The 134685-nt window shown below is 39.5% G+C and overlaps 2 protein-coding genes and 1 non-coding gene across 3 annotated transcripts; 2 read left to right on the top strand and 1 right to left on the bottom strand.

Moving 5' to 3' along the window:
• Window positions 1–251: 251 nt before the first annotated feature.
• Window positions 252–57686, bottom strand: LOC140235390 (uncharacterized). The gene is made up of 43 exons (XM_072315451.1): window positions 57552–57686; window positions 56808–56892; window positions 56159–56245; window positions 54944–55657; window positions 54032–54199; window positions 52109–52200; window positions 50310–50479; window positions 47992–49350; window positions 46379–46459; window positions 43459–43649; window positions 40927–42025; window positions 40112–40232; window positions 38877–39127; window positions 38064–38281; window positions 37276–37445; window positions 36736–36821; window positions 35264–35364; window positions 34079–34171; window positions 33489–33720; window positions 32293–33122; window positions 31686–31841; window positions 31003–31242; window positions 30267–30332; window positions 29260–29439; window positions 28748–28843; window positions 27949–28111; window positions 17412–17621; window positions 15420–15670; window positions 14705–14844; window positions 14248–14300; window positions 13497–13687; window positions 12339–12499; window positions 11440–11616; window positions 10821–10986; window positions 10105–10197; window positions 9322–9384; window positions 8254–8403; window positions 6797–6994; window positions 6114–6358; window positions 4789–5005; window positions 3251–3310; window positions 1777–2010; window positions 252–1058 (listed from the first exon to the last, which is right to left on the bottom strand). The coding sequence occupies exons 4-43, from the start codon at window positions 55511–55513 to the stop codon at window positions 828–830; spliced, it is 9573 nt and encodes a 3190-aa protein (XP_072171552.1). The 5' UTR covers window positions 55514–55657; window positions 56159–56245; window positions 56808–56892; window positions 57552–57686; the 3' UTR covers window positions 252–827.
• Window positions 57687–60534: 2848 nt separating this feature from the next.
• Trnay-gua (transfer RNA tyrosine (anticodon GUA)) lies at window positions 60535–60624 on the top strand. The gene is given in 2 exon segments: window positions 60535–60571; window positions 60589–60624. It is a non-coding gene; the product is annotated as a tRNA-Tyr (tRNA).
• Window positions 60625–70108: 9484 nt separating this feature from the next.
• Window positions 70109–131328, top strand: LOC140235296 (uncharacterized). The gene is made up of 17 exons (XM_072315355.1): window positions 70109–71900; window positions 80535–80737; window positions 82047–82212; window positions 108745–108806; window positions 109449–110134; window positions 114111–114243; window positions 114499–114648; window positions 115569–115648; window positions 119627–119756; window positions 120395–120467; window positions 120884–120957; window positions 121902–121961; window positions 122532–122652; window positions 123307–123451; window positions 125206–125355; window positions 130111–130204; window positions 130867–131328. The coding sequence occupies exons 1-17, from the start codon at window positions 70280–70282 to the stop codon at window positions 130903–130905; spliced, it is 3987 nt and encodes a 1328-aa protein (XP_072171456.1). The 5' UTR covers window positions 70109–70279; the 3' UTR covers window positions 130906–131328.
• The last annotated feature ends 3357 nt before the right edge of the window (window positions 131329–134685 follow it).

The following is a 134685-nucleotide window of genomic DNA, read 5'->3' as shown; positions in this document are numbered from 1 at the left end:
GTGCACTGTATAGCCATTCATCATGACAAATGTGTAGCATAACAGCTTTGCTGAGACAATGGTGAATTAAAAGGATAACTCTGCAATCCCTTTCTTTCTCTTTTATTTATTTATTTTTTTTTTTTTGGGGGGGGGTCAAGGTTTACAGGAAATTACATGGAGCTTTACACAGAAAAACTATCCACATAATACACCAAGCTGAGCAAATTAACTGCTAGTGAAAATTTGAAACTATCACAAGTAAGGGCTTATTGAAGACTCTCCTGAAAGACAAGCAAGTCTAGCAACACAATCATGACAGTGTACCTCTTTGGCTAACATACATTGTGCAGTAACATGTAATGAAATGGTGTTATGAGTGTAATGTGGCGATATTCCTTCTCTAGGCTAATACTTCACAGACTATTGCAATTAAGTACAGCAAATATCTTTCCCCAAAAACATGGCAATTTGTACTGTAGCATCAAGATTGTGCATTTATCTGCAGTCAGATTTGCCACTACAATGTTGCTTGCCATAACTATACAGATTCAACAAAAAATATATATATATCTAATTATGTAAAAGTGTAGTCTTTATTCAAGGCACAAAGTAGTTGTGCTGTTGTAATTCAGGGGATTAAAACTGAATCAACTCTCAGCCATTCTAAGAATCAAGCCTCCATGAATTATTCCACTGATCTCATAATTTGGGTTCTATGCAGTTTTTATTTGTGCAGTCGCATCTCCTGTTCCTTGGAATTGCAACGACCATTTCGTCCTTTGAGCACTGAAAGACATACTGTGTGATGATTGGGACTACTCAATTATATTTGGTCTCGACATGGACTACGGTCTCGAGGTCCTGGACCTGGCTAGCAGCTGCTGGGCCTGTTCGGCACTCCTCCGCTTCGCCTCCCGCTCTCTCAGCCACGTGTCACAGATGCTCTTGATCCTGGCCTCGGCGCCCTCTGTCTGTTCGGCCGTGGCGGCGATGCGCCGTATGTCATCCTCCCGCTCCGCCTTGACGGCCAGGAGGTAGGCCTGCTTCAGCCGGCCAATCAGGATGAAGGCATTGATCTGAGAACAAGACATTCAAATGAAGAGGCATGATTATTCACATTTATATCTATATGTTTTTTTTTTTTTATATATATATAGCCATGAAATAGGTCTTCATATATCTTACACATTCATGACAAAATGTATACAAACAGAAATTCAAAAACTAAAATATATGACAAATAAGATGTGTGTCACTATCACTTTCATAGTGCCATCCCAAAGAATGCTCTTTTCTTTTCATTAGTTTAATCATTAGCATGAGAGGATTAAAAAATTTAAAAAGTTTGCATTTGCTTCTGAAATTGAGAAACCAAACATTGTCATGACAGGCTACCAAAGAATATTTGTACAAAACCGTCCAATCAGTTCTTATACAGATTAATATTTCTTGATGTTATATATTTACGACAATGATAGTGATATTGTATTGATTTATATCATTTGTACGTCTATCATGCCTATGTATCTATGTTACAAAGCATACGTGTGCTTTGTATATTATGTATGTAACCGGATATGCATGCAAACAAAACAAATTTCCAGAAACGGACAATAAAATTGAATTGAATTGAATTGAATTGAAAAAAAAGAAAAGAAAAAAAAAGAACATGAAATATTGGATTTCAAATCACAGAAAACTGTGAAACATAAACCATGCCTCTGCCTCTAGTAAAGGCAACACAAAACCTTATGGGACATGCATTATGCACAGTGAGCTATCACATCTCCTTACTTTGCTAGTCTCCCCTTGCATCAGTTTGATCAGTTCTTCAGCCCCTTTGACCTGCGTCTTGTCGCTGGCCAGCGCCCTCACGCTGGCGTCCAGGATCTCGTCACATGACTCCCGGTTGGCCAATCCCGTGCTCTTGTGACACATCAGCAGCTGCTTGATCTCCCCGTGCTTCTTGAGCAGCGCCAGACGCCTCCCGGCCCGGCAGTAGATCTTGGTCTCGGCAAGGCGGAAATCCTGTTTGCAGGCAAGAGAAGTGTGAACGAGCAATGCATTTGTCATTCTTTTTTTTCTTGATTTTTAAAGAATGAGCCCCTCAAAAAAATTTCTCTGATCTGATTGGCTAACTTGAATTCAATTTCTTTCACTCATCTACAAGATGAGTCATACATTCCTCACACTGGATAGCATGGTGACAATAGCGATATCAGACCAGGGGTTGTTTCACAAAGGATTTAGGCTGATCTTAAAGTAAAGATGAACTTACAATGATTGCATGCCACAGGTTTCCTTGATCCTATTTAATTTCATTAGATGTTTTCAGAATTTCATTCAAATTGTTATCTACATTTAAAACAAAAATCCTTTGTCACTTATCTCATTTTGTATATTGATGACTTGCATGAAAAAGTCTTCAAAATGTGAATTTTCATTCGGAAGTCAGAATATCATGCGAGACATATGCACAGCATACCTTCATTTTATCATAACCTTAACTTTAGGATAGACTTCAATTCTTTGTGAAACATCCCTAAGCTGGAGCTTGATGTGAGATTGTATGCACCTCAGCTTCAGCTCTGAATGCTCAACTTACAAACAATCGTCACCTTGTAAGTGGTATAAAGCATTATCAACTTTCTACAAAAGTAGAATATACAGATTAGATTTTCTGTACTTTTTTCCCACTTCAATGACAAACACTTGCATTTTCTTATCACCTCCGAAGTTCACATGATCAAACATTATTGAAATATCCATCAGGGAAAGCAAAAGTTACTCTTGGTGACAGGGCATTTTTGTATGCTGCACCAAAACTATGGAATAATCTCCCTTTGTTTGTAAGACAAGCAGTTACAATAAATGAGTTTAAGGTCAGGTTTAAAAGTCATATCTTGAAGTAATGTACTTTATGTTTGAATTATGTAAACAATGTCATTCTGTAATGCGCAGTAGAGTATATTATTATGGTAGCTGCGCAATATAAATGTCCTTTATTATTATTATTATTATCATTTTGTCATTTGACACAAAATTAACATACGACAGTTGCTCATGTTCCTAAAATTTTGACCTTGCATAAAGAGATACAGCAAAGAAAAACAAAAACAGAAATGTGGAGTTCGAGATTTGCTGGTTTAATTACCTTATGTTTTCAGTCATTTCACACAGAAATAGATAGTTTAAGCACAGCATATTCAAGCACACAAATATACACAAAATGTTCTGGTCAAAAAACTTTTAAAGCTATATATCAAACCTGGATGATCTTGAATGCCAGCTGGAATCCATCCGCCACAGTACTTCCAGCCAGTAGCACCTGTTTGTCCAGAACAAGAAAGAAGGAAAAACTCACATTACTCATCCAGTTTGCTTGTTTGATCTTTTTCTTTCACATAATTTCACAAGTAAAACAGAAGCTATGAAAAATACCCAAAAATGCATTCTGCATGGAATACAGGTATCCAAAAGTTATTGTCATTGTTGCAAGTTTTGGAAACAACCACATCATCCAATCAGACTGCTTGCGGTCACGCTTCAGGGAACCTGAAGGAATGCAATAAGAATGACCGACCATCCATCTTTGCAAACCAGTCACAGATATCCCCTTCAACTCAAAACTGAGCATCCAGAATGAGACAGCGTCCACATTTTGACACAGCTTGAAGCTAATCTCTGACGATCCAACAACTACATCACATAGATAATAGTCCTAGCATGCAAAGAACATATGTTCTTGTTACATTTGCCTGAATATCAACCATGACATCATTGTTGTTGTTGTTCATTTTCCATCTGTGAAGATGGCTGGATAGCCCATATTCAGCTACACTAAGCTGGTCTTCCATGGGGTCCAGTTGGATGTGGGGTGGGACCACTTCACCGGGTTAGACACCCTGCTCTTTGCGATGAATGAAGGAAGCGGGATCTTTTACGTGCATGAGCTGTGACTCTCTCATACACGGGACCTCCATTTTATGTCCTATCCGAGGGACAGAGTGTTATGCCTCTTGCTAGAGGGGACGGTATGTTTACACACAACATTGCTCAGTCCAGACTCGAGTTCGAACCCGGGCCGCGTGATCATGAGGCAGACGCGCTACCGACTGAGCCAACTTTCACCTCATACCTTTCAATTTTTCATCGGTCATCACATCTCTCCCTCTCTTTTTCTCCATCTATCTATCAATCTCTCTTTCTCTCTCCTGACTATTCTTCACCAAATCCATCCAGCCTCTTTAATAATCATCATCAATAAATTGTATAGATTGTGCTCAGCATACCAGCCAGATGAACACAATTTCAAAATAAAATACTTTATCTTCCTAACTCCACATGGACAGCACCTTCACACTTGACTGTAAAGGTGGGCATTTTTGCACAATGAGTATTTTGCACTTGGTCTACATAAATAGCCAAAATGTGCATGTCTCTCAATTTCATTGACTCTTAACATTTTAGTAGCGTTACAATTTAAAATCCATGAAGACAAAGCAAAGTAAACAAAATTCTCATGAGATTTTCTTTCCAAGCTGCATGTAAGATGCACAAAAATGTATAGTACAGTTATACACGTATTCTCTCTGTACACAAGACTCACATAAAATAGTTGAAAAGGCTTTTCAATGCTGCTTTAAAACAGAGCGAGATTGTAACATGTAAGGTATAGAACTGTCAGAAAGATGCACAGAGGTTTGTTTCATATACAATTGAACCAATCAGTACTCTGTAGTCTCTCGCAGAATCTTATCCACCCATGAGAAAACATACAATCTCATATCGTAACAAGAGTTTTACCTTGTGGACAACTTCAGCCTTGTCCGTGCTGTTCCCAAACAGGGTGGGGACGGCTGGAGGGGGAGTTCCCCCTCCGCCCACATCGGACGGTCTCCTGGCTGAGGTGGGTGTGGCAGAGGTCTGTGTGGGAGGAGTGGGGGGCATCAGACTGTTCTTCCCCAGAGCCCGGTGGAGGAAGGTGGTCACTTCTATTTGAAGGGAAATGGTGTTCATATGTCTGTGTAGGAAAAAAGAGACAGATAAGCAAAGTTCAAATGCTGATGGCCTTCATAGAAAAAATTGTCCAATATTTTTAACCCGTTCAGGACAGTTTGATTTTGCTACAATACGCATTTTCCAGAGACACCTGCCTAAATATACTCGGGACTCATCCTCAATGGGTTAAATCTCTTATTTCCGTGACTGCTGGCCTAATTTTGTATGAATTAATTTCAGTTTTTTTCATCATGTTTAATCAATTTAATGACATTAAGAAGTGTTGTTGATGTATAACCATATGCCACATCATGTCACATACTCAAAATTCCACAACCCGCCTGCTACTGTGGATAGAGCCACTGAAATACAGTGTTACATTTAACATTTTTACATTTTAAATACATACTAAAACCATATAAAATTCAGATAAGATTTTTCTTACACATCTGACAACATGACAGTCTTGAGAGGAATAGAGAACCCCAAACAATGTTTTGGTCTTCAGAGCAAATATCTTTTCTTGTTTCTTTCTGTGTGTGTCTTGTCACCAACGATCTACAGTGTACATTTTACCTAAAGGCATCGATTGTGATTCATAATTATCTTTTCCAGTGAACTGTTTACTTTGCCTTCTCCAAGTTTTCATGGAATAATTACTCCATACTATTCATCATTTTCCCCCAAAACCCAAACCCCAAACTGTACTGTACAACTGTTTGCCTTCAATACTAAAGCATACTGTACCGTACTACATCTGTGCCAGAGGAGCGCTCAAACGTTCCTGAAGTGTACCCTGCCGTACTACATACTACACCGAGCCAAAAATAAGGCACTTCCAGATGTGCTCCAAATGCATACCAAAACCATACCAGAAGTTGGCATGACAAGAATGTATGTAACATGCACATACATCAGAATGCCAAGAGTTAATTTCTTTGTTCAGGAGATCTGAGCACACAAGGAAAAAGACCCTGTTGCTACAAAATGTGTGAACCCCTTCTAAAAATAACTCATGAGGTATGCTTTCTCCACATTTGGCATGGTGTGGCACAGTACCCATGGGATCGGTTCACTTTGGTTTGCTTTTGAGCACTGGAATGCAGCCACTCAGCCCAGAGGGTACTTACTTGGTGAGTTCCGATGGGGACAGAGTGAACCGGATGTTGGCCTGACTACCGGCCGCACTCATGGACCGAGGGGAAGACCCCATGGCGGCAGGGCGGGGCACGCTGCCCCACTGCTTGTCCTCCATGACGGCCCTCAGGTGGTCCTTGGCCCGCTGGACGTGGTGCAGGCGCTCAAAGAGGGCGCTATAGCTGGTAGCCCCGGTCTGGAAGAACTTGATGCACGTCATCGCCGCCCTGACAAAGTCCTGAACAAGATTGACAAGATCGTGCAACAATAAAGACTCATGATATTTTGCAAGGGTCAAACCAACAAATCAGCAAACATACATGAATTTTGCTAATAATGTTTGATACTAAAAAAACTACACAAAAAAGGCCCTCTGCACTGCTGTTCACTAAGTGACAAGATTTATAATGTACTTTATAATAATCGATAGTCAATTACATGTTGCATTTACCTGGAGCCATCTTCCTATTCAAGTTCTGCTTATGAAGATGGTCCCCTACATTTCCAATCATTACTGTACCTTCAATATGACATCACTTTATATCTTTACTTTTTACATTTTTCCTATGATAGTACTACTGGGTACATATAATTCATATAATTATACCAAAACTGTAGTGACATTTACGTGCAGAAATAAAACCGAACTGAACTGAGCTCAGGAATAATTCCCAACCTTCATGAAGAGCTGGAGTTGGTAGAGGACACGGCTCCATCCGAGGCGTTTGATGTGGCGACAGGAGGCAGTAAGGTGAGGGTGCCACCGGACCAGGGTGGGGTCCACCTTCAGCATGGCGTCCTGGAGCTGTGCAAACTGTCCCTCCTTGATGCACGGCACCAACACCGCCTCCACGAACAGCTCACTGGGACATTGCTGAGGGAAGGGGGAAAGGGGTGGGCGAGAGGGAAAGTAGGAGGTTAATACCTGGTTCAGTGTCCTATGAAACATCTGTCTAGAGTGGTACCTGAAAAACCACATCAAGAGAGATGTGATTGGTGTATCCTTACGCTTCCATTTTTTTGCATATCCATGCAGAGTAAGATTCATCCTGGCAGTGAGAGGGTAACACAAAATAAAATCTGTTTGATTGGATTTATTTGTAGAATTCACAGAAAGGATAGTTTCAAAACTTCTCCAAGTTATTTCTTCAGCTCTGACTGGCTGGCGTGTACTCATCTGCACCAGTCCAGATGTTGAGGAATTTTTCAGATCACCATTTTGTTTTAAATATTGGTGAGAGGTTGTGTCGAAGTCCCCCTCCTCTGTTGGGGAAGGATTTTCCGTATTCACATTTCATAGCTATTTGGAGTCCTCTTTCAAACCATTTGGCTTTCTTATCAAGGATAGCAACTTCTTCTTCCTCATAAGGTGTCCAGGGTTTCACCAACATGCAAATTGATAATTCAGAAAAGTCCTCAACATCTGAACAATAAATGCAGTAACATCGCCCAATCACCAATCACCAGCCCAAATCAGAGCTGAAGAAGTGACTTGGACAAGTCATGAAACTGTACTCTCCATGATTTTCACAAGTATTTTACAAGTTCAGTCGAACAGATTTAATTACATGTTGTTTTCTCTTTTGTGTTTTTTTTTTGTGTGTGTTCTATCCTAATCATTTTCTGTCTGTTATCTTTTGTTTGTTTGCCCACTTGTTTCTTTTGCATACAATGGATACCTTGTTTTTTCATCTCTGGAGAAATGTGATTATAAAAAAAAAAATAAAAAAAAAAAGATATATACAAACCTGTGTGTAATTGGTTTACAGTGGGGCAAAAACTTGTTTTAGAACTGATAATATACATGCTACCAGTAGGTTTGTATGGTGTAACTCTTGTCATGGATATCTTTAAACCACTCATTGAGTTGTAGAAAACTTTGAGAAGAAATTTCATCAATCAAACTTATGCACATCACTTTAATATCGTCTTCATACAGTAAAGATAACATCTCCTTTTATTTTCATTATGAGTTAAAGTCTCTTTCTTTCTTTCTTTCTTTTTTTTTTCTTTTTTTGAATGGTGATTACTTTTTAGTTACTATCGTTACATTGAACTATTCATACATGGACCATCCCCTGGCCTACACAGTATTTTGACTTTTATTTCAAAACTGAAATTCCCCATGCTTACCTCTTGAAGTAAGTGGTTGATAGCGGTGGTCATCTTGCCATGCCTCATCAGGAACTGGACAGTGGTCAAGTGAGAGCCATAGGTCTGTATGTAGTGGAGACACTCCTTCAGGGCGAGATTCTCCAGCGATGTGTCCATGTCCGGAGTGGTCTTCACAAGGGGAAAACGATTAGTGTTTAACAGAACAGCTCATTTACCACAATTGTAGTTTGTTTATTGGTACATCTTCCTGCTTGATTTCCTGTAAATTGACATTTATGTCTTGACAGCAGCTGTCAGTGGGCAGTGGGGCATCCTATTAACTTATCTGCAACCCTGATCCTATTCAAATTGTAAATACACATGTTGCCCACAAGAATGACAAGTTAATCCTCATTGCATCCACACAGTCTTCACGAGAGACTGTGGTATCAATTAAGATGGATGGTTTGCCTGGCTCACATAAAAGCCAAATTTGGGGGCAAATAAATAGAATGCCAATGTTCACAGCATGAACAAGGTATACCCAAGTGCATGGACATACAAAAGGAATGAAAGAGCATTGGTGACTTAAAGGGACTCTCCATACAGTAGCCCTACTTAGCACATGCCTTCAATTTATACAAAAAAAACTGAAATCTGAATTTTAATTAATAAGTTGGTTACGTTGTACTTTATCCTAACAAAATGTATTGTATATCATCATTTACATTCTCTGTGACAAAATGCCAAGGATGGTTTGATAAGGTCTCTAAACAAGTCAACTGCTATACTGTAGTTGCTCTGAAATGAGATTGAATTAATAAATGAATTAGAAAACTTCTTGAATTAGGTCAACTGCACTTATGGTTAGAAAACCATTTGTTCACTGTGGCTTCTACTCTGAAGTCTAGTTGACCAACTTGAACAAGTTTTCTAATTACACTGTACCAACTGAATGAACCAAGACCTACATTGACATTACACCGAAAGAAATTGATGTATCACAGAAACTGTGACGGGTAACAAATGACTGTAGCTGACCATGCAGAAAGCTCTACCATCAAAACGTCATACAGACTTTGACAGAAAAGGTTGATGAGAATTCACCTTTGGAACAATGGATATGAAGTCCTTGATTGAGGTCGTTGACATTCCCAAGATGTCGTGAGCCTACAGTAAAAATATTCAGAGAAACGAAGATGAAAAACTAACAGGTACAAGAATTTTGCACAACAATTCTTGTCTAGGTCAAATTTGGATAAAAAAAAGAGAAGAAAAGAAAATACAGATAGAATGACCACACGGTCTGTGCTAAAAAAAAAGTGAACAGGTTATGGAAGATACTTAATTTGGCTTTAGATCATGGAACTACAATCTGTTGGAGTTCAATAACACATTGACTTTAATAAAACAAGGTACCAAACACCTACAATTTGTAAAATAACCATATCCCTTTTTCTACCAAATAAAGAGGAATATGTTTTAGCCCATGAAGTCCATCACATACCACACAAAATTATTTTATCCCTTTTCTTGTTCATGCATAATTATCTGTTTAAGGTGCAGAAATTTCAAATTTCCTAATTGCTATGTTTATAACGGCTTTTTTTGAATAGGCAATATCTTTTAGAAGATTAAAGTTCCTGTTTCTATATGAAATAGATTTCTCTGTTTTGTTCATAGATTTCTTCCTGATTTTGTGCAGATTTCATGAATCCATGCAGGTCCATCTAATTCTTTCTCCATATTAGATGTGTAATGAAATTCAGGGGAGTCAATTCAATGACACAATCATGATCATTTTTGCAACAAAATTTCCCCCTAGACTTGGTGGGGTAAAGACAACTATGAAGCGGAATTCAAATGATAAGAGATGGAGAAAGGACTCACCCTCAGTGTCTGATTTGCTGACAGTTCCAGGGTGTGAATGATGTCTTGCAGCAGCTGGTTGGGACCCTGGGTTTGGTTTTTGTCTGCCGGTACCTGATATAAATCATGGGGGGAAATCTATCCATAGTCACCATGTAATATAACAACAGCTACCAATGACTACTGTAAAATGAGGAATATTCGCATACATTTTAATTTCACAAATTTCGCGAGAGAGCCAAGATTTGCAAAATTAAAATGCACACAAAAGTTCTTGTCTGCACTACCGGTATATACCTTGAATGCCAGTGACAATTCATGAAAATTTCATGCTACCAAAAACACCATTGGCTCCAATTCGCAAACAATTTCATGAGGAAAACATTTCTTGCTTTACAGTAATGGCGAGCGGGAAAACAATCAACTTCTTTCTCCGCTCCAACCACTTCCTTGTTTGTACTAAGTGTTCTCACATATCACCAAGAAATATCATGAAAGCAAGCCCAAGTTAATGAGAAAATTTAAGTATCTATAAACAAAACAAAACATCACATATTGGTTAGAAGCTATACAAACCCTCTGCCATAATGACCGAGCAACAAATGACTGCTCCTTCAGTAGACAATGATAAACAGTATGCACATATCAATCAGGGACAAAGGAAGTTTGGTGATTCTGACCGAGACAAAATTGTGACCTGCACGAAAAGTGAACATTATGTGGCGGCGACAGTGTACCTTCAGAATGCGGGAGAACTTCTCCCTGGCTCCCTGGTAGTCCCCAGCCTGGAGGCAGCTGAGCCCCCAGGCTGCCCAGACGGCTCCCGGCTCCAGACCGCACTTGGTAGAGACCTCCATGGCAAGGGAGAGCCGCTCAGCGAGGACAAGCTTGTCACGGATCCGCCTGCAAAGATATACACACATAACTTTAATATGATGGACACAGATATGATTTACAAAATGTATCATCTGCATTCACTGACAACATGATAGTGATGACAATTATTTTTGTTATAATTACTATTCATTTGGTCATACCAGAAGCATACATAATAGTACACATCCAGAACAGATACAAACAACACAGAACAAAAAAGAGAGAAAGAACTAAAGGAGAAGAAGCCTGTTGACTTGGTGTCCGAACAGCTAAATCTACACTTCAAGCCCCAAGGCATGAAAACCAGCAATAATTTCAACAAACAAAGTCTCTTGGTAGATCCTAACTGTAATGGAAAAAAAAAAAAAAAGAAAAAAAAAAACTCCTTTAGAAACTCTAAACAGTTTGAAAGAAGAATTAAAAAAAGCCAAAACCCTTGGGTAGATCCAGACCACACCTCCTGTTGGTTGCCATGGTTACCTGGCCTTGTCGGGCGTGGTGAGCTGCTGGATGCTGGGGACATCAGGACAGTTGGAGGAGACGAAGAGGCTGAGGAGGTCCACGTGGCCCAGGTAGGTGTCACACAGCTCCAGGCTGGATCCATCCCCAGAGCCCAGGAACTTCAGCTTGCTGTTCAGCAGCAAGTTGCGCATCATGCTGGGGGGACATCAAATCCATTGTGACATAGAAAAGTACCATATTAACCTGTTGAGGACGGACTGATTTTGATATGACACTCAATTCCCATAGACACCTGCCCGAATACACTCGCGACTAGTCTTGAACGGGTTTAGAAAGAACAAAACCACCATTGATGCGACGGTCACAGAGGAGGTGAAAGCAATGATAGAAGTTTAAAGGGAATATTGCATCTTACTATAAACATGTATATGAGGAGACAATGTAAAGAAGAGTGTGCAATACCAGCAACAAATTCTCATGAAATCTTTGTCTGAATCTAAGTCTGAATGCCAATAAACATGCACACTGGAGTGCTTTCTTTGCTGATTGACACAGATGATGTCTGGAACTTGATTGTCAGTGAATACAGATTATCTGATCCCCCTAATCTCTATCATGTCAGCATGTTCTTCCTATTGGACTGAGGCACATTGCTAAACCTGAGTGAACTTTCTAATCTACAACTAGGTCAATTTTATAATGGAATACTGAATGCTAATGAAAACGCTTGGCAAGTCAACCGAAGTGCCGTGGCACATAAAGGGTCGTAGCACATAAAGGGTTCATACAAGAAAGTACTAAAACAGCAAAATGTGTGCTACTGCAACTATCAGCATCTGTTTGCACAGTAATCAATGACAGTGTATACGGGACTTGATAGAAGACGAGAAAAATCCCCATCAGGTGAGGACCTGTACCTCAAGACCAGATTGTAGTCCACCTCGGCGTTGGTCTCACCGGGCCTGATGGGGCGCAGGTACTCTGAGAGCTCCTGGCACAGCTGGAGGAGGAGGTGGCCACAAGCCCCTGGGTCTGAGTGCAGCTCCAGGATGGAGAGGCACAGGGATGTACTGGGGGCCTGGAACCATTCATGGGAGGAAGTAAGAATGAATTTGGTCGTAACATTGCTACATTTGATCACTTACAAAACAACACATGCAGTTTCAGATTGTAGAATACATGCAAAATGTACAACAAAAGCATATTCTTAGTTTATAATCGCACACTGTTAAAGACATTATTTATCATTTGCAAATGAAATAAAAACCTATTTTTTAGTACTTCAAAGTAGTTCTAAGATGTGGGTTAGGGATAGAAACAACTGATGTAAAAATGTTAATCAATATAATCAACGTTAAGTATTGTTAAATAAACAAAATGTGAACAATAGTTATGATAAAATTGTTTCTCGAATAAACCGTCTACAGTTATGGTTAATGGAGAAAAATAGTTACACCTTCTTTTATTTTAGGCTTTAATTGCAAAAGTTTACAGGGTAGGATGTCTTGTGATACGACTGACCTACACAAATGTGATAATTTGAACATTTTATAAATCACTGCTCCCAATGGCAAACAATACCTTTAAGACAATGGATTTGAACAGATACTGTTTGCACAAGAAACCAACTTAGACAACCATAACAAATTCTGATAACCTGATTATAATACCAATATAGTTTTTCCCACCTTACAAAATACACGTGCGAGAGCCAGTGACCCAGTCCCACAGACCTACATTTCTGTTGGTAGTTTATAGCCTCAAGAGCTAGCTTGTGGCAATAAAAAATATACCAGATGAGTCATATATATATCACACTGGAGAATTTGGGAAGGCAAGCACCCGAAATACTTTGAAAAAACAAAACAAAATATAATTTGGTGGTCTTCTTTCATAGCAGTTAAAACATAATCAAAGGAGGGGGTGGATAGATACACTGTATGTGAGTCTGTCTGGTCATACATTCATTACTATTAAATGATCATCAAGCAGATTCAGTGCACCTTAAAGTGATTCAAAAAATGTTTACAATATATATGCATTTTTCTTTGTCTCAGACCTTCAAAGGCCCTCACCTGTTCATAGTAGAAATCCTCCCTGACAATCTCATTGTGTGCTGCCTCCAACGTCAGCCGCCAGTCACTCACGAGGTTGTACTGAGACTCAGCCAGCCCCTGACCGCCGAGGCTGAATTCAGGCGTCCGCATCGGGGTCTGGGACCTGGACACAGGACTGTTGCGGCTGGAACTGGGTGACCCATGCCCTCCTGGGGGTTCAAGAAAAGGAAGAATGGGGTCCGCATTTAGAAATAAAATATAAGCCTATGAATCAAAACGCACAGAGAGTCGATAAGATATATTTTTCTCTTCGGCCTGCAAATATACAATTTTTAAAAGTACACAAGGCTGATTTGAGATTTGGGGCATTTTGACAGGTTCACATTATGATTAACTCAAAAGGACTATTAAATGTAGGTGAACCAATCTTCTAGAGTTAGCATTTCTTACAGAGTATTATTATATATTGACGAAATTACAGTATCTTATATTCTTCAACAAAACTAAGCTTTAAATGTTTATTGTGGGTAGCAAAACTTACAAACACAAATAGTTTGACGGGAAGAAAATGACTTTCTTCTCCAACGATATTCCATGGGCAATCAACAATTTAAGCCATGATTTCAAGAAATAAACCTTGCTGTGAATTGATCCTCACTGTCAATGTCCGTTTCCTTTCCTCTTATATTTGTTTTGGGGTTGTTGGGGGTTTTTTTTCCCCTCATTCAACCCAAGTTTCACATTTTGGAGCAAAAGGAGCAAAACTTACCACTGAATTTCTCCTTGATTCGCCGCTCCAAAGACTGAGATGTTGCAGAGGGCCTGAGGTAAAAGAGAAAGTAGGTAGCTACAATTTGACATGATCTTGAATGGAACTACCATTTATCATCTAAACTCTTCTAAAGAATGCTGCCGAAGCAAAGTTTGCAAACATAATGATGCTCTAATGTCTCTTCTCGGAAAACGTAAATGCAACAGAGTCTTACAAAACAGGCACTGTGATGATAAATAACACAAATTTTCCAGCATCCTCAAAGAACATTTTAAGTTCCTGGCATGTTTCGTACTTTACTACAATGAAAAATATTACATTCATTGTTTGCCTACCCTCAAAGACTCCAGAAAACTCTGCATCAAAAACTCCTAGTTTAAAATGCTGAGAAAATCAGGGCACATCCAAGAAGGAATACTAAAAAAAAAGACAGATGAAATTGACAAGGGCACACCTGGGAGTGATGAATTTCTCGTAGCACTGGTCGCAGATTCTGACGGGCGTGTCACCGTAACCATCAACGATGGCGCGAAGCTGTGAGCACTTCCAGCAGACGACACGACCACACCGTCGGCAGTGATGCCTACGATTAAACTGCATTGGATAGACAAGAAAAATGCCATCAAAACAGTCCTGTTTGAAATCTTGACCACCCACCTATAATGTTTTAACCCGTTGAGGATGAGTCCCAAGTATACTTGGGCAGGTATCTATGGGAAATGCCTGTTGTAGCAAAAATCAGTCCATCCTCAACGGGTTAAGCATTAGCCTTTTGTGGACAGTGCTGCCCCCCCCCCCACCTCCCCCGCCCCAGTACCTTTACCTTTCTTGCAATAGACGTTTGAAGTCATACAATTTGAGAGAGACAGTATTTTCCACAAAACCTACAGTATTTTGGGCAAAAACGTAAACAGTAGGCATCTCCAACATTATCATAACCAACAGCAGCAACAGCAGCATTATTGTCATCATCATTCTCACCTCAATTACTGACCATCATCATCATCTTCATCACCATTAACATCATCGTCATCATCAACATCACCATTACCTTCATAATAATCATCACTATGGCCAACATTCCACCTGCCCTTCCCATCATCACTGCCATCAACACCATCGCCATTCATCATCACAATCACCGCTGCCACTACCACAAATCAACTGACCATGCTGAAGCGGTCCTGGCACACCATGCAGTTGGTGACCCTGTCGTCCGGCACCCACTTGCTCCTGGGAGGAGGAACTGAGGGGAGCTGGAACTCCGCGGGTGCGGACAGAGTGACCGGCTTCTCCGGCACGTTGGGAAGGACCGAGATGGTGGGAGGGGAGGCGAACTGGTCGCCCACTTGACCCGTCAGGTTGTCCCTGCTGGACCGGCGCGGCAGTGGAGTGGTCACCGTCGGGCTGGGCTGGGGACCTTGAGATGGTGGTATGTGTGGAGATGTCTCAAGTTAGCACTTTGTGATATCACTTATTGCACATCTCAATGAGAAGAGCATCATTTGAAATCAATGATGTAAGGTAGTCTTGGTGGCTACCTCTCTGTAATGGTCACCTGCTACAAGTGGTCACACTCATCATCCAACAAACAGCAAGACTCCATTCAGAAGTACCAGGCATTAATGCCCATATGATTAATAGTAATCATTTCTGCTGTTTCGTTTAAATCATCATTACATCTGTGTTAAACTGTGCAAGTGTGTCACAAAGTGTAATCATCAGTTTAAATACATCAGGACCACACAGTGAGAATTTATAGTTTTCACCAAAAACAGACGGGTAACATATATAATCCTGACCACATGAAAAAAAAAAAAAAATCTGAAATCTTAGGAATGTACCCACAATTACTGATATTAGTACACATGCACATGCAAATTCACCAACCATGCAAATGAAATATGGCAATTCAAAAGCATAAAATCTGCAAGATACGATAACTGCTAGTAATTCTTTAGTATGTACATCTCCCACATCTAAGATATTGCAAGTAAAAAAAGTAACGATAGGCAGATACAGACATTAATAGATACCTAAAACTGGGTTAAAGGCATATTAAGCACAAAGTTAAAATGAAGTATGGTATTAGTGGCATTTTGTCATTCATAATTGTTATGGAGGAGATCTCTGTTTTCATGGTTGTGCTCCTATATTGCAATTTGGATGAGAGAGAACTAGCACAAAATTACACTGGTCATAAACAAAAGTGCATGCTGCTTCGATCCCTCTGAATTTGTGATTGCGTCAATATTACAAGAGAAACTGTGCTATGTTACTATTGTACTGTGCTACTTTAAGCATTTCTATGCTACGTGCTCTTTTCTAAGGCAAAGAAAAAAAGGTTCTGCACTATATTTGAGGCTAAAAAAAGAAGAAGTTCTGCTCTATATTTAAGGCTACAAATACATCAATAACAATGACTAAAGTGTGTATCTCATTGGGCTGTAGACTAGTTGGTGACCTGGTGGCAACTAGAGTCTTGCTGTTCGCAGAGTGGTCGCGCATAAATCTCTGTGACATCTCCTGGAATGTAGTTTCCGGAGAGTAATGAGAAAATTGAACATGTTTGAATTTTTGGAGACTCTTTCGAGTCTGGTCTTCACAACATCTCAACAAGGTCTATTTGTGAAGTCTCAGAGACATCTTTGCGACTTTGCAGTGACCCATTGGCAACCTATCACACATGTTGCAGAGACGTCTCCACAACTAATAAGGAGATATCTCAGAGATGTCGGGCGACATATCAGCGACTTCCGGACGTATGAATTTTCATCTTATCCGGAGACATCTCTGAAGTCACCCTCGAGTCTCCTTCTTGGTGACAGAGCAAGTCTTTTTTTTTCTTGGCTCTCAAGTTGCACAAGTCGCATCAGTCGCAGCAATTGCAGCAAAGTCTCATCCAGTGAGATACACCCTTTAGCTAACATTTCTACTTTTCCTCTGCATGACAGTTATTATATGGTGCCATCTGTGCATGTATTTGTGCATAATAACTTATATGTAGAACAATGGCACATTGGTGTACAAGAAAAGTGAGGAAAGGCTGCAATAATAAACTGCCTTTGAGTCAAAGGTACCAATATCCAGCCACTGGGAAACACCACTGTACAAGGTTGGAAACCACAGACCAAGAGTTGACCGAACATGGAGCCACTCACCCTTAATGATCTTTCGTCTCCTGTCCGGGATGGGGACAGAGGAGGACGTAGTGGAGGCTGCGGAGATGGTGGAGGGGGAGGGGGAGGGGGGCCTGGCCCTAAAGGAGGACAGGAACTGACGTCCTCGGCCCGCGGAGGACATCCCGGGGGGCGAGAGAGTAGAGGCATAGGAGGCGATACTGAGGCTGTGGTTCAGGAGGGAGTCGGTGTCTGCGTTGTGGCGGTAATGAGAGAAGAAATATTGGGACATCAGGGGCAGAGACTGATACAAAAGATCACTGGGGCAATTTTGAGGTATTTGATTGGTTTGGATTTGCAGAAACTCAGAAGAAAGGATAGGAATAAGAGAAGAGTTAGGGTTGGGCTGGGTTGGGGTTGGGGTTGGGGATGGGTTAAGCTTGAGGTTGGGGTTCGATTAGGTTGAGGGTGGGATTAGGGTGTGGTTTGGGGTTGGGTTGAGGGCAAAGGTCGAGTTTGGGGTGGGGATGAGGTTGGGATTGAGATACTGAATTCTGAAATGCCCATAGACTTTAATGCGCAGGCCACCAGGTTCCCATGTGGAACGGGTTAAGTGCAGGTCTGCTTAGATTTGGAAATGAGGTAAGGGTTACGGTTGAGTTTAGGGAGGGATTGATGTTGAGGTCAGGGATTAGGATGGGTGTGAGTTGGGATGGGATTGGTTTGAAAAAGGAGCTTGGGGTAGGGGATGGGTTAGGGATGGGGTTGGGCTTTGGGCTTTGGGTTGGATTTGGAATAAGGATTAGGTAAAGGGCTAGGGTAAGGGTTAGAATTGGTGTTGAGGGTAGGGTTAGCCTTTGGATATAGAGGTGGGAAAGAGGATTGGGATGTCTGACAACTGCTCCTCAAACTAAATACCATGTGTCAGAAATCTTTGCTGTACATCTTATACTTTGGCTGGCTACTATTGACTGGTTACTGGGGATATTAGCTCGTGCAGCATGAATTTATATAACTTCTGGTTGAACTGGCAAGTTACATTAAAGATTGAAGTTTGTATGTTGCTGTTTTGTATGAACATCTTTCAAGTTAGATTAGTGAGAATATAAGACCTTAATCAAAACCTACCTTTACAGCCTACAACTAAAAGTCAACCGAAGAGTACAGTCAACTCATATAGTGTCACATGTTAGAAGCATGTAAATCTGCATTTCTTAAAGGGTGTGTACAGTTCTGGTCGAGGTGAGGATTTAGCTTTTAACGTTTTACGAGATATTCAGAAACTACTCTATGAAACGTCAAAGAGCATGCAATTCTAAGGGGTATCAAAAGTTTATTTGATGAAAATCGGTTTTGAAATGGCTGAGATATCCAAAAACAAGGTGAAACAAACAGATCCTAATAAAAGTGTGGCCTATAGTCTTTTATTATTATCACTTTTTTGGATATCTCGGCCATTTGAAAACCAATTTTCATCAAATAAACGTTGAATCCTTCTTAAAATTACATGCTCTTTCATATTTCATAAGAGGTTTCTCATTATCTCACTTAGGAATGTTCAAAACATGAATCCCCACCTCAACCAGTACTGTACAGTCCCTTTAAAGGTTAAATGATTTCCCATTTTATACTGCAATTTCACTACTTCTCTGCCTTTTGCAGATGGGAGGGAGACAGTATAATGCACACTAATTAACAACAAACATACTTTCATAAGCACTGTAAATGACACTGAATATCTGCTGAAACACAGGAACTCAAATATTAAAAAAAAAAAAAAGCAATACAAAGCAAAAAAGAAATCCAATTCTGTAGCTGATTCAAAACTAACCAACCATCTCATCACAAAATAGAGCTTGGCTGAACTTTTCTACTGGGTGCTTCGTCAAAACTTGCCATTTGTCAAAGCATCATTGATAAGACAAAAATGAATTACTGCATGTGACAAGGACCCTACAAAGCAACGTCAGCTGACGCAAGACAAACAGTATGCCACATTTTCCTAGCAAAGATGACTTTTTTTTTTTTGCAGTGCAGTGCAGTGCATGTGTTGCTGCGCTGTTCTGCAAGATAAATTGGTGTCTGGATCTTAATTGACCTCTCCTACAATTGAAATGCAACCACAAATTCACATGAAAACAACACACAAACTATACTTTTCTCAGTGAAGTACACAGTCAAGTTGGAAGCAAGCTTAAGATGTTGATATGCTTAGAAATTTGTGGCATGGTGGTTATTCTTCACATATTTTGTCTCATACAAAGCAGTCATGGCTTCAACTTTTTCACATTTGAATTGAGCCAAGCAAAATCATCTTTTTGCTGTGCAATTCTTGTGGGACTTTTGGGTGGTGTAGAATAATTAAAATTGGAATTGTCTGAGTTTTCACATTGGTTTTAAGCCATTGTAGCATCAGCTCAAATTCGCGACGCAGAGAGCTACCTGATGCAATGATCGTATCATTTTACCTTTTATAGGCTGCGTCTTCACGAAATCTAAAGCTACTTTGTAACACGACGCATAGAGAGAGAACAGCCAAAGTAATCTTTGTCACTACATCCATGTCGCAAATCTAAAGCTCTCTATTACCAAAGCTAGCACTGAACATGAAATCACCTAGTATATAGCACTGCATTGAGAAAAAAAAAAAAGAAGAGAATATGCTAAAAACATATGGTCATGCAAATTACCACTTTGTGAACTCAAGTGGATCATTTTTATGTAGTCATTACTAAAACATAATTAAATGCTCTTTAAATCCTCTGCTTTAGATTCTCAATACAAACCCAAGAGACAGCTAAATTGGATTTCTCATAAAAAAGCAATTAATATTTCATTCAAATGAAAATCATTAAAGAAAATGTCTAAATGTAAAGATATCACCATAAGTTGCTGTACCACACTGTCTCAAAGGCATTGAATACTTTACAGAAATGTGCATCCAAGCTCAATGTCCACACTGGTAGACTTCCTTTTTACCCAGTACTTTTGATACTTCATTAAATGAAACGAATTTTTAAAAAATGTCCAAATGTAACAATCACCGTCTGTTGCGGTATCGCATGAATACACTGGATACTTTATGGAGATGTGCATGCAAGATCAACGTCCACACTATTAGACTTCCTTTTCATGCGGTACTTTTGAAACTTCACTCAAATGAAGTGAAGTTTTAAAAAAAATGTCCAAATGTAACAATCACCTCCTGCTGCTGCATCATACTGAATACATTGGATACTTTATGGAGATGTGCATGCAAGATTAATGTCCACACTGGCAGATATCCTTTTCATCCCGCATTCCTTCCAGAACCCAAGTCAATCCATTGTACATATAAACAATGTCATGCTTTTCAGTTGCTACATTCCACGACCAAAAAAACAAAAACAAAAACAAAACAAAAAAGACAATATGGGCAACAACAACAACAACAACAACAACAACAACAACAACCATGTGTGTACTGGTCCCTTAAGTTCAATGTAGTAAACCAGACCTTAACACTTGTCAGGCATTGTTCATTACAGTGTATATTGCTAATTTTCGACATGCAGGCATTCAGGGATGCTTTTGTTACAGTGGGGCATGCCATGAAGAGAGTTCTTTAGTTCTTTATAAAGTGGGTTCAAGTTTTGTTTTGCCTTGTGGGGGGGGGGGGGGATGGGGGTGGGGGTACTCATGTATTTGGCATTCCAATCTAAACTTCCTGTCATTATGAAACTTCATTAACCCCCTAGATGCCATCATCAAAGCGAGGCTAATATGATATAAGCTTGAAAAGTGACTTGCAAGCATTTATCTTTCAAGTTTGTCAGACAATATTTTTGTTTATTCTCTTTTTTTTTTTTGGGGGGGGGGGGGGAAAGGGGGTGGAAAAGGGAAAGGAGTATGATCAAACTGCACATACAGAACAACAACTATGTAATTAGGCCAAGAAGTTTTTCTTTACTTGATATCATAATACAGTAAATGACTCCTACATATATTTTCATCACATATGAGTTCCTTTAACTTAAAAGCAGTCAAAAATCAGGTAGACATTTGGACTAAATATTAAGTCACATTTTCAATGACAACATGTTCTGCAAATACATACCGGGTGTCCCAAAAAAAGCGGAATGGTGGATTTTCAGTACCTTGCGTTCTAAAAGTGATATTTTTTGGACATCATTAGAAAGAGCATCTTCCACAGAATACAATGATACAAAAATCATTAAATTTGGTTCAGTACTTTTTATTCTACGCCAATTTCTGTAAATGCAGTCATTTTCAAATTTCGCCAAATTTTTACGACTTATGAGATAATAATTTGAGCGCAACACACAATCCACACGGTGAATATTGTGTAAGCTCGGTGATCCATGTCAACAAAAGATACAGCTTTCACATTGGGCGTGGGCCAGGAAAAAACAGTGTGTGTGTGTGTGTGTGTCTGTGTGTGTGTGTGCACGCCCAATGTAAAAGCTTATCTTTTGTTGACATGGATCAACGAGCTTACACAATTCACCGTATGGAACGCGTGTCACACCCAAATCATTACCTCACAAGTCGCAAAAATCCGGCGAAATTTGAAAATGACTTCATTTACAGAAATTGGCGTAGAATAAAAAGTACTGAACCAAATTTAATGATTTTGGTATCATTGTCTTCTGCAGAAGATGCTCTTTCTAATGATGTCAAAAAATATATAACTTTTAGAACACAAGGTACTGAAAATCCACCGTTTCGCTTTTTTGGGACACCCGGTATATATATAAAACATATATATATATTTTTTTTTTTTTTTCCAGTCATAGTCAGAATAAATTCAGACTATGTTTGCCTTCACAACTGAAAAAAAAAAAAAAAAACATGTGACCATTTGTGAAGTCTCCAGATTTATTTGTTGCATCTAAAGATTGCATAAGCAAAAAAAAAAAAAAAAAAATATATATATATATACCACAAGCAATTCTAGTGCATATATTCAATAGTGGCTCTTGTGCTCATAGGCATGGCAAGTGCTTCAGTGCTTAAGTGTGATTTCCTATGCATGTAATTGTTTTTCATCTTGCAAATGCAGTTCACAAATGTGTTAATACTGACCACCTGAAAATGCATCAAGTAATTCTACCTCAAGGTCAAGAACTTCATCATGGTTAAATAAAGGAATTCTTAGAGTCACAGATTATTTGTAATCACTTTGTTTTGATGCTGAGTGGCATGAGATTCCCATTACAATTTTCTTGTTGTTGTTTCATCACTTAGTCAATTTTTTTAACACAACTATTGATTCTGTGAGTCATTTTTGTCTGCTTTGGAAAAGGGATTTAACCCATTAATTCCAGCAGGAATTACCATTTGTGAAAAGTAAATTAGCACCTCAGAAAGTCACCGTGTGTTTGTATGATAGAATGAGATAAAATGGAACTGTTTAAATTTATCAAATCAGAGAGAAATTCACACAAAAAATGCTAATCATAAGAAACACAAACAATGAATAGTGAAAAAAAAAAGAATAAAATAAAGAGTCGGCATCAAATAACAGAAATGTGCTTTCTACGGCCAGGTGAATTGAGCAATCGCCCTCCGCATTGGAAAATTTCATCCTTTAGACTGTGCACAAAATTAAAAGTGCAAGCAAGATATGGTAAAGCATTTTCTCTGATCATATTTCGCAGATGAAGCCTTGATAACGGTTTTCATCTTGCCGCTCTCACAAGCCACGCATGAATGTTGACAGCTATGCTGTTGTTGTTTTTTTCTCATTTACCACAAGAGCTAAAAAATAAGCTAAAAGCATCGAAAAAATTGTAAAAATTTCACCTTCTTTACAAACGGAAAAAAAAAGGAAGAGTAAAAAATTCTAAAGGTTTGTTCTACTACTAGGAAGATGTATAGTACTTAAATATCATAGCCCCACAATGTACACTATTGGATAAAAATCTGAGCAGTAGTATGCTGACTAATTTACTAACATCACCATTAAAACTACACCTCTAGCCATGTTTGATAACTGAGTACCCAAACAAAACTGCATTAAATCATAAACAAACTAATTGCTCTCCATGTAAAATGCGATGGTTATACAAAAGTTGATGATGATGATGAGGACAGGCAACATAACAGAGGAAGTGGGTGATATTTGTTGAGTAAAATATTTCTTGGGTTACTCCCATCCCGGATGAAGAGAGGGATATTAAAGGAAATCAATGCAAACCATTCGGGTACCAGGAGGGGCGATCCTACCTCTGCTGGGTTCATCATGCGACGGAAAAGCCGGGTCATATTCAATGACTACAAAGTCTGAGCTACTCCCTGTCAAAGGATCTTGGGGTTCACAGCACAAAAGCAATAACAATAACAAAAATCAGAGTGATGGGGTATCAAATGTTATGACTACCAAGGATAGACCTTTAAGTTTTGTTTTGTTCTGATTTTTGACATACTTTCCGTTAGCATTGATCAAATATCTGACAAACATAATTCATCACCCATAAATATCACATCACTAAAAATCACGCCTGCATCAGTGCACATACTCTGTCAGTCTTCAACTTGGGGAAGAATGACAGAAACAATTCTTTAAAAAAAATAAATAAATAAAATCGCATGTGCTTGTGTGCACAGTTCATCTCACACAGATGGCAAGTATGGTGTAGTGTTATGCTGCAACAAGCATTCCCTTGGTATTAACAAGATTGGTTTTGTGCAGAAGTTTTCTTCAAACCAAATCTTAAAACCTCTGACGTATTAAGTGTCCAAGAAGACTGTGGATAAAGCAGCCATGCAGGATTAGGAACAACTTTAGCCATTTTAATAGCAGTTTTATTTGCAAGTTGTTTCACCATAATAACTGAAGATGGTGATGTGTATCAATTAAGAATGATTCAAATTAAAACTCCACCTACTAGTATTGTAACAGTGTTTATTCAAGTAGTGAGGAATATTTTACAGGAAATCTATTTTACTCCCCCTAAATGCTTCACACATATTCCACGAGCCCGAATACAGAGAGATCTTTCTTGTAATAGGTTTTATGCATTCAGGATAATGAATTTAGCGTAATAGATTCAACAAACATTTATTTTCCTCTCTCTTCAAGACTCTATGAATGAAGGTACAACGTTTAAACATGAGCTAATGAGACCAAAACATGACATTACAGAAAGGCAATACAGTAGAATGCAACTACATGGTAACACATGAGTACTATACACTCAGACCTTGGGTACTACATGAATAGAATAAACATGAATGGAAATCATACAGCAAAGATCCATTTCATGCACAGTCCTATGTTACTAGAAAAACCATGTATTTGATGGCTACATTATTCTAATCACATTCACAACATGCTAAAAGGATTGATAATGAAGAAACTAGACACCTATATATTCTGTACAGAAAAAGGCATGCATTGCAGGGATGCTGTTTGACTATCGGGTACCAAAAAGTTTAAACCAATGTTGCCTTCTTGTGTCCTTTCATTTGCAGTCTCTTGGACTTCCTAAACCTTGCAAACTCAGCAGGAATAGCAAAAAAAATCTCTTGCATCCATACAGGCTGCAGACATTTGAACATGTAAACTATAAATTTTGGAGCACTGGGTTTACTCTGCAAGAACTTTTTGATTCAATTGGTTTTGTAATGAGAGGTCCCTTAAACATCTTTCTCTATAACTGCATTTTTCTCCATCAGATATTGGTGAAAACACAGCAGCAAGACACAAAAAAGGACAAAGATTAGCCTTTCCTGTTAAGTTTGTGGCAAGCAACATTTGTTCCTGATATCTATGTATGAAAAGACATACTAGTCTATATGAAAGCATATACAGCATACATTTATATACAGTCAACTTCGGATACCTCGACGTCGGATAAGCCGAATATCACTTACCTCGGGGGCAAAGTAAAAGTCCCGATTGTTCCTATGGAGTTTCCGTGTATTAAAATTCGCGTAGCTCGAAGAAATAACTCGAAGTTCGGTTACCTCGAAGTGAAATCTACTGTCCCGATCTTAATTAACTTATTGTTTTTCCCAGCATGTAGCTCGAATCGAATTGCAACATCACTCAGCATCTCCGATTAAGCGCGCGTGGACAGCGAAGAAGACATGTCACAAATCTTTTCACACTCGACTGTAAATATTCCCGACCAGAACAATCGCGCGCCCAGAGAAATACCCGATACACAGCTGACAAGAAAAATCCCCAACACCTACCTACACACGTACATGGTATGCACATAGCACCCTTGCCAATGGAGTGCTTACGATAGCACTACGCTCTGCACATCATCTTCTTTTCTTTAACCACTGTGTTCTAATTCTTGATCATGATAGTCATACCGCGCGCGTAGATTTCTAAACCGTCCTGGCGCACCTGCGTAGGTGTTGGGTGTTGACAGTTATATCTTTGGCATTAATCACGGTCCACTGTCCAAACATCAATCTCCTGCGTAGTGCCTTTTTTAACTTTTTTTTTTGCCCTTCACGAAGTATGTTTCATTAATTCTTCCCCGAGAACGCAAGCACTGATTTTTTTTTTTTTCAGCAATGCGATTATGAAAATATTGTGGAACATGATGTGGAAGTATAGGCCGAGCATGATAAAGAATAGAATAGACAGGGCTCCACACTAACTTTTATCGGGCCACCAGTATCACTGATCTTTATTTTTTGGTGGTCGAATTTACTCGAAATTGAAATTAGAAAATCCAATCATCTTATTTTGTGTTTTAAGATTTAGCAAATAGGCGTATAGATTATTATAAAAGTTGATGCCTAAACATTTAGGAGGTCAAAACTTACGTTTGAAATGAAAAAGTGGGAGCATTTGCCGACATCTGTTAGCATCCGACATTTGTTTTAGCATTGTAAAGAACCGAAAGTTACCGTTATTCATTTCTTATTGTAAAAGCAATCATCCAACATTTATTAGTCTGTTAGCACCTCACGGAGCCGAATATTACCGTTGATCATTTTTAAATGTAAAAGCAAACAACAGACATTCATTTTAGCATCTTACGGAGCTGAATGCTATCCTTATCCATTTCCAAACGTGAAAGCAAACATCCGCTATTTGTTTCAGCATCTAACTGAGCGGATTAATACCGTTAATCATTTCCAAATGTAAAAGCAACAATCTGTCATTTATTTTTGCATCGTACGAAGCAGAATATTACCGTGATTCATTTCAAACATACGACATTTGTTTTATCATCGTACGGAGCCGAATTTTACTGCTGTCCACTTCCGAAAGTGAAATGAATCATCTGACAATATTATTTTATCATCGTACGGAGCCGAATGTTACTGTTTTTCATTTTTGAACGTCGAAGCTGACATCAGACGTTTATTTTACCATCAAACGTAGCTGAATATTACTGTTATTCATTTCGAAATGTAATAGCAAATATCCAATACTTTTTTAGCATCATATGGGGCAGAATATTACTGCTATTCACTTTCAAACATGCCAAACGTAAAAGCAATCATTCGAGACGTATTTTAGCATCTTCCGGAGCTGAATGTTATTGCCATTTGCTTTCGATCGTAAAAGCAAACATCCAGCATTTATTTTATCATCGTAAGGAGTTGAATGTTATTGTTACTCATTTCCGAACGTCAAAGCAAACATCAAACATTACTGAACGCAGCTGAATGTTACTGTTATTCATTTCGAAATTTAAAAGCAAACATCAGACAGTTATTTTAGCATCGTATGGAGCAGAATGTTATTGGAACTTCCGAACATAAAAGCGATCATCTGACATTTATTTCAGCATCTTCCGGAGCCGAATGTTATTGCTATTTCCTTTCGAAAGTATAAGGAAACATCCGACACTTATCTAACCATCGTACGGAGTTGAATATTGTTTTTCATTTCCGAACGTCAAAGCAAATATTCGACATTTATTTCAGCGTCTTCCGGAGCCGAATGTTTTCCTTAATCATTTCCGAACGCAAAATCAAATATCTGACATTAGTTTTAGCACCATACGGTGCTGAGTCTTATCGTTTTTCATTTCCAAAAGTATGAGCAAACATCCGACATTTATTTTAGTATCTTACGGAGCCGATTGTTACCGCTATTCATTTTCAAAAGTAAAGGCAAACATCCGACTTTTTTGGTGGCGCGATAGGGCCACCAAAATCTTCATTTCTGATATTCTGATTTCAATTCCGATTTTCATTCAATTCATTCATATAACATATCGATTCAATTCCAATTGATAAGCATGCAAACAATCGGTAGGCACTATAACAGATACCATGTTGAAAATCGATAAACGTCGGATAAGTCGAAGAAAATTCGACGTACATACGCGTACCTCGAATTTCGCGTACCTCGAATTTCACGTACCTCGAACCATTTTCTTCAGTCCCGACGAATTCGAGGTATCCGGAGTTGACTGTATGTATATTTAATATGTACACACAAACATACATGTATATGCATCAAGGCTCGTTAAAATATCTAGCATTCTACATACAAGGTAGCATGCTTGTATCTCAGTTACAGATTACAGCAGCTCTATGATACAAAGATTATAGAGATTATAAAGATTAGAAATGCGACTTCAACATCGTGACTCACCCGAGAGGGACGTGTTGTGGAGAATGACGGGGATGCGGATGGCCTCCCGGGCGTACTTCGAGATGAGGGCGTTGATGGACGTCTGGGAGAGGGTAGCCGATGGGAAGCCCGACTCCTTGAGCTCCTCTTGGAGTGTGGACTGGACATCGGAGGCAAGGTTCACCTGGATCCAGATGGATGGGAAGAGGCAGTAGAGTGGTATATGGGGAGGTGGCATTTGGACTTCATATCAGATATGATCACTTGCAGCCGAAATGACGGAATCATAAGTCCCACATAGATTGTAAATATTGCTTGGGAGTCACATGTAGTGCAATAAATGGAATCTGTCAGATATGTTTTTGTGACATGTAGTTTTGGTAGGGGGAGGAAAAGTCTCAAGAAAAACATTCTCTTAATTCAATATGAAATACTGTATTATTTTGTTTGACTCATGGTAACATCGTGCTGGATTTGTCTGATAAACTAGCCATGTTACCCCCTCCCCCCCCCCCCCCCCCCAATTTGACGAATTCTTATTCAGTGCCTTAAGTGGAGGGGGAAAAAAACCCAAAAAACATTATGATTTCTCATGACCAGAATTACAGACAGTGCTACAAACAATTACTGCAGAATTTTTTTCACAACCAAACAGGGGAAAATATTCAAGTTCATGCACAGCTATGTGGCCATAAAGACAGCATTATGTTCAAATACATAAATCTGACACTTATCACTACTCTTGCATACAGACTTAACGAGAGAAAAAGATAGAAAAAGAAAAACATTAGTGGAAATATAATTGAATCACTAAACAAACCTTTAGATTCATAAGGAGCTGTTCCAGGAGTAGATCTGGTCTAGACATCAGGTCCTGGTACTCACCCCGTACCCTCTCTGGTAGGCAGAGTAAGACCTGGATCCAATCATGTCAAAGGAGATAAAATACCAGTATCAAGTAGAGACAAGAGGAAAATAGAACATACAATTCATCCATGTGAAAGCCTGATCAATCAGTTAAAAAAAAAAAGTTGATGCAAGACTCTTCTGTTTTGTTTTTAGCTCAAACGATTACATTTTCCTTGTATGTTTCATTCAAACATCTACACTACAAAACACTGGGGCTTCAATGATCTGAAGTACATTTTTCTTCTTTTTTTTTTCTTCTCATAGCTGTTAACACAGGGTATTTGCAAAATCAGTTTCTGAAATCAGCATTTGGATACTCCAATACACTATGAGAACACTTAAACCACACCTAGGCTCCAATACTGAGACAGACATTTTTGTTCTTTGGGAAGTTGGATAAGCTGACCCAAAAATGGTACTGACCTTTGCTCCGATGCCAATGTCACGCAGCTCCCCGGCCCTCTCGTAGGAGATGTCCGCCAGGTGGTCGGTCAGCAGGAACTGGACCAGGAACACCACGCTGGTCAGGGCCAACTTCTGGGATTCCAGCAGCTCAGAGCAGATGGCCACAGTCTCCTCACTGCTTGGCAACTCCTTGATCAGCTAACAACATTTAAACAAAAGTTAGTATATTTCTTATGCACTTATCTATTCATCTTCATATCGTCGCTTCAGAAAGATATGTTTTTTTAATGCCATGAAACCTTAATGCCCATATCTTTCTCAACCGACAATATGCATATCTACACACATTTTACAAATACACATATATATGATCACACAGATATTATATACATACATAGACTCAAAACGCAACAATCATAGTCATAGTCATAGTCATGTAAAAGTCATGTTTTGGAAGTAGTAAAGAAAAAGACAAACAAACACATGTAACACTCTTATTGCACAGAACAGTAATTAGTATCTCAGTGGCTTTAAAGAATTACAAACAAAACCTATACTGTATATGCCGAATATTTTGAAAGGTTTTTATTTTCGCGAATTTCGCGAGTCGGGTGCTATTTGCGAAATTAAAAACACGCGAAAATATTGACTCTGATCCCGATGTGAATGTGACATATGAAATATACATTTCTCCGTTCAGTACAGGACTCCACGATCGCTCGTGAATTTAACCACTCGCGAAATCGTCAGCAAGTCCCAATTCGCGAAAATTTAGACTCGCGAAATATATGGCGTATACAGTAATCTAATTTTTTTCCTATGAATACTTACAGATATCTGCAGAAGCTCCCAAAGTGTCAAATTTCCTGAGTAAATGCTATATCTTAGAACCAAATATGTGTAATACAGCAAACTATGTGAGTAGCAAGCATTTTGAGCTCCAAGCTAATTTTGTGTTTTTGGAGCACCTGGCTGCTTAAACAATATTTCTCAATGGCAAAGACTGAAAGAACGGCATGTCTCACCTGATACACGCGAAGATTTTCCGTTCCACTGATCAAAAGATGTTCCAGATACTTTGTCTGGATGGTCTGTAAAATGGAATAAGTTCAAATTCACACACACTTGTTTTGGTCAATTCATGTTAATCCGGCATTACTGGCGAATTTTTTGTAGGAACTCTTTCAGAAGAACAAACATATTGTCCCACTTTTCACAAAGTGACGAAAAGCCGCACGGTTTCCATGCGGCTTTCCGTCACTTCGTAAAAAGTGGGACGATATTTCCTATATCCTATATAAACACAAAAATTCAAGGAAGGAATATATCCTCTTGAAAGGGATGAAGATACAAAGACAAAGGTAAATAGAGCACAGAAAATACTTATAACTCCATATAGCATTGCTTTCGGCTTCTATGAGATGATTATTGATGATTAATCGATACACCTTCGCAATTACAGCTGTAATTTTTACACGAGTGTGATTTATTGTCATCAAAGGTTAGAAAGAATTTCCATGTTTCGCCAGCTCTTCTGGTCACGTGTAAAACACTTGCATCCATAGCAGCCAGTGCCAAAGCAAGGCAAGGTAGGCAGGTGATTAATGTGCAGGCAGACCTACGGACTTTTGGGAAACTCACATTGCTAACCTCAGCTAGTTGTTCTGTTTTGTTTTGCTTTGTTTTTAAACTGGCTGCCCAAAAAGTTGTCTCACATGGGACTTAGACGTACAAAGATATGTGAAAAAGTATCCTTCCTACCTGCTGGTAGTCATCAAGGACATTGTGTAGCTCCGCCCACTCTCTGGCCAGCTTGAAGTTGGCCGCCGAGATGAGCAGCTTCAGCACGTAGTCTGGTCTAGTCTTGGATTCAGCCTGGACATCTTGCCAAGTGGAGAGGGGCCGGGTGGCCTGCCACGGTTCGTCGGACTCTTCCTCTCCCTCGTCCTGTGGAACCTCAAGAGGCAGCACTGATGCCTGCTGCATGGCATGGACAGTTATCTGCAAAAAGGGGGAGGTTACAAAGAACATGAATATAGCTATTACATCTTAACATAAATTCAAGGGGGGCAAAGAGTAAGAATAATGCTATTACATCATAGCATAAATTCTTGTTCATTTCTATTGCGATTTTTTTTTTTTATGCTGAGTATTCTACTCACCATACCCTAACAGACCAGTGGAGATGAACATTTTCTTGAGATAATTGCGCTGCTGACTCTAGTTTGTTTCCTGTATTAACCTCCTTAACTCAATAATCTATCATACAACATGTGTCCACTTTTTATGAGAGCTAAAGCCTGTGATCTTTTCGATGCAGTAACATTTCAGCTGCGCTTCAGATATTTTTTTTTTCAGAACTTATCAAAATTATTTTGTTACAATATCCTTCAAAGCATTCTGGCAGTGCATGAGCTGCTTATGATGTACTTCCACTCCCTCACCTCCTTATATATTCTCAATTGTTGCAGCTTAGTGTTGAGGACGGCCTGCACAGCAGATTCTCTCCCCGAGTGTGACTCACAACACTCTAGCAGCTCCAGAGCAGCTTCGATGGGGAGGCTGTCCAGGGAGGCTAGTACCGCACGACCTCTCAGCACCTGCAATTAAGGGGAAAGAGAAGTCAGCACACTGGTTCAAGGTGAATCTTTCACAGACGAGCTGCTTTGGGCAGGTCAAGAGAGGGGCAAGGCTATGCAAGAAGAAAAGAGAACAAAAAAAAGAAAAAACACCAAGAAGTGGAGTGCAGAAGATAGAGATATGACATAGATTGGACACCCCCCCCCCCCCCCCGCAAAAAAAAAAAAAAAAAAAAACAGGCTGGGAAAGGGGACATGTAAGTGAAGACACGAGTTGACATCAAGGGCCACAGGGGCCAGGCACAAAATATGTGGATGGACTGACAGAAGTATAGAGATCTTCAGAGCATTTGCAAAGTGGTGTACAGGAACTCTCCTAAGAATGCTACCATATGACAATGTTGATACAGGAATGGATAGAAGGGGCATCTTCCTTGCAACTAAGATCGACAAATCCAACAAGTGATCTCACCTCGTCTTTGATAGTCAGCAAACACTGCCACGTCGGTTTGGTCGATGGTGCTGACTCCTGCACAGGCTTGACCTGATTCCCGGCGCAGTAGGCTGCAAAGTCCGCCAGGGCTCGGTACAGATCCTGGTCTCCCACCAGGCTCCTGGCGAGGCCAACCAGCCGGAGCACTGCGTCCCACTGGCAGGCCGACACCAGGATCTCGACGGCCTCCCGTAGCAGGTCCTGGACACCCCTGGAGCGGACGTCGGCCAGGAGGCTGGCACGCACCTCCCGCATGTTGGCGCTGCAGCTCTCCTGGAAACTCTCCGCCATGGCGAGAACCTCCCCAAAAAAGGCCTGGACGTACTGCTGCACCACAGGATATCCCGCCAAGTGCTGGAGCACCTTGGTCAAGGTGGAAAGGCAAGGGTTGTAGACCCTATCGCTGCCAAAGGTCTCCTCAAACACCAGGCTCTTCGGAGTGCCACCACTGGAGAGCAGTAATAGGTCCTCATCAATGGACTTGTCCTTGGCAAAGGTGTCCACTCCTTCCTCAATGGTGCCGCTAATGGCACCGGCCAGCGATGCCACGAGCTTGGACTTTGCATGGAGGTACTTGAGGGTGGACTCCGTCATTTGGAAAGGAGGTTGATCGGGATGATCTTCCTCATCACCAGGGCTGCTTACTACAGTCTCAAAGTTCTTGGGCACCGAGAGATTTCGCCTGTGGGACGAGGCCTTGGCCTTGATGCCTGGCACATTGAAAAATCTAAATCCAAAGGAGTGGTTGTATGGGGTCACCACTAACTTGAACTTCACCGAGTTTGAGCGCTGAATGGTCTTTCTTCTGCCTATTTAAACATGAGCACACAGAAAACAAAAATATCAACTCTAAAAGCCTTGAATGAAGGCTTAGCTCTTATCGGCCCAATGGATAATAACTTCCATGACACGGCAAGCTCAAAAAGGAAAATTTCTTTAATGATTACAGGTGGCTACACCATCAAACAACACATCCTTGAGAATAACCTCAGTTTAAAACTTTTCATATAATCTCTGAGTGTCAGACTAGAATTGCCCTTTATGATGTTCCCATGTTTGAAGATGGAAGTCCAATAACCCTTATTAAGAACACTACTAAACAACGGCACCAGTGCCTCCTTCATAGCAACCTATCTTGACATAATGTCAACACTATGAAGTAATACCTCCAGTACCTGCTTCTGGGTCAGCTGTCTTGGCGACAGCTTCTCCGCTGGACTCCACCTCTATGTGCCTGGGCAGGAACTTCATGGTGTAGTTCTCAAGCTTGTCGCCCAGGTACTGAGACACGTGCGGCTGAATGACATGCAGGAGGCCCATGTAGATGTGCCCGTGGTGGACATTGGTCGGCAGGGTGGAGCCGGTGAAGTCCTTGCGGAACCAATCCATGCACTGGGGTATGGAGATCTGGAACAGAACGAGGGAAACCAAAGTCGGAGGACACCGAGCACCAACATGAGGAACAATAACAACAACAAGTTGCTTTCGATTGTGACACTAACCACATCAATATCATGCACTGAACTCAGATCATACACTTCTGTATTTGCTCTTCTTAGTTTTCCCTGAAACAGCTTCTGTCTTCCCTTTTGCTAGAATAGTATGTGAAGATGCATTTCTAAACACAGCTGAAAAGATGTGTTGTGTAGTTTGAATGGCATTCCTGTTCATCTAAAGTCAGATAATAAAGGGGACTATCTAGAAATAACATAAGGAAATATACATATTTGCTCCTTTTGATGTGGTGGCACAAAATGAATCTAACCTCATTATTTTCCTCATCCACCTTGACGTTGGCATCAAGATAGTTCTGCATGGCAACAGTCAGCTGCTCATCAAAATCGTCTGTGGACAAAACCTGGAAGAGATAACATCGAGGGCCAAGCATTATTGATCAGTTAAGATGTGAAGACTGACAAATGAGAGAGAGAGGATGAAAAATACTCCCATCCAGCCACAAGACCAGGTGACCTTGCAACAGATTTTTAGAATAAACGGTACTTACTATTGAGGTTGTTCAAAGTGCCTTTGTCTTTAAAGGCTGTACTACACACAAGAGTGTGGATGCATTAGATGTTCAACATGAAAAGTTTTTTTTTCATGAAAACTGAACATGATTCTGACATAATTGGCCATTATTATCATCTTTGCACTGTTTGAAGCATCTAAATTTTTCCATTTATGCAAGCTACGACCAATGAGTAACAACACCATGATACAGCACAACAATATACACAATTTTTCATTATTGTACTAATTTTATTGGTGTATCAACTGTGCCTTTTCACAAATGGAAGGACCCTCAAAATGGGGTGCAGTTAATGCAAGGTACCAGCAATTGTGCATCCACAAAAGCATTCTTTGTCTACAGGAGATTATTCTTATAGCATGCTCTGGTAGCAACATTAAGTGTAGAAGGTAGTTCTCTGGAACAGATAAAGAGGCAATGTCTCTTAAATGTTTAGAGGTTTGGAATCCAAGTCATTTTCCAGTTCCAAGATTCTGAGTACTACATGGTGTACTTGCTCAAGGATCACAGCCTCAATAACTCACACTCTTTGAACACAGAATTTACTCTGGATAAAATGAAACAAGAACGTTACACATAATTGATTACAAGCATTATGAATACCCAAAATTATTTCCTTAAGAACCATCACTGATAAGCATTTCAAGGTTTGATGGTCTAGTGGTCATGGTGCCTGTCTAGCAATCAGGAAGTCACAGGTTCCAATCCAATTCAAGTACGTATGTCCAAGATTTTTATCATGGCTATCACTCTAAACATCGAATGATTAGCGCCTACAAATATATGTCAATGAAAGACAATTTGTCAATCAGTTGCAATATCCTTTCTTCCACAAAATAAGTGGTCAAAATTCAGGAGTATGGTCTTAATAGGGCAACCAATACAAAACTACAAGTCTTCTGGTTGAATTCCACTACTCACTCTAAGTCTTGGTGAAGACAACGAACCATTGCAGGAGACAAAGGTCACTCGGGGGTCAGGTGCTGGGATGTATTTCAACCAGGGGTCATCATCCCCAAGGGCTGGAGGAAAAAGAATGTCAGGGCCTTTTTTCATATACTCTTTGTATTTATGACTTTCTTTAACCATTTTGGAACATTCTATTGTTTGTCATGACAAAGTATAAAATATGTCTGTATAATATTTTTAAGACTCCATCTGTCTCCTTATTTGAACCTTCAGATGAAGGGTCAGCCTTTACAGGTGGGTTGTGAAGGGAAGACATTTTCCTGTGCAAGAATTTAATGCCTGTATTGAAGAAAACATCACTTATGTGATCAACATTTTACTGCAAAGGCACACACACACACACACACACACACACACACACAAAATCTCTGTACCAAGGTGAAAAAACCAACAAACAACCAATTATAATCATCCAAAGGAACAATGATGAAAGACTGGTTAACTGTGTCTTGTAAATTGTGATTGACAGCATGACTTCTGATCCCAGTGATAGAAAATCATGTTTAATACCCTTAATTTTCTTCTTCTTCTTCTTCTTCTTCTTCTTCTTGGGGCTATAATTCTGAAGTATTTGGTCACCTTTTGCCAAGGTTTTTAATCTAGTAATCAAAATGGTTCACAGAAGTTACTGAAAAGATTGAAGTCTGCATCAATTCAATAGATGATGAGAACAGCTGTCTTGGAAACCTATTTAGATCCATAAAGTGTATCAGACACAAAATCTTTGGGGGAAACTTTCTGCAAAACTTGCATCTTCTATAAGTCCACTAACAATGACAAGGTGCTGTTTATCGTGATAACATGTTACTGTATACGCTATATATTTCGCAGGGGTTTTATTTTCGCGAATTTCGTGAGTCGGGAGCTATTCGCGAAATTAACAACACGCGAAAATATTACCTTCCAAAATGAATCCCTTGCCTTGATGATACAAACATTTCAGTACTAGTATATCATGTCACGGCTTTCCGGAAAGACCATACTGGCTAAGCTTGTTTACGCACGTCCACGTCTACTTACGAATACTGTAAAGAGCCAATCCATTATCGCAAGGGGACCACTCGTCAGAAATCTAGCGCGATGGACTTAACCACTTCAAAAATGTTGAATTCTAACTTACTAGTTCGCAGAGTTTGGTAAGTCTTTTTCATGCAGTGTATAACTAGTATCATTCTTATTTGCACATTTTCTTTGCCACTTCATATTTTCTCTGCATGGTCCCCCAATCGCGAATTTAACCACTCGCGAAAATGTGTGACAGCGGCAATTCGCGAAAATTTATGTACGCGAAAATTATAGCGTATACAGTACATCATGTCACCATGTCACTATCACAAAACATACTGTAGAAAATGATGAATCCTACATTCTGTCAAAACGCGATATTCTCTTGAAATATTCTAGTGACACGAACTCAGACATACCATGAAGTCTATGTTGCAAGATCTCTCCATAGACTAAAGGCACAGGTAGGTTCGCTCGCAAAATGGTAAAGTGTAGGTCAAATGCACTGCGTGGAGTAGGAAAGAACACATTTCGACACAGAGATTTAGGCAGAGAGACAGACAGACAAGATAGATATGACAAAGTGATGAATACATGACATTATGCAAGCATTTCAGCATACCTGTAATCTTGAAATGCACCTAACTCTCTGAAGTCATTGCGCACCTAGTAAGTCACGTCTAGTGATGATTGCATTCTGGCATATCCTACATTTCTACATAAAATGCACTTATATGATATTCATGTCATTTCACTGAAGTCAGAGTCAAAAACAAGAAATTTTCAGTGGAAGGATGGTGGAAGAGCACGATATGGCACATTCACCTCATGCCTGCTATCAATGTCATTGCAGCTACCACAAATCACTATGTAAACATGCATGAATTGAAGCATCACATTGGTTTTGAATAGATAAGGAAGGGATCTGTTAAAAAGTGAGCATGCTACAATCGACTGACCTGACCACCCCCATTTGCCCAACTTTGTATGCTCTGCTAGACAGGTAGACCAATTGGGCTGTGACGCTTCCACTGTTGATTCCAGGGGGTGACAGCAGCATCCCCGAGGGGCTTGTGATACCCCGCCCTAGGGAGAAGTGACGAGTTGGTCCCATCGAGAAGTTGCTCCCCTGCGTAAAAATAATACCAGCGATAGACGGTTGCCAACGATCAATAATCAAAGTTTGTATAGTGGAAATAATGGAATTAGTCGGCATTTACAGCGTCCAATTTCTACACTGGCTATTACAGGCACAGGGAGAGTAATCATACAGCAGCTTAAAGGAAAGGACTGTGAGAGTAACAATTGAAAAACACTATTTATTTTTCAATGAGTCACATTCTGGTCAGGTAGTGGATACGAAAACTCATTGTTAATCTCTGTTGTTTGTTTACTGGATATTTCTCACAACTTCAAATTACAGTATGGTGAATAATGAGCAAATTCAACATTTGCCTCATTAGAAACTGCTCTTTCGTTATGCCACAAAAGTGAAAATACTTTGAATTTTCTTTATATTTTCTTTATATTGTTGTCCATAGTAATGTCATGAAGTGCAGTAGTCTCCTTATCCAGTGATGATGGTACCAAAACTTTAATTAATAACTTTTGACTCAACTGCCTAATTTTCATCAAACTGTCGCTGATGTGTTCTACGAATATTTCGCTGCTTTCACTCAATCCATATTTATATTTGGGATTTGATTTCCTTTGATGAGTTAATAGAAATTGTGTCCTGTGCTCTGACCTGCTGTGATGCGTGGTGCAGGGCTGCATGGGTCAACATCAGGTTGAGGAGGTTGGCAAAGAAACACAGTCTGTCCTCGTTGCTCTGCAGCAGGTCCAAGTCTACGTGCATCAGCTCTCTCGTCGACATGAAGATGTCCCAGTACTCGGGGGCGGCCGCGGCTGTCGCAGCGCCACTGAGGTCAAGGGTCGCACTCAGTCCCTCACCGCTTGCATGTCCTGAACAACATGCACAGGATCACGATAGGGGAAAGTACATTCATTAGGGATTTGGTACTTTGAGACTTGTGTATGCATGTATGCATGGTGTATTTTTGCTGACTTTAGGCATAAAGGGGGTAGTCATTAATTGCAAATCCTTGTGGTACATGTTGCAAAGAAGTATGGCCACTGTGGCTCCAAAGGGGATGTCTTAAAGGGTGTATTCATACATCAGAGCAGTCTACTCAGAGTCACAGTGTCACAAATTTTCATCAATCATATGTGAATTACACACTGGGTGTGCCCATATTTAGGCTTGCATCTTAATATGCATGTGCAGTCACTCATTTAATCATTTCTGGCCAGAACTATCATTAATCAAGTTTTTATTTCAGATTTTAAAGTCTTTACATGTATTGACCTTGCTGTGTGTACTAAATTTCAATGAAGATGAGAAAAACACCACAGGATTGACCTGAATGTGTAATGTACTCTTCCCAATTTATTTTGAGGTTTACTCTTGATACTGCAACATTGTTATGTTTACTTTTGTTTCTCTTTTTTGCCCAAAGCTTGATGGAGTTTATTCTGGGTCACCATGGATTTCACTCACTTGTCATGAGTGCCACCACCTTGTCCAGGAGCTCCGTCACCACGGCAATGGGCGTCCTGACGGGGTGGGGCCACTCCCCGGACACACCCAGCTCATTCAGCACCAGGACGTGGCTCCCACGGGCACTTCCCGCTGCCTCTTTGGGTGGGGGAAGCGTTGCCAGGCGGGGCAGCATGGGAATGGTCCGGCAGCAACTTTGGATGATGATCTGCACCAGATTGAGTTTCAGCTCATCTGCCACGCCCTCCAACCTGAACACAGGAAGACAAACACATAAATCATCTGAAACTTATAAAAGAAAAGATCAGCTCTTCCAACACCTACATAAAAAAATTGACTTTCACACAGTAAAATCAAACAAACAAAATGGTACAAATTTTATCAAAGTCGGACATGAAATAAGACAGTTACAGAATGCAAATTTCTATGTTTTCTTCAAGAAATGATATCACTCACAAGCACATATTGTCGTACGCATGGCAGATTGTCATTAAGGTGCTTCCCTGCGCATGGCAGAATGTTGTTAACACTATGTGCACTCTCGCACCCTAAGAACAATCTGCCATGTGGAGGGAAGCACTGCAACAACAATCTCCCATGCTCATAACAATATGCCATATAAGCATCTACAACATACATACAAACTAACAAAGATATACCTAGCTTGTCATTAAGGCGCTTCCCTGTGCATGGCAGATTGTTGTTAACACACTTTCCTGCACATGGCTACCTACTGAACAGTCTGTGATAAGTGTTTGGTCAAAAGTGTGCTTGATTATCATGTGCAGCACTCTTCCTGACCAGGAACACAATTATTCCAGGGGCCATCTACATTATGCTTGAGCACATGCATACACACAAAGGCAAAGTATGATGCTATTAACCTGATTAAAGTCAATGCCCTTAGAGATGGATGGTGCATTCAGCTTTTCTCTTTTATTAGCAAGCCTTAAATCTGCAACGTTAATGGTTATGGTGCCTCCCTTCAAGGTTGGACAATGACAACAACTGTCTCACTCATGTGCAGAACAACATATTATTTTGCCTAATGGCCGCGTCATAGGATTAGCATCGCAGATCTAAAAGCTCGCTATCATCACAATGAAGAGCAACCTCCCTTACTGCATGGATCAGCCACAGGTTAATCCTGTGATCACCATCCATAATCAGTCTCTATGAGCAATGTCAATAGCACTTGGCGTTGGCGGTGATGAGAGGGGTTAAACGCCACCCACCTGACTGGAGGGATGTGGCTGGAGAACATGAGCCTCCCCATCAGCGTGCAGGGACTCTCCGCCAGGATGCTGAATGGATTCTGGCACTGGTCCTTCTCGACTCCCAGCTGCCGCTCACTCCCTGTACAAGTACACAGCAGACATGGACAGTTCACAGATAGGCAGATAGACAGACAGACAGACAGACAAATTGATTATCATTTACCTGATCCAGCTCCATGCCACCTGGGGATTTTTTAATCATTATCCTCCTTAACTCACATAACTTAATATGCATTCAAATGACAGAAAAGAGCAGCACTCTTTTGTGGTCTCCTTGAGCTGTGTCTAAAATTTTTCCTAGCCTGCTCCCTCCATGAAGCCAAAACTAAACAAACAAAAACAGCAAGAGAAACAGAAAGTGAAGTAACAGCTCAATTAATTATATGATAGCTTACATTTGTTCTGCCATTTTAGAGAAAAAAGTTGCAGGCCTTTTTAAGAGAAAAACTAAATATAGTCGATTCCCATCAAACTTCATAGCAAAATGTATTAAACAGAAAATGCATTCTTGATCCTTCAGCACTATCTTTCCACAGCATTCTCTCTTGCTAACTTTAATGACATTTCACAAACAGTAACATTTTGACTGTCATGCAGTTGACAGGAATGCATCTGCCTGCTCCTATGATCACTACAGAACGTCAGCAGCACAGTCCTTCAATTTTACAAAGGAGAAGTATGATTGCTCTCAACATTTGACCATGAGGATTGGCCTCCAACCCCTTTGCATTACTGACATATTTCCTTAGTTATTTCTGTCCTTCGTGCAGTACCTGGTTGCCAGTCCCTGGCATCAACGGCCAGTGAGGCCAGGACGCTGAGGTGGTTGTAGACAGTCAGGAGGTAGTTTGCAGGGTTGATCGCCTGCTCGGCCTTTCCTGCAGATGTGAGCTTGGGAAATGCCATCATGAAGCTGGGCAACACATTCCTGTCCAGCGCCCTCAGGAGCTGCTGCACTGCACGGCAGATTTCCGACACCTTCTGGCGGGACTTCTCGGGCGTCTCGCTTCCCGACGAGCCCCGGGGGCCACGCTTGGGGCTGCTGGTGGCTGGCGGGGAGAAGTCTGATAGACCCGAGTCAATGTCGGCATGGAATGAGTGAAGGGCGGAGGACAGGAGTTGGATCCCTTGGCGGACTTCCAGGACAAAGTTAACATGAGAACGAAGAGTTGATGGGTCTAAGGGAGAGATGGCCATAGTAAGGGCCTGTAGGGCAGAGCGCTGGAAGTACTCCAGCACGTTGGGTCTGATGAGGGCTGTTGCGGTGGAGGAGACCGGGTTGATCAGGCTGTGCATCTGCTGCATGAACGCCTTCACACCAAGCAGGGTCTCCGTGGGACATCCCGCCTTGGGGCTGGATACATACTGCGAGGGGCTGGTCACCACAACATTGGGAGTGCTGGGAGACGGGGCAAGCAGGCCGGACTGAAGACGGCTGACAACCATGTCCAGAAGCTCGGTGCATGTTTTCCACGAGTGGCATGCCGTGCATGCCAGATCGAACACAACCATGGCGATCACGTTCACATTCTGGAGCTGCTGCCACAGCAACACATTGCCGCCACTTTGGCTGGGGCTACTGCTGCTCGCGTTGCTGCCGCTCGCCGGCTGGGGCACGGGCAAGATGGGCAATGTTGCATGCATCAGGAGTTCATCAATGATCTCGGTCATTGAGAAAGATGCGATGCCTGCCGCAGCCATAGAAGCGATGCCCCCGAGCCCACTCTTAAGTCCAGGAGTCTGTGTCTGAGGGCCAGACACCATGCCAGTACTGTCCATGGACTTGAGTCTCTTCACCGCTCTCTGCCAGTGGGATGCGAAATGCACCTCCGCCACTTCTTGCTTGTTTTCCATATCAAATATCTTGATAACCTGATTACACATAATGATGCGAGAAAAAAGACAGAAAACTAAAATGTAGGAAAGTTTATATAACAATGTGTTTTCTGAGTCAATATTAATCCAACAAGACAAATTCAGCAACTGCCATCACACTTATTATCATAAAGGCATCACATATCATCAATTATTATGTCAATAATGAGTACCAGAATATAAAGTGAGTGCGAAATATTGGAAAAATATTCTTTACAGATGCCTTGCAGTGTCTCTCTAATTTCCCAACAGTCAAGTTTGCATCATCAGGGCTGTCATGTTTGAACATGCCATCCAAAATATCTCTACTGAGAAGAGGCCAATAAATTTCAAAGTTTAAGGGAAACTTTTAAACATGTCGAAATAAAAAGAGTGAAGTCAAACAGACAGAACAGTTGATGCTTCAATTGATTCAGACAATTAGTTAGTAATGGAATTTTCAAGTTCACCATCTTTCAGTGAAACATTCACATCACACATGATTAAATCTTTGAAGGCTTCCAAGGTGGTAAAACATTGGGTGGTAGAACGCTTAACGGTGCACCACATATTCTTTCTAGTGTAAGTGTGTGGCCCTGAAAAGGGCCTACCCAATCGCAACGCTTCGGCAAGCATGTTCTTGCCGTTCTCAAGGGATTGGGTAGGTCCTTTTCAGGGCCACACACTTACCCTAGAAAGAATACGTGGTGCACCATTAAGTCTTCTACCACCCATCACACATGATTGACAATCACCTACAAGATAAAGAGATGACATTAAAGCCTCATTATCCTCTTGTTGATTGTACATTACAAGAAATAAAACATCATGACTTTTGACAGTTACTTGGCAATTGCAACCCCCCCCCCCCTTCACTATGTAATAATTGGAAAATTGTTTCAAGTCTAGAATACTTCGGCAGTACACGATATGCTTTCTTTTTCTTGAATTCAGGTCAGGAAGTTTGGTGAAGTTCTGTGTGCAGGCAAATAAAAGACTTGTGACGCCATGATACTATTATCATCTTATCTGATTTGCATATGAGATGTGACTGACATCACAGTTCTGTCTGATTTGAATGATACTCTCATCGGTCCGTTTAAATTATTGGACTCTTTTTACATTGACGTCTTCTTGGCCATGAGTTGATTTTCATGGTGAAGTGGACTGCTAATGAAAGAGGCAACCTGTTACAATCTTATTTTTGGTGCTTAAATCACTAAAAGAAGCTATACTGTATATATTTAGCGAGCCAGGTGCTATTTGCAAATTTAAAGACAAATGAAAATATTGACTCTGATCCTAACATGAATGTTATGTGCACGCAGACATTTCTTCATTCAGCGCTGTACTCCACGATCACGAATTTAACCACTCGCGAAATCATCCGGTAGTCCCTACTCGTGATGAATGAGACTCGCTAAAACTAAGGCGTATACAGTCATTCTTACCTGCCCTGCCTGCGTGAAATTCTCTCGCCTGAGGCACATCCTGAGCAGCGCGTCCTCTGACGCCAGCATCTGGGCCACGATGCCACAGTCACGACGCGGCCTCGGCGCGGAGGTGTCCGCCCGGCATGACGATCTCCTCTTCTTCCTCCGCCGCCTCTCACTGCCGCTGAGTCCATTGCCGTCGGTGGTTCCTGCAAGTTTGCGCACAAGACGATGTCTCACATCTCTTTTCAAACACCGCAAATTGTCTCACTATCGTAGTGCGGCAATGGTCTGAAATTCTCTCAGACAAAATTAGACCTATTAATGATATGAAAATGAACTAAATATTGATCAGTTTCATGGTACATGGGGTTAACATTGTCACACAATGCCTAAGGCACTGTTTTCAGAATGTTTAAAGTTTGAGCTGCCTGGTTCTACAAGCTGACAATGTCTCTGGTATTGAGTAAAAATGAAACTCACATGAAGAATAAGAAAAAAAAAAAGAGACCCGAGGATCTTGCTCTCACCTGAGTATCGCAAGTTCAACTTCCACGCATTCTTGCAGACTACTACCAAAGAAGAACATAGCAAACTTGGGAAGCTTTGGGTTACCCACAGGAGGGTATGGTGATGATTTGTATCTGTTCTATCACAATGGAAATAATACCTGTCCAGATTGAAGAAAATCTGACCATGCATTTTTAAAAATAAGCTCAAAATGTCAAAATTGGTCCCAATTTGGTCCCAGCCACAAAAGGGCCACCTCTGGATCAGCCACAAACAAACAATGTGAAAGTACACTCACTGTAAAAGTACACTGATTTTAATCAGAATATTTCTGGTTTCATAGAAGAAGATTTTTTTTTTCTAACAGATTCTCTGATTTTGGGGGCTCTCAGCTCCTTAAGGGCCCATGACCCTGCATTTCAAGAAGAAAATGAAAATGTGAAAATCCTGATCTGCCATGAACAAACTTGAAACTACAGTCACAAATGTACTTACTCATAGCAGTATGAAACTAAGCTCTATAATTTCTGGTTCAAGAGAATAAAAAGTTTCTTTAATTTGGGGGCTTTTGGGCTCCTGGGATTTTGGTGCCCATTTGAACTAATCAAGATTCTACCATCGTCCGGGATGCTACGTACTTGCCAAGTTTGGTGAAATTCTGTCATGGGGTTTTCAAGAAGAAGCTCAAAATGTAAAAAGGGTTTATTGCCACTTGGTCTACTATCAGATGGTTTATTTCCCAGTTCATCTAACACCACTATGGCTAAACTCATTTGGTCTACTGTCAATTTCGCCTAATGTCCATCTGGTCTAATCCTCACTTGGTCTAATGCCCAGTTTGGCTAACTATCATTTCATCTAATAACCAGATGGTCCAATTGCAATTTTGTCTCCTTGGGATCTTTTCCCTTTGGTCTAATAAACTGTGGGTATTAGACGAAATGGGCATAGCCCATCTGGCTTGGAAGTAGGCCAACTGGTAATGAGGCTAAGTGGCAATTGGACTAAATAGTCATTAGACGAACTGGGTGTAGACAAAACGGGATTAGATCATGTGGGTTGAGACTAAATGGCTTCTGGACGAAGTGGGAGTAGACCAAGTGACAGATCACCATAGAAAGCATACGCACGACACATGCTGGATGCTGGGACAATAAATGACCACAATAGTTCACTTGAGCCTTTGGCTCAGGTAAGTTAAAAACGGAGGATGATTGAAGATGAAACCTTAAATGGTTTGAGAAGTAAAAAACTGTGAGTAACTGAATTTATCATACTCAGTTTTTCCCACAGACCTAGAAGTGTTTGAATATCTCATTTCATTAATGGGGTATCCTTTCAGGGTGATGCTGGTAACAGCAACAGCATCAATTTTTGCATTCTTGAGTATTTTGTCATCAATTCTATCATCGGCAGCTCAGTTGACAAAGTCTGACAGTGTTTTCCAATTGAGCTACCATCTTTATTCAACAGCTACAAAGAGTATATGATGAATAGACAGGACTTGTGTTCATGTATGTGAATACAGTTTCACATACATTTACTAGTACACTGGGGGAAAATACTATTGGTGTCAAGATGAAAGGACCATGGGTATGGGAATATTTAGAGTTGGAATGCTATCATAGTTTGTATATACACCACGTGTTGGATACATCGAGAGATTTGTTGTTTCGAAGCTTACGATTTCTACTGGACTACTATCACTGCTGCAAAAGTGCTCTCCACTAACAAATTTACATGTTTTGGCACAAAATCATGGGTAAGCAATATCACAAGAGACTTGGCACTTTGTACACAATCTACAATTGCACCGTGTTTATGGTGATAACTTTCGCTGTGGAAGATTTGAAATGAGTGATACAACCAAAGCAACAATAAATAGTACAGATGACTTTTTGACAAAATATTCCAAAAGGAAAATGATAATAAATAAAAATAATAAAATACGAGGCACAGATGGGAAGAACTGAAGTGTTGAAAGAGATTCACAAGATCAACTTTTCATCTGAGAATATTCAGTCACCACACTCTATAAATCCTTGACCTCGACTACACAAGACTTTCATTGACAAGTAACTTTGTTTGATGTATGGTTATGAACTGAAATTCCAGTGACAGACAGTTTCCAATTGACAACAACTTTTTTTTTTTCTTTTTCTTTCTCATTTTTCTTTTTTAGAAACAGGTTTTTGAACTCACAAAAAGATATTTAGAATCACTGAAAAGTTGCAAGAATGGCACTTGCTATGGAGACGGCCATGAAACAACCAAGTACTTTCGAATATTCAGGCTGTTGCCATGGTAACTGCATTCAGTACACCTAACAAAGAACCGGAACATCTTCACAATATGGGTCCCTGGACTTCGGGGGCAAAAGTCAAGCCCTAGATGGGGCCCTGGGGGCATGGCCCATGGGCGGGCTAACCTGCTGAAGTGGGCTCTGCACTGAGGTGTGAATGTGAGCGTGCTGAGTGGTTGCCACTCCCTGCTTCGGAGCTACTCCAACCTACAAAGGACATACGTGGGCAGCAGCAAAAAGAAAAAAATGGTAGGCATAGCAAGAGAAGTGGGTAATGCAGGGGAAAGACGGATGAAGTTTGTGCATAGCGAGGTATTAGCACACAAATTAGAGTGCAGAAGGGGAGCCAGTAGTGGAGCAAGTGAAATTTTGAATAGCATTGCATGGCATGGGATAGAGATTGAGATAAATGTATACGTGTAAGTTCAGAGTCAAGCATTTTTAGTGTTAAGGATCACAAAGCAAAACAATGACACAAAACAAACAAAAGACAATTAATGAACACCACAGATGAAAAAAGATTTGATGGGAGATCACATAGGATGATTACAGTGTTGTTAGAAGAAGAAAAAATCACACACATGCATGGAAGGTGATTCTAAATTACATCAAGAATGTTGAACCATTGATCAATTACGTGAAAAGGGAAAAAAGTGGCACACAATAATTACAAGTCGCACAGACAAAAAATAAAATACACGAAAAATTTGGTGCATGGAGTGAAAGACAATCCAGGGAAGTACAAAGGGAGATGGGGAGGATTGGAAGAAATTAGTTTATACACCATTAGACATGAAATTAATTATCATATCTTATGTGTCCTCTTCACTTTCAAATCAAAAAGTTATACAAGGTTCTTCGTATAATTGATATATATAGAAAAGAAATACACAGATGTAAGTAAATGATTCCATTTATATGCACATACAGCTGTGATTTTTTGTTGTTGTCACAAGTAAAAGTAAGATCAACATGAATATTCTTAAAGCTGGAGTAAGCAATGGTTTGTTGGTGCTTTGATGGTTGTTTCTATGTCAAGGTAACTACTTCCAGAAAATGAGGTTTGACTCTCTACAAAGCTTTGAATACGACTAGTAAGAGCTAAATACTTACTGTTGAATCTATCTATATTGTAAAAACAGTGCAATATTCCACTTTAGATATGTTGCAGTGACACTGAGCGAAAACAATAACAATGGCACATCAACAAAAATATTTGCAAACTCAAAATAAGGTCCTTTGAGACAGCAAAGCATTACATAAAGATAGCTTGTGTTTATGACTGTACTATTCGCAAACAGATATTTACCATATAGGCCTTATTTCCCTCTTGCAAGGCTTAACTTAATGCTTCAGAAAGCAAGGTCCAATTACGGCACTAGAATTCTCTTTTCCTTTGTCAAATATAACACTTTAAAAAGAAATCCTTTTCTGGTGGTTTTCATATGAGCACTTATTTCCTTACCCTCTTGAAATTTGAGCAAGTGCATGGAAGCAAAAAGTTTGCTAAGACAATCAAAACATTTAAACAAAAATTACAATTCATATGAAGGTGACTCATCGTGAAATGCTCTGTAATACCTAGAAATCCTAGACATGAATTACACGACCTCTATGACCACAGTCTACTTGTACATAAGCTCTACAATTGACTTCTGCTTCACTGCAAATCAAAGTAAAATACTGCATTTAAATAAAGCAAGCAAAGTCTGATTTGTATTTTCGTGTAAATTACGAACCCGACGCGCTCCGGCTGCGGCTCGAGCTTTGTCGGGAGGTTGTCCTCTTGCGTTTCTTCCTGGTCCTCTCACCGTTGGTCCTGACCTCAAAGAAAGTCTTGAAGACTTCCTCTTCTTCCTCCTCTACCTCGAGGATGCTGCAATCATCATCCACGAGGTCGCCTTGGCCCTCCTTGGAGGAGGTCTGCTGGCTAGACACAAGTTGGAAGCGCCACCGGGCCTCGTTTATTCTCTTCGACAGCTGAGCAATGCGGCGCGCCAGCTGAGTCTGAGTGACGGAGCTTTCCAAATGGGCTTCCAGCCCGAAGTCTGCTGACTTATTGCCGGTTGTCTGAGAGGGTGCCCCTGGCCCAAGGAGGCTGAGCTTAACAGCATTGACATTGTCCATGCACTCTTTCAGCATGTCCAGATACACCTGCATGAAACGTCTGCTCGCAAGGAAGCCGACCTTGCTCACGAGAGGGAAGTTCTGATGACTTGTGATCTCTATACCATTCACAGCTTGGCCTTTCCCTTTGCCTAAACCCCTCTCATCCACACTTTGCAAAGCCGGACTGGGCTCCGTCAAACTCTGACTACACTCCTCACTCGGAGACAGGTGGACTTCCGTTTGGGAGCTACCCAATGGTCCCAGGCTCAAGGTACGGCGAGTGCTCTTCCTGGCCGAAGTCCTCTTCTCAACGTCCAGCGACGCCGACCGGGAAAAGGTAAACTCAGTGAGGAGACTGCCCTCCTTGAGGGGGCTCTCCACACTCTCCAGACTGGTGAAGCTGGTGTTGACCCAATCCTCATCCAGGTGGCCCTCCTCATGGTCACTGTCTGAGGCCACCAGGGCCTCCAGCTCGGGCCGGTAGATGTCCTCGGAGCGGGCGAACAGAAGAGAGAAGAGATCCTCGAGGATCTCCACGCGGTATGTCAGTGGATTGAGCCCTGCTAGTTGCTCCTTAGCAGTTTTCAACCGGTCCACAACAGCCGTCTCCCAGGACTCCCCGACGACAGTCTCCTTCCCTCCTCCAACTCTTTGACAGTTGGAATGCTGGGGCTCATCTTCTGCGGCAGCATCTAATGATTTGCTACTGCTGCCGTTTGTCAAACTCTCCTCACTCCCTTCCAGCACCTGAACTGATGGAACAGGTCTCTCCGCATTAGGCGCCGAGGTTTCTGTCGCCACGGCATCATTTGATGGAGGTTGGCAGGCGCTGTACACTACAGCCAACATGACATTCTGTACGATGAGAAAGCTGGTGTAGATGGCACTGTCTCGCTTCTGTTCACACATGATTTGCTTGAGGGAGGCCTCATCCTCCTCGCTTGCAAATCTCACAGTCTTCTTTTCACCTCCATTCACAGGAGAGGATTCTGAAATAGAATGAGATTAAAAAGCCATTTTACTTTCAAATACAGTGTAAGTCCTTATTCATCCATATGATATCAACCAGTGAAGGCAGTGAAGTATTGATCAATGGAATATGGATCATATATAAACATGTACACATGGTTCTATATCATCAACAACTTTAAAGCTGAAGTGAGAACACCTTAGTCCGTAAGTTTGCTCTCCTGTAAAAATGATACCATAAATCCTCTCACTCAGATATTTAAATGTCTCTGAATGTCTCTTGTGTTAAATCAAATGATAAGATTCCTGTAGCAAGTGTGCTCAGCTGGCAGCAATCAGCATCTAATATTATTGTCATGGATGATGCTTCATGTACAAGTGTGCCATGCCAAATATCGTGAGGGCAGCTATCAATCACAAATGTTAACTAAAGCCTGATACACAAGTTCATAATATAACAAAGATATCAGTCTTAATACCCTTGCAAAAATGCAGAGTTTTACACAAGCAATATCAAAGCCATTCATAAAGGCAGCAATTTCAAGGTCTCTTCATAAAGCCACCTAAAAGGACTCAATGAAGTTTAGAATATCACAACTTAAAAACATAGTCTTGTCAAAAGTTTACTGATCTGTTGGATGGATTTCTTTGATCAGTGTCAAAACTACTTTCCCGCTACAGGTTAATTTCTCTTCCTATGAAAAACACCAATGCCATAGACTACTGAGCATCTGAGAAGTACTGTAAAAGTGGTTACTTGTGTGTACAGATATTTTCGCAGATAACGAGGTCACAGACAAATTTCGTGAGATATCGTTTTCACGATTTGAAGCCGAGGCCTGCCCATTCACTTTGCCACTTTATGCGACCAAGATCTGGTGTAATATTTCTATGTACTGTTAAATTTGCAGCTGAACAGTAATTTGCAAAATCAAAAAAGATTAATCCTTCATGAAAATAAGTTTTTCCACTAACTTACCGAGCTGAGGTCGTGATGTGAGAACGTGGAAGACATCTTTGGGATCCAACTTGGACAGGCAAGAAAAATGGTGCAGCAGCCTGAGGACTGAGTGGAAATCGGCTCCTTGAAACAAGGCCATGATCCTGGCCTCCAGACCAGCCTCGCCACCGTACTCTGCTATTAAGGGTCTGTTACCAAAACAGAGAAATGTTTTAAATTTCTTTTCAGCATAAACTCTGTGTTAAATTTTACACAAAGTTTAATCATGCAAAATGGGTTGATTCAGTTAAAATGAAATACCATATTCTACACATCTACTCAATTTCTAGTAATTTTTATATTTTCATATTTTCATTTTTAAATTACAGAATTGTTTTTGTTTTACTTTCCATTTCAGCTTTATTTCAGTCCATTTTTGTATTCCCAATTACACCCATATTTGTATTTACTTACTTTGATATGTATATTCTCATTGCAATTTAATATTCTCATTGTAATTTAATGTTACCTCATTAACAATTGTTAATTTCTATGTATTTGTACATTGTAAAATGATGTATTGTTCTTGTTATATGAAACAAACCATTACTTCAAACTTGAAACTTGCGATAAACGTTGGATACAAAATGTTGTTGTTCCGTGGATTCACACAACAGAGCTTGTACAAATGCACAAACAGCAAATTGAGATTAACCTTCTGCACTGAAGAAACACATAAACCATTAACATGGTATATTTCACAGGAGCAATAAAGTGTGCATATTTTCATTTACTCTTGTTTTGTCCAAACAGGAGTCTATACAGATGTGTGGAACATGCCAGCAGTCGGGGAAATTGAAAACACAATGTGTTTTCTGTACTGAATGGATGATATATTCACTGTGTACTGATAATTAGAGGTACATATTCTGCTTTGCATCAACACAAACAACTTATCTGCTTAAAATTGATACCATGGGGATTGTATGTGTGAGGCACCGAGATATTGTTACTTCTTAATATTCAATTCTTGGATATCATCAAAGGCTATTGTGTGGTCAAAAAGAGGTAGAACAATTTGGTGCTTAGTTCATCAAGAAGGAATTTACAGGGTGCTGTACGATTGTATCACTAAGCTACGACAATGGAACCCAAGCATTGTATGCCAGTATACAAGTGGGGGGGGGGGGGGGGGCAGAAAAAAAAAAAGATGTTTAATGGCTTTGCTTGTGGGGCCAGTCAAATTGTCAGAAATGCACACACTCACTCACACACACACACACACACACACACACACACCTGTGGCTATCAACTCCTTCTATTAAAGCTCTACACTCACTTTAAGATCCAAACCTGTGTGAATGTATCAATATCAGGGTGGTACCATCAGGTTTACACAAATAATCCCTGTTCACAATACCCTCCCTTATTTGGCCTCCTGATAATTTGTTGACAACATTGGTTCTGAGTTCTCAGTCTACCAAGAGTCTGACAATTAGAACTGAATCTTTCTTTCACAGTGAAGGAAGCAACACTCACAGACCTGCAGATTAAACCCTTCAACAGGTGCAAACCCCTTTCAAGATTCCACTTCATGACAAATTATGCGTTTCTATTACGACATGGACTGTTCAGTATTGTATTTATACACTTCAGCAACTAAGTAAATAAACACTTGTGAAATGGTGAGATTCAGTATACAGTTTTGTCTGATTGTAGTGAAACTGTCGCTGTTCTGCTTGTTGATTTTGCTCTCTTTGTCACACTTTTTTCGTAAACACGGAGTGATGTTTCTCCATATTTGTTTTGGCTCAATTTTTTTTTTTTTTTTTTTTTACCTGGCCTTGTCTAAGCACCACTGGATGAGTTGCACATCACTGTGAAGCCTCTGGCAAGATTGCTGCAGTAAATCTTCTTCTTTGGGCGATGGCTGATCATTGCAAAACGGATAAATGAATAAAACTTGAACTGAACACATACACATATTCCCAACAAACAAAAATTCAGTGCAATCATCATTGACAGACAAAATATCATTGTTTGGATGATCCATTACAGGGTGATCATCATCACTAAATTGAATTGAATTGAATTGATTTGTTTTACATGGCCGCTAGAGAAAACAAAGAATGCTTGAAAACAAGCAACCATAGGATGGACAGCTCAGCATCCCCTCAGGGCCCTGTTGCATAAAGCCTTAACCAGAGTTTTTTTCATGGTTAAATCCAGAAACTCTGGTTAAGAATTTTTAACCAGAGTTTTTCTATTGCATAAAGCTTAACCATAGTTTTTCTCAGGTTAATGTTCAAGAAACTCAGGATATTTAACCTTAGCTGTCTGACCAAAGGTTAAATCGAAATTTCTCTGGTTAGCCCCACTTAGAGCTACCAAGGCTGCCATTCTGGAAACAATCAGCTAGGAATTGGACTAGGAGAACTGCTGCGCACTGTTTGTTCATTCATTTCTGGGAAGATATCAGTGCAGGAGTCGGAAACGCAGTAGAACAGCTAGTAGACTCTACTAGATCTAGGCCTAACAGTTAGATCTAGTTCTCTAATTGTAAATTAGTTCTATCTATAGTATCACCGTTACAATGTACTAATCGATCGAACGTTAGATCCAGCTACGGTACTACTGTACCGTGTACTAGGTTCTTACTTCCTAGTTAGATTCCTACAGATTGTACTCATTAGACAATTTTAGACCTAGATCCTATACTACTTTACTAGAATTAGATCTAACGTTAGACTCTAGAACAATCTAGTTCTACTAAAAGGCCTGACTTTAGAGCCCTAGATACGTGAATGAAGGTAGCACCAAAGAGGTAGATTCAACAGTAGACCTACTGCAAGTAGCTGTAGACCCATGTAACATACTGCCTAGACTAGATGTAACCATTGCATTAGGTACAAACTGCGACCAGCCCATAGAGCTGTAGCTCTATGGACCAGCCCGAACAAAGCTAACGTTACAGTATATCTGTGTGAAGGAGCGCCCCGCGGCGGCGCGGGGTTAGGATTCTACTAGATGTAGCCATAACAGTTGAGTTAGATCTACATACAGGTACTTACTGTGCCTGTAGATGTGTGTAGGACGTTTGCACTTTCGTATCCATGTCGATATCTCAGCTTCCATAATGCCGTATTGCACCAGAATCACAGATAAATCCCTATAACTCATAACTTATTTCCGAAAACTTATTAGAACCAGATTGGCTATCGGGAAGCTTGTAGCGCGATACTGTCATGTACTCTCTACAGTACATTGTACAGTTAGACAGCGCGTAACGGTGATCGCTAGCTGCGCGCGGAGCATAAAACTGAGAAAATCACTAGCACTTCCGCATTTTATCCTCGTCCAAGTTTATTTGAATAAAAGAAAGCCGATAAACCGTAACCTTAGTTTTTTTAACCAGAGAAATTGACTAACCATGAAACTCAGGTAGGCACCCTCCTCTAACCCGAGTTTTTCTCAGGTTATATGCAACAGGGCCCAGGAGGGAAATGCAACTGCTGCAGCCAGGGACTTTAACCAGGGATCTCTTGATTGACAGTCTGCGGTCACTGAGTTGCAACAGCTCCTCATAATTATCCCCTTCAGAAAACAGAATACTATGACATGTATATCACCTTCACATTCTATAACTGACTGCATTTGGGACTGTAATTGAAGGGGTTGACCTGGTGACAAAAATGAGTTACAGAAGTTGTCTCGTCTATCACCATGGGTGGATGCCTCTCCATCTGACGGTTCTCACATACCTGGTTTCTCCAGAGGACATCCAGGAGGCTGTTGGCCGCAGAGCAGCTGTCCACGTGGCTCCACCCCAGGAGCAAGACCAGGGGTTTCAGTTGGGAGAGCTCCTCAGGCCGGAGCAAGAAGCCAAGCTCAGTGTACATCTTCTCTCGGATCAGGATCATGGAGAAATCCTTGGGTGTACCATCAACAACAAACAAGAGAAATAAAGACAAAGAAAGTTCCAAATAGCAAAAGTAGAAAAATTCCGACACAAAGTAAAAGAAACATATAATTTTTGAACCTTCATTTTTTTTTTCTGCAGGAAGGAAAATACTTTATGTCACAAATAACAACATTATCAAGGTATCTGAATCACCTGAGCATGAAATCTTGATATCTGACAATACATCACATTCAGACTGGGATGGAATTTAGAGAATCATTGACTTTGCAGCAACAAAATGAAAATGGATTTGGCATCCAAGTAACTGCAGCATCTAAAGGCTTTGTTGCAACCAATAGACAATATGCCACTCATTGCTGTAAATAAGCACTGATTATTCATTGTTTTAGGAGTAGCCATGATGAAAAAATAATGAGCATACATACTCACATTGGACTCGAACCAACAATCTCCTGATTACTAATGATTACAGGCGTCATATCCAATAGACTACTGAGCTTCTGCCCAGCAGCCAGTGCTAGTTTGTATCCATTACAGCAGTGGGTATAACATTTTAACTCAAATTAATTAATTCTTGCATCAAGTTGTTTTTATTGTAACTGAATGTCAAATAAATTGTTGAAATTCTGTACATTTTTTACCTTGATTATAAGCACTTCAGTAAATGTCATCCTTTCAAGATTTAACAATTATAAAGAGGCAATGTTTGTCAACACAAATACGGAAAGGTTAGTAATCCCTTGCAACTCACCACAATGTTGCCTAGTATGTGGTGACCTTTTTCTATCGCCCAGTGAATGAGATTACGCCAAGCCTCCTCTCTGTCGTTCAGACATGACAGCGACAAGAAGATCCGCAGCTCTGGGCACATGTACTGCAGCAGCTGCGGCTTGGACTGGGTAAGGGCTCCCTCTAGAGATTCCCATCTCACTTTCGACTGGACCAACGAGAACACTTCCTGCAGAGCGTCCGACTCCCGCCCCACCAATGCTGCAGACAGCGTGGCTTGGCATAGCACCTTGGGGTGCCTCCTTGCAAGTCGCAGCAAATTCGTGAAGGCGTTTTCCACGGAGGTCCGCAAAGACACCAATATTGAGGGCGGTGGATCAAAGAAGTTGAGCAGATGGTGAATGGATTGCACTTTTTCGTCGACGGCATTACTGTCCAGGGACTGCACAGCCACAGTCTCACATATAGAGTCCAGGGATGTCACACGTTCCTGAAGGCAGCTGATATAGAGCTGATACAACAAACAGTTGTTCTCTGCACAGGCAGGTTGGTCCTGAAGGAGGAGATGTTGGATGAGGGTGTGACCCAGCATGGCGTCTTTCGCCAGTGCTGAGGAGATGAGATCTAGGCTCGCCCGAGACAGACGAGGCGGTCGCCATGGTGATCCACTTTGAATGACTAATTTCTGTCCTGTCTTTGGCTGGTGCTGGACTATTTCATGGTAGGCATGAATTTCCTGCAGAAAAGAAAAGAAAGTTAGTAAAGAAAAATATCAAACTAAAATCCTGGCAATTTGACTAATATGCAATATAAACATTTAGACAGATGTCATGTTTTCAATATGATGAATTATTCAAGGCACATTTTGTAATGGGTTCACAGCATATTGTTTTAGATTATTTGTATTGAAACATTTGCATTTTTTATAAAATGTGAAACATCAAGAATTAGACCTCAGTTAACAGAGTTCAGAGTTTCATCTGGGAAACATAATACCTGTACTGCAAAGTCATATCAATGGAGGTGAATCGTGGAGGGCATTTGCTTGTATTTGTAAGAGCTATTAGCCTTCTGGACAAGCATAAAAATTGTATAGCAGATATTAGCAGGGTTTTTCAGCCTACAACATACAAAGTACACTTTAATGCTAACACAAGCAACAACAAAATGTCCTGTATGCAGAGAGTAAATACTCTAATACTATGCACTTTGCAGTTCCCCATACAGAAGACCTTACCTGTAGGATGGTTGAGGGAGCGTTGGATCCAGCAAGATACAAAAGCAGTCGAAACTCAACACCATGCAGCTCATCAGCTGACAATACCTTGATGAAAAAAAAAACAGATGTGGTGTTTGATAAAGATGAAACCTCAGGTGATTTTTTGTTCAATCTGGTCAACTAGACTTTGGTGCAAAACTACAGAGGTAACAATTGCATCTTCACATCTGGCAGACACAGCTGCAGTGACTGTTTTGGGTGGTGAAGAGGTGGTGTTCATTCTTAAATTGTCAAGATGTTGAGGAATTTTCTAAATAACATTGACCAAACTGTAGTGATAGCCTTCAATCAGAGCTGACGAGAAAACTTGTTGTTGTTGTTGTTGTCCTTGTTCTTGTTGTTGATGTTGTTGTTGGTTTGTTTGTTTGTTCCTGGTCTACCAGACTAGACCAATTATCTCCTATTAACTACCAAAATGAATCAAAACTTACAACAATCTGTACATCTTCAATCAAACACACAGCTACAGAAGAATTCAAATTCACATATGATAGTAGGCACATAAATTTGCAAATTATGTAAGCACTACCGGTAATTTTTATAGGTCATCAGCTTGAATTCCAGTATGAAAGAAATGACAAATAAGTTTTTGTTGTGTGTTTCAAACCTGCTGCTGCTGGGTCCCTCTCTTGAGGTGCAGTGCAGCTAACCATGCCAGGTGGTGTGGAGATGGTACGCTATCAGACCAAAGACTGCATAAAGAGTCACAACATGATAAAAACTGATTTGAAAAAACAAACAAACAAAAACAATAGTGTCCACTGAACGGTACTACAATGGAGAATTACAATGAATAGTAACTTAAAGTCTCAAGTATTATGGTGATTATCACATTCACATCTTTTCTTACTTTTTCTTCAGTACATTTACTATGAAATGTTTTGCAATGAATAATCAGCTGCAATTACTCTTCTGTTGTTGTTGCTTTGGTTTGGTTTATGACAGCCATGACTATTACCTTTCCACAATTAATTGTGTTTATATGACATTTTGATGCATTGAGAATATGTATTTTTATATTGTTTGTTCTTTTCTTTGCTGTTTTGTACATTACAACTTGCAGTAGAAAATGAAATAAATGGAAACAAAACTAGGCAAATTGCAAATCTGATTGCTGAAGTGTGAATTTTGACTGTCCAGGTAACACAAGCACACAATATCGTCCCTCCTTGAAATACTGTGCACAATCCAATTATTTGCATTATTGATGCTGACAGAGAAGGTACTCTTGACAAGCATTCATTATAAACCCCACAGGCATCATCAACATTTTGGCAGAAACAGAGCTGCAGAAATCTATCAAACAAAGAGCTGAGGTTGATTCAACAGAATGCGATGAAACATTCTGTACCTGACTTCATTGGGATGTCTGACAATGGATCTGAGCACAGCTTGGATGTCTGGCTCATCAGAGGAGCCACCACGGTTGTCCTGCAGGTGCTGGAGTGATGCGGCACAGGCCGATGCCAGCTCCCACTGTCCCAGGTACAGGTGGTTGAAGAAGGCCGTCAGGAGCTGTTGCCGGGTAACTTGCTCCTCCCTCCCAAAGGGATGGTTCCCCACTGGTTCAACCTGCTCCGAGGGCAGTGAGCGTCCCTCTTTTGTAAACATTGCCATTGCCCTAGGCTGTGGGCTGCTGTCCCCCTAACAATAACCAGTGATGCAAAAGGACAATTCAGAGTAGTTCATATAGCAAACAGCTAGCAATGAGCATTTTAGTAAGGCTGATCATAATGTAGAATTGTAAGAGTGGCACAATTAAAAAACAAAACAAAACAACAACAAAACAACAACAAAAAATGCTCACAAGCAACCGAGTAGCAAAACTGACATCACGTATACCAGTACACAAATAAGGTGTTTACTGTTAAATAAATACTGCATGCAGTACGCAAGTAGCACTGTTTAGTACTAGTAGTAATAGGAATAAGGCTAGTAGTAGTACAACTTTAGAATGATTACAAAACTCATATTAATTTTCAGCACATTTTCAATATAGATATAGATCAACATTCTGTACATAAATTTACATTCATACATGTAGAATATAAATATTTAAATTTTTGTAAGATTTTTGTTTTCATAAAATGGCAGTGTATACAACCACTTGTCCACACGCATGTGTCTTTACCATCCAGCCACACGAGTGTGGTTGTAGCCATGGCCCAAGTCGCTGGATACAGCCACACTCATGTGTAATGTACATACAGTATCTACAAGTTACACACACGGAGGAGATGATCGCCGTGCATGCGTGTCGGTTACAGCTCGTTATTCCGATGGTTCGTTATTCTGAAGGCTCTTCAGTCCGAAGATTCCTTATTCCGAAGGTTCGTTTTTCCGAACTTCATTTTCGGATGAACAAATCTTCGGAATAACGAACCTTTGGAATAACGCCACAAATGTTCAGATTAACGAACCCTTTTTCATTTTCGGATTAACGAACCTCTAGGTATAGGGAATTTGCGTGTTTCGCATTAACGAACCTTCGGAATATCGAACCTTCGGAATAACGAACAGCACCCGTTCGTGTCAAGCACATGAACACCACACAAGAAGCTTATTGGCAAAGCGTTGAAAGTAACTTCATTTTCATACCTTCTGATATTGTTTTCTTACAATTTTTTTTTTTTTTTGCTCCATTCTCATCGTGTTTGCTTGATACGATGGGTTAAGCATTTAGCAAAGTTACAACTGCCACTAAATTGGGGGACTTCGGATTGACATCGCTAGACTGCAGCTGGTGGTAGGTCCTACATCGTGACTTCGGGTGCTAGCGAACACTCAGCGCAGCTGCAGCCTAGCCAGCGCAGTTGTGCCACCCGCCCCAGCAGGGACCCGTGCGCCGCCTGCCTGTGTACACTAGGTGCGCGATTTGAGAACTGTACTAGTACAACGTCTACCCGAACGAACGAAGGTGAAGTCTCAATAACGACGCGATGCATGATCAATCGTAAATCAAAGTCCAAAATCAATTGTAACTTTGCTATTGATTTTAAATTCATCTTTTATCAAATAAAGAAAATGAGAATAAAGTTTAAAATGAACAAAGTAAATTTGTTTAGATGGCGAGATGATATTAAATGAGGTTAATCTAGGAGGTAGGTTCATCGCTTTGCGGTGGTACATCATATCGCGTGTTGATGTGGCCACACACTTGCACACAGCGGGTTCCCCGCTACGCAACGCGCAATACAGTATAAAGTTCCGTGTGTGTGGATATGTACATTTGAATACACACGAGTACGAGTGTGGCTGTATCCAGCGACTCGGGCCATCAACTAGCCATGGCTACAACCACACTCGTGTTGCTGGATGGTAAAGACACACGCGTGTGGTTGTATACACTGCCTTTCATAATCATATCGACGTCTACACGCAAAGAGACTATAAAATCTTAGACTAGATATTTAATGGTCTCATTATGCAATTATAAGAACTGAACATCAGTATTAAATCCATTTTTATGCAAATTTTAGTGCACAAGTCAAATATCAATGAGTTTGACATGACTGACACAACTCTCAACTGACCTCGTCTCAATCAACTTTGTCTCAGTCAACTGCAGCACAAGTCACGGTCAATCAACAATGTCCAATGTCAATGAATGTCAATGACAATGTGGAATGACAATGATGTCAACACCACTAGGCCTACTGCACCAAAAGCAAAAATTTGCAAAATTGAGGGACTATAGCAGTGTCATGAAGTCAAGCCAAGTGAAATATATGTATGTATGTTAGATTTCCTGCTACACAAGTCATAAAATTAGAAACAGGGGCTGATTTCTATTCTGAAATGAAAACTATAATGTCACACATACATAGAAGTAAGTACATGGGACTATATACGTTCGTCAACTTCTTGCCTCTATTATGGAGACTGGAGTCGATACCGGTAGGCGATACGTCCCCTCCCCCTCGCCTGTCGGCCTTCCGCATTTAATGGAAAAGGTCTAAATCCACACCATGGTCCCTGTGATGATAAGCCATGATAATGTTTCAAGGAATATGTAATTTGAATGACCAACGTAATACTCACTTTTAATACATAATCATGATTAACTGCGAAACGTCTTCGATGTTCATCGTTTATGATACCGTACAATTATATGTAGTAGTATAGTGTAGGTGGGTTACGTGTGATAGCTAGCTGGATGATACTGAGTATTGTGTATCGTGCGCTGTGATCCATACAAAACAATCATATGACTTCCACCCACACACACACACACAATGCTGCACTCTCCGCACGCATTGCGCATGCAGCGCTGTACATTGTGTATACCGAGCTAACTCTTTATAAAGTATCAAATCTCCTCCTCGCCAGCTAACCCGTCGATAGCTCAGTTGGTAGAGCGGAGGACTGTAGAGGAATAACTCATAGACATCCTTAGGTCGCTGGTTCGAATCCGGCTCGACGGAGTGGGCCTTCCCTTTTTTTTTTTTTTTCCCCTTCTATTATACATAATAATTATAGTTATGTCCTTTCATTTTTTTTTCTCTCATTTATTTCTTTTTTCCCCTTTATTTCAGTTTGCTACTGTATATTATAGTGTGTAATCCTTGACAAGATTCTTTACTGCACTATATAGAAAGTAATGTTCGCAGATTTCTGCTCTATCATATTTTGCCATTTTCCCCCCTTTTTTTTAGGATTTACCACATCATGTTGCAGGCTGACGCAACCGGGAGGTGGGGGGCTTGATCCCCCCCCCCCTTTATCTTATTACTGTCATTTTTTTTTTTTTTTTGCAATAGTATAGGCCTATAAAGAAATACATGATGGTTTAACCAGTTGCGGCCCCCACTTCTTTTCTTTTTTTTTAGCCTGGAAGTGGCACCAGAAAAATGTGCTTAAGTTTTGTTTTGTTTTGTTTTGTTTTGTTTTTTGTTTTGTTTTTTTTTTTTGGTTGTTTGTTTTGTTTTGTTTTTTTTTTTTTTGGGGGGGGGGGTTGGTCAGTTGCTGTGTTGTTGTTCTTGTTGTTGTTGTTATCAAAGCCAATTAGAACCCGGAAGTTGAACCAGAAAATTGCCGTCCAAGGGTTTGAGTTGTTTGTTTGTTTGTTGTTGTTGTTTTTTCTTGTCAGCTGATGAAATTCAGAAGTTGCACCATTAAGAAATAATAAACCGGCCCTCGCTTTTAGAAACATGGCGCCGGCCCTGTGTTGATTCAAATAGACAAAAAAAAAAATGATAATAAAATAATAATCGGCATGAAACATCAAACAAGACGTACCACTATGCAAACAATAAAGGATTACGCCAACAAGCAGAGGCACATGAGGGACTGGGTAACGAGTGAATCTCTCCCTCTCTCTGTGTTTGTCTGTGTTTGTGTGTTGTTATCAATATCTCAGAAGCAAGGAGTTATTAACCCCCCCCCCCCAAAAAAAAAAAACACACAACAACAACAACAACAAACAAACAAACAAACAAACAAAAGACAAAAAACAGAGACCCTCTTAATATTAAAGGGATAACATAGTTTTGGTTGAGATGGGGGAATCAGATTCTAACTCTTTGTAAGATATATATTGAGTATATAACTATGATAAGACATAAAGTTTATTTGATGAAAATTGGTTAAAAAATGGCTGAGATAAAAAAAAGTAAAACAAAGTGGTCCTAATTAAAAAGTGAGTCCCATCCTTTATTAAGACCTCTTTGTATTTGGATATCTCAGTCATTTCAAAAATAATTTTTATCAAATAAACTTTCAAATCCTCTTAGAATTGTATGCTCTTTCATATTTCATAAGAAGTTTAAAAAAGTTGGAAACCTGAAACCCCATCTCGACCAAAACTATACCATCCAGCAGGTATAGTGGGAAAAAAAAATCAAAAAGCACCAACTTCAGCACATGTTTATGGACTGACGTCATGTTCTTGCTTAGCAGATGTGGATATATTGAGCCCTTTTGAAATTTGACGTCTATCTCCTGCTTTGATAATTATTTTTGTCCCTTTTTTTTAGGTGGGGGGGGGGGAATCATGTTTCGAATCATACCATACTAGAATGTGTAAGAAAAGTGGCTAAATTTATAGATTTGAAATTATTCATTACAATGATATTGCAATTACCAGTAACCCTTTCTGTGCCAATTAGTAATGTGCACAAAATGATACACATAACCTTTATATGAACAAGTCATGATATACATGATGTATTTTCCCGTTGCCATGGTAACAGGTTGTTTCTATAAAAACAATATTTTCATTCAATTAAAAAGTACTAAAATATAATAAAGGCTCGTAAATTAATTGATTTAGGATTACTCTTTTAGTTGTGATTAAAGCCCTAGTCATTCTGTAACATGGTAACGATTTTTTTTATGACACTTTTTTCTCATAAAGTATCAAATGTAACAAAAGTGACTTAATTTATATAAGACTAAGAGTTATCCATTCATGGTGTAATCAAAATCGTTCAAGGTCATGGGAATGAAAGAAATTCTCTGTTGCCATGCATGGTAACACTTTAAATTCCAGAAACTTTCGTATATTTGCAACAAAATAATGTAAAACACAAAAGACGTGTCTGAGAATGTCTATTTCAAGTTCGATCTTCATTTGCGGCATCACCAGCTGGGTCATTCAAAGTCACATTTCCTATAAAACACGATAGTTGCTATGGCAACGACTTTTCAGAAATTGCCTTTGGAGGAATCTTGATGCTATCCTGCCTATAACATTATTTTCAATGAACCACTTCCCCTTCTTTGACTTCTACGTCAATTCGATCCATCTGGCTAGCATATATAAAAGTTCAACTATTCGCTCCAACAATCTAAACGTGTCCAGGTTCAAAAACTACATGTGTTTCTTCTGCACTTTTGATACTTTGCTGATCATTAACTTTTTCTCTCAAAAAAATATATATCCATAGTGCCCCCCTCCCCTTCGCTCAAAAAAAAAAAGAGCAAATAAAAAAATAAAAAAAAACCGCTTTGAGTTTCAGTTGTTTGATTCGGCCACCAAAAGTTGACCTGTTAATTTGGACGGTGGCACCCACATCAATTTTTAGTGGCCCCAGGGCCACCGTGCCACCACTAATGTCGAGCCCTGCCTACACTGTAACTGTAGGATATAAGTTTGTTTATTTTTCCCTTTTTTAGTTATGTTTTGCTTGTGTTTTACAAGTCACAACGGAGCTGGATCACAGATAGAGATCGGTGATACAAACTACTACAATGTAGTACTCGTAACAGATTTTCCGTGAGCCGGATCGAGAGTAGGCCTGCGCAGTCGTTTGTCGCAAGTGGCGCTGTTGGTGTTTCCTCCAAAGATCCCCATTCACTCCGCGGAAAATAAATCACGTTGAGAGGCCAAGGCATCGAGCATCTGAGACCTGCCGCTTGGCTAGCTGCATCGGCCTCATCCATGTGTGTACCCCCACTCGCGGCGCCGCGAGCCCATTGATGTTCCTTTCACCCCATACACGAGATAACCGGCGTAAATTCCTAGGCGAATGGACGTTTTGTTACCTTACAAAAACACACGGAATATTTCTATGGTATTCACGCTCATCTCTAGATGTGGTATCAAAAGAGGTGAGTTGTTTTTTCCCCATTTAGAATCTGTTTTCACCCAGATGTTGCTCGTTTCCTGTTGATGAGTAGAGGGAAGCTCCCAACCAAATTCGTTTACGTTGGGCCGGTAGTAACTACACGCAGCCGCGACAAAACGCGTTTTGTCGCGGCTACGTGTAGTTAGGCCGGTAGAAGATCATGATACAATACTGCACAAGTACTACTAACAGTTACCCATACTAGTAGAAGAAGTTTCTAGTGCCGGTATTTCATTTCACGAAATCCGTCTGTATGGTAGATAAGTTTACATGCTTATGGAAGATCGAGGGCCAGATCGAGTACCTGTATAGGATGTGGAAAGAGGTGCTCTTATTAATGCCAGTACTAGGCAGTAGTGGCATCGATCGATCGTCATGCGGCAGGCAGGAAAGGAAAACCGGAGCCTAGCCTAGAGCCTAGAGGCAGTGCCAGAGCAATGAGATCTTATATTCCTGAAATTGAATGTTCCGTAGTTCGTACACAATCCACATGTGTCCACACCTCGTTCTCATTGAGTGATTAGTACTTGTATGTTTAGTCATTCATTGAGGTCAAGGTGCAGTGGTATGTGGTTATGACTGCACAAGGTCCACAAGGAGACAAGCCTTTTTGAAATATTTAAAACCACCAGTTGTATTTTGCAAAATCATCTCTTTGATTGATATTATTCTTCATGTGATATCACTCATCACTTCGTATATTCTTTGGTACATGCAAGGAGGGAGGTACTAGTACCTCCTTGGTACATGTAAATATCACTACACTTCTTTAAAATTTATATCATCATACATTCAAATGTTGTCTTATCTGGTAGATCTACTCTGTTTAAGTGGATTTTTTTTTTCATCCATAAAATAGGGTATAGTTTAGTCCCATAAATGTATAAATGCCATAATCTCTAAATAATGCAATGGCTGAAAATCAGTTCAAAATACAACAGCCTCACACAAAGAATAGCTTTGGTTAAGGAGAACTGCAGTGCTAATGTTATTTTGATGAAAATTGAAGACATTTCCTTCCAAATGAATCTCGGTGATATTTGATGCATGATGATAATGAAAATATTCAATGAAATTCAAGATGATGACATCACTACTCATACTCCTCCTCTAACTACACGTAGCCGCGACAAAACGCGGCTACACCTCTATTCCTTCGCAGACGTTGTCATTTTTCAGTGTGGTTGTGCGACTCCTTCATGAATATCTTTATTAATCGTGGAAAACTAAAATACAAGGAATTATCGTAATCTATGATAATCATTCAATAATCGATATGCGATTTTTTGTTTAATTACGTCAAAAACTCACCGAAATCTGTGGCTGAAATCAGGTCTGTAAACGTCCTTATTGCTTCACTCCTCATCTGCGTGTTATTATGAATGGCATTCACTCTCGTATGTATACAACGTACAACGTAGGTAGTCGGAGAGGCGCCCTCTAGCTCTCCGACTACCTACGACCTACGTTGTACGTATACGAGAGTGAATGCCATTCAAATAACACGCAGATGAGGAGTGAAGCAATAAGGACGTTTACAGACCTGATTTCAGCCACAGATTTCGGTGAGTTTTTGACGTAATTAAAGAAAAAATCGCATACCGATTATTGAATGATTATCATAGATTACGATAATTCCTTGTATTTTAGTTTTCCACGATTAATAAAGATATTCATGAAGGAGTCGCACAACCACACTGAAAAATGACAACGTCTGCGAAGGAATAGAGGTGTAGCCGCGTTTTGTCGCGGCTGCGTGTAGTTAACTCCTCCTCCTACTACTACTACTTCTGCTACCGTACCGTACTACTACAACTAAAATGATAATGGTGTTGATATTGAATGATACACACGTATGTAAGTACACGTATTACAAACAATATTTATGCTGATAAAGAATAATCGTAGCTACATGTGACAGGTGGGTATTTTACATTTCTACAAAAGGTGTTAGATTGTGTTTACAAATTGTAGTGGATTGATATGACCCCAGTAATCAAAATGATCTAATCTTATTTTCCTTGGATATTTGCTTGGCCAAAAAGTGTGCTCCCATCGGTCAATTTGCAATGTGCATGGCAAAGGAATCTACTGGCATTTTATTCCAATATTCCATGTGAGAATTTAGAAACAAATGTCTCTTTGGAATGTTATTTTCGGCATTCCTAGATTTTCAAAAAGTAGGCGATGTACTTATTGTATCACATTGTACCCGTAAGTGGAGTCATTCAGTTATAGAGCTGTATGATCACATTTAAATGGATAATCGAGACATATTGGTGATTGTACATATCTCCAAAGTCAGGGCTTGGCTGGCCTCAAAATTGGTATAATCTGTGCTGTTACTCTGTTTTTAGAAGATGATCCAGTAGAAAACACTGATTTCAGGTGGTACAAGTAAGCTCTAGACTAGGTTCTGCTTTCCAAGCCTTTATATTGACAAAATTGCAAGCGTTTTATACTGAGTTATTAGAGATGAAAAGTCTTACAGATTTGTCATCCAGTTAATATTGTTTTTATGTAAAGGCATCCAAGGTTTTGAAGGTTGTGAAAAACCAGAAATATTCGCAGCATGAAACTTTTGTGTGCATTTTGCGTTTGTGAATGTTCGCTCTTTGTGAAATTTGCAAAAATTTCTGGCTTTGCAGTCATACTTACACAGTATGTATTATCTTCATCTGCCAAATAATGTCATGCGTTCAGTTTTGTGCACATTCTTTACATTGTATAAAGGTAGAAAGGCTCTCATACCTCAAATAGTTGAAGTTTGGATTGTTTACAGATCACTGCATCTTCATTATTGTGACGGATTATTTACTTACTTTACTTTACTTTACTTTAATCCATCGATGCTAGTAGGTCTGGGCCTGTTCATCGATCGATTGGTGGTCATTTGAATCAATCTTTCAATTATGAGTGGTTCTTTGGCAAGGTGTGTGTGTGGAGAGAGAGGATTCAAGACATCTGTTAGTATCCTTCAGGGTCATATACAGATCTGATGGTAATTCTTTTCAGTAGTTGTCTAGTCTGTATTTGAAGGAGTTCACAGGAGTTTGAAGGAGTTTACCCCAAAGAAAGTATTTGTGCAGGAAAGTAGCAGATGTGTTGATTGTTTAGATATCTCGGATGAAATCAGACCCATGTTTTAGTTTATCTAAATGGTCATTTGAAGGACAGCAAACACTGGATGAGTGGAGCATGTCGTATCTTGTGGGCATACTCAAAATACCTCTTCCCATTGTATTATTGTTGCACTGATCTTATTTGTTACATTTCTCCTAGTTTAAGCTCCGTAAGTGCACAAGATGCTTCAAACTCCTTTTTTTTTTTTTTTCACAGTTGTTTTCTCCGGGATAGATTTAGGACTTAAAGGACAAGTTCACCTTCATAAACATAAGGATTGAGAGAATGCAGCAATATTAGTAGAACACATCAGTGAAAGTTTGAGGAAAATTGGACAATCGATGCAAAAGTTATGAATTTTTAAAATTTTTGTGTTGGAACCACTGGATGAGGAGACGACTGAGGCTGATGATGTCATATGAGTACAACAGTATAAAGAAAATGTAAAGAAAATTCAACATATTTTCACTTTTTTCGCATAATAAAAGAGCACCTGACTTGCTTCTATCTATTACAAGGCAATGGGAATAATATTACCCATAACGTATGTCAGTAACGAGTCAAGGGAATGTTTACTTTTTCCAAAAGATGAAATTTTGTGAAATTCTCTTTATATTTTCCTTATATTGTTGTACGCATGTGACATCACACACTGCAGTAGTCTTCTCATCCAGCGGTGACTGCACAAAAACTTCAAAAAATCATAACTTTTGAACGGATTGTCCGATTTTCCTCAAACTTTCAATGATGTGTTCTATTGATATTGCTACATTCTCTCAATCCTTATGTCAATGAAGGTGAACTTGTCCTTTAAATTTTGGTAGCACAATGGATGCCTTCTTGAATCCTCAATGAATGATGCTTGCCAATTGAAAGGAAAGATTATAATTTTCTTTGAAATGGTACCTTTACTGGCATATTTGATGTCAACTGTGACACAGAAAAGTATCCTTTCAGCATCGAAATTTACGAATACCAACTCTTGTTCTTTTATCATTATCTTTTTTTTTTTTCTGTAGTCATCTAATTGTGCAGGCTGACTATGCTGCATCAATGTGTTTTATGGCTACAACAGGAAAGGGAACTTGTTGGCTTGCCAGTAATGTCATGATATCCTGAGCAAGTTGTCAGATCTTACAGATTCATTAGTTTTCAAACATGCAAGCATCATTATATTTTTGTACATCCTCATAGCTTGTGGAATGTTTTGCAATCAAGTGTTCAAGAAGTTTTTGAAAGAAAAAGCACTGGTCTTGTAGTAAGACCCAAAAGCTACACCAACCACCCACTCAGACAGTTTTTACACAGCATTCAGTATAGGGTACTAGCACCCTGGGAAAATCCTAGGACTGAAAACTTGTCACTAAGGGCTGAGTCACAGTTGCCTGTGCCTGAATGTATTGGCTACCAGGCTTTACCACGAGGTCACCATCAAAGGAAAAGAAGGAGGCTGGACTGAGGACTACCGCACTGCGCACTCTGTGGAGCCTTTGTTGGCGGGGCAGACGCCATTAACGCTCCCGTGGAGAGGGACAGGGGTTTGGACACAAAAGAATGGAATTTACCTGTAAATACAGAACTCTGAAATGTGCAGTCAAATAGTTTGGATAGCCCCAGTTCCACGTGTGTGGGTGTTTGTGTCAACGGAACCTAATCAAGCCAAACAGTGGATGTATGGTTTGGACTCACGCATGCATTCCTTTCTCTTGGGGGAATGGTATTGCCTTCCCATCAGCAATGGCATAGAAGAAGAAAACCTTTTATTTTTTAAGTCTAATAACTATCTGTAACAATACTTTAGCTTCAATTTTTTAATGTTACATTAAACCAAGGTGTAGGCTCATTTTATGTCATTTGTTGACACAGTAGTAAATGCTTCACATTATTACCGATAATAAAATGTTCCCCTGAAGCGTGTTGATTCGTGACATGATTTTTCAGCACCCTGTCAGCACATAAATTGTTGCAATAAAGCCAATAAGTTTTGTGTGTTGTGTATTATCAGTGCCAGTTCCATGTCATAGAACATGAGCATTTGATTTGAATGCTGTACAACTATGTGTGCAGTTTTGACTTTGCTGTTGCCAGACATAAAATTGAAAGCTGAAATAATCTGTTCTCAGAATAATGGGATCGATTACATTTGGTCTCTCCAGAAATGTCAGCAGCATTTGCATGGCATGGTAGACGGGTACAATTTCTTTCAAATAAATCAGATTATACTTAGCCTTGAAGAAGCCTTAGAGCTTTTCAAGAAAGCTTTAAATTATGTGAAATTTAAACATTTTTGGCTCATAAAAATGATGAAACATACAGGTACAGTTATCCATCAGTCTAATGAACTGTGACAAATGCAGAAAGATGCATTGTGGAAATCTTTTAACCATGAAATGATATAATCCAGGTGTGCAGAAAAACTCATATTAAACATAACTACATGTATTTTTGTGATCTGTTACCATGGTGCAGTTCTTCAGGTTGTTTATACAATGTAGCACATTTCATCAATCAAACCCTTTTTTTTTGTCCTTTTTCATCTCTTTCTTTCTGCAGAATTCCTGCCCCATGATGTCATGCAAGCCAAGAGTTAGGACAGACAAAGGAGCGGCAACATTTTCAATCCGTGCTTACTTAATCACCGGCAGCACATTCTTTGCACAGCAAACAGAGACTTTGTGCCATTAAAGCTCATGAATATGATATTTTTCTTCTGGTTACCCAACTCGCAGTGGAACTTTTAGCATGAATTCACAGTTTAAAATGCATCCAGTCTACATTTACCTTTTGTTGGACTTTGCAGTGTCATTTCCTCATTGATATTACAGTTTGGTCCCTGATGTGGTTTTACCAGGATCAAAAAGAATGGTGGATTATTGACCAGACATTCATGAATGGTGGCGAAGGTAGTGCAGTAGCTGGGGAGCTGAGGCGTTCTTTGTGAATCACGAAAGCAGTGAGGGAGTGGGGTGCTGACCATGTTGATGGCTCCACTCAGTCATCCTGATACATGTAACATTGTGAAAGACTGGAAGCCGCAAGTCAGCAGCTGTGTTGCTGTTTTCTGGAGGAGCATGTGTTTTGACACTACATGTATGTGACATTGTCACTCATTTGCAGTGAAGGTGGTGCACTAGCAGTTCGTGAGAAAAATCCTTGAGTGACATACTTCAGTGGGTTCACATTTTTCACGTATAGGACATGCACCATCTCACGCAGATTGGATTACGGATCATATCAATGGTGTGAACTCAACCGGAATTGCATCCTTTCAAGGAAATATATTGAAGGTCAAGCAAGATAATTGTGACAGTGATGTCAATAATGGAACTGCTGGCAGTAGCAATGTAACCACCCCATTAAGAAGAAGAAGAAAAAGAAGAAGAAAGAAATGGAAAGGAGGAGCAAAGGAAATCATGTGACCTCCCCCACAAACGAAAGGGGAGGAGTCGGCAATGGGGGTCTCGTCAACAGGATGCAAGCAGTTCGCACAGAAACCATCGAAGAGGTTGTGTGTGTGTATGAACTATCGTACAGTAAAAATGGATCTGGCAAGTCGATGAAAAGACGAAAGTCTGACACTAGCTCAGCGAAGCCAATCCCCGATCATGTTCTTCAGAGAAGAACGACTTCTAATCCCAGTCTTTGTAAAGACATCACAAATGGTGCCCAAGGAATTGGAGCAAATACCAGAGGAATGCAGCGAAATGGGCAAGGAAGGTCTGATGGTGATTTGAGTGGCACATCCCGCAAGAGCTCCGATGGATTTCCAAGTTGTGATGGCAACCCAGGGGTCAGTGACCTGTTTTCTCCTCTGAAGTTTTGGAAGGTGGAGCTCCCTGCCCTGAGCCCAGAGGAGTTGGCATCATCACTTCAAGGGGACAATCATGCTGGCAAAATGGATGGAATGGATATCTCAACACCAGGGGAATCTTCCAGTACCTCGAATCCTACTTCGTTATGTGAGCACTATCATGTGAAGTACAATCCAGCTTACCAGGATGAGAGTCCCCCAATCATTGTAGATGATGTTTCTGGATCACAAGTGACCTTTGAAGGAGGCAGCAAGCCTAATGGAGGATTGGACTATTTCTCTGTTGGGTCCCGACTCCAACCTCCGGGCTCACTACCGCTCAGAGACCGATCAAGTGATGCTTTTCACGATAATACACCCAGCGACATAGAGTTCTTTGACTGTGAGTCTCAGCTTGGTGAGGTACACCATGAGACACCTGACCAGGAACTCTTCACACCAGATATTGAGGGCCAGGCTTCCTCCTGGCATACCCTGAAAGAGGGGGTAACAGTGGATCGTCACTCCTGGCGGGAATCAGTAGAGGGTGACGTCAGCTTCACACTGAAGCAGAATTTGAAAAATGCAGAGTCCATTTTGCCGCCACCACATCAACGTTTCTCTATGTATCCCAGTTCAATCAACAACAATGGACCGCAACAACAATCCAAAGACCAAAGTACCGCAGCCGAACATGACGAACAATTGTCCTCAGAGAACATCCCTCCCAAGCCAACCAAGTCAAATGCAACTCCAGAGCTTCCAAACTTCTCACTGTCTTTCCCATCATTGCCAGACCTGTCTTCCTCAAACGAAGCGATACGTTCATTTTCCAGCTCAATGCCGGCTCACCCTCCCCCTCCACCACCCAGTCAGCAGGCCACGACGCCCAACGAGCGCGGGGAAAAGAGTCTGTGGAAGAGCGCATCCCACAGCTTCCCGCATCCAGAGATAACCCTCAAGAGACCTCAGACACTCTTCAAGTTTGACGCCTCACCGTACAGCAAGGAGCCTGAGGCCCGTAAAATGCGAAGGCGATCCATGGAGAGGTCTCCTGACATTCCAACCCTCGGCCCAGTTGGACAACCCTGGCTGCGATCTCCAGGTGGAAGTAGGTCACCGATGCCTGCCCGAGAGCCATCTGCTTATGCTGCAGCCAAGGAGAAGCAGACCAAGCTGGACTTCAGGATTAACTTCAAAGACCAGTCCAACTTCACAGGTAAGATCCATATTCAGAAGAGCAGTACGTAAATGATTTCATCTTTCTGTGAAAGAATATAACACCTACAGTTGTAATGCCATTATTTCTTTGTCAGTAGAATAGACTTTGTTGTGATTACTGTAAAACATGATATATTCACGGCATGAATTTTTCGTGAATTGGAGCCGACGGCCTTTTTTGCGGCATGATATTTTCGCGAACTGCCACTGGCATTCAATGCATATTGTGTAGACAAGGACTTTCATGTGCATTTTAATTTCACGAATCCAGGAAATTAAAATGCACGCGAACATTCCTCATTTTACAGTACTGTAAAAGCAGAAACATTCACGGCATGGAACTTTGTAAGTGTAATCGCCTTTGTAATACTGTCATTTTCATGAAATGTTGGCTGATGGCAGCAATTGGTGTCAGAACACCATAATGTTCACGTAAAATTTTATTTCAGTAGTTTCCCTAGGCATCATGTAACAGTTGAAAGCATGAATTATTAAAAATGGTTCCAATAGAGTGATAAATCTCTTTCTAGCATGTAACAATCATTTTACGCAAGTGATGAAAAATTGTTGCTCGAAAGATGCATAAAATCAATCCTGTGGTTGCCACATAATTAATCCTTTGTCTCATCTGTGAAATGTATATTATAGACAAGCACACACACATAGCCACAAAGAAATATGTTTTACAGAAGAAAATCATTTAAAAAAAAAGTGGAGTTAATACAGTACATTTAATGGTCAATAATGCTTCATACACACTTGTCAGTTTGTTCAGGGTCACAAAGATTAACCAAAAAAAAAAAAAAAATCATACAGATATAAGGGTACCTCACTCATACTGCACCTGTTAAGTACACTGTATATCAATTACTTTAATACCCACTTGCTCTATTGGTAAAGTTGGAAAACATATTTTGCTGTGCCCTGTCATCTTAATAGGCAAACGTCACAAGGTATGACGGTTATGAAAATATATGCTGGTAGTTATAATCAAAGTTGCTAACTTTCACAACCTGCATAGAGCGTGCTATATAAGGCAGACAGTAGCAAGGCGAGCTATCACAAGGCAGGCATGAGAGGCTGTAGCAAGGCAGGCAATTTATAACAAGGTAGGTCATAACAAGGTACAGTTGGTTCTTTAGAACAAGGCAGACTGAAACGAGGCATTCTATAATTTGAAAACATGTGATTTGATTGTACATTGATTAAACCAATCCTGGAAAATTCAGTTACATGTGACAAAGAGCTTTCATTGATCATAACGACAAATCTGTACTTTAAGATAGATGTCTTGTAGTGTAAGCCCGCACTGTAGGCAAAAGCATTCTACACTTTGTGGCAATAAAAAATCTAAATCTTGAGTTAAGTTCCAAAACTTTGAGCAAGTGCAGAATGTACAGTAGTGACAAGAAACTCTGTGAAACTCGGTGAAAATTGTAGTGAATAGAAGAGGACTGGACATAACTATCTTGAGGTTCATTCATCTGCTTTCTTTCACACGGAGGCAACACACTGCTATCATATGAAGTCGATTGATTTCTTACTCGTTAGGCTGGAGAATGCCCCACTCCTTAGGCCCTAATTGGTGCCCAACTATTCTCTGACCGGTGTGAATGCACTTTACTGAGGAAGAAATTAACAGTCTGTCTCTTGACTGAACATTCTATGTCTCATAGATGTTAGAAAATCCGCAGATGCCAGTTGAATTGGCTGGATGAATGGCAAGAATGATGATAGAAGTTTGGAATGTGAGATAAAAATACAATGTACTAGACTTCGACCAGCCTGTTTTTTATGGGAATCACACATTTGATTGTGCTGCATTAAAGTAGAGATGTGCTTTGCTCAAACATGTGTGTATAATCCTCCTTCTCATGGAATTAATTCTTTAGGAATTTACGTTTCTCTTTTTTTTCCTGATGTGCATACTACATCTGCACATGATGTGGATATAGCATGATATAAGTGCATGTATGAAGTGAAACATATGAGGTTATAGCTCTAAGTCTTTACCAGTCTGAGTTGAGAAGAAATTGACTTTGTATTTTGCGTCTTTTTTTATTTGTATTATGTTTTTCATGTTAGGAATGAAACCTGAATGCTGTATAACATTATACCGTATTTTTTGCAAGGTCTTTATTTTCACAAATTTCGGAAGTCAGATGCTATAATTTGCGAAAATAAAGACACACGAAAATAATGACTCTGATCCCGATATGAATGTGATGTGCACATTTAAGTCTAGGCCTACATTTCTCCGTTCAATACAGTACTCCAAGATCGCGAATTCAACCAATCGCGAAATCGTCGGGAAGTCCCGATATGTGAAAATATAGACACGCTAAGTATATGGCACATACAGTATACTTGATTGATTGATTGCAGCAATATCTTAGTAGAACACATTGACAGCGAAGTTTGAGGAAAATCTGACAATCCATTGAAAAGATTTGATGCAGGCATCACTGAATGAGAAGACTAACTAGAGCTTGTGACATCGTATACCAAGTGTACAGCTGTATAAAGAAAATGTGAACTAAAACAATTGCACAAAATTTTGTTCCTCATGAAAAGTGCACATTTCCTTAACTTGTCAGTGACGTACATGCAGCAAATGTGTAATATCACTCCCCCTGCTTTCTGAAAGAGTTATTAAAGTCAAGTGCTCTTTCATTATGGTAGAAAAGGGAAAATATTCTATATATTCTCTATATTTTCTTTCTGTTGTTTTCCATATACATGTAAATAATTATACATGACATCACATAGTGTCATAGTTTTCTCATCTAGTGATGATGATTGCACCAAAACGTTAAAAATTCACAACATTTGAAGGGATTGACTTGTCAGATTTTTCCTCAAACTTCACTGATGTGTTCCTAGCACTATAGCTGGGATAGTTGCGAAATGACTTCTTCTTCTTTTTCTTTTTTTCCAAACATATCTTCATCCGTCTGATATTGTATGAGCTGGCATGCCTCCAAAACCTTTCATTACAAGCCAGCTCTTGCAAGTTGACCTGGAGTTTAACAGTGAGGATTGATCTCATAAAGTCTTCAGCTCATTTTCTGAGTCAGAAAACGTCAACCCAATTCGCCAATCTCTGGGCAGTGCAGATCCACATTCTGATGCATCATCATAAGACACAGGAATATGAAATTACTTTGTATCAAGCCTGACCGTAGAATACCGTTAAAGTGAATAGGGATGTATCACAGTGTTTGTATGTGGTTGGAGAGGCAGAAGTTCATAGAATAATGTATTTTTCAGAGTATTGTGGTTTTTATTAAGCCAAAATTGACAATCAAGTGATTCAATCCTGGAAGGAAAAAAAAAAAAAGAAGAAGAAAGGCTTAACACACAATGTCCAGACCTCAAGGGAAATAGCATTCATGCATAACTTCAACCCTGTGTTGTGCATACATTTGGAGTGCGTTGCAGCATATGAATGCATCATGCTTCAGTTTTCGTGCGCATGATCAGGCTAGGATAGGATACAGCACGATGCGCGTAATCTATGAAGCAATTGCAATGATAACGTGTGCAGGCTGTCATTCCCATTGGTGTTTTAATGCTTCAGGGAGAGGTGGTTTTGCAATGATCTTTGGATGACCAAAATCATGCCTCTGATAACCACGTGGAAGACTCTTGGCAGAATGCAAAGAACCATCATGACAGAAAAGACATTTGAAGATATGATTATAACTCTGCCAGTTTGTTACCCAAAATGTAAGACCTTTACATTGAACATCATCCCTTTGCTTCACAGAATAGAGCTTGAGATACCGCTGTATCATCTCTACGGTCCGTGCATTTACTGAGTTCTTTTGCTAATGGCTTTTCGGGTTTACGTGGTCTGGTAAGCCTATTATGGACACATTTTAACACGTATAAGGCCTTTCCAACCTCTACACACGTGCTGAATGCACAGTAGAAAAGGAATCACAATATTAAAGGTAATGAGCCTTTGAATTGCATGCCACCCATGCTATGACCTGTTACTCTGCTGCATTAATTTCAAGCATGGATCACATTAAATACTCAAATATTGGTGTATCGTTATGGAACTGCCATCAAATTGGAGATAACAACCCAATTTTTTGAAGTAAAATACATTAATAGGGTACTTATTTTCTTAGAAAATGCTTCTGATATTCATGTGTTTGACCCATAGAAAATTAAAATTGATGTGGGGCATTATCCTATTAAGATTATAGGAAAATACCACATTATTTGGAAATTATGCGTGCCTACTGTACATAATTTTTTTTTCTAGATTTCAGCATTTAGCAGTCTAGCAATATTGACTCTGCACAAAGGAAGAGGGTGCGACTTCTGCTGAATTGTTGACAAGACAAATGGTTTCATGAAATTTTAATGTAAAAACCTATCATATAATGAGAGACAATGATGTCACCACCTTGTGTAATCTACACTCAGAAATATAAGAAATCCTGACTAAACTTACACAATCATGTCAAACTCAAAATTCTTGATATTTTTGTGCAATCCTGATGGAACTTTATCTTATCCATCATGAGTTTTTAAAGTCAACTATGTAGAATGGCTTTTTGCTTGAGCTACAATTCTTCATAGTGTGTCCCCTTGATAAAGGAAGGTCCCTTTAAGGAAGGTTTTTGGAAGAATGTAATCTTGTTATTCATCTATTCTGCCATGCATGAAATATCCGTCCAGGTGTAGATATTGGTTTGTGCAGTACGCCGATAGTTCAAGCTGATTTTGCTTTGTGGGAAAGAAAATCATTTCGGGTTCTTTTTGAGAGAGGAGATGCAATCGCTCTTTGTTTTTTTAACAAATAAATGCTGATGGCAGAATAACTAGTGCCAAAGCCATTGGATTGAGCCCTTTTCATTTCATGTTTGTGTAACTGTGTATCAATCCAAGGGGGAAAATGCATTATATTGTACACATACATACCTCAACCACCCATGTATGATATCATGTATAGCTGCGGTAGTACAGTTGTAGGCTTTAGTTATCATTGATTCTTTTGACAATTTATGGGTGTGTTTGTCAACTCACTTCTGGCATAGAATTAAGGTTTCAAAAAAAGCTGAATGCAACCACCCCAAAAAACGCAATCCAAAAGACTTTTGCAATGCCTTTTGATAGTGGATATTGAAAAGTGTTTCAAACATGATTTCCCTAAAGATGATAAACAGAGCCTACACTGTACATGTATGTCTGAGAGAAGAAGCTAACACTAACAGCAGCTACAAAGCTGTAATTGTTACAGAAATGTAAAAATGTGTTAGAATGTGAATTTGTAAATTGTGTCAGTAGAAAATATGGCTACATGTACCTGTTTACCCGCAAATATTGCTTTGTAGATATTTGCCGTTACGTAGCTGTTTGCTCACAATGAAAGAAGTACTACATTGTATGGCCACTGCCCTGCATGCATACTACAGCCAACAAATGGTCTGTAGACCAGAATACCTCCGAACACGGTTTACACATTAGGCCTATATCATAAAGATAAAATGGGAAGCTTTGTCCATGTGGCCCAAATACAACATATTGTACATGTGTACATGATATGCTGTTAATAGTCGTACAAGTGTAATTCATGACTGGACGTATTTTTCACAAACCTGCTGCAGTAATCCACCATGAAAAATGTTCCACTGCCCCTGTTACATCAATTTTTTTTTTCGCAATTGTCAATATTTGTTTCAGCGTCTGAATACTTAATAACTGTACTCCGTCTTTGACCCCGTTTACAGTGCGGGGCCGGGCTTGGCCGCGGCTCGGCCGTGGCCGAGCCTCGCAATTTTGTCCGTTTACACTGCTGGGCTCGGCCACGCTTTTAATTCAAACCTTTCAATATTTTGTCGTAGTGGCGCTCTGCTTGTAAACAAACGCAATTTGGTATAGCCTGGTTTTCAGACCCTTTGCCAACTGGATTCCGTGGCGACGAAGTCGCCGTTCGGGCAAAAGCCTTTGCCGAAGGAAAAATCCTTTGCAGGACAAAACCACCTTAAACTATACTAGTTTTCCACGTTGAGGGGGTTAATATCGTGAATAGCGAAATAGTACGGGCAGAGGGTCTGGAAGCCAGACTAAAATTGGCCGCGCATTTGGCCCAGTTTGCGTTTACACCAAGAAGAGGCCGGGCTCGGCCGCGGCCGAGACCACCTCCAGAGCGAGGCCAAATGCGAGGCCAATTTTGGCCTCGCATTTGGCCTTCTGCGCGTTTACACTGAAGCGGGGCTGGGCTCGGCCGGGGCTCGGCCACGGCCGAGCCTCGCACTGTAAACGGGGTCTAAGGGAGTGTGTCGTAGGATTAATGATTACAAACATGTTCTATTGCAACTGCAAGTCTGAAACCGCGCTTACAGTTGGCTGCACAAAAAGTTGAACAAAATGGAAAGAGCCATGCAGATATTGTGTGTCATGGGAGGAGAGGGGGCCTGCACTTTGCTGGAGATGAAATCTGACATGAAAACGAATCCTGGCAACACTCCAGGCCTTGGAAACATGACAGTCATGTTGGTGGCGGTGTGTAATTTGACACTAATTTGATACTTTTAGTGCTTCTTCATTGACCACATATAAAAATAGTGAGTTCTACCACTGCCATGAAAAATGTGTAGAGGTTTATCTGTACTGCCATTCTTTGATAATTTATTTCCTGACATAGACTTACATGTATATGGACTATGTTTACACATGCGTGTCAATTTTCTCCAGTGAATCAAAACTACAAGAATTACATAAAATGTAATTACTTTGATTTTGGAAAACTTACAGTTTCACCTGATAGTGTCCAATATTCCATGGTCTTTATTGTGCTTTTATGATTTGGTAACTTTTGACGAGTCTACAAAATCTTGAGTTACATGTACCAGTGTATGTTTTTATTAGGATTATGATTACTGTATAATCAGTCATTCATTGTCAGATAGATTGCGTTAACATGCATTCTTATCATGGTTTAAAAGAGCTCTGCACATCAGCAGGGGCTGTGGAGACGTCCTTCTGGGAACTGAGTATTGATCTGTGTGCCCTCGGTGATTGATATGGACCATGCACATTATTATGCTCCCTGAATGTCAAACCATGCATCATTTTTCAGTACGATACACTCAAGAAGTCTTTGCGGGCCCATGCCACCCTCATGTGTGATTCCTCAATTGCTAGCATCTTCAGTACCTTCCCCAGAATTGGAATGCCATAATTCACAGCTGTTGATGTACTGTCGGGCAGAAGAAAAAAAGGGGGGAACCCCCCTCCCCCTCCCCCCCCCCAAAAAAAAAATGAAATAAAAAAGACTTACACTACGTGGGAGAGAACCTTCATTAATCCCCGTAGACGTGAGGTCATGCAGTTCCACATTCTGTGTGGGTTTCTCAGGCCGGAGCTCTGCATGTACAGGGGACCTTAAACATGACATGATTGTAACCCTGGCTGTTTGGGGTCGAGGAAGACACATTATGGGAGTAAAATATCCCGCAAATCTGCATAAACATATTTTCAGTGTGGATATTCCCCTACTTTAGTGGGATTTTGGACAGAGGTGTGATAGTACGTATGTGTATGTATTTATGTGCAACCACATATTATGCACACATATTTTCACATGCATCCTTCCTTCCTCTACATTCCCATTTCCCATTCCATATCTTTCCACCTGACTTTGATAATTTTTTCTTCATGAATTATCTCTCATTCTCTCTGTTCCTGTTTTTTTTTTTCATTTTTCTTTGTCTGAAACTTACAATACTGTATTTCCATTTTCCATCATTGTCTCTTTCCGAGTCCCTTATTTTTTCCTTCTTCAGTGTATGTCTCTTTCAATTTTTTTTTTTATTATTTTATCTTGGAACTGAATATTTCATTTTCATGCTGATTTGGACCTAAATTGAATATGAATAATTTAAGTGCCAAATATAGTTGAGTGAGGACACCCAGAATGACTCACTAAAAGACAGACTTTAGGGTAACTTGGATGGGATTTGAGTGTCCTACAAATCATACACACACACACACACACACACACACACCCTCACACACACACACACACACACACACATACAGTGTTCTAAAAAAAAAACAACTTCCATGTAATATATCTCATGTTCAGTATTTGAGACCATTAACCAACTGTATGCATGAAACGTGACACAGGTGTTCGGATTTCATTTGCCTAAGCTTATCAAGACCTCAGGAATTAATGCCAAAGATGAGTTTATCCAATTGCAGTCAAGTCCTTGAATTTTTTTTTTTTTGCCACATAATGCTTCCTGTCACATGTTGGTATAAATTATACTCAGACTGCACACTAGTGAAATTTCTTAATTCTTCCAAAGCAGGTCTTATCAGGATTTAGTGATTAAGCGGAATGTTCTGTTGATATTTACATGAAGCAGCATAACTGGTAATGAATTCTTCAGAACACCATGATACATTGTAGCCTATCTGTAAAGGCCAGGGATTCCATCTTTGAACCAGAGTTTGTATGATATTTCTATTGTTTAAAGGAGTAATGAAACGGATGATGATGCATAAGTATAGCAATTTCTGTTATTATGACAGGATTTACCTTTGCACTCTTTACTCAATCTTTCTTATTTTGTGCCCCGTGTTTGCTTCTCTTCTCTACTTCCAGGCCGGCGTCTCGTCGATTGGCTGTGCACGGCTTCGTCTTCCTTCTCGACGGCGACCCCGTCGGGTTCTGCGGAGGAGGAGCGGATGATGAGCCCAGCGTACAACCCGGAGGCCCAGTCAGCCGTCCTTAGGCTCTGCTCAAGCCTGCTAGACATTGGTATTCTACAACCTCTTGAGGAGAACTCGGGGACGGATGTGTTCAAAGTATGGCTCGTATTTTCTCTTTTCCTTGGTGTTCCAACATTTTTTTTTTCTTTTGTCGCATGACAGTTGGCAACAACATTTGATTTTTGTAGGCAAAATAGTCATCATACTGTGCATTTGTTTGTTTTTGTTTATTTGTATTTTGCTTGTGTTTTCTTGATACTATGTGGAAAGGAAATCCAGAATGAAAAGTGATGAGCTTTTACTGATTTGCTTCATGCCAGCCGGGATCTCTCAGATCCTTCATGAGTGATGCTCACAGGGCAAGAGGAATTTTCTAATTAAGGCGAAATTTCGTTTGTACACAACCAAAGAAAACTATTTACCTTTGCGTGAGCTTTCGTCTACTGTCTGTAGGTTTCATCAGACTGGCGTTGACTCGCCGTAGATGGGGTGTAGGCAGTCTTACAGTCCGAGAGAATTTTCTGTTTGAATTTTGGTTAAGTTAAGGTGTAATTTCTTTGTGTATTTGTTGTCATCTGAAAGATTCTTACTCCCTGCCCTTGATAATATTACTAATACTTTTTTTTTTTGGGGGGGGGGGGTGCAGAAGAGGGGGTACTGATGAATGGGAACAACTGTGCATATTTTGTTTGATGTTATCAGTTAGTTATGTTTTCAGTCTTTGCTGTTTTGTGTGTAATGTGAAGTGTTGTGTTTCTTCAGATCTGTTACTTTTTTTTGTGCAATAGAAAAAAATATTAAAATTGTGGAAGTATTCTGAAATTGTGTACCTTGTCGAGTATGTCACATTTTTTGACTTCTAGAACAAACAACATTTTTGTGATTAGCAACCGATGCATAAGCCATGAAGGACAATAGGTTTTTGATCGTCAACAATTAGAATAGTTTGGTATTTGAGGCGTGCAGACACACAGAGACACGGTGTCTGTCATGACAGTAGTTTATTGTGCTAATGGTGAGTCTAATCTGCACGTATCTTGCAGTTTAATGTAGTTTTAGAATTCTAGGTTAATTTGCTACATTGTTGCTTGCAAAGAACTTTGTCAGGATGTGGCCTAATTGAATCTAGATGTAGACCTGTGTATTTGAATCCACCTTTGCCAGAAGGATATATTGGAATTTATAAACGGTTTGATGCGACAAAACTGGCGGATGTTTAGCATGACTGTACAGGTGGCCGTGGAATGCCTTTGTTCGGTGACTTGAGCTGGTGGAGTAGAATGGCTCGTTGGGGAGGAACAATCTTGCTCCCCGAGTGATGCTATAATATCGTGGAATCCATTTCCCCATGTGATCGACTGTGCATCTTCCTTCCTCCTCTTCCTCCTCCTCATCCTCCTTCAAGGTGGATGCCATGTACTGCTGGAGTCATGACAACCAGGTCTCCACCGGCTCCCTGTCCACGGGCTCTAGCTCGCTGTCCACCTCTCCCGGGAAACTCTCCCCCATCTGGCCCCCGCCCAAACCAAATGCGGACGACGCAAACCATGGACTCAAGTACACAGAAGCAGGTAAATCATGCTGTACATATACTTCCATGTTGCGATACTGATATTTCCTTTATGTGGTAGTCACATTTTGTCATTCAAAGAAGTAGCTTTCCTTTGTGCACTATATTTAGTTTCAATATGTTTTAATACAGAGATAGCAGACTAGTCTATCTCACTTTGGGTTGATTTTTCAAATGGTTACAGCTATCATGAATGTTTTAAGTCAATTGCGCTGTGGATTCTTGCAATGTTGTGCAATTGCTTTGCTATGAGGTAGATGTTTCCTTTCATATCCAGGCAATTACCCCCGGCTAAATACTGGTTAATGGTAAGGTTAGAGTAAAGATTAGGGTTAGGGTTAGGTAAAGAGTTAGGAGTTGGTGTTAGGGTTACGTTTAGGTTCAGGATTAGGATTAGGTTTAGTATTAGGGCCACGGGGAGGGTCCGGGGTAATTGCCCAGGGGGTAATTGCCCTAGACCCGTTTCCTTTGTGATCCCGAGATGAAAGCTGTATCGGATTCATAAGTTTGAAGTTCAAAGAGAATACCTTGTCTGTGGTGCCACCCCTCCTCCCATTACATTCAAATACTATATTATAACCCATTGAGGACAGGCTGATTTTGCTACAACACACATTTCCATCTAGACTCTTGCCCTACTATACCCAGGACTAGTAGTCAGTGGGTTAGGAGGTTATCATGACTTACATAAGATTATTATGGGCCTTAGATAGCATCTATTGATTGATTTTGAACCTTGTCGCAGACTTCCATACAAGAAAACATATCACAGTATTGGATGTGCAGGGTTATCTAAAATTTATCAATTATTCAAATCCTATTTCTCCTTTTGTAAACCTACTACCCTGTCTACTTTCAGTGCAACCCGAAGAGATGAGAAACATTCAGAAATTAAAGGACCTTCAAGTATTATCTGTACTTCTTCCTTTTACAGGGGTAGTTTGATGTTCTTGACCCGTTGAGGACGAGTCCCGAGTATACTCGGGCAAGCTTCTATGGGAAATACGTGTTGTAGCAAAATCAAACCATCTTCAACGGGTTAAGTTTGTAGCATGATGATTTATTGAAGGTATGTCCACACACGTGAAATGCAATAAAATGGGGCATCTGTTTTTATCTTCTATACACAGTTTTCATCCTAAACTTCAAAAAATATTCAATACTATCAGAATGTCAGTTATTGATTAACCTGTACTCTCCCCCCCCCCCCCCCCACCCCCAGTTTCTGGAAACCCTGTAGAATCTGTGCAGGCTGTGTAAAGATTAGCATATTATATCATCAAACATCCATGTGATATGACATTCATAGTGCATTGTTAAGCCTTCTCTATTGTCTGAGAATAAGAAATGTATCCGTGTATCTGCATGTCATGTTACATAGTGCTGGCGCTAGTAATAGATTTAGACATCAAGAAACCAGACTTCTACGCAGCAGTGCCTTTCGTGCTGTTGTCTGTGCGTACATGTAATTCAATAATTTGCAAACTGTCGAGATTTATTGTTGCCGCCCTCATTTTGTAACACATTTGCAGAACTTGACATATATATATGAGAATTTCTGGACAAAGCAGCCTCAACATATACACAAAATCTTGCATGAATATATCAGGAGCCATTGTCAGGGATAGCTCAGTATGTTGTACCTGCACATGCAAAAAACCCAACTTTATTATGAACACAGTAATATTGAGCTAGTATTGATGTCACTATCACTTCTCTTAAAAGTTGTACACAGTAGATACAGCTGAAGCTTTGTTTTATTGAAAGTTATCTGCCCTGGTGTGCCAAGCATTTTGAAACATTGAACGGCAAAGAAAACATTGTATGGAAGTGGATATAGCTCTCCATCAGAACAATTGGACTGTCATCATGTGAATTTCACATGATAGCTGATGTCCTTAAGTGATATTTTGCGTTCGGAAACTTGGAGGGCAGGCTGGGGATCTTTTGTTATCTTTTTATCTCTTTGTGTGCTTCGTTCACACGCCTCTTTCAGTCAACAGCTTGCCAACTTTGCATATAATCTTGCTCAAATGCACAGTTTTGCATAAACAGATCAATAAATTTATCGCAATATACCACAGTACATTAAAAGCTTCCCGCGTGATTCCGTTCCTCACGCGTCTATCTTGCAATGCATGGTGACTGTGTGCCAAAGGGATTTTTCGAGTAAATGCTGATATTCCGTGGAGGTTTTGTCGTTGTAAATGTCATACCTCCCAGACCTAATTTCTAAAAGTGCAAATGTATGTGTAGTTATGAACATGAATATAATTTTGCAATCTGTTTTAGGGTTAAGTTTTGAATACTGGCCATTTGCAAGAAATATATCCATAGCTTCGTCGTTACCATCAAGGCGATGCTTGCAATTTTCTCTACAACTTCGCTGTACTGCATGTCTAGCATTGACGCTTCTATACAAAGTTGCTTGGCTTTGAAAAACAGAATGTTTTCCAGAAGCGCTCAAGCATTGCAGTCTCGGCTAGAATGTGGCACGCAGGGTTTTTACATTGTAGGGCACAAAGAGTTCAAGTGTCAAAGTCTCATACCTTGAAATGAACCTTTTATAGTAGTGCTGATGACAATACACAAGCATTGATGTTCTTTCAGAGTGCTAAATTGTCAAAATATATGTGGGTTTTTTTTTTTTGGGGGGGGGTTCTTTGTTTGTTTTTTTGTTTTTTTGTTTTTTTTTTGGGGGGGATACAGAGCATATTATGCTGGGCATTGTGAATGCCAATATTTCAATAGCATCCCAGAAGCCATTCTAGGCGTTTCAGATGCAGTTTTTGACATTCAGGGTACACAGGCTCTATACAGGGCCTCTTTTTTTCCAATTCTGTCACCCCTCGTGTTTTCATAATGGCTTGTTGTGAAGGCATTTTTGCATGTACTTTTATACATTGTCTATAAGTGATGGATGACTTATTTAATCATAGGAATTTACTTTTAAAGAATGGTTGTGAAGCCTGAACCTGTTCATACATAGTACTCCCCCCCCCCCATGTGCACTGTACTATTGAGTGGTACACTCCCATTCAGTGAACCGATGTCACACATTCATGGTTTCTCCTAGTTTGCAAGGGATTAGCTTTTCAGACGAGTTCACAATGCATGAAGTCATGAGGGGCTCATTTACATGTTTGGACCATTTTGATGTTGTTGTTTTCTAATTGAGAAAGAGGGGGGTAGAGCAAGCTGAAAGCATTGGGGAAGGAAAGAACACCTTTGTGAAAAAGAGCGTTCCATGCGGACAGAATTGTATTATCTCCCACCACCCCCCACACACACACACACGTACAAGTATATGAAAGCAAAATCTTACCACCACTATCAGCAGTCATTTAGATTGTGGAAATTGCATGACTTTGTGTGGTAGTTGGAAAGATTTGATGCAATTCATTCAAGCAAATATCTGTTTACCACATATAGCATGTATAGCCAAGTCTACAGCAAATGTCACACAGCCAAGAATTGATGTGGCACCACTGTGCATGATAATGCCAAGCAAATATAATTTGTACAACAGTCCCTCAGTTCAACCATGGAGGTACAAACAGTTGTTCCTTCATGGTTCAACCACTGAAAACAACAACAAAACAATTTCCAATCAATGGTTAATCATAACAAATATCCCCTTAATGCTCAGTTACAAATATAGTCGAATTCGAAATGGTAAATTCACTGCCATCAGTTAGCCATCATTTCATCGGCTGCCTGTCAGAAGTGCCCTGGCACGAAATTTCAACCCCAAAATCAAATCAAATTTTGGTTTGTGACATAATTTGACAGAGTTTTCTAAGCTCTTTCACATAATGTAACCATCAGTTTTTATATTATTTTCTTTCTTTCTTTTTTTCAATAGTGTGCAAGCCTTAGGGCCCTTCTGCCAGGCAGGAGGCAGGAGACAAAATGCTGTCAAGCTGTATGTTTTCCAATAAGGACCGAGATGTGTCCAAATGGTACAGAACTCTGTTAGAACTAATTTTTATGATACAGTGCATCCATAGTTACTACTGCTACACATTGCAACAGCAAGAATGACACACTAGAGTGTGTAAGTTGAACTTACCTACATCTACCTTCATAATCACCCTTTTGAATTTTGAATGATAATTTGTCTGAACGAGCCAACTTTTAACTGTCCAATTTCATTCATTTTGGTTTAACATCATAGACAGAGTAGATATACATGTAGAGATATGTTGCATTATTACATCCTACATCATAGTGTCATATATGAATCAGACATACAACCTGTATTTGCAGCTGAGGAAATATTTTACCTCAACCATTACCAAGAAAGAAGGGACTTCCAACCTGTTGTATGATACAGCGTTACCGAGAGACATATCTGCCGCTAAATTTTCTGTGTTTGGGATGCCAATTTCCACGTCTTCTTCAGCCAGCCGTAAATGTGTACAATGTATAATGTCTATCTTCTATCTATGGGGCATCTTATCTACCAGTTTCTTACACTACCCATCTTCAAGTAGGTTTATGAATGGATGCTACATAAGGCCTCACAGAAGCTTGTGTATGAAAAGAAAAGAAGGGGAAATGACTACTGTATTTATATACCAGTGAGTCGGGAGTGCGGGTGACTCATATTACATGGATTGTGTGTGTTCACCCCCCCCCCCTCTCTCTCTCTCTCTCTCTCTCTCTCCCAATCTGTCCATCTATCTCTCCCTCCCTTTCAATTGCCTCAGCGTGGCCATTCCATAAAGCCAATATGTCGTAAGAATGGTATCCTAATGTTGCTGTCAAATGATGACACATGGGGGGGGGGGTGGGGAAACATGGCACAGGAGGGGGGGGGGGACAAGATGGGATGGTGACTGGTTGAGCACGTGGATCAATGCATTCAATGCATAAATGCATAAATGAGACGTGACTGGAATTATGAGAAATATGTTCGGTATTGTTTGACTGTCTGTGAAAGGAAACCTGCAAAGGTTGAGGAACGATCCATCCCTTATTGTTTTGTAAACAATGGATTAGATTGGGGTCGTCCTCCATGGGAATGACTGACAGTGTTGGTGGTTTTTGTATAGAAAGGGGCACATAGTGTGAAGTCATGTTATGTTTCCTTCTATCTTTAGTACTGGGCTTACAAATCGAAAATTGTGTTAGGAATTCTGTGTAATATTCTGAGCTCCGTTAGTTCTACAACGTTGCATTGTCAATTTGTTTTGATTTTAAGTGCTTGCAAATTTTAGTCTGCCATCTATTTCAACAGTTTTTGTACAAATGTACACACATACATGTACACACATACACATATCAAACATATAAATCTATATTGACAAGGAAAAGCCAGACCTGATTTTTTGCGTGATTTTCTTATCAGGCTTAAAGGCATTATTCACCATTTGCAGCTGAAATAAAAACCCAGCTTCAGTGCTTCAAAATAGTTTTAAAAAGTAAGTTAGGGATAGAAACAACAGAGAATGTTAAGTATTGTTAAATGTTCAAAATGTGAACAGTAGGTGTAATAAATTGTTTCAAGAATAACCCATCTACAGTTATGGTTTATTGACAAAAATAGGGATATCTCCATGTAATACTTGAGGCTTAATTGCAAAATTTTTATATGGTAGGATGTTTTGTGATACAATTGACCTACACATATGCATAAAAGGTGATAACTCTAATCTTTTAAATCACTGCTCCCAATGGTAAACAATACCTTTAATCTTAATGGCTTTGATTAGAAGAGCATTGTGTTAAATTTTCAATGAGGAGATAAGCTGCTGTTTGCAGGAGAAATAAGTTTCATTGACTCCTTGTGAGGCCCTTTAAGTCTACTCGTCGGCTTTGCACCCTCAAAATTTCCATCCCAGCCTTTCATTATATCAAGCATGGGAATCCACTTTCTTTTTATGTTCTTCTTTCTACATTTATAAACCTTCGCTTTGACTTCTGACCTTTTTACCATAAGTTTATTTTAGGCACCTGGAGGATTTCGTAAATTAGGCTTCCAAAAAAAATCAACACGAATTGCCCAAAATTTCTGTAATCTTATTCAGTCTATGATGATTGTGTTACAGTGTTTTGAATATCAGATTAGATTTGGGTAGAAATTGAGGGCTTAGGTACCCCAGGTTCTGGGGATGTTTGGTGAATCTGTGAATTTTTTCCTGGGGGGTTGGGGAATTATCTGTGAGAGCTTCTATTTCATTTTTTTTTTTTCGTCCCATGAGCCCAGATATCACATTGTAGCTTACCAAACCTGCTAGGTATCAAAGCTAGTATGTTTTTAGCATATTTGGTATGCTTTTTGTCGTGCAAAATGAGTTTTTGAAAAAGTAATGTGTGATAATCACAACTGCCATGATGAGAGCATGTTTACACCTGCTTTAATAATGATGATGTTATCAAGTTATCAAGTTCGTGATTCCTCTCCTCCGTGCTATGCATAGACATTAAAAATAGCAATGATAACGAAAATCCATCAGCGTTATCCCAGCTGTACAATATGCACAGGGGTGATCATGTGTTTAGCATAAGTGTTTATGTTTTGTGCAGTAGAATGTCATGTAATGGAACTTTTACATAGCCAGGATACAATAACTCAATACATGTACATGCTCGTGATGGAACCATGCTTTGGCTTGCGCAATGATATGATATGACACAATGTCGACAGTCAGCAGCAATCTAACTGAGCAGATATCTCAAGTTCTTGCTGACTGAAACTCAAAATTTTCCAACTTGTGACTGTACTATAGTCTGAATGCCAAAAACAGATTTTGGGCCTAACCTTGTTTTACCATCTGCCTGATGTTTTTGTTTTGTTTTGTTTTTTATAGATATTTTACCCTATTTCAAGAGTGCTGACTCCGAATCTAGATGATGCAACTTTTCCATCCATGAGGGTTTTGAGATAAGATATCCAAGATGGCCACCAAAAATTAAAGTTCCATTAAAAGAATTTATATATAAATGGTGAATAAATTAAAAATAAATTGTTGAGTTGAACCTATTTTGATGGTGCTGAATCTGAATTTGGCTGATGCAGCTCTTGCATCCTTGAGGGTTTTGAGATTTTCAAGATTTTTGGTAGCCATGTTGGTGGCCATCCTCCTTGTTTGACCTAGAAACACATGACAGTCAAATATGTGTACAGAAATGCAATCTATTTTGACACTTGCTCCTGTCACTTTCAGTTTATTGGTGGTTATGACCTTCACAAGATTGTCTGTGACTTTGTCATATGCTAGAAACCAATATTGACTTTGAGCAGAAGACCACATTTGCTGCACTGAATTTGTGCTAGATGAAATTTATATGTGACCCGCTACAACAAAATGATCCTAAAGTCGGGCGAGGTCGATTATTTGAAAATTGCATGATATAATCCCCTAATCTTTCAGCTTTAAATTGATATATAACACATTTTATAAAGATAATCGGCTGCGGAGATATCGATGTTTAAAAGAGAGCATGTCGAGACGTCTGGAAAATCACTGTTTCGAGAAAAGCGCCCTAAAAGTCTTCCTTTCGACGCAATCGCGATCAAGGAACACGCAAGTCAGTGTTCACCTCTGGACAATAGAAGGTAAGCCCTAGCAACCCCCAAAGAGTTCATTCAAGCACATCAGCGTCGGCGGTCTCCTCACCAACCAATCAGTGACCAGGATGTGAGAAGCGGCTGAGCATAGCGCACCCCGCCCGCACGCACCAGTCGACTGGGCAGTGTGCGAGCTTCACGCTTCGGTTAGCAGCAAGCAGCAAACTGACCAATGAGATCACTCTGGTCGTTGTTAGGGGCGGAACCTATCTGTGGCGCTCAATCCAAATTTTCGAACCAGTTTCTGCTTCGTTGAAACGCCAAAAAACATGGCTCAGAAAAACGTTATTTTTTGGTCTTTCCTTTGATCATTTTGCTTCAAAATTTCGAAAGATGATAGAAGACATGTTAGACTCCAATAATATATCAACATCAGAAAATCGTAAGTTTTGACCAATTTTAATGCTCTGACTTCAAACACGATTTTCACGGCTTCGACCGTGCGCGACTTTAGGACCTTTTTGTTGTAGCGGGTCACATATGAGCGGTTGACTCGCCTTTTCTCCCTGTGACATTCTAACACTTCACCCAGTGAAAAACGTGCTGCTTGGAGAATCAATTTCTACTCTGAAATATTGATCGGAAGTAATCATTCTGCCCACAAGTTTTTGACAGAAGTCAATTCTAACTCCATAAATGAAACAAGCAATCAAATCTGTGGACTTCCTTCACTCACTATTATCAAATTTGGCAGATATTGCAGATGGGGCCCCCAATTGTAATCAGGTTGGTGATGTAGTTGCTATATATTTTTTTTTTCATAAATATATTTTTGTGGCGATGTCACTGGGAGAAAATGTTATGTTTGTAAGCGAGACAATATTCTATATACAGCAAGCACTTGTTTTTCATGTGTAATCATAGTTTTTGTGGTGAGAAAAAGACCTTGTTATTCATATGAATCAATTCAAAATTACCTTCCCCTGTTTCTAGTCAACTGGCCACTTGAGTGTTTCTGCTTCAATGTAAAGTTTCCAGAAAAAAGATATGCTCCATAATATATTCAAGTTTATGTCATGGCCAAGGTTGAAGAGATACAGGTATGACTATGAAGTATACTTGGCAATAAGTTCATATCAGGACTGAACAGATTGAAAGCATTGCAATTTGATGTTTACAACCTCCAATAGAATAAGGAAACTTATTTGAAAATCTGTTGAGGAATAGATTTTTACTCTGTATTTCATAACGAGGAATAACTACATGTATGTTTACATTTGATACACATGTGAAAATGTACTAATGCAGAATCACCATCATAAAAGTAGGAGAGGTTAAAGCTTTATACTGTCAATTTTTTGTGAATCCATTTTAGGGGGATTCATGGAGAGAGGGTACATCAATTAGAAGGCTGTTACTGACTGAGGACATTAGGATTAGTGTTGTCACCTTTCGGTCGTACTCCGTGAAATGTGGGAAAGACAGGTCTGAAGTAAAAAGGGGGCCTTCAAAAACCACTCAACCTTTGCACGAATAGTGCACTACTGGTGAGTAAATGACAGAATTAGAGTCGGCCTCTGTGCAGATGCGATTAAACTCTTAAGAACAATGTGCAAGGTAGGTGGGATTTTTTTTTTTCCACCTGTACTTTGCATGGATACACTCGCACAAAACATGCATTTCGATTCAAGTTTACAATACTGTGGTACTTTCTGCTAGCTCTTAAAGGGGTGCGAGGTATTAGCGTCTAGTCTGCAGTCCTTATTTGGGATTAATGTACTTGTGATTATGATTTGGCACAATAGGATAAAGTCTTTTACAAGGAGAATTTTAAGCACTGTCATGGGTTGTGCTCTGCTTGAGATTCCTGTTATTGTGTACCGCGGAGACATTGGTGTATTGTGTTCATTTACCAGAATTTTGCCCTGTGACATACTTGTTAGCTAGGGCTAGCTGCTAAAGAACACATACCTTTGGAAAATATCCTTAGGACCTTAGATACAGGGATTTATATTCAGGGTAGTGAGGTAGATCATACTTATACTCAGGTATAAGTAGCTCTCTGGTATGTGTGTGTTGGTGGGTTGTTGTTTTTTTTTCACATCTGCCAAGTTTACATTTCATTTCAAAAACCATGTCTGGAGGAAATTTAGATAGCAATCATGTTTCAAGTTACTCAGAGCAAACCAAATGCACAAAAGGTAACTTTATACAAGAATTAATTGGACTGCTTTCATGAGAAATATTTCAGGTTCACAAGTATTATATTTCATATCCAAGTTTTATAAACTGCATGTTTGCTGTTATAGTGGCTACAGGCCTCATCATTAAAATATCATTGCACAAGAAGAAAAGTGTAGTGCATTTGTATGCTGATAGAAAGGACTAGATTCATAGCACTGCATTGTGCAGTAGAGATATTAGTCATTAGCTGTGACAAACATTTATGAAATCAAACGATAGGCAGTTTCATCTGACTCAACAATTAATGCCGGTTGGTATCCAGTGACTATGAACTTAATCCAGTAAGTGTGTGTTACTGTTGTTGTGTTTGTGTGTGTATATGCATGTGTGTTTGGCGCAGAGAGAAGGAGTTGTGTGTTTCTATGAAGTGCATGGTCATGCAGTGCCAGATGTAAATTCTTGGCTTCTAAAAAAATCTCATCATTGATTCAAATGGAGGCGAATCCCGACGGGATGGTGCCTGGCGGTGCGGTGTGAAAATTTTAGCATGCCTCTTTTTCGAGTGGATGATTAGCCATATTGCTGCTAGATCAGTAGACTCTCACCTCGCTTAATGAGTGTCCATTCAGTCGCGATGTGAGTTTAATTGCCGGCCATTCTCCAATGTTTTTCCCCAACTCAACCCTCCAAATGACGAGAATAATAGTAGCAGTGGCAATGCTGTTAGACTGTAGAGGAAAAAAGACCCGTAAACCAGTCCAAATGTTTTTAAAGCTGATATGTCTGATGATCCTTCATTGTATGGTTCCTGTCATGAAAAGGTATAGCAGGATGAAAGTGACTATATACAGTATGCATAGAAGTGGAAGATGTCTTCGAAGAAACTGTACTCATTTGACATCAAAACACATTCGATAAACAATATTCAACTTATAATCTTGTGATATTCAAGTGATGAAGTTGGCCCCCTTTATGTATAAAACCGAAAAAAACAGAAAAAAACAGACCACTTCTACTTACTTGAGTTCATTCTTCAGGGCTTATCCCATGAAGGAAGAGTGTGCCAGAAGTCAGCACATGATTTTCTGAGAGCAAATATTTCTACTATGATAGCTTATAAAATGATAAAGAGAAGTGCCTCCTTTAAGTGTAATATAGGAGGACTGACAAAATTAGCAGCGTACAATTTCTGCTGGCAGTTTTTTTTTTTTTTTTTTTATACTAATTTCTCAGTAAACCTTTGATTGATCTTCATAAATTGAAAGTTAGAAGCTGGTGTATCAAATAAGCTGTTTTGTCTAGGGAAGAATAGTCTACGTAGCATACTTGCCAACTAATAAGATTTTATCAGATTCAGTAAGATTTTTTACATTAAAGGGATCGTATAGTTTTGGTTGAGACCTAATTTCAGGTTTCTAACATTTTTTGGTGAGATAATGAGAAACCTCTTATGAAATATGAAAGAGTATGTAATTCCATGAGGAATTCAACGTTTATTTGATGAAAATTGGTTTTGAAATGGCTGAGATATCCAAAACAGAGCGATTCTTGAAAGTGTGGGACCCACACTTTATTATGATCGCTTTGTTTTACTTTATTTTTGGATGTTTCAGTCATTCCAAACCCGATTTTCATCAGATAAACTTTGAATTCCTCTTAAAATGGTATGCTCTGTACTATTTCCTAAGTGTTTTCTTGGTATCTCGCGAAAAGTAAAAAGCCAAATTCTCATCTCCACCAATACTGTACCATCCCTTTAAGAATAGCAAAATAAGATTTTCTGTCAGAGAAATAAGATTTCAAAAAAATATTTAGATATACCTTTCATGTGTATTTTCTGAAGATTTGACTGAAAGTAAGATTTTTAACTTCAGTTTGCATATAAAATAAGATTTTTGCAATCCACGAGTAAGATATTTCATCTTGAAATGTTGGCAGGTATGATGTAGTAATGAAAGTGAAAGCTGCACTTGGCCTTTGGGAATAATTAATTGCTTGATAAAAATAATTTTGCCATATCATTCATTCACGTTGGTCGCAATAGTTCAGCTGTTGCGTTTCTCACTTTCACATGAAGTTTAGTGGAAAGTTATAAAGGCTATACCAAGTGGCAACTCTGCACCTAAGGGCTACACACAGGTTCTCTTCAAGAATTTGCTCTTTGTCTGCCACTATGATGGTGAGAGAGAAGAAAAAAAAAGCCCCAAGATGAATATTGTGTACAATGTACACAGAATGTAGACAGCCAACCACATCCAACCAAACGAGTTAATGCACATTGTAAGTAATCCATCTGCCAAAACAGTATCAGGGCCGTATCGTATCTCGCCATAAATGTCACCGTGCCCAATATGTCGCTTCTCATTTTCGCGCATCTCAGACGATGAAGATGCGTGTCTGCAGATGGTGTCAAGTCATTGAGAATGAGAGAATTTTTTTTTTTGACACGTCTCTTTTCTATATCTTTCCAATATATACCATTTTATCATTTGTCCCCAAAAATATGAGCATGTTCAGAGTAAAGAATCTTGCAAAGAAGTCTACGAAGAAATTAGTCAGAATAATCCTGTCTGTACATGTGATGGAAATGGAAACAACATGAGTGTTATTAAAAAGGCTAGCTACCTGATTACAACAATAATAACAATGTGATGATGATAATGATGGATATGGTGATGTTTCATAACAGTGATAGTGAATAGTGATGATAATGATAATTGAGATATTGAAAATGGTATCTATGAATGATAAGAAGGTTAGTAATACTACCGAAAAGTCTTCTGACTGTCATAGTGTTGCATTCGTGTACTCTATAAATTTAAATGATCTCAGTGATCAATGTATCATCACTCATGACAACATGGATGTAACTGTATTACAATATATGATTTATTATCTTGAAACGTGGATTACAAAAAATATAGCAATGCAAATGCATATCACAGAAACAGTTCCTTAAGCAAATATCACATTAAAATAATGCGAGTTTACAGTCATTGTAACAATTAAAGATAGTCAGTTTTTAAGAAAAATTGCCCCCCAAAAAAATTACTTTAGATTTGTATCCTTGATATGAAATAGTGAGGAATATCCTTGTGGTATATATTAACATCTGTTGAGAAACTTTGTTAGTATTGTGATGATCATAAGTTCTGTCAGAGAAGAGAACTAGAAACAGATTTCAGATTGCTCTTTTTTTTTTCTGATGTGAAAAGAAATTGTTGAGTGTAGATTTCATTAGTACCACTGTCTGATCAGCCACAATTTTGCCACAATCAATGAAATTGATATATATTTGCCCAGTTTCATTTTGCTCATCAAATGATGCTAAAGTTGCGGCCGAATATTGTGTTACACTTCGTCATTGTCGGGAGAACTGAACCAGAAATCTAATTTCCCCCTAATCAGATGAGGCTTGCAGTGCTAGCGACATATGATCTCAATTAGGAATGGGCTATGGTCAGAGTCACCATACGAGTCGTGCCACCAGACGCAGAGGCTTTATAAAGGCAATCGACTCCAGCTTTATTGATATTCCTCACTGCAATCAATAGACATCAAGGATTTGCTGGTGCGAGGGAGCGGTTGGTGTAATTAGACATTTCATTTCCTAGTGTGTACATTGGCTTCAGAGTGCAGGGTGGCAAAAGACGCGACAGTTTTTGTGCCTCTGGTATTTTCCCGACATGAGTAGATTGATATAAGATGGATTGTATAAAATGCAAACTTTACCGCCATGACATCCACGCTGGTCTTCAGAACCTTTAGTTTGTATTTCATATATTTTTTCTCGTAAACTTTGATCGAGAGGTGGCATTTTCTTCACTTCACGGATGATTGAATACGTTTGGATATTGTGTTGATCAAGAATGATTAGCCAAATACAGCCACTGCTGGCACGATATGATGTATTGCTGTAGATTAAAGTGGGGTGTGTATGGCAATCATGTAATTTTGTGTGGAGGGGGCAAAACATCACCTAGACATTGGTTTGCCTGAATAGCCATTAGAAACGTAATTTATTACAATCAAATGACAAATAAGATCGAATATGTTTATATAATTCAAACATATGCATATATTTCATATGTTCAGACATTTTTTTTTTCTGGTTTTGATCTGTTGAAGTGTTTTCATAAGATTTCAAGGTGTCTAATACAGATCACTACATTTTCTAGGGAAAAAAAAACAAATATGGGTCACAGTTGTAATCAAATATGTGATATGCACAAGCAAGAAGAGAAATATATAGGAGACTCCTGATGAGGTTATGGATTAGATTTCTCATCATTCTTATAACCCAACCCAGACAAAGCTTTCATTCTTGTGGCATTATTCATGTGAAAGAAGATGGTAGCTATGTCTGCTGGCAAGTTGAAACCAGATATTGGGTATTTTTAAAAAACAAAATTTTGTTGATTCTCATTTGACTGGAATAATCCATGATGAGATATTTAGTGTGCTCTCACCGAGTGTTTCAATCATAATTCCTGGCCCCATGTATCAATATCTATTAAAGTCTGAAGTGTTTATCATGTACAGAATGCATTAATTATTTGTATTGATTTTTTTTTTTAATGGACAAGCTCAGCAAGGAATGCAGTAAATATTGATTCAAAATGAAATTGAAAAGCTGTCCAAGGGTTCCAGGCTGTGTTCATCCTTCATAAACCATTATTGAGTCTTGACAAAAATAGACTCATGATTGCTTGGTGGGTATATCACTCTACCAACATTATGCTTGTGAAGTAAACTATTCCATGCATGATATGATTCATGGAAAATGAAATATTCTTTAAGAATTTGTAAAAAGTCTCAGATGGAAAAAAAAAACACCATTATTTTTGTTTCCATTTGAAGAACAATGTGATGATATCATAAACCAAATATTGAACATTGCAATTAATTACACATTTTCAATGAACTCACAAAATATGGGAAAGAAACAGAAGTCCACTCTGGCAAACACACAGAACCACAAGTTTGGCATATACTGCACCACATAATACTAACACCACATGATACTAACACCACATGATACTAACATGAATTATTACCAGCTTATGGCACTTTGTGGACATTGGGAAAAAAGTGGCCATTAAACTTCACCTTAAGTGCACTTGCGTTTTAACTTCAATTTTGGCATGTATATTGTAAAGAGAGTAATGCAGGTCATTATGAAAGGATGGCATTGTATGGAAATATTGTAAATCTGCCCATTAAACTTGGCCTTTAAATGCACTTGGTAGTTGATGCACATTTTTATGCAGGTGGTTTCATCTCTATTATGCTGTGAAGTGGGTATTTCAATTGGGCTGGAGACTAGTTGGCGACCGTGTGGCATCTTGAGTCTCCCTGGTTGCGGAGTGGCGGCAGAGATGTCTTCGTGACGTCTCCGCGATGTCTGCGCAACCTCTCTAAAAGTGTAGCTGAGTCTCAGTGGAGTCACAAGAGAATTGAACATGTTCATTTTTTTTTTCTTTTTTGACACCCTTTCCAGTCTGCAGCTAGTCGCAGAGACATCTCTTGTGACATCTCCTTAGTCACGAAATCTGTAATTTAGTGGCAAAATTGGTTTTTTTTGTTGTTGAGAAGTTACAATGTCAAATTTGGTCTCATTGCTATTTCGTCAACAAAATTGTAATTTTGTGACAAAATTGACATTGTCACTTGTCAAAAAAATCAATTTCATCACAAAATTACAGAAACTACAGAGACCATGCGACACTTGCACCCCGTGCATAACCAAGGAGGTACTCGCCTAGTACCTCCCATGCGTAACTATGAGTGTATCCTCGAAGTTAGCTTTATTCTAGACCACCATCTGAATGTGACTGAAGCTGATGAGAACTGCAACCTTTATCAGAGGTAGAATATTTCGTCTTTGTGCAAAACATTTCTCTCAGGATGAAAGAATTCGGGGAAAAAAATAGTACTGATCAAAATTGAGATCAGCATACATTACATTAACATGGGAACTCTGGGTATTACAAAGGAACAATTCAAAATGATATTTCAGAAGTGTTTGAATTTGCTGTTCTTACCACTGAAATACCATTGAGATGAAAATGTGAAAGAAAGCTCCCTGTTTGTAGCATCAGGGACAAACTGAGTAAGACCCGTAGGTAATAAAGTCTATTCTTCGTGTGTTCTCTACTGTCTTGACCCATTATATATGATTTTTTTTTTAAAGAAAAATTAAAAGATAAGGAACCATTGCTATTCACTGGAGATGAGGGGGGGGGGGTGTTTCATAAAGCTGTTCTTAAAGGGACTGTACAGTAGTGGTTGTGGTGGGGGTTCATGTTTTGAACATTCCTAAGTGAGATAATGAGAAACCTCTTATGAAATATGAAAGAGCATGTGATTTTAAGAAGGATTCAACGTTTATTCGATGAAAATTGGTTTTCAAATGGCTGAGATATCCCCAAAAGTGATAATAATAAAAGGCGACATGCCCCACCTTTATTAGGATCTCTTTGTTTCACCTTGTTTTTGGATATCTCAGCCATTTCAAAACCGATTTTCATCAAATAAACTTTTGATACCCTTTAGAAGTGCATGCTCTTTGACATCTCATAGAGAGGTTTCTGAATATCTCGCAAAACGTTAAATGCTAAATCCTCACCCCGACCAGAACTGTACACACCCTTTAAAGTTACGAACAACTTAAGAACAACTGGTGATCTTGTGCTGAATTTTTGTGCTGAATTATTGAAATTGTGATAAGTATAGCACATCAGAACGTGTTCCAGTCATAGTCATTCTTAAGTCGTTCGTAACCCCCCCCCCGTCAGCGGACTTACACTGAGTTTGATATCACTGGATACCCTCTGGGGTCATGTTCTGGGAATACTCGACTCAGTGAAGTAATTAGGTGATACGCTATCAGCGTATCACCTATTGTGATTGTCAAAATCTCTCTTTATTTTTTTTTATTCTTCTTTCTTTCTGGACAATTTTGTGTCGTCAATATCTCAAGAATGACATTACGAAATAACATGACATTTTCAGTCAACATGTCTCATGACAAAATCTAGCCACAATAAGGTTTTCATGACAGCAACATATCTATGACGTCATCTAGGCGCCATTTTGTGATTTTCGGACCTTGTCACATGATCGATCATAACTTCATAACTAGATGTCATTTCTGTATCATTTTCGGTGGACACCAAGTTCAGGTCACACTCTATCTTACTTTTTAACGCTAGTTACACAGGTCATCATTACGCGCGCGTAAGCGCGCGTCAAAATTTTAAAAGGCTCAAAACGACTTCCCAATGGGAAATCTCGAAGTTTCAGACAATTTTAAGCGTTTCAAACATTTTCTCGCGTGCGCGTCCGTCCGCGCAATTTCGCGCGCAGAGCCCGTAAGCAACATGAAAATGCAATTTTTTTGACTGATTTGGATTCCTGATACTTTGAGTAACAATATCCATTGATTTCCGATCGATTTCGACCTATAACAAAGGAATGCACTGGCGTCAAAGTTGAAATTCCGCGTGCGCGTCTTTCTGCAAATATAGTGAAAAAACATGTCTTTGTTTATTTCGCCATAGCTCTTTAAATCGTCCGTCGACCCTATATTTCTATTGCATATTACAAAAGTATATGAATTGTAAATAACATTCCAACTATCAATATTGCCATGAAAACGCGATGACGTCATGATATTGTCATTTTAAATCAAAAAGGTGGAATTGATTTTTTTGAGCTACTGTTTCTGACATTCATTTGCTCGTATCTCTGTTGTTTAAGCTCAATATTATCCCAAATTCAGATATGTTGTACTTTGAACATTTGCCTCTCAAGTCCATGTGATGGTTTTGAAATATGATAACGTCATCATACTAGAAATTGTGATTAAAGGTAAAGACTCAAAATTGGACAAGTTTACGTGTTATGTCTATGGGAGGTGATTTTTTTTAGAACCATGCATTCACTTGACAACGTTTAAGCACCTTTATCTCAGCTGATTTAGCTCCATTTCCTCTGAAAGTTAAGTATGTTGTAGCTCAGACAATAAGCTGCAGTCATCATGCATTTTATGTTTTCAAATCTCCTCATCAGGTCGACAATTTTATAGTTAAAGACTGAAAATGAGAACGCAATCTGTACGGAACGATTCCCGATTGTTCTTTGCAACTGTATATTGGTCGAATCCACGCGGCCACTTGTGGGAAGTTGAATAGCGCCATCTCAATCAGCAGTGTCACGATAGTATTATCATATATCTAAGTTTCGCATGGGATCTTCAGGATAGCCGTGTGGCGAAATCGCTTAGCGCGCTGGGTGTTGATAACGCCATACCCGAACGGCGAGAAGTTCGACTCCCGCAGGAGTTTTCTCTTTCTTTCTTTTTCTTTTTTTTCGGCAGTTCAGCTTTACTCCGATGTCATTTATCGTATTATTTTATCAAGTATACGTAACCCGTGAACACGGCTGCTCTATTTCCCTTGTTTTGTATTGGAGATTTGGAGATTGGGTTTACTTCATTAATTTTGTCACACTTAATGTTGTAAATTGCCCCTTGTTACAGTGTCCCGCTTGCCACCTTTCGTTTCCTCGTTCCTTTTCTCTTCATTGGTTCTTGTTATATTGTAACAGGATAGGTAGGAACATGTACGTTTAGATAACTGGCAGGAATGGGAGCTGATATGATTAGCTCTAGTCCAGGTGTATGGCGTCTCGCTCATCTCTTTGAAATTCCAGGTTGTTATTGTTTGACCCAATAACGGAGTTGTAGACAGGTTTTATGTTGCTATAGAGGTATCTTGTGCCACATGAATGGAAGGCATCACTGTTTAGTAGTAGTAATGAACTTTTTCATGTTGTAAATGATATAAAGATATGAATTTCACATCCAATCTTCGGGACAGCCGTGTGGCTTTATAGTCGCTTAGCGCGCTGCATGGTCATTATGCACTACCTTAGGACGAGATGTTCGGGACCCGCAGGACGCTATTATTTTTTTTTTCTCTCTCTCTTTCTTTGTTTTTCTTTTGGCAGTTCAGCTTCATTCCGATGTCATTACCCCACGACACACAGTCACTCAAGTTCCTTTTTTTTTTTTGTCGGAGGCTGGAGGTTGGATTTGCTTCATTTATCATACGTAATGTTGTAAATTGCCCTTGGTATACAGTGCCCCGCTTGCCACCTTTCGTTTTCTCTTTCCTTTTCTCTACGTTTGTTCCTGTTATACACTGCACAAGACAGGTCGGAAAATAATTTACATAACTCAACTGGAGCAGCTGAATAAATTAACTCTAGGCCAGGTGTATGGCGTCTCGCTCGTCTCTTTGAAATTCCAGGTTGTTATTGTTTGACCCAATAAAGGAATTGTAGACAGGTTTTATGTTGCTATAGAGGTATCTTGTGCCACATGAGTAGAAGGCATCACTGTTTAGTAGTAGTAATGGACTTTTTCATGTCCCTCCATGTCAATTATAGTGTGTTCAAAGGGGTTGTGTGTCTATCTGCCAAAGAAAAGGAAAACCTTATTTTCGTCATGGCTATTTCTCTATACGTAACCGTAGGTGATGAGTGTTGTTGGTATCTGAGCAGTGAAAAACACAGCATCAGGCTAAAATCCCCCTTAGTTATACGCGCTAAGCGTTCAATTTGATATATCTTTATTTATGTAGTCAATCACTGCTAATGGAGTTACAGAATTATGTTATGACACCTTTCACTGAGAGTTTGTAAAGCAAAGTTTATGGACAAGGCAAGCAATTGTACAGGAATAATACCAATGATTTCAGAGGGAAATTATGGTATACCTAAATGTAAGGGTATCATTGCTTTGGAATTGCTGAGAAAATATCTTGGCACGAGGGCTTCCACCTCTAATAACTGATCCCTTTGAAGATGTGTCGGTCACGGGTGATCGTCAGGATTCATCTTTCACGTAGAAGCTTCCACACTCTTAGTTCGAGAAGACTTACCATCATACTTTTTATTGTGATTAAAGGTAAGGACTCAAAATCAGACAAGTTGACGTGTTATGTCTATGGGAGGTGATTTTTTTTTTTAAAACCATGAATTGACTTGACAACGTTTAAGCACCTTTATTTCAGCTGATTTTGCTCCATTTCCTCTGAAACTTAAGTATGTGGTAAGTCAGACAATAAGCTGCAGTAGTCATGCATTTTATTTTTTTTCAAATCTCCTCATCAGGTTGATAATTTTGCAGCTAAAAACTGAAAATGAGAATGGAATGTGGACCAAACGATTCCTGAATCATCTTTCACATATAAGCTTACGTTCCTCATATTTTCTCGTCAAGACGTACATGGCCGAGAGGATAAAGGCGACGTCACAAGAGACGTGAGGTTGCATACGTACGGGTTCGAACCCCATAAGAGCACGAAACAAAATACTTCCATCTTTTGCTTTTTTTCTTTTATGGAGTATTCACCTTCGTCCATGTAGAAATCACGTTTTCATGTAAACGTACACACACACACAGGTACAGACACACACACACACATACAATATCCCTTTGTTTTGTGTAGGAGACCACATTGCTTTGACTGTCAACTTGGACTTGAAATTACAAATGTTAAAGTGAAGATGACTCTTAAAAGACCGCATGGCCATGTTTGATTTTCTTTTACAATATAAAGTCCTATTGGTAAATACTCATTCACATATCCTTTCCAATCAACTTACTTGGACACGCCGACACCACACGAAATTTTCAATTGGTTGCATGACAGAAACAATTTCATCTGAATTATGTAGGACTGTATAAAGAATTGGACTTCACGAATATTTCTCAATATTACTTCAAGTCGCTACTTAACATTATTTTCGTTGTCGATCACTGAAAATGAGAACGGAATCTGGTCGAAACGATTCCCGATTTATCTTTGCAACTGTACATTGATCTAATCCACGCGGCCACTCGTGGGAAGTTGAATAGCGCTATCAGTCACTTGACGTATATCGCCAAAAAACTGAATATCAATGTAAGTTTGTGTTGTGTATAGCATACATAGATAGATTTAAGTTTCGCAGAAGATCTTCGGATCTTCCGTGAGGCAGAATCGCTAAGCACGCTGCGTGTTTATAATGCCCGACCGGAAGGAGAGAAGTTAATCGAGTCCCGCAGGACTTTTTCCTTTTATTTCTTTTTTCTTTTCTTTTTCTGCAGTTCAGCTTCACTCTGATGTCATGAACACAGCTACACTATTTCCCTTGTTTTGTATTGGAGTTTGGAGGTTGGGATTGCTTCTTTAATTTTGTCACACGTTATGTTGCAAATTGCCCCTTGAAACAGTACCCCGCTTGCCACCATTCGTTTTCTCTTTCCTTTTCTCTTCATTTGTTCTTGTTATACTGTAGCAGGATATTTAGGAACGTGTACGTTTACATAACTAACAGGAATGGGAACTGAATTAATTAACTCTAGTCCAGGTGCATGGCGTCTCGCTTATCTCTTTGGAATTCCAGGTTGTTATTGTTTGACCAAATAACGGAGTTAAAGACAGGCAGGGAAGGAAGTGACTTGATATTGCTTCATAATGAGAAATTTCGGGCAACACCTTTCCAAGTGTAGTGATTATGACGGGGTTCTCTGTCGTTTATTTTCGTCATGGCTGTTTCACTACAGTAGTTTAGCCATAGGTGATAATATGTTGTTGGCATCTGGGAGAATAGAACAGATCAGTACCAAACTGGAATAGCCCTATAAGCAATGTGGTAAGCGTTCAATTTTTTTGCATTATCTTTCTTCTTTAAAGTCAATCACTACTGATCGAAATACACAATATAATATGACACGTTCCATTGGTAGTTTAGGAAAAGGGAGTTAATGCACGATGCAATGATAAATGTGCTACCATTGATTTTAGAGACGTCATTGTGGTGTGGTACTGGTGATGGTAAGGGAACCATAGATTGCTTTTAAAGTAATGAGACAATCATTGGACCTTTGCATCAAGACCGTATTCCCATCTAGAATATAATGCATGTTCGTGCGGCGTTTTTTTTTTTTTTTGAATCCTGACGTGGACATTTTCTTTTTCTTGTTTTTAATTTAAGAATGTTATATCTAAATTTGTTTCTTTCCCCTAACATTTTTTTTTTTGGTTGAATATAAAGTTGGACGTTCCGTGACCGAGTAGAAGAGCAGCGATTTAGTTACAGTTTCAATGCATCTTGTTTACCATCTTCTCTGACATTAAATTGATGGTTTTTATATTTGACATTGTCTGTCTATTTGCCTGTTTATGCTCATAAAACACTGCTATAACAACTAATACATTTGCTTCACTTGTCACACGCAATGATGTGGATTGCAGTTGTGCATGCAGTTTTACTTCCACCACCTTTCGTTTTTCTCTCCCCTTTTCCCTCACTTTGGTTTTGCTATACTGCAGATGGGAATGATTACAATAACATAACCCAACTTGAAGTAGGAATGAGAACTGAATAAATTAACTCTAGGCCAGGTGCATATAGCGTCTCGCTCATCTCTTCAGGTTGTCATTGTTCGAACAACGGAGTTGAAGACAGGCTTTATGTTGCTAACGAGGTATCTCGCGCCACATGAATGGAATGCATACGCTGTTTAGTATTAGTAATGAATTTTTTCATGTCCATCCCTGCCAATAAAAGTGAAGTGTGTTTGACGGGGTTCTGTGTCATTCTGCCCATGAGAAAGCAAAGTTTTATTTTCGCCATGGCTGTTTCTCTATGCGTGGCCGTGGGTGATGGGTGTTGTTGGCATCTGGGCAGAAAAGAACCGAGTATCATGCTGTAATACCCCCCCCCCCCCCCCCCCCCCCGTTAGGTTCTAAGCGTTCAATACGGTGGCATCTCTCTTCTTTATTATGTCAATCACTGCTGATGGAATTACAGAATTATGTTATGACACGTTTCACTCAAAGCTTAAAAAACAAAGTTTATGCACGATACAAGTAATGGTGCATGAGTCCTATAGACCATTGATTTTAGATGAGAAATTATGATATGCCTATAGTAGGGGTGTCATTGATTAGGAATTAATGACACGATTAAGCACTCCTTCCACTTCTAACTGTCCCCTTTGAATGTGTGTCGATCACGTGAGATCGTCATAAATTATCATTCACGTATAAGCTTACGTTCAAAGTGTACTCTTAGTTGGAGGAGACCTATAGTTGTATGGTTAAAGGCGATGTCTCTTTCGCTGGAGCCGTACGTTTGGCCCGTTTTTCTTTTGCCCTTTTCTCTTTAATTGAGGCATCACTTTCGTCCAGGATAAATCACATTCTCATGTAAACAGACTCACTTGCTCGATATCCCTTGTTTTGTATCGGAGGCTTCATTGGTTTTACTGCTGGTAAATCTCACAGGCTTGTATATAGCTGTAAGAGCTCTCTGAACTGATCATTATGATAGCAAGATTAGAGGGAGTCATATTGGTTATGTAAATAATGGTCAAAGGTCATGTTTTAAAAGGCCACTGTTAAAGCCAAGATGGTTATAAACATTTAATTGTCATGTTTTATTTGTACGTGCCGAGGATCACTTGGACCCCGTTTACAGTGCGAAGCTCGGCCGCGCCGAGCCCACCTTCATTTCGGTGTAAACGCGCAAAAGGCCCAATGAGGGGCCAAAATTGTCCTCGCATTAGGCCACGCTCTGGAGGTGGTCTCGGCCGCGGCCGAGCCGCGGTCGCGCCCGGCCTTTTTCTCAGTGTAAATGCAAATTGGGCTAAATGCGCGGCCAATTTTAGTCTGGTTTCCAAACCCTAGCCTGTACTATTTCGCTATTCAGGATATTAACCACTTCAACGTCGAAAACTAGTATAGTTTAAGGTGGTTTTGTCCTGCAAAGGATTTTCTCCTTCGGGAAAGGCCTTTGCCCGAACGGCGATTTTGTCGTCACGGAATTCAGTTGGCAAAGGATCTGAAAACCAGACAATACCAAATTGCGTTTGTTTACAAGTAGAGCGCCACTACGACAAAATATTGAAAGGTTTGAATCGAAAGCGCGGCCGAGCCCGGCAGTGTAAACGGACTAACTTGCGGGGCTCGGCCACGCAATTGAGGTTGGCCTTGGCCGCGGCAAAAGTGATCTGAATAATGTAGGCCCAAAAAAGTTCAACTAAGTATCTCATTATAACTTCAAGGTGCTATATTACATTCTTTTCTTTGTCGATCACGGATGACCGACATCTGATGACCCCCAGCGTATCACCTAACTCGTCTTCAGTGTGACGAGTTTCATATCTCGTTATTTATGTGTTTACACCCTGGATATCAGCTTAGTATGCACAGCGTCATCTGAAATTAGACCGTGCAAGGGGCAAGCTACAACACCGGCGCAAGACTGGTATGAATGTAACCTGTGCACATATATGCCTCATTGAAGTTTTCTCAGATTATCAACCAGAGAGCGCACCGAAGAGGATCTAGAATTCCTCCACTTTGCAGGGTTCTCCAGTAGACCTGCCCCCGAACCAGGCCACAGGGGATGTCATGCCTTGCGCCCGTGACGTGCATTCAACATGCATCATGTCTTTGTCGGGGTGTCTAAACTCTTTTCCCCTTCGCTTCCCTGCCCCTTAACTTCTGATAGGGCTCCCTACGCCTCTACGCCCATTTTCATGACTGTGCTTACTGGTGCAATTACAAGCGAGAAGTTCGTGATGGAGGCAATTACAGGGGCATGCCAGGTGGCCAGAGCTCCATGAAAAAAAAAAAGGAAGACCCAATTTGAAATGACCAGAAGTGAACTCTCAGACAGTTGTCAGAACTACGCAGAATCTGCTGCAGCTTTATCCTGTCTCTCGGTCGTAAAATGGTGTACTGCCGTAGCAGGTCTAGTTGATAAGCCGAGAAAGAGCTTCTTACATTGTAGCATACCCCTCCTGAACAATATAGGCCTACCTATATGTGTGTATGTATAGATCAAATATAGTCACATGTGAAGAAACTTCAATCAACTGTAGATAGGATTACCATAGTAGTTGAAAGATGGCTACTGAAGATGCTAACTCTAGCATGTTTTCATAGAGGGAGGGATCTACCAATATTACTGTCATGCCATCTCAAAAAATTGTGACACATTACAATTTTTTTTTTCCATGGTTGATATGTGATTTTTTTTTTTCATAATGTGATATATTTTTAGTGAGTGAGAGCTACCACACACACATTTACTGTATACACCAAATATTTGGCAAGGGTGTTTTATTTTCTTGAATTTTGTGAGTCAGGTCGTATTCACAAATTTAAAAACACTGAGATATTGACTGTGATCTTGACATGATTGTGACGTGCACACATACATTTCTCTGTTCAGTATTTAATGTACTCCACGATAGAGAATTCAACCACTTGCGAAATCGTCAGGAAGTCCTGATTTGCGAAAAAATCAGACTCGCTAAATCTATGGCGTATATAGTACATGAAATGAAGATGAAAAAGCCTGAAGTGTAATGCTGTTATCCAAGATGTGTTATCTAAATAGAGTTTGTTAAAAGTCACAGCAAGTTTGTTTATCTTTTGTATTTGGTCATTTGTTTTTGAAAAAAAAGGAAAAAAAGATTAGGAGAATAGATATAAGGGTATGTGGTTTGATTCTTGAAGGGCATAGAAAAGGAGACGGTAAAGTTGGCAATCCCTACATTTACATAAACCTCGTGCTGGAAATCATTTTGTAGCTCTGAAATCATCTGAGCTGTAAAAGCACCACCAAGCAAAGCCATAAATATCATATAGGGTTTTTACATCCTTTGCGTGACTTTTAAGAATCTGCTATTTGTGCCAAGTATTTGCACAAACTTGATAAAGGTGACTGTAAACTTCCCCCAATGGATTAGTATTTATCCTGTCAATGAGATTGCCCTCTTCAATTTTTTTTTTTTTTTTTTTGAGGGGGGGAGCGAGTGGTGGTGGAAGTGATATTGAAGCAGAACCATAGTTGACGCCCACCTATCAGTGGTATTCGGAGCTGTTTTGTCTGGAAGCAGTTCAGGTATCACTGTCAGACTATCATTTGCCAACCTGTTTGACCTGGCAAACAAATTTGATACATCTCGAGAATAGACCGTCGTCATTCAGCTCACTTGGCGATTTCCTCTGATGCTTTAAAGATACAGTGTTGGGGAAAAAATAGTCAAATGGGACATATTATATTCTAATTGTCCTTTGTCTTGTTTATGAGGGTCTAGCTTTGAATTTCTTATCATGATAAGTAACCATGATATTGAGAAAAATTTTGAAACTAAGTCATGGCGTATACGATAGCTCTCGGGGAGTTGTTGGAGCTTTGGAGTTGTGATTCTCTGTATCAGCTCCAACAAAGATATTGGAATTCAAACATATGATGAAAAATTTATTCCACAACAAATTATGATATCACTGTCATTTGATATGAGAACATTTTATTCTCTGAGTGATCTTTACCGTAATGTGCATCAATTTTTTGATGTCTTTTTGATAAAGATTAACAAAATGAGATGAAAGCTATACAACTGCACATGCCCACTTTAAGAAAGCAAAAACTCAGTATGCTCTTCCAGGAGGGCTTTTCGTGAAAGTAGGCCATTATTGGAAGTGCCAGCCATTCCACTGACGGCAGAGGCATGAAAGAATGTTTATTGATCAAAGTCATGTGACCTTGTGTGGGGAGAAGTAGGAGGTAGGAGGGGGAGGGCGGAGTAGGAGGAGGAGGAGGAGGAGGGAGGTAGAGGTGGTAGTGGTGGTGGTGGTGGTGGTGGTTGGTCCTTCATGGGAGGAGACAGGAGGACCTGTGTTTGGCCCACTTACGTTTCATGGCTGCCCTGATTTTAGAGCGACTGCATGTCTCCTGCTTTTCTCTCTTCACCCATCACAGAGCACCAGCAGTTGGTCATGGGGCTGAAGCGGGAGCACAAGCAGACCGTGGAACGTCTTCAGGTGCGTAACATTTTCCACTCTCCATGGCATCCATCTCATCTTTGTTCATTAAGCATCACTTTCTTTGGTTTGTTTGCCGATTGCATACCCTGCTGTGATTTCAGTTATATTCTGTTTCTTTGTTGACAGTAAAAATCTTTCAATATTGCGCCAGCTATTTTTTATTCATATCTTTTGTGTTTAATGAACAAGCATCATTGCACCCTTTAGCTCTATATCATTCTTGATTCATCTGTTTTATATGATGATTGTATTTCTTGAGATATTGAACTGAAATAGAGTGAATTATCACTCCCTGATGTATATGTATAGATTGTTCATTACTGTTGCTCTTCTACTGAGGTTGTGTCGCCATGTAGCTGCTGTTTTGATCCAACTAGACTAACTATTTTATTTACTGATAAAAGAATCTTCAATGTTTAGCAATCTTACAACATCTATTACATTCTTGTAAAGAGAGAAAAGTGAATTCTTCAAAAGATGTAGTCCGTAGATAGATATTCTTTGGATATACATTTTTTTTTTCTAGCAGAATATCGTAAATCAAGTACTTCAGAATATTAAAAGCGCATTGTCTGTGCAATTAAAGACTTGCTATCATGGATACTGAGTATCTTGTCGTATTTGTGTTCTAAATTGCAGTCGGAACATGACCTGGAAGTATTTACTATGCGAGGTCAGCATGCAACTCTGATATGCTCATTGGAGGAACAGCTCGAAAATGTAAATCACAGACTCAAAGAGCTAGAGCTTGAACAGTTCAACCATTCAAACAAACAGTCTGTGGATGTGGCGGTGGAGACTGACAGGATTGAGATCAATAGGCAAGCCCTGCAGAAGCACATCGACAAGTTCGAGGAGTTCTCGCAGGAGCAGGACCTCTCCCAGAAGCCGTCACGGCACAAGGGGCGCAGCGAGTTCACCCAGACGTCCCCGCAGGAGGGCCCGTCGCAACCCTCGGAGGGCGCCTCTCCGCCAATTGTGCCACCGGGACCACCACCACCTCCAGTACCTCCAGCGCCACAGTCCCCACCCCTAGTGCCGGCTCCACCGGGGATGAACCATATACCGCCACCCCCACCTCCACTCCCTGGCCCACCCCCACCTCCCCCTCCTCCGGTGCCATTTTCGGGATCGGGTCCTCCACCACCCCCACCGCCAGCACCTCCGCTTATACCAGGTTCATCTCTTCCATTCCTGGGGCATGCTCTGCGGACTAAACCGTCGGGACCAAAGAAACCAGTAATTGAACCCAAAGTGCCAATGAAACCCCTGTACTGGAACAGACTACAGATGCACAAGCTTGCCAGCCAACAAGGAAATAACACGTAAGTTTGAGGACAAGAAACATAATTCATTCTTGTTTGGAAGTCGATAAAAAGTTGCTATTTAGAGTGTCTATTTTCAAACGGTTCTGTGTTTCTCCAATTTGTTCTAAAAGTTTCTTAGTCAGTGAGTCTCAGCACAAAGCGCAACTAAGTTTTCCTAAAATGTTTATTTACGCTTGTCATTTTGAAGTTGATTAAGGCTTACACTGTTGAATATTATTAATGTTTTGTTGAAACAACACAGAAACAGCAAATCTTTTCATTTTGTGAATAGCTATATCTGTCATCACTTTGGTTAATTCCAAGCTCACTATCAAAAAGTCAGAAGTGTAGACCATATTGCATCTTTGGAATAATAAACTTTAGGAACAACTACCTTTGTTCAATAATTCTAATGCTTAACTTTCAGTTGAATTATTTATGAGCTTTTGCAAAGAAACCTTTCTCTAAAATACATTATGTGATTGTATTTACTGACTATGATTTATTCTTATGTATAATAAGATGCTGCTCTTCTGGAAGCACAAAAAGAAGAAAGAAAATGAATATTGAAAGTAGTTTTGTAAGTCAGATATTGTTGTCCATAGTAAAGAGAACATCTACCATTTCATTTTTATTGAATGTCCTACAACTTATTCAAACTGATTCAAGCATTCCAGTGAGAAACTTTTTTTTTTTTTACTTCTGTAATATAGTAATAACAGAAAAGTGAAGCAGCCATATTCCAATGAATTTTCATACTTAAGTAATGAAGGAATTACCATAATCACAGGGGGAATAATAACATCACTGAGTCTTTGTCTTGCTAGTTACCATCAAGAAGTTTCCATTGAAATATAAAGTATTATATACCTCATAAGTGAGATTCGTATCACTGATTGGTCAAAAGTGTATCACGTGACAAGGTGTAGTCCCGTCTATCTTGCCTTAGGGTTTTCATGTAAGTGATAGAAAGGCAAAACCCTCGTGATAGAAAGGCAAAACCCTCGTGATAGTAAGTCAAAACCCTCGTGATAGAATTTGTAAACCCTCCGCGACTTTTGTACTCATAAGTACACTGGACTTCGCGCGCGGTATCCGCAACCCCTCCACCCAAGGACGTTCACTACGCGCATCGCATAAACACATGCAAAATCATCGCACTAGTGCACAGCAGGCATGTTTCAACGTGGCATGGTGATCGAGCGCTCCTCCGTGATTTTAAGTGAGCTGGATCAAAGATCGTACACTTTGCAATAAGAATTTCTTAGGATCCCGAAGCAGAGACAAATCTCAGCATGTCGGAAATATTGAATTAAAACACGAGCGACGGGAAACTGGATGTATACTGTAATCTTCTGCCAAGATTTTATGCAGGAGCTCGCCAAAGGCCGTGTGAGTGAGTACAACCGTGCGTACTGGGTAGTGTACGAAATGCACGAAAACCATGCAAGCAAGCGCAGGCTGTGGCCTGATTTTAGGGCTAACGTTTGTACTGGCCTAACAGTTAGAATTTACTTCGTATTTGCCTAGCCCTAGATCTTGGTTTAGTCTTAAACGATGAGGTATATAAAACAAATATTAACTGCTCTGTATTCGGATGGTGGTGGAAATTATCACTCCCTCGGTGCTTTTCATACCGACCCTTCCATCACCCCTCGGCTAACGCCTCGGGGTGATAGAAGGGTCGGTATGAAAAGCACCTCGGGAATGATAATTTCCACCATCATCCTCATGAGCAGTCAATATTTGTATATTGTAAACTCAAGTTAACATCAGATTTTTTTTCAACAGACAGTAATATGGATTCTTCGTCTTGACAGCCTAGAAATCTTGCCATATTTACCTCCGCCAAGGGAGGAGGTTATGTTTTCATTATTGTTGGTTTGTTTGTTTGTTTGTTTGCCCGTGTGTAAAAGAACTCCAAAAGTTGTGCATGGATTTGGATGAAACTTGCAGGAAAGGTTGAGAATGACACAAGGAACATATGATTAAATTTTGGTGGTGATGTGGAAATTTGTATGGATTTTATGAAGGATTTTTGATATTTTGGCAGGAAGGGTCAATGAACTTGGGAGTTCAAGCTGCGCATTTTTGAGGTTTTCATATGCATGCTAAAGTGCATGCTCTAGGTTCTGGTAGGACGAGGCGCGCCGTGCAGCTGAGGGTTTATGACGTAACAAAGGCTTCTATATTGGAAAATTGGATGATTTTTCAGCACACATACGTATGGGTTGAAGTCACAGATCTCTATGGAAGAGCAAGATCATCACTGGAAAGTAGCTGCTTGGCGGAGGTCTGCGCTCTCAGAGTGCTTTTCTGTTTTTATGTTGATATGGGATTTTGGTTTGCCTCCAAATCTATTAAACTTGATTTCATTTTATTTCTTAATATATATTTACATGTATGTTTATGGGATTATACATGAGGCATGATAGAATCCCATTTTGTATTCCTCAGAATTCTATAGAAGAGAATCTAAGGCACATTTCCCCCCACTTGCACAACGACCTTTGACCCAGTGCTCAAATTGGGGGAAAATCAAAACCGCGGCTGTCCTCGATACAGGAGGAGTGGCATAATTGGCATCATTTTGGGCACGTGATGTGATTGCATCGGCCAAGGCAAAATGTTTTTGCCCAAGAAGATGGAAAACATGACTCCAATGGGATGACATACCAACATGCCCAACTAACTCCCTTGGAACCAAAAAAAAAATCCTTTGACATACTGCGAGGAAAGAAAATTAGGTCGTGTCCTACAATGTAGGAAGTGCTGCAAATGGTTTGCCCTTCGGGTCACATAGAGGACCTTTCATCTGGAATTATGTGACAGAGAAAAAGATATACCAGCAGGAAATATTATAGGGGTAATGGATACAGAATGACTACGCATCTCATTGTCGAGTGCACATAGTGACCTGTTGAATAGCCATAGGAAAGGGTCGGGGAATAAGTATTGAAAGAATATGGGTGAGATTTTAGACAAAGTTCCCTTTGTCTGCTTAATAACTTCTCAACTCCAAGGAAAATATTTGCTTTTGACATCTTCTCAGGTTTCTTCTTTTCTTCGCATCTCTAATGATCTGCTATTTTGAGGGTGACTTGCAGAGCAGAAAGCTTGTTTAATTGTATGTTTATTTTATCGATAGCATGGTTATGATAAACGACAAAAAAAAAATAACAAATCTTTCCACAATTAAGTGGCCCAACTTTGTTCTAACAAGTTTCAACTTGATGATTTTTAGTTTTGTTCATTTAGCAGAAATTTGTTGCCATAATGTTGATTTCAAGATGATTTTCTTGTCTAATACTTTACTTGTTTGAATAACCTTCTTATGTTCTTTCATATGACTTCAAAACAACTGTAAATTTTTCTTTGTGCAGAATTTAGATGTGGCATTGTGAACATTCATAGATATAATTTTGCTTCTACAGGGTTTGAAGTACAAAAACAGCTGATGAAACACTATTCTATTGAAAGTGGATGGGACTGTTTTGTGTGTTTAGGTCCAAACAAACAGTTATGCCTTTTTTGCAAGCAGACGATATCACCAAAAGGAATGTGAAATCTATGTATTCATTCACTAAAACATCACCAAATTCAGAAAATACTACATGCTTCTGTAAGTAAAGGGTAGTGTTGTAATGATTTCTCTCATATCAACATAGTGGTACACTAAGATTCATGGATGTAAACTTTTTGTTATGATGAACTATATGTTTTTCTGTAGTCCGCAATATGTTATGAGGGAAAAGGTTTGATACAAAAAGATTTTAGCAATGGCTGGTCCCTAGAACTAAAGACAAAAAACCTACCAACTATCACAAAATTCTTTAGTGGTGGTACATTTCCTTTATGTTTTTGTTTGCTTGTTTTAGTTCTTCTCCAAGGCTTTCCAATGCCACTAAAATCTTGCTCTTCTCTAATTGAAATCACCAATTGGCAATGCTGAATTTGTATTTCTGTGTGTACTGCCCTCTTTTGTTGAACCCAGAAGGGATGTCATTTGGGCGGACCTGAATGAACCCCCCATCAGTCCAGAGGAGCTGGAGATGATGTTCAGCAAGAAGGAAATGAAGAAGAAGAAGCCGCTCTCAGATAACTACACCAAACCCAAAACAAAGCAAGTAAGTTACAAGGAGGGATTTCAAACAAACCTCAATGAAACCTGCATCCTGTATGCATTCACTATTAAAGAGCAATCCCTTTTCACTGTTTTGATGATGGCCTACAGTTTTATACCCAATATTCTTGAAGTTAACCAGCTTTCTCTGAACCTGGATGAATGAAAAAATTATATTGTAACTATGAAGACATTGTCCATCAGCTTTAGCTGCAGAATGGCCACTGTTGACCATTGCCAAACTTATTCCTGCCAATAGGTGGCCAAGCTGCTGGACAGCAAGCGTTCCCAGGCCGTCGGTATCTTCATGTCCAGCCTCCACGTCGAGATGACGGACATCCGCCATGCCGTCCTCAACATGGACCTGACTGTCATTGACTTGGAAAATTTGCAGTCGCTGTATGAGATGGTGAGGAGGGTCCATCCAAGGACCACATCCATTGATTCAGTCTAGTACCCCGTTCATACACAAAGTTGGGCAGAGGAGCACTCCTGAAGTGCTTTGGCTACGGCCTCTTTGAGTTTGTGCATACAGAGAATCACCTCATGTCAAGACCACACACAAAGTGGCGTAGAGAGGCATAACTGTCATTGTAACCTTTGCAGGTGGTGAAACTTCTATCATATTAACAGTATGCACAGCGCACGCTGCGTACCACTTATGGAGCACTATTTTAAGTATTGGTGATCGTTTGAGCACTCCTGAACCTAGACTCGAGAGGGACATAACTTTAGAGTACTTCAGGGCCACTGTACTAGTTTAGAGTGTTCAAAACCACTCCTGGACCACTCTAAAGGTCCTGTATAAATGGGGTGTTATTCTCCATCCCACTCTGCATCTATCAGTGTGTTCAGAGTAAGGTCTTTGACTGTGCTCAGACCAAATCCACACCTTCCTCATGAAATGTGATTAGTCCATGTAAAAATTTATCATGTACAATACAATTTTCATCTGTGGAACAATGTATCATTTGCAATGCATTGTATCATGTACAATACAATTTTAATCTGTGTAACAATGTATCATGTGCAATACACAGCTCACCCCATTGGATTTAAAGATGTGAAATATCACAGGTCATGGTTAACCTGCTAGTTTAGAGGTCAAGTCTCAAAGCCGAGTAGGGAGGAGTGTTTTTAAAACTTATACCAATTACCAACTTATACTTTATACCACTTATACTTACTCGAGGAAAAAATTAGTGACAGAATAACCTTCACTAACTTTTAGTCCCTGTTTTTACTTTGACATGGGTTGATTCTACTTATGACAGACACCTTCTATAATTGAGACATTTGTCACTCTTTCTGCCACTTTTGCGACTCCAGAGACCAGAAGCAGATGAGATGAAGATGATCCGAGCTCACACCAAGAAAGAGAACCCAAAACCACTGGACAAGCCAGAACAGTAAGTTTTATTGTTGAAAAGGCTGATATAGGAGGTATTGATGACTCTGATGTTTCCCCAAAGCATTCTTTCAATTTAGAGGTTGAACTCCTGACTGCACAGTCAACATTTTTCATAATGTCGGTCAGTTTATATCTGCCCAAAAGAACAGTGGTTTTGTCACCGAGTCAATCACCCACTGATGTTGTTTTCTGTTGTATTTGTTCATTTTGTTATTTGTTTGTTTTGTTCATTTTCCATCTGAGAAGATGGCTGGATAGCACATATTCAGCTACGTTAAGCTGGTCTTCCATGGGGTCCAGTTGGATGTGAGGTGGGACCACTTCACCGGGTCAAACACCCTGCTCTTTGCGATGAATGAATGAAGTGGGATCTTTTATGTGCATGACTTGTGACTCTTTCATACACGGGACCTCCATTTTATGTCCTATCCGAGGGACAGAGTGTTTTGCCTCTTGCTAGAGGGGACGGTATGTTTACACACAACATCGCTCAGTCCGGACTCGGGTTCGAACCCGGGCCTTTAGGATCATGAGGCAGACGACAGCTACCGACTGAGCCATGAAGTTGTGTACTTTCAAGAGAGATGATGTAAAACAGTGCACTTTATAATGAACATGGTTATAACGAAATTCTGGTCACAACAAAGTGAAAATTCAGGCCGCAAAATTATCCATTTTATTTTTTTTATTATTGTTTGTTTGTTCGGTTATTATAACGAAATACTGATGTAACAAAAGGAAACTGCTGGTCCTAATACTTTGTTCTACCAGGAGTCCACTGTACTAGATTTTTTTTTTAGCGTTAAACCTTTGCGAATTTCGCAAGGAGCCAAGATTTGCAAAAGGAATTGGCTCGCGAAAGTCTTTTTTTTTTTCCTACACAATGCATTAAAGGCAAGTGACAATTCACAAAAATTTCATGCCGCGAAAATGGCTGTCAGCTTTAGTTCGCAAAAGTTTCATGCCGTGAATGTTTCTGGTTTTACAGTATTTTGTGGATGCAGCATAACTACCTGTAGGGACTACTTGGTTTTACTTATGTATGCTTTAACAGTGGTTTTGCACCCAAAGAATAAGATAATTCTCCAATGTCTATGAGGAAATTTGTATACGCCTCTTCATCAATTTGATATATGAAATATAATAGAATAGATAATATGTCATTTTATTGTCCCCGCCGAACGAGTTCGAGCAGGGGACTATGAAACGGGCTCCGTACGTGTGTGTGTCCGTGTGTCCGTCCGTGTGTGCGTCCGTGTGAGATCAAAATCTTCAATTTGCTACTTCTCTGTCATTTATGAGCCAATTTTGATTCTGTTTGCTTTATATGATAGCACTACATGGGAGCTTTGAAACTTCTACACAGAATTTCAGTCGGGACCTTTGACCTTGACCTTTGACCTATATTGTACATTTTGCTACAAAATGCTACTCCTTCGCCATTTCTAACCGATTTCGATTTCGTTTGCTTTAAGTGATGGCACTAGGTGAGGGCTTCAAAACTTCTACACAGAATTTTGACCTTTGACTTCTTTGACCTTTGACCTTGATTTTTGACCTGTAATGTATATTTTGCTACAAAATGCTACTCCTTCGCCATTTCTTACCCGATTTCGATTCCGTTTGCTTTATGTGATGGCACTAGGTGAGGGCTTCAAAACTTCCACACAGAATTTTGACCTTTGACTTCTTTGACCTTTGACCTTGATTTTTGACCCATATTGTACATTGGTTACAAAATGCTACTCCTTCGCCATTTCTAACCCGATTTCGATTCTGTTTGCTTTATGTGATGGCACTAGGTGAGGGCTTCAAAACTTCTACACAGAATTTTGACCTTTGACTTCTTTGACCTTTGACCTTGATTTTTGACCTGTATTGTACATTTTGCTACAAAATGCTACTCCTTCGCCATTTCTAACCTGATTTCGATTCCGTTTGCTTTATGTGATGGCACTAGGTGAGGGCTTCAAAACTTCTACACAGAATTTGACCTTTGACTTCTTTGACCTTTGACCTTGATTTTTATGCCTCCGCCACGAAGTGGTGCCGGAGGCATTATGTTTTCGGGTTGTCCGTCCGTCCGTCCTTCCGTCCGTCCGTCCGTCCTTCCGTCCGTCCGTAATGAATTTTGTGGACAAGGTAACTATCAAAACCTGTTGAGGTATCCTAATGAAACTTGGCATGTATGTGTATTAGGGGGTGAAGTTGTGCCTATCAACTTTTGGGTGCACATGCTCAAGGTCAAAGGTCAAAAGGTCAAGGTCAAATACATAAAATTTCACTATTTCCACCATATCTATTGAATGCCTGAAGATATTTTCTTGAAATTTAGTGTATACATGTATTACCCAATTAAGATTCTCTGGTGAAAGTTTGCGTCATGAGGTCAAAGGTCAAAGGTCAAAAGGTCAGGGTCAAATACATGAAATTTCACTATTTTCGCCATATCTATTCCATGCCTGAAGATATTTTCTTGAAACTTAGTGTATACATGTATTACCCAATTAAGATTCTCTGGTGAAAGTTTGGGTCATGAGGTCAAAGGTCAAAGGTCAAAAGGTCAAGTAAAAATATCAAAACTTCTTTTTTTTCTCCGTGCCTTGGAAAATTGTTCAAGGTATCTTCATGGAACATAGTATATACATGTACTGACTGGAAGTGATTATCTTAGGGAATGTAGGGTTCATAGGGTCAAAGGTCAGGGGTCAAAGGTCAAGTGCAACACTTCAAAATTTTACTTTTTCCCTCATATTTATGCAATGCCAGCAGGGTTATTATTTTTTTACACTTGGTGTATGCATGTGTAACCTAATAGAAATTCTCTGGAAAGTTTTTTCCCTTCCTTTTTTGCCTCAAAGGTCAAAAGGTCAAAGATCAAGTGAAAGTGCTGAACTAACTTTTTCCTCCATATCTCGAAGTGGCTCAAGTTATCTTGAAACTTAGTACATATTATGCATGTTCTACCTGAAAGTGATTATCTTATGAATTTTAGGGTCAAGGGCCAGATGAAAATGGTAACAATTTACTATTCAATTCAGAAATTGCACTTTTTCTCCACACCTGTACCTTGAAAATTACTCAATGCCTAAATGTATGAATGGGTCAAAGTCAAGTTAAAGTCCTTAAATCCCTAGATACATGCTCTCCTATTCATCCAATTAAACCTAGGTCAAGGAAGGTGAACATTCAACACATTTGTGACAAACTTGTCATTTCAAAATTTTGCCAATTTTGTGAAAATGTAATCACACATTGTACACATGTACTATCTAGACCTATTGGGAAAATCATGCATTATGGCGGAGGCATACCAGTCGCCAAAGCGACATTTCTAGTTGACCCATATTGTACATTGGCTACAAAATGCTACTCCTTCGCCATTTCTTACCCGATTTCGATTCTGTTTGATTTATGTGATGGCACTAGGTGAGGGCTTCAAAACTTCTTCACAGAATTTTGACCTTTGACTTCTATGACCTTAATTTTTGACCTACATTTTGTTGTACATTTTGCTACAAAATGCTACTCCTTTGCCATTTCTAACCCGATTTCAATTCCGTTTGCTTTATGTGATGGCACTAGGTGAGCGCTTCAAAACTTCTACACAGAATTTTGACATTTGACTTCTTTGACCTTTGACCTTGATTTTTTACCTATATTGTACATTTTGCTACAAAATGCTACTTCCGGCGGGGACATATATTACGCACCGCGTAATTTCTACTTTTCCTTGTTTCACTTGTATCATTAATTATATTGAATACATTGTAAGATTTTCAAATATGCAGTAATTCTATGTTATATGATTTACAAGTGCTCAAATTCAAATATAAAAGGCACATGAAAGTGCTCATTGAGTATTTGTATACATATAGATGCACATGTGTATGTTCACGTACATTTATATGTTTGTGGGATGTAGGTATACTCTGTTTTGCATGTATATCATTTCTCTCCTTTACTCTTTTCATAGATTCCTGTTGGAACTGGCTGACATTCCAGACTTTGCCAACCGTGTTTACTGCATCACTTTCCAGGCTGTGTTGGATGAGAATCTGTCCGCCGTACGAAGCAGGTTGACAATTGTTGGGGAGGTCTGCAAGGTATGGGGGACAAAATCATTGGCCTGTTTCATAAAGAGGTTGATAATCATTGTAAGTTGCCATACATACAGTTACCATGGCAGCAGACAGGATATAGATATACAGTTTTATATCACTGCAGTGTTTGCAATAGTTGTATCTTTTATTGCAAAGGTCTTTAAACATGACATCCCTTGTGTGTTAACTTCTAGGTGACTACGCCCTGTGCACTCTGTCACCTCAACCTACATATATCAAGTTTAACACTCTCTGATACTACATCTATACCACATCTATGGGGTAGATTTACTGTATGAGATTTTCACTAAGCCTGACAATGTATCTGTCTTCATTATTAAAACAAAGTCAGTTGTGAACATGTGACCTGCATTGACATTTGCTATTTTTCCTCATCTCTTTTGATTACAAATAGCAAATGGTAAGCCTGAAAAAATTAGAATTATCAAGAGGGAAACCAGCCATCCAAACCATTACACCCATGATCGTTATTTGAAACAACTAGAATTGAATGTAAGTAGCAATATGTTGGGATTAGGGTAAAGACTGTGATCATCAATGTGATTATAATAGTGATAATAATGCTTATTGTGCACATACAATGTACCAGTGAACTTCTCTTGAATTCTCTCTTCCTGCAGCAATTACGAACCAGCAGTGGTGTGAAGCAGTTTCTCGCTCTGGTATTGGCTCTCGGCAATTACATGAATGGAGGCAAGTTTCTTTTTCAGCTTTGCTTTTGTCGTAAAAAGTAGAGATATGTGAATCAGTTTCTTGACTGAAGAGGCCACCCTGTGAAAATATAAGGAAGTAGATAAATAAACAATTTGAGATAAAATTTCTGACATTACTGCAGATCTATTTTTCAAGATGAATGCAGGACATATTGTGTTAAATCAAGGTACTGTTTCTGTGTTGAGTTATTAATGATTAGACTGGGAAAGGGTCAGGTTAACATAATGCTGATGTAATCAGTAATTCAAAGTCTATGATGTTCAGACTGTGCAAAGCTCCAAACTGTATTACACATGAGCTGTAATTCTGGTTCAGATTTCTGGGATTTTGTGACGGCCTGCCTATCTGTTACAGAGATAAAAAATAAGTTGAAAATTTGCGCTTGGTGTTTTCAGGAAACAGAACCAGGGGACAAGCAGACGGTTTTGGACTTGAGATCTTACCCAAGCTGAAAGACGTCAAGAGTGTTGTAAGTATCATCAATGTGCCATTATGATTTGCAAATACAGTCAAACCTGTCTATATTTGTCACCCTGGGGAGATTAAAAAAAGAGTGGCCATTCGAGAAGAAGGCAGCTCCAAGTAATACAACATTAAAGGGAAGATAAACCCCAAGAACAATGTGGATTGAGTGAAAGCAGCAACATTAGTAGAACACATCAGTGAAAGTTTGAAGAAAATCGGACAATCGATGCAAAAGTTATGAATTTTTAAAGTTTTGGTGTTGGAACCACTGGATGAGGAGACTACTAGAGGTTATGACGTATGAGTGGACTACAATATCAAGAAAATATAAAGAAAATACTACAAAAATCCATTTTTCATGAAAATTACATATTCCATCAACTTGATATTGACATATGTTAAGGGTAGCAATTATTCCCCTGTTTTCTGAAAGCGGTTGGTCCACTGCTTTTTCATAATTCTAGAAAAGTGAATTTTTGTTGAATATCCTTTATATTTTCTTTGTATTGTTGTCCACTCATACGTCATATCCTCTAGTAGTCTCCTCATCCAGCGGTTCCAACATCAAAACTTTAAAAATTCATAACTTTTACATCGATTGTCCGATTTTTCTCAAACTTTCACTAATGTGTTCTACTAATGTTGCTGCTTTCACTCAATCCACATTGCTCTTTGGGTTTACCTTCCCTTTAAAAATGAGCTTTGAAGTAAAGTTGCAGTAATATTTGCAAGAAGTAAGCATTTCACAATGAAACCCAACGTGTCCATTAACCTTAGTTATATGATTCATAAAAACTAACAAGTTTTAAATTCCAGAAGCACTTTCACATTTTCTCTCTCTCTTTGTCAGCATACATCTTGAATTTTAGCTGGTGCCTCTATCAAGATTCTATTATCATATTTCAGAATACCCTATGGAAGAAATATACATCTTTTCTTCCTGTGCAGGATAACCAGGGAAATCTACTGCATTACATCGTGTCTTGTTATGTGAACAAACTAGAAAAGGTAAGAATTGAAAACTACCATAAAGGCAAAGATAAATATTTGTACTGGTAGTAAATATTTCAGCATGTTATTTTTTTTTCTTTGGTACAGTATTGAATGATTTTTTTTTTTTTGAATATATATATTGGCCCTGAGGTGTTTGTTTCTTTTAAGTATAGTTTCATTTCCCATAGTCTTAAAGCACAAATAATGCCCTCTTATTGTTAGAGGCAGTGAATAAAGCTGGTTAAGGAATAGAAGCCAGAAGAAATCAAAGGTAATGAAGAACAAAAGGACTGCAATAAACATCAACTTGCAGCAGTTTAAAACTAGTCCTGTAAATGAACTGGTCATCTGCATATTCCAAAAAATGATATGATGTGTGGTATCCTTTTATATCCTACCCACAGATGTTCTCTCTTTTTAAAATACCTGTTTGATATTCAGTCTAGAGGGTGCTGTTTACCTTCTTCTGGAGCTAGCATTGTCTGTCAATGAGGTTTTAACAATAGTGTTTAAATTTGCTTTCCTAAATCCTTTTTTTTTTTCTTTTCCCTGTCTGTTTCTCTCTCCGTCATATCGACTTGCCAGGAATCGAGTCCAGAGGGCGCTGTTTTCCCTCTGCCAGAGCCGGGAAAGGTCTCCCAGGCCGGCCTCATCAAGTTTGACGAGCTGGAGAAAGACTTGCGCAAGATTCAGCGGGATCTCAAAGGTAGATGCTTTTCCATTTTGTGATGGTGAGGGAGGGGGTATATACTCCTGTATTCATGCACCAAAATCTGAACTTCTTTGATTCACTGAACTTAAGGAGTTTTTGGCTGATTTCTTTTTTATTTGTTTGAGATATTTACAACATTTATACATTTTTGGGAACAGAATTGGTTGGATATGGTAAATTCATTTTTATCTGATATTGTTCCAACTGTGTTGATGACAGTGTCTGTGCAGATTTCATAATTCTTGTGATTTCACCTTTGCAGTTTCATGTGGTATTTTTATCGTCATGATTGGTTGGTACATATGTGTTACTGCTGGAGGTCATTATTTGAAATAAGTACTTCATGCACAAGCTGCTAAGGGGGTATATGATTTAATTCTCGTATCCTCTTTAGTGTGAATACATTTGTCAAAGTAGACTTGCCTGTATCACACTAATACTATTTTTGTGATTGATTATCTGTGTCTTGATACAGAAGCATAGTTTTCATATATTACTATAAAAAGAAGTGTTTTCCATTGCAAGATATGCATTGGAAAGCATGTTCATATTTTTTGTAAACTATTTGCATGGTGTGAACAAGTTAACCTGCATTGATTAAAAGCATACCAGGTCAGTTCACATGGGTTCCCTACCTCCTAAATACAGGTTGCGAGACCAAGGCGGAGGCAGTCAAGAAGAATTCCAGTGAGGAGCATCTCCAACCATTCAGCGATAACATGGAGAAGTTCATCACCCAGGCTCATGAAGACATCGCGTCGGAGAATACCAGGTTACAGGACACCAGGAAGAGGTACCTGACTGTAGTTGCATCAGTCACACTGGCAAAACTTCTCGAAGTTTAAGTTTCAAAGTTTAGCCAGGCTGAACACAAACTTCCTGAAAAGCTCTCGCCAAACTTCTCACAAAACTTTCCAATCAAACTTTTCCAAAAATTTCCAAAAATTTCCCACAACCCCGCAAGTCGTCTGGAAGTTCGTGTAGTCTGAATGCATACAGCTGAAACTTCGCAAAGTTTGTTATGTGACAAGTCCACCTCTCATTTCACTTGTCAGATGGTGGGCGCTTTTCTTCTTTGTTGCGCATGCACACTGGATGTTATTGAAAACTGAAATTTCAAGAAGTTTGGCTGCCAGTGTGAATGGTTGAGCAAACTTCATGAAGTTTTCTCAAAAAGTTTTGCCAGTGTGACCTAGGCTTCTGTATGGTTTATAACTTGGTCATTTCCACCCCAAATGTGCTGTGCGTGATTTCTATAGCATGTGTGTGTAGTGGTCCCATGGGGGTTAATGACAGCTGCCTCTGCCTTGGGAATTTTTTTTTTCATCAATGTCTTTCTCAATGGGGTTCTCAAAAAGGGGTTTTAATGACAGACTTACACATGGGCCATGCTTAGTGTAGTAGATGTGAGACAGATGAAGGGGATTACAGCTGGAAAAAATTATGAAAATTTGGGATATTGATGATGAGATAATGCTGTGATTTCCCCCCCCCCCCCACATGCTTGTTAAAATGTAGATCAGCAGTTGCAAACTTACAAATAAGTACTTAGGGTGAGAATTGATACAAAATCTGTTATAGCACAAAAAACTGTGATGTATGTTTGATGGTAATACCTATAGACCATTCTTAATGTGCCATATGTGTGCTATGATAGGTAATTTAGTTTTTAATGCACATTACCTATGTAGTTCATCATTTTTGTAAATGATGACATGACTGTGTTAATCTTTGGATAGTTTTCACAAAATTTTGTATAAAAAAAAGAAGTATCAATCTCAATCTAAATTTCAATCAATGACATGAGTTATGTTACCATATTTTTTCATTTCCACAAGAAAAGTAGCTTCACTGAAAATTCTGTATACTTTGTATACTTAAAGGACAAGTTCACCTTCATAAACATAAGGATTGAGAGAATGCAACAATATTAGTAGAACACATCAGTGATAGTTTGAGGAAAATTGGACAATCGATGCAAAAGTTATGAATTTTAAAAATTTTTGTGTTGGAACCGCTGGATGAGGAGACTACTACAGCTTGTGAGTCATATGCGTACAACAGTATAAAGAAAATGTAAAGAAAATTCAACATATTTTCACTTTTTTCGCATAACAAAAGAGCACTTGACTTGCCTCTTTCTAAAGGCAGGGGGAATGATATTACCCATAACATTTGTCGGTAACGAGTCGGGGAAACGTGAACTTTTTTCAAAAGATGACATTTTGTGAAATTCTCTTTATATTTTCCTTATATTGTTGTACGCATGTGACATCTAAGTTATTCACACACTGCAGTAGTCTTCTCATCCAGCGGTTACTGCACAAAAACTTCAAAAATTCATAACTTTTGAACGGATTGTCCGATTTTCCTCAAACTTTCACTGATGTGTTCTACTAATATTGCTACATTCTCTTAATCCTTATGTTTATGAAGGTGAACTTGTCCTTTAACTGAATTCTATCATAACTCCAAAGGATGCGACACTGCTCATAGTGATTTTTTATTGTTTTTGTCTTTTCCTGATGTTTGTTTCTCTTTCCAAAGCTTCAATGAGTTGGCAGAGTGGCTGTGTGTGAAACCAAAGCAAGGCGACAAGGAGGTCACGCCGACCTACCTCTTCAATCTCTGGGCCCCACTCTGCCGAGACTTCAAGGATCTCTGGAAGAAGGAGCAGCAGATGGCGGCTAAGAAGAGGTCAGTGACCCTCAGCTAGTCATCATAATCATCTATGCAAATATTTCAGTCATACCTGTCTATAGCAGCTACACATGGGAGACCAAAACAGAGGTTGTTTTGGACAGGTGGTCGCTAAGGCAGGAGTGACTGTATTTCAGTCAATTTAGGGTAGATTGTGGGATAGTGATGTCACTTTCAAGGTCTTTCCATCGTACCTAAAGGAGATGATCAGGAACACTGTCAACCCTCCACTAACTGTGAAAGAAGAAAGCAATTGAAATGAATTTGTGTAATTGCCATAGGGTGCAAAAATTAAGCCATAGAAAGATGAAATATGTCTTTTAGCTCTACATATACGTCAACAACAAGTACTTCTACTAACTACTTCTACCTTCTACTTTTTATACTACTTCAGTTATTATGATTACTACTACTACTACTGCTACTACCATTAAGCTACCATTGTACTCCTACTACTATAACAACTACTACTGCTACTACTACTACTACATGTACTACTACTACTACTATTTCTACTACTACCACTATTTCTTCTTCTACTACTACTACTACTACTACTACTACTATTTCTACTACTACTACTATTACTACACTACTACTACTACTACTACCGCTACTACTACTACTACTACTACTACTACTACTACTACTACTACTACTACTACTACTACTACTACTACTACTACTTCTACTTCCATCATTGTTACCACTAGCTTAACTACTAGCTCAGCCCTGCTTAATCGGGAGTGTGAGAAATGAGATAGTCCCCTGTTTAAATGGGGCTCCCCTTTAAGGGATGACTGGTATTGACCAGTGCAGTTTGCAATGTATGAAACCCAGTACAAAATATATGTGAGCATTACGCTTTACCATGCACTATTATCATACCAGTTGGCGACCCGTACACACACACACTATGACACCAGGAGGCAAAACAGTAAACAAAAGTGAAACAGCAGTCTCATACTTTGAGCAAATGCATCACTAGAACAAACCATTTAAAGGGATGGTATAGTATTAGTTGAGGTGAGGATTCAGCTTTTAACTTTTTGCGAAATACTTAGAAACCACTTTTTGAAATGTTAAAGAGCATACAAGTCTAAGCAGAATTCAAAGTTTATTTGATGGAACTCACTTGAAATAGCTGAGACGTCCAAAAAAAAAAAAAAAATCCTCAGCCATTTCAAAACAAAGTGATCCTAATAAAAGGTCGGTCCCATCTTTTATGAGGATCGCTCTGTTTTGGATATCTCAGCCATTTTAAAACCAATTTTCATGAAGTATACTTTGAATTCCTCTTGAAATAATATGCTCTTTCATATTTCATAAGAGGTTTCTCATCATCTCAGTGGAAACCGGAAGCCCCATCTCAACTGAAACTCTCATCCCTTTAATGATTATTTGATCTTCAAAGTAACCCTCTTCAGAGTTCTCTATAACATATCAAGTTATGGTGCCTTAGACCCCTGCAGTTGCTGAGAAATAGACGGCAGTGCGAACTTGAGCATGTTTCTGTTACACCATTTGAGTGAGCAGTATTTTCATTGTGAAACTTCACGCCAAACATGTTTACCCCCTTCTGTAACATACGTACCATCCAAGTGACTGCGTGTGGGATAGGCAACTCTCCACACTCACACTCGGGCAAGTGATTGTGCAAATAAGAGCTGACAGTGCTGGAAATGACTGCCAGCACAATGGCACCCATTTATGTGGATGAAGGACAATTTGTCAGTCAGTTGCAATAAAAACAACCTAATGCAAGAATCCATTACTGTAAAACATGATATATTCGCGGCATGAATTTTTCGCGAATTGGAGCTGACGGTCTTTTTTGCGGCATGAAATTTTCGCAAACTGCCACTGGCATTCAATGTATATAGTGTAGACAAGAACTTTCGCGTGCATTTTAATTTCGCAAAATTCGCGAAATTAAAATGCATGTGAACATTCCTCGTTTTACAGTCTTTTGGATAGATATGCAGTACGTACCGCATGCTATAAGGATTAGAACCAGCACTTCTGGCCGCTGGGCGGAAGCTTGATAGTCTCTAAGGATATAACGCCTGTGTTGTAATCAGGAGATCAACGGTTTGAATCCAGTCTGAGTGTTTATGCCCATGATTTTTTATCAGGGCAACTATTAAAACACTAAATAATTGGTGCTTATTTATTTTGATGAAGAGCAAGTTGTTAATCAGTTGTAATAAAAAAAACAACTCAATACAAGAATTCATTATTTTGAATGCCACCCTATTGTTTGGGTTTGTGAATGGACACTGAGATTAGCGCTTGAAACCTGCTTTGTCATATTAAGCAAATACGTTATTCTCATTTGATATTTTTGACAAAGAAAAACTTATTACTTGATTAAGTAGCAAGTTTGTTGTACTTTCCCTCAAAGAAGGGAGAATATTGTGCTTTGATATTAGAAGTCATGAAGAATATTGTTTTGCTTTGAAAGTACTTCTAGATTACTTTGTTGACAAAGTCAGTTCTAATAAATCAAAGTTTATTTTCAGTACATGTTAGCAGCCCAGTATAAGTCTATGATTGATAAAACTAGCAAGCTAATTTATCATCTTACACAATTATAGCTCATAAGTTTTGGTTTTTTTTTATTTTAAGCACAAAATTTCCTAGAATATACTCAATCAAAAGCATTAGCCTCAAAGTCACTTTGAGAGTAACAGTTCATTTATTGCCTGATTTTATTGAATTAATTCAAATGATGAATGAAATCGCCGCCAGCTATTACTGTAAATCTTCATATCCAATTCGACCGTACAACAACTTACTCCAATAAACTGTATCCCGTGCATGCAAATTCCATCAGTGCATCATGCTTCTACCTCTTCTGTTTGACTGATTGACCTTTGTTCCTTCATTGCATTTAAGGTCACAATCTTACAGCAAGCAAGTGATATACCAGCTGTTGAGGCAAACATTTTAAATAGACCTTCTTGTGAATTTGTTTGACTGTGGAAGTTGTTCCACTTGGTGGTAAACCGGGATCAAGTGCCCAGTGATGACCTTTCACCTGAATCTGCATCTGCTACTGTCTTGTCTGCTTCTGAGGTCTGGGTTTTGTCTTGGAATCGCTAGTAAATGTTCAGCTTGCATACTTGGGCGAGCATCATGCATACCTTTCACAGGCTTTCAGATTGTTAGTGATGGTCCTTGTGAAGGAGGAATGGAGAGGGCCCCTTTAATGCTGTCAAAGGGGTCAAGTGTGTGATGTGCAGCACAGAGCCAGTGAGGGGCCAGATGTTTCCCTCGTTGTCACTGCCAGCCGGCCAGACAGTGGCATCGGCTGCGGCTTTGGGCTCGATTCCCCGCCGTGACTGATGCCTCTATTCAGGTTAATGCGTCAATCTCTCTACAGTTCCCCCGACTCCCTTCCTCCCCTTCCCCCACCCCTTTATTGGTCTTTCCCTGTACCTTCTCCCCTAGCCCACCTCTACGTTTCTGTTCTTCGTATCCACAATGGCTTTGAACAAAAAGCGTCCACCGCAGTTGCCAAAGGGAGCGATGATTGACGCGGCGGGCGAACCCAGTGATGATGTATCGATGCGTTCGCACAAGGCCTGTTTCTACAATCAGACAATGGTGCGGTAGATTTGAAGCTGGCAATCCGGACTGCGGTCACTCTTTCACGAACTTTACTGGCAGACTGCTGGGGGTCGGCCAATCATCACTTCAAATGGCGCTGTTTGTTTAACTGATTCAAAGGCTCAATCAAACCAATTTTTTAGTCTCATATAAATTTCATAACCACCTGTGAGTTTATGCGGTCCCTTGATATTTGAGGTTTCTCATTCAGCGCTGGTACATTTTTCGTACGTGCATGATCTACTTTGTCGGCGTGAAGTGCAAACATAGTTTGGGACAGATTGTGAACATATGTTTCAATGTGCAACTCAGCTGATTTGGCTGAACTTGTCAGATTATTGCAAATGATTTGGCTTTGCAAGAGAGCATGTTTGTGCTGCATTGCCCAATTGTTCTTCATGTAGTTTGGAGTGCAATTCCATGCCCTGCTCATATTGATTGATTGCAATAAATCAATCAGAATTAAACAACCAGAATGTTAGAGTTTCAAAATGTATTTACCGAATGGTAATTGTGATCACAACCAATCGTGAAGGGAGCTAAAACAAAAGATAAAATCTTGCATGTTGATGAGGGAAGAATATTGAATGGCTCAGGTGTGATATCTAGAGGCTATAAGCAGAGACCATGTCAGCAAACATCGTGACACACATAACAAAAGTAATATGCATGAAAATGAGCAGGGAAAGCCATTCGTGGCAAGATGAGCACAACCCACACAGGTGTCACACAAGTCATGATTTTCTTCAAACACATACGGCATGAGTGCAGCACACACAGGCAGCTAAATTCTGTATACCATCCCTGGGAATACAAGACCTAATATCTTAATTGGCATATTTTCAAAAACCTCCAAGCTCAATGATGAATGTCAGAAATACTGATTTGAGTTTCAAAACGTTACAATTATTAATGTAATCCCAAACAGTATTTCTTCACTATTTGACATCAACATTGACATTATTTTGCAAAAATGAGAAAGTTTTTTTTGCACTCTTGAAAATTCATGATTTTGTAATTATGAAGTCTTGTCATCCCAGGGACAATGTGTCGCACACCAAGAAGGTTTAGTTTCGTATTTCATTTTGATCCCAATCCAATTTTTGTTTGTCTGTTTGTTTGGGGTTTTTTTTAATTCAGGATGCTGGAGAACCAGGAGCAGGTGAGACTAAAGCAGGAGGAATGGAGGAAGGCGGCTCCCCTCAAGACTGGCTCCAAGAAGGCGGGTGGACTGGTGAGTAGACCAGTGGGCAGGTTTGCTGTGTGGTTTTAACATGGTCTGCTTCACGCAAAATCTTTGTACAGGCAGGTCTGCGAAAGTTCACAGAGCATCGGTGCAGGACTGTGTCACATATAAGATATGTAGAGCGGCGGAGTAGTCAGAGAATTGGAAACTTTGCCAGATCAATGTTGAGAACTTTGGAGGATATGCATGTCATCTTTGAGCTGTAAGGAAGCATATTTTTGTTTTTTGGGTGTTTTTTTTTTTTATACAACATGCCATAAGGCTCATATAATTGGGCATATATGTTGGTATCATGTTTATACAAAAATACATTATTTAAATGTGCTTGAAGGGAGAGATGGAGTGTGTGCAGTTGGTCTTTCTAGACAGTTTGGATTATTAAAATGATGCATTATGAGTTTCAAAATTATGCAGCTTCATGTGGGAAGGGAAAGCACTTTTTCTTTGAAAACTGTTGAATTTTCCAGTTTGTTTGCTTCAGATTTCTAAATCGTATTAATCGTGTTGAATATCTATTCTCTGTGTTGATCACTTTATTTTACCATGAAAATATCAATATAACAGTTATTGATAATTATAAAGATGGACAGTATGAAGAAAAAATGGCCTAATGTTCTTTTATTCTTCATGTTTTATCGTTGAATTTTTAGAAAGCAAGACTGTCAGGAAGCACGTCTTCGCTATCATGAAATTATCACGGCGGTGGCGGCAGAGGACCGCGAGATTCACTGGGAGATCACGTGGCAACTCAGGGAGACAATCATCTGCGATGTGAGCAGAAATTTATCAGGACATGATACATGGTTGGGATGGTTGGGAACTTTGTATTTTACGGAGCACCACTGGTATTTATATTCCTGGTGTGCCAATGATGTTGTGCTGGCCATGCCGTGTCGGAACAGTGTCCTTCGATTTGCGATTTGCGGAAAGACGCGACATTATCGGCAGTACCGTCAGTACTCACCACCAAGACAAAGAGTAATAATTCTATTCTGTGCCATTATCCATTATCTTATCGTCATGTAGGTCAGTTGTTTTTGTATTCGTTTCCGCCAGTACTTTGGATGGTTTTTATATGAAGATTTATTCATTTTGTAAATATAAAAGAGAGAGAGAGAATGGCTGAAAGGAAACTCATTATATTATATAAAGTAGTCTTTTTGACCAAGTGTATATAAAAGATGTTGGTTTTGATACTCTATGTTTATAAACATATTTGTATGTATTCGCTTGAAGATGACTTATTGGCTGACAGTTATCAAATGAGCTGAACTTAGGCTGACAGAAATAAGAGTAACCACCACACACTTCCAAAGGCTGGTCCAGCACCACAGTATATTGCAATATTTTTCTGTATCATCCTTCTTTGTTTTTTGAGTGACGTTTTCAATCACAAAAGTTTTCTAGTTGAATTGTTGTGTGGCTGCATCTAAACATTATTGTGCTGCCCTCCAGATTAGATTTCTTCCATCCTGGCCATAGAAATTACTTGTACACCAACACCATCCATTTCTACATGCATATAGACACACCCACTTGAAATATTACAGTGGAACTAAACATAGTGGTGGCAACATTATACTCGCTATTAGATCTTTTAGATTTTTTTTTTTTTTTGGGGGGGGGGATCAGTCAAGCTAATTTTTTTTCTTCACAAACTCACAATGAAAAGAAAGTATAACAGATAAGAAAAAGAATGAAAGTAATGTTAAGTTTATTGAAATCCTGATACTTCTTGGATACCCACCTACTCTGTTGTTTGTGAAATTTTTCACTTATGAAGTACAGGAACAAGAAGGGAAAAAATCTGTGGGTGGATATACAAGCAATGGTTACAGACATTAATCCTTCAGCACCTAGTAATTTCTTGTAATGTCCCCCTCTACTCATGGAAGGGAGCAGTGAAGTTGTATTTTTAAAAGGGAATTCTAGACCAGTTGAAAGTTTGTCTGAAAAGAAAGAGCAATCTTTTACAATCACAACATTGAAAATTTGATCAAAATCAGATGAGAATTAGGGAATTTATAAAATTGTGAAGTTTATGGTAAATTTTCGCAAAACAGTTCTTTTAACAGTCTATAAGTACGCAAATAGTGACTTGATTACGTCTTCGCCTCACAACATGCCGTATAGTTTGTAAGTAAAATCTTGAAATTTCGTTTGTGTGTGTGTGTGTGTGTGTGTGTTCAAACCCAATTATGCTCCTTTTGCAAATCCTAATATATCTGACTGATCAATATTTTGAACTTATTCAAGCAGGAATAGCATTGTTATATCCTTTCATTGCAAAAGAATTGAATTTTTGTCAGTTTTTTTCTCTTGTACACGATCAATGGCAAACTGCATGATGATGACATCACCTCATCATTTACACACCAGTAGTCATATCAACTGCTCCAAAACTGTTTTGCAAAAATTAACATATCTTTAAAATGTCATGATTTCTTTACTTTTAATCCAGTTTTGATAAGATTTTCAATGTTACACCGTAGAATGTTACTCTTTCATTTCTGATGAACTTTTAACTGGTCCTGACTGACAAATCGATCACATGATTATTTTGGTTAAATCGCAGATATGTTGAATACGACTGATATTTACTAGGCACAAATGAAACGTTCACACGTGATTTGCTGCAACCCAGACATCTGGCTCCACACACACACACACACACAAACACAGTTTAGGGATGAAGGATTTCATTTGGGGTTACAGGCTTGGACATAGCTTTTGAGGTAATTAGTGTGGCAAGATTCACGCAATGGCTTCCAGTTTTGTTTTCAGACACTCATAGAATTATTGTTGTCAATGCATGATTCCTCACGGTGTCAGCCAAACAAATCTGAAATCAAGAATCAAGCCATTGCCTGCAGAACCCTAGGTGGATGCTGTGCAAAACGTACAGAAATTTCTGAATCTCGTAGGGAAGAGGTTTAAGAAGAACAGTGTGCACTATAATTTTTTTTTTTTAATCTTTGACATGTGTATTCAGACACCTAGGCCCGAATTCACGAAGGTGGTACAAACGAAACCATGGTCTAAACCATGGACAAAAACCATGGAGCGCCGAGTGTCAAACGGAATATTTCGTTACGAAATTGGTCATTTCGTTGACAAAATGACTGTTTCGTTAACGAAATTATCATTTCGTGGACGAAATGTTCATTTAGTTACAAAATGTTGTCATTTCTTTACAAATAATCATTTCATCGACGAAATACTAAATATCTCATGCGACACTTGGCATTCCATGGTTTTTGTCCATGGTTTAAACCATGGTTTCATTTGTGCCACCTTCGTGAATTCGGGCCCTAGCTTCCAGCCAGCAAGTACTGTGTTAGCATCTATTCCTTGAGACATTCATTGTGTTGAACATGTGCATCATCACGAAACCCACAGGTAGTATGAGCTGAAATTTAAGATTTCAGGATTTTTTTTTCTTCTTCTTCTTCTCAGATCAAATGCCACCTGGAAGGTGAAATTTTGTATACCTAGGGACTGTTGCATAACGTCGCTACCACTTTATAACATCACGAAAACATTTGTCAATTTTCTGTATTCATAGCGCCTTCCACATTGACGTGAAAAATCTAGATTCTTATCTCTGAAGCAATTTTTTTTTTCCTTCGTGTAGCCCCTGGGCAGGAATTGTTCAGTCATTTGTAGAGGACCATACATTGTTGTTTTTTATTTTGTTATCTTTATTACAATGCCCCATTGTGTTTCTATGATTGCAAATGATAAATAGAGAACATGATTAGGGACAAATTGCATTCGCAACTTAATCAATGGATGTTTGGTTTAGACCACCAAGGATGGGGCCTTGCAGGCGAATCCACCCATCCTTGTTAGGTGCAAAGGGACTACTCAGTGGTCTCTTTTTTTGTCTGGCCGAAGCAGGTTGTCGCCAACCCCCTACCAAAGTACTATAGCTGGTGTAGGAACCAATTACAGGGATGTTTGAGTAATGATCAAAGAATTAGATAAAAAAGATCCACAACAATCATGGCAGTTCAATTAGATTTGTTGGACTTCCCGATTAGCACTGTCATGATAGACTTGTCTGATTTGATTCCATTTCTCTCTCTCTTTCTTGCTTGAGGCAATGGCAAACTGTTCTGTCTGTTTTTAAGCAAACAACATCACAATAGTTAAGGGATGCTTTAAGAAAGTCTTGCTTGAGTTTAGTTTGTTTGTTGTAGTTTTTTAACCTGAACCTCAAAACAAGTGTTTACACTTTAAATGTTAAACTTAATTCTGGTACCTAGAACCTTTTTTTTTTTTCAAAAATGTATTCTGATGTATCAATTTTGCTTTCAGTTAAATCAGTAGCTGTGAAGAATAGTTGGTACCCACACAGTGTATCTAAGCATGTGACTGTGCACTGACTCATTCACATCTAGTAGGTTGACTACATTCTGAACAATTTTGAATTGTTTGTTTGGAGTGTGAAGGGTTAAATGTTGCAT

Source organism: Diadema setosum, chromosome 1 (assembly GCF_964275005.1).
Source record: "Diadema setosum chromosome 1, eeDiaSeto1, whole genome shotgun sequence".
Taxonomy (NCBI): Eukaryota; Metazoa; Echinodermata; class Echinoidea; order Diadematoida; family Diadematidae; genus Diadema; species Diadema setosum.
The sequence above is the reverse complement of the archived record's forward strand: the minus strand, read 5'-3'. Positions and strand labels throughout refer to the sequence as shown.

What these genes read in the sequence shown, in the direction of transcription:
- LOC140235390 (XM_072315451.1), bottom strand. Translation starts at nt 55,513, where the DNA reads ATGCTGGGTCACACCCTCATCCAACATCTCCTCCTTCAGGACCAACCT. An exon ending in GGTGGTGGCACTCATGACAA is followed by an intron (nt 38,282 to 38,876) that starts GTGAGTGAAATC and finishes CATGTTGTTCAG; the next exon opens with GACATGCAAGCGGTGAGGGA. An exon ending in AACTCCAGCTCTTCATGAAG is followed by an intron (nt 6,359 to 6,796) that starts GTTGGGAATTAT and finishes AATCTTGTTCAG; the next exon opens with GACTTTGTCAGGGCGGCGAT.
- LOC140235296 (XM_072315355.1), top strand. Translation starts at nt 70,280, where the DNA reads ATGGAAAGGAGGAGCAAAGGAAATCATGTGACCTCCCCCACAAACGAA. An exon ending in TGAAAGACGTCAAGAGTGTT is followed by an intron (nt 120,958 to 121,901) that starts GTAAGTATCATC and finishes CTTCCTGTGCAG; the next exon opens with GATAACCAGGGAAATCTACT. An exon ending in GATTCAGCGGGATCTCAAAG is followed by an intron (nt 122,653 to 123,306) that starts GTAGATGCTTTT and finishes TCCTAAATACAG; the next exon opens with GTTGCGAGACCAAGGCGGAG.